Below are 129459 nucleotides of genomic sequence, written 5' to 3'. Positions count from 1 at the left end.
AATGATACCACATTCACAGCCATGGAATTTAGGGCATGGAATTTTTCTTGAGGGCCATCATTCTTCCTGTCACACCCCTAATAAGTGATAAAAGGGGAAGAAAAAAAGATTCAGTATGTTTTGGTGTATTATTTTGCCTTTAATACATTAACTTGCTTTGTGACACATGAGACCAAAGTAGTCATTTTTTAAGGTGTCAATAATTATAATTACATATTCATATGGTTTAAAATATCAACTGGTCATACAGGATTACCTCGAGTAACAAGTAGCACCATTTGGAACTCTAAATACCTCTAATTGAGCCATTCAGCAGACAATTACCATTTTCTGTGAAGCCTTTATCTTAAACAAACTTGAGAAGTTCTAATCTTCCCACTATGAAGGATAAAGATGTTTGCTCTTTCCAACTCCCAACCATCACAGAGATAGTTCCCATCCCCTATCCTCTCTATAAAGCTCATCATTTTGGGCACAGAGATATGAGTTATTCATCTCCTTATGACTATATATTCCATCAGAGCTGACACACTTAATAATTTTTTTTCCTTTCTCCTGCATAGTATTTTTTCCCCTGGAAATGTCTTTTTTTTTCTTTTCTTTTGTTCCTTCCTTTCTTCCTTTCCTACTTTCCTTCCCTCTCTCCCTGCCTCCCTTCCTTCCTTCCTTCCTTCCTTCCATTCTTTCTTTTTTTCTTGCTTTCCAACCCCAAACCATCTACCAGTTTTCTACATCTCCTCTTAACACACTGATTCATATTACAAATCACATCAATTTCCTCATTTTGAAGGAGTCTCTCCTGGAGATGCCTGGCCTACTCATCTTCCACTACTGGTACAGAGCTATAATCCAAGGGCCTCTTTTCCATCATCCTGAGTTTTTTTTTCATAGTCTTTTAACTTTATGTTTCATCTACTTCTGTCCTGCTGCCCTCCCTTGTTATGAAACACACTCACACATACACACACACACACACTCCAGCTTTTTTCCCACTTTCATTCTATGAAGCCAACATCACCCTAATACCAAAACAAGGCAAAGACCCCACCAAAAAAGAAAACTGCAGACCAATATCCCTGATGAATGTAGATGCAAAAGTTCTCAACAAAATATTAGCAAACCGAATTCAAAAATACATCAAAAGGATCATACACCATGACCAAGTGGGATTCATCCCAGGGATGCAAGGATGGTACAACATCCAAAAGTCCATCAACATCATCCATCACATAAACAAAAAGAAGGTCAAAAACCACATGATCATCTCCATAGATGCTGAAAAAGCATTCGACAAAATTCAGCATCCATTCATGATAAAAACTCTCAACAAAATGGGTATAGAGGGCAGGTACCTCAACATAATAAAGGCCATATATGATAAACCCACAGCCAACATAATACAGAACAGTGAAAAGCTGAAAGCTTTTCCTCTGAGATCGGGAACAAGACAGGGATGCCCACTCTCCCCAATGTTATTCAACATAGTACTGGAGGTCCTAGCCACAGAAATTAGGCAAAACAAAGAAATACGAGGAATCCAGATTGGTAAAGAAGAAGTCAAATTGTCACTATTTGCAGATAACATGATATTGTACATAAAAAACCCTAAAGACTCCACTCCAAAACTACTAGAACTGATATCGGTAGACAGCAAAGTTGGAGGATACAATATTAACACAGAAATCTGTGGCTTTCCTATACACTAACAATGAACTAATAGAAAGAGAAATGAGGAAAACAATTCCATTCACAATTGCATCAAAAAGAATAAAATACTTAGGAATAAACCTTACCAAGGAAGTGAAAGACCTATACCCTGAAAAATATAAGACACTCTTAAGAGAAATTAAAGAGGACACTAACAAATGGAAACTCATCCCATGCTCTTGGCTAGGAAGAATTAATATCACCAAAATGGCCATCCTGCCCAAAGCAATATACAGATTTGATGCAATCCCTATGAAATTACCAACAACATTCTTCAACGAACTAGAACAAATAGTTCAAAAATTCATATGGAAACACCAAAGACCCCGAATAGCCAAAGCAATCCTGAGAAGGAAGAATAAAGTAGGGGGGATCTCGTTCCCCAACTTCAAGCTTTACTACAAAGCCACAGTAATCAAGACAGTTTGGTACTGGCACAAGAATAGAGCCACAGACCAGTGGAACAGAATAGAGACTCCAAACATTAACCCAAACATATATGGTCAATCAATATATGATAAAGGAGCCATGGACATACAATGGGGAAATGACAGTCTCTTCAACAGATGGTGCTGGCAAAACTGGACAGCTACATGTAAGAGAATGAAACTGGATCACTGTCTAGCCCCATACACAAAAGTAAATTCGAAATGGATCAAAGACCTGAATGTAAATCATGAAACCATAAAACTCTTAGAAAAAAACATAGGCAAAAATCTCTTGGACATAAACATGAGTGACTTCTCCATGAATATATCTCCCCAGGCAAGGGAAACAAAAGCAAAAATGAACAAGTAGGACTATATCAAGCTGAAAAGCTTCTGTACAGCAAAGAACACCATCAATAGAACAAAAAGGTACCCTACAGTATGGGAGAATATATTCATAAATGACAGATCCAATAAAGGCTTGACATCCAAAATATATAAAGAGCTCACACACCTCAACAAACAAAAAGCAAGTCATCCAATTAAAAAATGGGCAAAGGAGCTTAACAGACAGTTCTCCAAAGAAGAAATTCAGATGGCCAACAGAGACATGAAAAGATGCTCCACATCGCTTGTCATCAGAGAAATGCAAATTAAAACCACAATGAGATACCACCTCACACCAGTAAGGATCGCCACCATCCATAAGACAATCAACAGCAAATGTTGGCGAGGTTGTGGAGAAAGGGGAACCCTCCTACGCTGCTGGTGGGAATGTAAATTAGTTCAACCATTGTGGAAAGCAGTATGGAGGTTCCTCAGAATGCTCAAAAGAGAAATACCATTTGACCCAGGAATCGCACTACTAGGAATTTACCCTAAGAATGTAGCAGCCCAGTTTGAAAAAGACAGATACACCCCTATGTTTATTGCAGCACCATTTACAATAGCCAAGAAATGGAAGCAACCTAAGTGTCCATCAGTAGATGAATGGATAAAGAAGATGTGGTATATATACACAATGGAATATTATTCAGCCATAAGAAGAAAACAAATCCTACTATTTGAAGCAACATGGATGGAGCTAGAGGGTATTATGCTCAGTGAAATAAGCCAGGCAGAGAAAGGCAAGTACCAAATGATTTCACTCATATGTGGAGTATAAGAACAAAGAAAAACTGAAGGAACAAAACAGCAGCAGAATCATAGAACCCATGAATGGACTAAGTGTTACCAAAGGGAAAGGGACTGGGGAGGATGGGTGGGCAGGGAGGCATAAGGGTGGGGAAAAAGAAAGGGGGCATGTATAAATTGGGTGGTGGCGGGGCATGGAGAGGGCTGTGCTCACAGAGAAGACAAGTAGTGATTCTACACATCTTACTACAGTGATACACAGTGACTGTAATGGGGTATGTGGGGGGGACTTGGTGAAGGTGGGAGTCTAGTAACCATAATGTTCTTCATGTAATTGTAGATTAATGATAATAAAATGAATTTGAAAAAAAGAAAAAAAAACTTGACCTTAGATATTTGGTCTTGCACATCATGCTTTGGTGCAGTTTATTAATTTGCTGAGTCAAAGGACAGTTGTTTTTCAAATCATGGTTTCTTTTCATTTCTCAATTCAGTTAAAAACTATGCAAAGTACAAAAAAGGAAAAAGTAGAAGCAACTAGACTAATGGTTAACTTCTCAAAATTAATAATAAAAGCCAGAAGATAGTAGAACAAATTTCTCCAATGTGCTGGGAAAAAAAAAACTGCCAACGGATAACCTATCTTTGTGCATTAAAATATCTTACAAGAATGAAGGTGAAATCAGGAATTTTCAGAGACATTAAAATTGAGTTTGCCTATCACAAGCAATGTGACAAATAGGTGGACAAATATAAATGAATACTGCTTATTTAATGCAGTAATAATAATATATACTGCAATTTAAAATAGAGTATTTAGAATACCAGTTAAAAGTAGAGAAAGGAGCAAATGGTATTTTTGCCATTTGTGTTTACTAAGGGTCTTAGTTTTGGATGAGATGAGGGTAAAGGTATGTTTTAGACTTTAGTATGTTTTAATGTTTGTTGAATCAAAAAAGCAAGAGACTACAGCTTATAGATATGTTTAGTCTACTATACCTAACAACAGAACACGTTATTCATATGAAAGATCACACAAACCATTAAAACCAGGTAGTTATGCCTAACAGCAATTAAGCCATCCATGTATAAGGGTATGTGTACAAGAATGCTTACTGCAGCATTGTTCAAGTGGCAACAAACACAAAACAGAAAGAAGAGGAGTAAATAAATTATTTCCTGTCACTAAAGAATACATGAATTATGGCAACTACACCACGAGATATTATGTAGCTGTTAAAAACCATAGGACTCTAAAGTAAGCAGTTTTCAACCTATGGTCAAAACATGTGGACAAATATGATTGTAGAACAGAATGTTAACCATTAATCTTTACAAATCTTCACCACCAAAAAACTGGTGTACCCAGCCTCTGGGATACTAAGAAGGCATGTATCCTATTTGTGATCTTAGTCGCCAAGATACAAAACTTTTCAAAGGTCTTTAGCAGTGATAAAAAGAAACACAAGATGGTACTATTAGCCTATGCTTTTTTTTATGTGCCTTTTTCTACATGTTCCTCTTTTTCTGGGCCTGTAATTTTCTGTTCTCCTATCTTTTCTATTTTTGCTCCTATCTTTTTCCTCTCTCGTAATCTTCTTTCTCCTTCAACAGACCACTTTTTGATATTATGTCTTTGTATTTTATGTATTTATGAAATGGAGTCTTTTCTACATACAACTTAAAAAGCGCATTATTTTGCATGACTTTCTCTGGGAAAATAATACTCTATGTTATATGCTATGCTATGCTTAACTCCTTCATGGTCCTCCAAGCATTTGCTTCCTAAGCCTCAGACACACTTGAGACATGTGGGGGAATGTCCCTTCTCTGGGCATTGCTACCTCACTATCATCAGAAAAACTATTATTGTGCTAATACCATGACTCTTCTTTAATTCTTTTTTCCATCCATTTCAGGGAATTTTGATCATGTTGATGGTCTTCAGCACTGGTGAATCACTCTTTTCTCTGTCTTTTGCAATTTTAAGGAGACACTTTGTTGTAATAATCAGGAAGAATGCTATGGAATAGCACGGTAAGAATAAAAATGTGTTGTGATGTTACTGAGAGGTTAATTATGTTTGTGAGGAGAAGCCAAAGGGAACACCAAATCTTAAGGCAGGTGACTCTTCGGAGCAAAGGGTAGTGACTCAAGGAGGTGGGGTCTGGGAACACTCTGGCTGGTGCAACACATCTTGCCTCTTTGCAAATCACGTGGTCACCTTGGTGTCACCTCTCTGTCATGCATTCATTGAACTAGAGGACTGAAATGAGTGTTGCCACTGCACAGAGAAATGAACCACAGCCAGGGTGTGGAGTGGCCAGGTCCATGACATCTCCTGCTGATCTCTCCAAGACACCCTACCTAGTGGCCCCGACTCCATTGTTGTATGCAAAGGCAGACTGGATGGAAGAATGGCTTGGCCCACAAATTTTACACCAATACTGCAAGATCATCAATGTCAGCCACTTATAACAACTAGAATAGTGACCATAATGAAGGCATACATTATGAAAGCCACTACAATATTCCAGGCACTGTGCTACGTGTTTTATGTGTATTATTCACTTAATTTCCCAAAATGTGTATGATTATACTTATTTTACAGACAAGAAAGCACAAAGAGGCTCTAAGTAATTTTCCCAGGTCACAAAGCTTGCAATGGCAGAGGCATGGTTTCCAAAGTTTGTTCTGCATTAGAATCACCTAGAAATTAAAAACCATAATTGATTCCCGGCTCTCTCCACACTTTGATTTAATTGGTATGTGGTGGTATGTGGTGCCTTAGGGTTTATAAAAACTGCTCAGGTGATTTGAATGTGTGGTAAAGTTAAATGGGGATTTGTTTTTCAATGGATATAAAGTCTTATGTAAGTATACAGGCAGTCTGGCTCCAGAGCCCAGGGCCTTAATCCCTAAATGTACCAACTTCTCTTACATTTCAGGTCTTGGAACTCCTTTACACTCTTAAAATTTACTGGACTCATTACACATTAATACAAATAACATTTCATTACAATAACTATGTTTTCAAAAAAAAATTAGTGTAGAGAAGGGTCTATATTTTTCAAATCTCCATTTAAGGTTATTTAACAATCTTTTATTTTTATTGAGTTAGTTTATATACAAAAAATTGCATACATCTAATGGATGCCTATGCCCCTGACACCATCACCATCACCAAGGTACTACACACATCCATCACCTCCCCAAATTTCCTTGTGTTTTATTTGTGTTTTGTTTTTCTTCCTTGGTAAAAATAGTTAACATGGGGGCTATCCTCTTAACATACTTTGAAGTGCACAAGACCCTATTATTAACATAAGTATTCTGTTACATAGCAGATCTCTAGAACTTACTGATCTTACATAAGACTTTATATCCATTGAAAAACAAATCCCCATTTAACTTTACCACACATTCAAATCACCTGAGCAGTTTTTATAAACCCTAAGGCACCACATACCACCACATACCAATTAAATCAAAGTGTGGAGAGAGCCGGGAATCAATTATGGTTTTTAATTTCTAGGTGATTCTAATGCAGAACAAACTTTGGAAACCACTGCTTCTCTCTGCCTTAATGGATGACAGCTGGGTTCTCTTAACTCCTTCTGCACTCAATCTGATGTGGTAGCTGATGCTCTCTAACCTATGGAGAATACCACTATAAAATTGTGGAGAGGGGAAATAAGATGACCTTATTTCCCCATAATAGTATTATTATGAAAATCGTTTTGAGGTCACAGACCCACTACAAGGGTCTCAAGGACTCCAGAAAACTCCCAGACCACGATTTGAGAAGAGCCGCCTTCTGTTACATTGCCTAATACAGACTGAATACCTGTTAAGCACTAGAAATCTTCCCTCCGGTGTCTTTATTGTCGTGACAGCCTTCTGAGACAGATTTCACTAACCTATGTCACAAACAAGAAAACTAAAGTTCAAATGGTTAACTTTCCTGGGCCCACAAAAGGGAGTATGATTTAGAATGAGGTTTTTAATCAGGATCCCTAATGCCCAGTCCCACAATATTATGCTTTTGGCATAGCAAAAAATTAGCACACTCAAAGAAATAACTATCAGGCTTTCGTTTCTGCTATGAGCTGTAAGGAGAAAGGCCTATGGGTGCATAGGTGATGGCAGGAGACAGGGGAGTGAGGTTCTGGTGAAAAATATTTTATTTAAAAATATTTATGTCCAGTGGAGTGAGGTGTAGATGTGTAGGGTCTAAAATATATTTAAGGGTAAGGGGCCCCATCACCTAGTGGTAAGGGCTCTCAAGTCAGATCCAGTCTAAATGTCAGTTTTACAATTTAAAGCTGAGTGACTTGAACATATTATTTAACCTTGGGAGCTTTAAATTCCTAGACTAAAACACAACAATGCCTACCCACTGGGTTTACTGCAAGCCCTACATGAAACACGTAAACTGATTTTCTCAGTGCCTGGAACTTAAAAATCACTTAGTAAATGGTAGGTTTATCATTGAGGTTTTCTTTCCTTCCTAACCACATTTTATCACTTACTATATATGACTTTGGACAAGTTTCCTCCATTCCCTGAGCTTTAGTTTCCACAATTATAAAATGGAATCAATATTATAGATATTATATGGACAGTGCTTGGCATATAAGGTATTCAACTATTACTTTCCTGTTAAAAATATAAAATTGTCCCTCAGAGCAGAAGGAAGACTTCATAAACTATAAAGCTCCTACATGATCAGATTTACACTTTCCTTGGTATTGGTTATTTTTAAGTACAACATTGGGATTTTTCAACTTGTAACCAAGTTCTATCTGCAATAAGATCTTTGGTTTCGACTCTGAGGGACCCTGCATCTCCCTTACCAATGAATGCTCTGAAACCAAAAGCCTGCACCACCAGATCCTGGGGGCCAGTGCCTTCCTGAGCACTTGGGAGCACAGCATATTACTTCCCAATACAGGGTAGTGTTGTGATAATCCTATGAATGGGAGAAAGAGCCAAAGCAGAGCCGTTATCTCCCACAGCACTGCAGGGGATGCAGCAATCATCAGAAACACCGGCCTGCTCTCAAGGGACACACAGACCAACCGCTGAGTAAGTCAAGGACACTAATAATTATGATGCAGAATGTAGTTTTCGTAAGACAGGCAAAATGCTTCAAGGATTGAAAAAAAAAGCAGTGTTAAGAGGTGAGGGGAATGAGAGGAATAAAAATTCCTATCAGGCAAATGTTAACTAAATGAAAGTTTAATTAATAAACCTTGATGTAGATTTTCAGGAAGACATCACCATTTGGAAGCACAAAAGCCACTAGATAATGACAAGAAGTTTAATTCAGAGACAGAAATCTTAAATGTGTAGTAGATGTAATAAAATATTGTCAAATATGACAGAGAAAAAAAAGGATGGAACAAAGAAAGCGCTACTGATAAATCCAGACTGCAGTGGGGATCTTTCTCAACATACTCCATGTTCAAAATCAATCAAGCCAAACCAGCAAGGACAAAGTGAAGGTTATTTATTTACATAAATTCACACTCAAATTTATTAGGAGGAATCAAACAAAGAGCCACATCTCATTGGCCAAGAGACACTTGAGGAAAACAGGGCCCATACAGAGAAAAGGATATGAAAAATCAGGTTTGCAGCCCCAATTCAAGCCTCACTGATGTCATACATTGGCCGAGTTCTGACCCTGCTCCTCTGCTCAGTAAAATGCTCCTCTAGCTGCCGTTGGCCTGGACTTGAACCTCAACCCTCACAAGCAGCCACAACTGGGGGCCTGTGTAATTACCATTCCGGTCACCACCCATTCAAAACTCTTCAACAGATACTCACAGACCTACAACCAGAATGTGAAACGGATGGTGGATCTTACGTTTCTACTCCTCTTCTCTCTATAGCATTTATGAGGAGAGACTGCATGGCTTTTACTTGTGTATATGACAGCAAGTTCTCTACTCAAATAGTAGTTTCTTCCACTAGCGAACTGCTCCAATGGTGGGGAGATGGCGTTTGTTTAATGTTGCACCCAAACAAGCCTCTCCAGAACTACTTCTACCCATCGGCTCTAACCTGCTGATTCCAAACCATCTTAAGGAAAAAAGAGGTAGAGGGAGAAATAGAGAAGACAGAACAAGAGAGGGAAAAAAAGACGATACGACTCGACCTTAGATTCAGCAGTAGTGCTGCCATATTTCAGCCCTTCAAATTAGACAATTACCTAACTGCAGCCCTGAGTCAATGATGAAGTAAAGCAATGGGCAAAGAAGAAATACTGATCTATCCAACACAGGAACATACAGGCTGTATACGGCAGGGTCAGGGGATACAATATCTTTGAGCAAAACTGTCTTTGATTCATCTCCCAAATGTTACTCTTGGCTGCCATCTGCCTCCATTCCTCACTTGGTCTGGTGCTGGTGCCGCTCCAGCCCAGACAGAAAAGAGGAGACACAGGGAAACTAGATGGATGGAGGGAAAAAGTGGGTTTATAGGTAAAAGTGATATTTCAGTTTACATCCCCAAATACAGAACTCTTGCCTCAAGCTTCTGGGGATGTGTTCAAGAGCACCAAAATATATTTTTAGGCCTTTTCTGCTAAATCTGACACAAGACATACATGCCAAACTCTAAGTGTGGGCAAATGAGGACAATATCTGGAGCAGGTACCTTAACACTGCCAAGTGTGCAGACTTACTGATTCTTAATGCTCTCTGCCTGGATGCCTCTTTCCCACCTACTCACTCCTCAAAGTGAAGTAAAAAGGTAAAAAGTCCTAACAGACCATCTTTGGAGAATTTCTCGAGCCCTTCTTGCCCTTGGGGACCCACAGTCCACACCTGTTTGCAGGGTGGGGGCTGCCAAATTCTTCTAATTAAGGTAGTGTGAAGTACGCCAGGCAGTCCCCTGGGGTCTTTTCAAGAAGTGAAACCTCCTGGTGAGGCAGAAACTTTTTTGTATATCATTTGGCTCTGGTAAGTGTGTATTAAACCAAAGTAATTGGGGCAAAGCCCAAGGTCGCAGAAGCCACCGATTTCCTGTCACCTGGTATCTATCAGCTATCCCAGGCCTGGCCCATCTCACTCACCCCGAGTACTGGAGAGCCCAGCCGTGGAACCGAAGTCAGCAGCAGGCATCCGCATCAGGCGCTGAGCCCTAAGGCCTTGGAGACTCAGGTAAGGATCAGTCCACTTTGTTTAAATGATTAAAAGTGGGGAAAGGATGAGGCACAGGGTGATTCTGAAGATAAGATTCTCAGCTTTAATTCTAGAGGTTCCCTGGTCAGGTTTCCATAGTGCCACGATTTGAGGAGGGGAGACACCAAGGCTTGCTGCCCACCCACTCCCATAACCACTCTCCGAAGAATGACCCTGGCCCATCACCTGGGAGGCATTCAACCTAAGTGGTAGGCTGCAGCATGCAGATTAAAGCATAGGTATAACCTGCTGGGCTCAGACCTGAGCTCTTCTACTAACCACCCACCCATACAACCTCAGAAGGTCACCAAGACCCTATGTTCCCCAGTTTCCTCGCTTATAAGATGGGAGCAACAGTGACACCCACCGGGTTATGAAGATTAAGTGAGCTAAAACCCTGAAGCTCTTAAAACTGCCTGGCACCAAATAATAATCAGGCACGGCTATAATGAAACTAACTCCATTCCTCCTGCTTTAAATGCTTTTGTCTCCAAAGATGTCCAACTAAATGTGAGTATCCCTAGAGGTTAAGCCCAACATTTTCTGGAGGGGATCAGCGAATACCAAGCTGAGCCACTGAACCCTGCCTCAAATCCATCCCAGAAGCCCAGAGTGAGAACGGGTGCTGGGGACAAGAGGAAGAGCTAATGAAGGGTGACAAGGATGGACTGTAACCATTGCCACTTCCTGAAACCAGTATATAATGTGATCCCCTTTCCTTATTCCCCACAAAAATGCTTGATCTCACGGATGGTCAGGTAGGCTGAAATTATCACCTTTTGGTTTGACATCCTGAGAATCTGTAAACCTTCCCGGAGGAAGTAGTTCAGTTTGACATTTACCGAGCTCATAGTATGTAGACAACCGGTTACGTATGTGACCCTACTAGGACATTCCTTTAAGTAATTTATGCCACCTTAGAGGAGTTACAATATATAACACAAGAAAGAAAGCAGCTGGTGACAAGTAAGGAATGCAAGAGCTGTGGCTTTGAACAAGTCCTTGCCAGGCACAGCCGCAAGCGCGGTGAACGTCTGATAGGGAGTTTGCAAGCCAAGGAAGGGAGGGAGAGCATTTCAAAGTTGAGAGAGTTCAGAGAAGGCCAGACACACGTCCAGGCCAGGGGCTCCAGGGGGAAGAGTGGACACAAGCTTCGGATGTTATGCCGAGCTGCACTGTGGAGTTTGGGGCCAAGAGAATGGTTCCTCCAGAAGGCGACGAAAGATCAGACAAGAGTTCAAGCTCAGAATGAGCATGACTCCAGCAGTGATTTAGGGAGTCTGATCTAGTAACCTAGGGGAGGATGGATTAGCAAAGAGAAAGACTGAAGGCAGAAGGGCAATATTTTTGTGCTTAAACCACTAGAGGAAATGAGAATCAAACTCATGGGGTGACGCTGGAAATAGAAAACTGGTTCACATGCAAGATGAGGTACTTTACAGAGGTACAAAAGCATGCAAACATGGAAGACTATGGAGCTGGAGAGAGATGGCTCCAACTTTTTAAGCCTAGGTGCGAGAGAAACAGAAATAAAGCAATCAAAGGGATGATGCCTGAGAAGAGACAGTGGACTTGGCAGCACAGTCGTTGAAAGAAAGTGGTTCCAGCTGAGTGGCTCTGGCAGAAACTGGTTGTGCAGAACGAAGGAGGGAGTGGTGGTGAGGAAGAGAGTGGACCCACAAGGCTTGAAGAAGCTGGGGTAAATGGGAGGGGAGTCTGGGCAGTAGCTGCAGACACTGCCAGTGTGAAGACGGGGGCCTTGGATTGGGGGACCCTGCAGCACATTAATCACAAAAAAAGGTCCAAGAGTAACAGTCACTCTTTGAGTATTTAGTACTTTATAAATTGCAAATTATCTCATATTCTGAAAATAATACTTTGAATAAAGAGATCGCAAAAGTAGCAAGCAACAGAGCTGGGCCTGCTCCGCACCACCACAGGGTGAGGGACTGAAAATGCAGGACAGGCTTCTCTGAAGGATTCACATCTTGGTAGAAGGAGATGGGCTGAAGAGTACAGACAAAGGGAAAGGAAATTAAGAACATTCTCCCTCAGAGATAAGTGCACGGGAGGCCAGAAAGGATAAAAATGCAAAACTGTTTTGAGTGGCAAAGGAGGAAGTTGAGGTGACAAAAGTTAGGCAGCATTGAACTTCTCAGTAAATGTAATTATTGGACCTAGAAGTCATTATTCAAACCAAAACCCATAAAGGCTGAGAGATCTTCAGTGAATGGACATGGACACAGTGGTGCCTTTCAAAAAAATTAAAAAGATTTGCAGAAGTTGCTGTAATAAAATGGGGGCAGTCTAAGCGGATTTTAACATAGTTTAGTGAAAGTAAAATTCTATGGTTAGCACACTTGGACCAGTGCAGTCAGTAACCTCTGCTAATGTACCAGCTAGTCTCTGAGCCTGACTGTGTGTTGGGCACTGTTCAAGTCATTGTGAACAATTAAAAATAAAATGGTGGGGCAAAACTGCAGGAATCTACATCATCATTAGGAGTAGGTGATCCAGTTATTTATATTCCCATATGATGAAATTTTTCATTTTTCAGTCTACAATGCCTTGAAATAAAAAAACATATTTTAGAGAGATTATTTCCATAAAAAATGAAGTAGAATTTAGAAGCAGGTATGCTTATATTTATAAACTACTGTTTTACAGTAGTATGTGTCAAAGGCTTTGTAGAAATACAGTTGCCATAGTGAGGCATCATTGTAAGAGAAATAAAATATGTCCCCCAGTGGCCTGACTGCCATTAGCCATTGCAGGCATAGCCGGAGCAGAACTTGCTTACATCCAAGCCTTCCCTCACCAGTGATATACACACAGCCTGAGGCAGCTGAAAAATAAGGAGAAATTAAAGCAACAGTAGTCCAGTCTTCTCTTTTTGTCCAGATAACTGATGACCTTTGCTCTTTACATTGTCCTCACTAAAATGAGCCCTCTTGAGAGGCATGTGGTGACTTCCAGCTCATTCCATTCTTACCTTGGGGAAAATCAACTAGCTTCTCTGAGCCTCCATTCACACATCTGCAAAAGGTCAAAATGCCTACTTAGTAAGGTGTTGCGAGAGTTGCAAATAGATACACAATATCCCTGGCACATAGTAGGTGCTTGGTAAACAACTAAGTAACTGCGGTCTAGCTGTGGTGCAGCAGGACGGTCACCAGCCTCAGAGCCATGGTGACTGCCTTCTGGTTTGACTGTCACTAAGTGCAAGGTCTTTAATGAGGCATACCCCATCCCTCGGCTGCAGTTTCCTCTTCTGTCCAATGAACAGAGTGGTTTCTTGGAGGTTCTGACTAGCTCTAAAAATCCTACCAGAATGAGTCTGCAAATTCCTTAGTGGGCCCTCATAATATATTCCTTTTTGTTGGTGGTTTTGTGGGGTGCTTTGTGGTGCAAAGCAGATCCCCAAGACTACATGACATATGATAACCCAGAGCTGGGTCAAAATCAAGTGTGAAGCACCGAATCAAAGCCTCCTCTCTTCCTCCAGCCTATGGCCCAGACAGATATTTTGTTCTCCATTGATGTATAGTCATCCAAATAGCACATCTATTTGAAGGAGAAGGGAGAGGTTCATAGTAAAAGGCTGATTCCTATTCCCGCCGGGGGGCAAAGCACTTGCTACTATAGACACCTTCTTGGGTAGGTCCAAGCCCTCATTGTAAACTTTTAATAGTCATGTAACTTTGAACAAGTTTTGTAATTTTTTTCTGCACCCTTGTTACCTTTTCTACAAATTGAGGGCAATGACTCACCCCTTTGCTAGTCTGTGGGGAGATACCAGATGTGAAACCTCTTTGTAACTACCAAGTGGGTACAAATGTGCAGCCTGGACGGCTCCCAAGCACCTGTGCCGCGGCATCCCTGCCATTGGCCAGCGCTGTGACTGGAGTAGGATAAGCGAACTGGACAGACAGTCTTGGTCTCCAAAGCCCCTTTCATGACTTAAAAGCAATAAAGACAAGACCAAAGATGGGACCCCAAAGAGAGATTTCCAGGACCGGCCCCAGGGAAGACCCCCCAGAACCCATGTAAGTGACAGACATAAACAAATGAAGACCACAAGGAGGCTCCAGATGAAGAAGGCTCAAGTCTTAAAATGTGAGAGCTGGAAAGGGACTTGGTAATAATCCAACTTCAGAAACAAATAACCAGGGATTCTAAGATCAAACAGCATCTGCTACTTTGTCCCTATGTACTACGCACTTCCACATTAACTTATTTCTTACAAACATGTCTGGGAGCAGGGTATTCTCATTTTTCAGATGGAAAAAAAAAGAAACTAAGGCTCCTACAGGTAATAATACTGAGAACAAGAATAGCAACAAAAACAGGTAATTAATTTTTCATACATGGGTGCTTTACATTCATTTATTTCTTCAATAAAATTTACTAAGAAGCTATTGAACTGAGACATATTTCACATACTGAACAAAAAGAACAAGGTCTCTGCTTTGCTGGAATTTATGTTCTAGTGGGGACAGACCAACAATATACAAAAGTAACTAAGGTAATTCTCCACAGTAACCAAGTGCCATGAAGCAAATAAAAAGGGGTGCTGAAAGAGAGGGTACATGGATTGAGCATTCAGGGAAGGCTTCCCAGGAGCTGACATTTGAGCAATACCTGATGAAAAGACACCAACCATGTACCAGCCCACTAAGTCTTCTGGCAACACCATGAGACCAGAATTATTACCACTTTACAGCTGAAGAATGTGAAGCCCAGCTAATGTAAAGATCTGGCCCAGCATTTCACAGCAAACAGAATAACCATGATTAATCTGAGACAATCTGCCTCTAGAGGCCACTCCAATGTACACCTTCAGAGAGGTCGCAGCGTTAGTGGTACAGGGAAGACCAGAATCAGCTGATTTCCAAGGGCAGGCCTCACCACACGCTTGCACGCAGCCTCTGGCCCATCACAATGGACAAGAGCACAGAAGCAAAGGACAAGGACAAATCAATACAAAATATATTTTCCAATATTAAAGCATCAGAAAAGCATCCAGGATGAGAGACAAACAGGAAATGCAGATACAGGAGCATGGTGTTCCCTACGAGGTAGAGGATGCCCCAAATGGGGTTGTCAAGAACACTGGCAGGGCTCCCGGGGCCCATCTATCCTTGCCTGAGATGCCCCCTCCCGATTCTGTCCTAGAGCCTGGCAGGAGGCCCTGCCTCAGCTCCAAAACCACTGGGGAGAGGCCATTTCTACTCTCAACGACACCTACAGACAGGATACAAAGAAAAGTATTCAGATGCAACTAGCTAAGATTGCCCAAAATCCCAGTCTCTCTCTCCTCATTTTATTATTTGTTTTATTCTTAGGAGTTTTGAAGGTAAAATGACAACACCCAGAAATTCGATGACTGGAGCTTTCCCAGCAGATTCTGTGAAAGGCGCTGCTGCCTTGCATCCTGCCCAAAGAGTGATTCCCAGGAAGACGTCTTCAGTGGTGGGCCCCACACAAAGCTTCTTCATGAGGGAGTCTAAGGCTTTAGGGGTAAGTCAGATGCCCTCTATTCCATACCCCAGGACAGTCTAGCCTACAGGAGCAGATGTTAGCAGCCCACAGTGGGCCAAGTCTGGATGTACAGAGAAGTCACATGGTGACCTTATGTGGCCTGCATCTTTAGGGGTCTCCCATCCCAGTTCACCATCAGCATCCCAGGCATATCTGCCTTGGAAATGCCCCAGTGGTAGGCTAAATGGATCTCAATAACACAAAGGTCTTGGCACCTCACCACTTCCTTTGGGCATTTTACACAGCCTCAAGTCAGGAGCCGGGGCTTCCAGCCTTACCTTTGCTGACTCAATAATTTTCATATCACCCACTTGCACCCCAATCTCTCCCCAGGCTGTGCAGATTATGAATGGGCTCTTCCACATCGCCCTAGGCAGCCTCCTGATGATCCACATGCAGGTCCACACACCCATTTGTGTAACTGTGTGGTACCCTCTCTGGGGAGGCATTACGGTAAGTAAAAACTAATAACCTCTTGGGAACTGATAAAGACAAAAATGTTAAAAAGCTCCACAGCAATATACCAGATTACTTCTGTGTTGAGGGAAGTGTATGAGTAGGAAGTAGGTTGTCAAGTTAAAGTAATTCAGTTCAAAGAGAGGTTGACTAAACCGAGCGTGAATCCCAGGGTCAGGAGTCAGTAGTCATGCTTCACGTGAATTCAGAGAAAAATGCCCTACATGGATCCATAATGGGAATAAAGACTGTTCAAAGCAGTACTTCTCCAAATCAGTAGTGGTGTTGGAGGGGAGGGGTAAACACTTGGACTGTACACTGCTGGTGTTCAGAAAGCAAGAAGGAGGAACGCATCCCACTTGCTCCCACCCGGTCCTTCCTCCCTACAATTCCGTTTAGTTACTATTGCACACGGTAAAATTAATCCCATCCCAAAAAAATCTCCTTTGGTTTACCAGCAGAGGAGTATTCATGGCTGTTTGGTGTATGTTTTCCAAGCTTGTAACCCTGTCTGGATATGGTACAGGGCAGTGATTTTGACATCACCATTTCACTTTCGTAATTGCTACTACGAAGAGGAGTCCAAGATTAAAATTTTCACAACAAGGAGAGATGGATTAAAACAAGGGTGTCCTCCACGTTATAACCTAAATAGCAAAAAAGGAAAATGACAAATAATCACTGTCACTTCCTGGAGTAGCCAACATTTTAACGGAGTGCCTGTGACATTCAGGCCAAGTATTTCCTTTTACATCAATTCATTTTCATTGGCATCAAGGTCATTTAAATCACTGTGAACTCCAAAAAGCAGTTCCACAAATTAAAACAAAACAAGAAAGGAAGGATGGAAGGAAGGAAGGAAGGAAGGAAGGAAGGAAGGAAGACCAAAAATAAAACTTTTCAATTCACCGTGTATTAACTGACATGGAAATGTGAGTTCTGCTTTTCTGGCTTATTATCTTCCTACTCACAACCCTCCCATTGGTTGAATAAAAGGCAGAGATTGAATGTAGTTGGGCCTGAGTAGAGGAGAAATACAGGTGCTGAAAGTTGAACAAATCAAATAAAAATGGCTGGATGGCTTAGTGAAAGTGGTTAGAAGTGTGGGTAGTTTTTTTGCAACCAGTTCTCAATGTTAAAAGTGATCTTTCTCACTCTCTGCTCTTCTCCCTTCTCTCTCACACCCTTCCCCTTCCACAACCTCTCTTTTCACAGTTTATCATTTCTGGATCACTCCTGGCAGCAGTGGAGAAAAACTCCAGGAAGAGTTTGGCAAGTAATCATATGTCCTTCTTCCCCACACATCAGAGAAATATCTTTCTCAGATGAAAACAAGAACCCTTGAGGACCTTTGGAATCACAGCAGCATTGAATGCTCTTATCCCTGAAAAGCAGAAGACTCTCTACAATGCTGTTGTGATTTTATTCATAAAAGCCTAGCAGTGAGATATACCTGAAATATTTCTATGGCAACACATTGAAGGCAGATGGATGAGAACGCTTACAGTCTTATGGATGTCAATGCTGTGTTAGACTAATGACCTCTTTGAAAGCCATGTCATTTCTCTCAGATCACCATCTAAGAAAACTGACTAATCAATGTTGTGATTGACTTGAGTCCTAGTTAACCTTGAGCTGTAACCTTGAACAAGTCAGTTAACTTCTACGTACCTCTGAGTTTTCACCTATGAAATGAAGACAACAGTCCTTGCTACCCTATGAAATTGTCATGAGGAGGAAAAGGAAAAACACATGAAAGTGCTTCCGAGGCTATAAAGAATTAAAGTGGTCTTGTTCCCATAACCCCTAGGGATACATTCACACTCAGGAAGAGTGCCCCATTCTGTATGGGTCAAGAGCTCACCAGCAAGTTTCCTCCAACTTTTTATGTTTACTAAGCTATTAGTAATTTGAGTCACGTCCAAAGTCAGTGAGGAACTGAGTGGATTGAAATGGCTCCTCTCTACAGGGAGTCTGACAAACTCAGTTCTTGGGGGGAAAAAACTGTTTAGGAATATCAAGTTGTTTGACTCTCCAAATACAGCCAGTCCTCACCTGCCACCTGTAGGTCAGATAGCCAGAGATGAAATATATGCATCTTAAAATAACTGTCAATAATCCCATACCATTACGGCACTTATCACATGTTTTCCTGTTGCAACCTTTTACCATCCCTGCAAGGCAGAACTCCCACACTGATATCCCCCTCGTAAGCTACCCAGAGGCCTCGTCCGCATGGTGTTCTGCACATCCACAGGGAGTAGGTGCTGCTGCTCTTCGCGGCTGTTTGTTTCCGCGTGATAGAACAGACCGAGAGGGTTCCAGCTGCTCTTTCCCTACCTGTGCCCACAACGCCATCCTGCTTCACTGTGACGGAAGAACGCCCTTCTCTCTCTCCCCTCTATCTCCTTCTGCAGACGGGCAGAATCTGAATACTATCAATCTTCATTTACTCAACAAATACTTACTGAATGCCTCCTAGGAAGTTGGTGGTGGCAGTGGAAGGAAGAGCAAGGGTGCAAGACACAAGAATTAAGGATCATTCCTAGGATTTTTTCATGATAAATTGGTTGGATGGTTATGGCAAATAAGATGGGAAGACTGAGAAGGAAGTAGTTTATCAGAGGAAGAGGAAGGTGTTGATTTTATAATGGCAAAGAAACTACAAACAACTGAGAGGAACATGACTGTGTGACTCAGCTGTTATACATTTGTGAGTCAGACGAATAGGATCTGGAATTCCTTGCTGGCTTATGTCCTCCAGGAGGAAACCAAACTAACTAATGAATCTTTGTGCTCTCTTTTTCAGGTCAAAGGGAAAATGATAATAAACTCATTGAGCCTCTTTGCTGCCATTTCTGGAATAATATTTTTGATCATGGACATATTTAACATTACAATTACTCATTTTTTTAAAATGGAGAATCTGCACCTTATTAAGGCTCCCATGCCATATATTGACATACACAACTGCGAGCCAACTAACCCCTCTGAGAAAAACTCTCTAGCTGTACAATATTGTGACAGCATACAATCTGTGTTCTTGGTAAGTGTGAAACGGGATTTCTTTTCTGGGAGAAAGTATGGCATTTTTATTATGAACATCAATTCTGGATCCAGACTGTTTGCATCTGCTATTTATTGTCTGTATGGCTTTGGCCAAGAATTCTAACCACATTCTTCCTCAATGTCTTCAATGGGAAAGATATCAGTACTTATCTTGTAGAGCTATTTTGAGGGATGAGTCAATATATTCAAAGCACTTAGAAGAGTGTCTGGTACACAGAAAGTGCTATAAAAGTGTTTACTTTAATATTAATTATTAATATTATTATTAGTGGTACTATTATTACTAAGATGAACACTGAAGAAGTACCTCAGTTATTATGACACCTTTTATTCCAGTGAGATTTTAGTGTACAGTGTGAAGGGAAAAAGCGCATCTCCCTAAGTATGGAGAGGTTTCCTTGGCTGTGATACCACACCACCTAAAGCTGGATTATTTTTTCCCACATAGAATTGATTCTTCAGCTAACTGTATATAACTGCCTTGTTTTCTAGCAGCAACATGTATTAATCATCTGTTGTATGCCAGGAGTTATGCTAAAGGTGAGAGTTATAAAGATATCAGTAGTTCTTACAGCTAGTCATTAACTCACCTAAAAAATCGATCTTTTCATCATTTACTTTTAGTCAACAGTCTTTTCCTGAGCACCAACCATATTCATTAAACCATTATTACATTTTCACCCCATTTTTCTGTTGTTCTTCAGGGCATTTTTGCAGTGATGCTGATATTTACCTTCTTCCAGGAACTTGTCACAGCTGGCATTGCTGAGAATGAATGGAAAAAACTGTGCTCCAGACCCAAAGCTGTAAGTAACTGCCGCTCTGCCCCCATCCTCCTCTAGAGGAATCACCTCTACAAAAGATCATTTATGGAGACTTAACCTATGAGACTTTGAAACTGGGAGCTTTGTGAAAAAGGGTCTTAGAATATTTCTGGAAAACAAAAAATACCTTGTGTCTTGAAATTTGAAATAAGTCTAAAGGTTAGATGGAGGATACAGTTTTGCAATATGTGCACCCTCTCACTAACCTGGAGTTCTGCTTGATTTCAGCCATCCACCTTGACTTCACTATTCCACACTTGATGTGTAAACGTAGGAAGCCTGAAGGTTGAAGGCTGATTAAAGCCACCAGTTCTCCCCTCTTCCCCCAACCAACACACCTGTTTCACCTAATCCCTCTTCCAAAAAACATAGGTTTGAAGAGACTCAACTGGGAGACAAGAATATCCCAGTGATCGAGCTATTATCAACTGCTTCACAGCCACAGAATTTAGATTTAAAATTGAATTTAGAAAGTATGACTAATACCTTCATTTTGCAGATGAGGAAAATAGAACTAGAGAGAAAATGATTTTCCAAGGTTATACCCAATAAAGGCAAATCAAAACTGGAATCTGAATTCCTCTACTATTGCAGTTTTCTTTCCCCAAATACCGTGTGATCATTTCCAGGCAAAGGGGCAAATATCTCAAAGTTTTGATAAGTGATTTGGTAAGAATTTGATCACTTGGGAAATCAACCCCAGTATCTGGGACACATAGGAAATAATATGAGTATCATAAAAACTAGGAGGTCTTTGATAACTATTCATAGAGATTGTTGAGAAATGTGCCAATGGTCAAGATCAAGGACAGTTTGTTTAATTTTGTGTTCTAGAATGTAGTTCTCCTGTCAGCTGAAGAAAAAAAGGAACAGTCCATTGAAATAAAAGAAGAAGTGGTTGAGCTGACTGAAATATCTTCCCACCCAAAGAATGAAGAGGACATTGAAATAATCCCAGTCCAAGAAGAAGAAGAAACAGAAATAAACTTTCCTGAACCTCCCCAAGATCAGGAATCTTCACCAACAGAAAATGATAGCATCCCTTAAACTTTTTTTTCTGTTTTCTGTTTCCTTTTTTTAAGCATTATTGTCCAAAGCTTCCAAGAGACATATTCACCCCCATTTCTTGAGGCACTCCATACATATCCTCCCAATCTCTCTCTGTCTCTCCATGGAGTGACCGCAGCCCCCAGACTCCCTCATTCAGAGAACACAGCCATTGTAGCAGACTGTGTCATCATGATTCTTGTTTGGAAAGCTTTCTTTCATTCAAAAAGGCAGACTAAGTATTGCAGAATGTGATTTCCCACTAGCCTTTTCCTTGGATAAGATGTAGTAGTAATAGCAGTAGTCATCATTTTTCTCATTTCTTCTCTCCCCAACAGGAAGATGCTGTACCTGATGAAAAAGATAAATGACAGCTCCATGCCTTCCCTAAACCACCTTTAATTTCCTCCACACCTCCATTTCTGGTGGAGTCCCTTTTGTGCCATTGTTTTAAAGAAAGTAAAAAATAGTACCAAGATGCAAAAAGGAACCTATTCCATCTATCTTTCTAAGAGACTGACGCTGGGGCACTTTCTCAGAGCCCCCTTACCCCCCCGCCACCGCCATTCCACTATGGAAACTCTAACTGGCCAACATTCAGCCCTTTCTTTGTACAAACAGCACAGCTTATACCTGGACACGCCTCTATCTGTCTTAACTTTCCGTAAGACCTGCCCTAGACTCTTGGTTTCACTGTCTACCTACTTTCAGCCTTTAGACAGGAAAGGAAAGAAAGAAAAATGTTATAAAATGAGTACCCAATCTCAAATGATAATCAACACTTGGCATTTGTAGATTATTTTCAATTCAAATGTATTTTACTAAATAATTGCACTTGATCTTCTAATGATCAAGAGAAAGATCCTATTTCATGGATGATCTAAAGAGGCTAAGCAACTTGTAAATAAGTACAGGTGATTTGTCAATGGTTACAGCAAGTAATTTTGAGAGCCTTGTTTCATATCTGGATCTTCTTACCCAAATCCTGTCGTGTTTGAAATAACCAAATTGCCTATCTAATGCCTGTTTACTACAAAGCAAAGCCACCAGGTTTTAACAAGTACCTACTCTCTGACCAGCATGAAACAGGTTGAGAAAGACACACAGGAGAGTCAGATATCAGGTTTTACTGCTTGGGAATAAAAAGACTTAGGCATTCACAACATTTGGAAAACTACTGACATCATTAATATATAATTAGGTGTTAGATTACATAATGCAGACACTAAGTGCTATTGATGTTCCAGAAAATAACATAATTAGTTACAATGTCAAATCTCAGGCAACAGCTACCCTACTTCTCAATTCCTGTTCACATTCAGATATACCAGCATCCTATGCAGAAAGAATGTCCACTTAGAAAGATGTCACTACAATCTATCAATTACATTTGAGCATTTTCTATATGTTGCATGCTCCCAGATTCTGGCAGGTATATAGACTATGTAACTTCCACTTTCTGTGATATTTCCACCTTGTAAGGAACCACCAATGGAACATATTCCCTGTAATTAGAAAAAAAGCAGGTAGGACATTTCTCAGTCTTTGTAAAGCCCTCAAAATCAGCTTTAAATGAATAAAACTGTATTTGTATTCTTGTCTGCAACAGATGATTCCAACATGGTGTCTTCCCAGACTTCCCTTTTATAACATCAGACCATGCAAGGCTCCTACAGCCTTACGCTCATATTCACATGACCCCAGTCTGGGTTTGAATTGTGAGGTGTAAGGACGTTGACTATTCATATCAGTGTATCCTCACACGCACATTCCCAAGGATGTTCACGGAATAGGTCATTAGTAACGTATTCCTCACACTCAATCTTCAGAACGTGACTGAAATATATGGCAGGCACTCCTGCCTTGAAACAGAGGAAAGGGAAGAGGACATGACAATGGAAGACTTGCGGAAAAAAATTAATGAGAAAACCTTCAAAACAGATCTCACGTCTATCTTATTTTCTCCACTTTTGAAGTATATGAGGATCCCTTTCCAAACCTTTGGTCTCCTTAAGAATTTAATTTTTATTCATTTTTATGATCTCGAATAATTACTTTCACTGACATCACATAACTCCTTATAATATAAGACACCCTTAATGTCTACTGTTAAAGAATGAACATCCTTGCCATGACTTTCTCCCCAATTATGCTTTTGGTGATTTATTCATAATAGGGTGACTGACCATCCCAGTTTGTCTGGGACTGAGAGATTTCCTGAGATTCAGGACTTTCAATCAGAAAACCCAACCAAATAAGCCAGAGGCAAACTAGGATTATTAATCACCCTAGTTCATAACTGTCACTGTTAATATGTTTCTTATACTTAACATTATGTCACAAATGTTTTTCCTTATTGATCTATAATTCTCATAAGAATTATTTTTATTACAACTAGCACTTCATTGAATCCATATAGAATAATTCAACAGCCCTCTATAATTGGGTACTTAGGGTATTTCCAATTCCTTTCTTTTTCTTTTGCAAATTGCTTTTAGAGCTGCAGAAATCATGAGCAAGATACACATTTCCTCTTCTCATTATTCAAAATGTGGCCTCATGCTTCAAGCATTGTCAAATTCTGTCAGCAGGAAATAATGGCACTTATTAAAAACCAGGAATTAATTTTTATTACACTTCAATAAGAGAATAATCAAACCCAATATACAGAAATGGTAGATTCAGATTAACTTAGTATCAGTTCATTTATAGATTTAATTTGTTTTAAATTCTAGGTATATAACCAAAAACACTGATGGGGAGGGTTCAACTCAGAAATTTTCCTAAGTTAAACCTGCAATCCTTAAAGGGGTTTCCTTTCATTCAAAATCTGGTTATGTGTTCTGAGCTAAAGACCAAGAAATATAAAGAGAATATTAAAATCACATGGTGGCAAATCACAGCTAACTTATGGCTATCCTATGGAGTCATGTTTGCCCGCCATTACCTCTTCCCTTGGTGACTTGCTGTAAGAAAATTACTGTTACCTAGTATGCATTCAGGAACAAACTTCCTGAAGTAAGACCCAAACCAATCATCAGGAATTCATCAATTCACTCGTCCAAAAATATTTCTTGATCCCAGCCTCTGGAAAGCAAAACTGAGCAGAGTTGTCTCCTCCTGGAGCTCACTATCTGGTTGGACAGACAGACTTTGGAGAATGCCCATCAGGCACCTCCTGTGCATGAGGCGTGCTGATGAGTACCCAGATAAGGGAAGCCCCTGCACTCAAAAACCTTAGTGCCTAACTGGAGATGATAAAAGAAACATACAACATATTAAAAAATAACCTGTAGGGTTCAAGAAAATTCAATGGGAAAAGAATAATCTTTTTAACAAATTATTACGGGGAAACTACGCAGCCACATGCAAAAGGGTGAAATTGGCACTTACCCCACACTATACACAAAAATTAACTCAAAATGGATAAAGGCCTAAATATAAGGGCTAAAACTACAAAATTCTTTGAAGGGAACACTAGATGTAAACTTTGTGACCTTGGATAAGGCAATGGTTTCTTAGGAATGATGCGAAAAGCACAAAGAAAAATAAAATTGGACATGATCAAAATTAATAACTTGTGCTTCACAGGGCACTATTAAGAAAGTGGAAATATAAGCCACAGACGGGGAGAAAGTATTTACAAATCACATATCTGATAAGGTCCAGTACCCAGAATGTATAAAGAAGCTTACGACTCAACAATAAAAAGACAAATAACCCCACTTAAAAACTGGCAAAGGACCTGAATATGTATTTCTCCAAAGAAAATATACAAAATATCAATAAGCACAAGATAAGAAGCTCAAAGGCATTAGTCACTAGGGAAATGCAAATCAAAACCACAATGAGCTACAACATCACACCCATGGGTGTGACAACAATCAAAAAGAAAGGAACTAGCGCTGGTGAGGACTCGGGAGAAATTGGAAGTCTCATACATTACCAGTGGGCATGTAAAATGGTGTAACTGCTTTAAAAATTGTTTGGCAGTTCCTCAAAAGCTAAACATAAAGTTACTGTAAAACCAATATACACCCAAGAGAACTGAAAAAAAATGATCACACAGAAACTTGTACACAAATGTTCACAGGAGCATTATTCGTAATAACCAGAGTGGAAACAACCCAAATGTTTACCAACTGATGAACAGATTAAGAAAACTTGCTATATCTATTAAGAAAATTTGGTTCATCCATCAAAAGGAATGAGATACTGGTACATGAACAAGATGGCTGAACCATGAAAACACCATGTTCAGTACAAGAAGCCATATATTGTGTGATTTCATGATTCCATGAAATGTCCATGATAGGCAAATCCATAGAAACAGAAAGTAGATGAGTGGCCACAGGCTAGGGGATGTAACCTCTGGGGAATGGAGAGTGACCACTAATTAATTCAAGTTTCCTTTGAGGGTGGTGAAAATATTCTGGAATTGTATAGTGGTGATGGCTGCACAACTTCATGAATATATTACTATTTAAAAAAATGTTAAAAGGGTGGGTTTACGTATGTGAATTATATTGCAATAAATATAGTTTAAAAAGAGATAACCAATAATATAAGACAGTCACAAAGGACTAAACTACAGTAAAATGCCCAGTAATTGCTCAATTATATTACAGGATAGGAGAGAACTCAATGAAGGCTAGAATATCACAAGAAAATCTTATGGAATAGGAGAGATTTGAGTTGAATCTTAGAGAATAGGTTAAAAAAAAACAGGTAAAGTAAGAGAAAAAGGAAGGAATATTCCAGGTCGGGGGAGCAACACCTATACAGGATGAAAACAGAAACATTCTAGGTACATTCAGAGGAAATAACAGAATACCCTAGATGGACTGTATTTAAATCAGGGTATAATTATATTTACACAAGTAGAGAAAGTTTGGGACTACAGTATGCAGGGTCTTAAATGCCCACAGCTTCTGAACTTTAATCCATAGGCATAAGGGAATCATTGGAGGTGTCAGAGTAGGGAACTAAGAAATTACAATTAATAGTTTAGAAAATAAGTGAGGCAGCAAGAATAAACAAGAAATTAGACTTGAATTAAAGACTAGAAAGAATGAGAGCATACATTTTAGAGATACTTAGACAGGACTTAGTGGATATGAAGGATTTCATTAGAAGGAAAGAATGACAAAGAGGATTAAATCAAAGCTCCCAGCTTTGAGTTAGATGAGGGCAGGAAGGATGTGAGATGGTAATGATGCCAATGGAGACAGACAGGAAGCTGACAAAGGAGAAGCATGGGAATTGGATCATGAGCTCCAACTGGATTGCTTCTATTATTTTACACTGCTGACTGTAGACTCATAATGATATACACTGCACTACCTGAAAATCCAAGTTTGAAAATCAGAGGAGACAACAGGATTGAAAATAGAATTGCATGAAATATTTACCTAAAATTAATAAGATTATGGGAATGAATGAGAAACATGAGGGAAGGTGACACTTTGTAAGGAATGCCCACATTTAGCTGTCAGAGAAAGTGGATGAGTGAAGATGAAATTGAGGACATCTAAGAAAGCAGGGGCGGGACTGAAGAGAGTGTCCTATCTTGGAAGCTAAGGAAGGACAAGTGTCTCAAAGGGCAAGGAGCCAGCAGAGCAATGTTGAAAAATCCCAAAAAATGAGGATTCAGTAGAGACCTTTGGATTCAGCAATGAGATCACTGGCAGCCTTAGGAGAAACATTTTAGAAAAGTATAAAGTAGGTAAGATAGACCGCAATTAACTGAAAAATAATTGTTACATGTGACATGAAATCATTTAAGCTGTGAAAGCAGACTCTGCTTTGGGGATGTTTGGTCATAAAAGGAATGAGAGAGATGATTCAGTGGTTTGAATGAGAAGCAGAGCAAGGGATAACCCAGAAGGGTGGGTGGCCTAAAAGTAGCAGATGGTTAGCCAGTTAACAAATTCAAATACTTATCAAGCACCTACCATGTTCTTGATACCATTCCAAGTGATGAGGATCTAAGCAATGAACAACATGGACAAAATTTCCTGCCTTTGTGGAGTTTGCATCATTCCGATGCATCAATCTACTGTCACTAGTGAGTGAACAAGAGGGTATTGCAAAGTTCGGACACTTCTGTTCACTTAGGTAGGGTTCAGTTGTATCATTTCCAACTTACAGACGTTCTAACAACTAACTGACAATTGAGTATGGCTTTTACAATGTTCTTGATTTTCAAACAAATATTTTCTCAGCTTGGTAGGAACAACCACACAGCTAATATGGTAAAAACAACCTTGTGGCCTGCAATGACAAAGACGAAGGAGTATTATTCAGTGGACCAGGTGAGGTCAAGGAGGAGAAGTCACCAGCCCTAAAATGTCAAAAAGCTTTCATTGCATAAATAACTCTGGCACCATTTTTCACTAGCTTCTGCAGTAAAGGAGCTGCCCAGAGATCTATCCACAACTCTCTGTACTTTTATCTTTATAGGAAATGAAACTTGTTAAAGTTATGCTTGTACATTTTGCAGGAAACAGCTGCAGTGAATGTAAGTTTATGACAGGAACAATCCAAGTCACAAGATGGTAGAAAACTTTATTAAAGCTTATTAAATGAAGAAGACACATATTTTTTTTCTTTTAAGTAAACTAGAATTTTTAAAAATTCTTCCATGGTTCTATCATGCATCAGTTTGAGGACCACTATTCTAAATTCCTTCTATGGAATTCAAATAATTAAGATAAAATAATTTAGGTAAGTTGTTATCAGTTTAAATGGCTTCTGAAATATAGGTATGAATTGTAGAGACATTACTTCAAGAATTTTGAAGGAATTACAGGGAAAAAAAACAACCAAAACTTCTTCAAAGAAGCCTTTTCTGACCTCCGAAATTCACCTTGTTCTGTAGACACCCCCTCCCACTTCATCTTAACTTTCTGCATGGAACTCTCTTACCCAATCTGAAGTTTCTATCATTTATTTGTTCATTTGTTCCTCTTTCCTAGAACACAGGTTTCTGAGAGCCGGGCCTTGCCTATAGTGCTCACCACTAAAATTCCTGCACATAAAAGAGTGTATGGCACATACTAGTTCCCCAAACAATATTTATTAAATAATGATGGTTAAAAATGTTTATGGTTATTAGAGACGGGTAAGATTCCTCAAGGGAGGAACAACCTAAGACAGGCACAGTCGCAGGGGGGCCATCAGGTGAGAAATTGGGGATCAACAGAGGTGAGGCTCAGAACCTCACCCCCCCTGTTTTGAGAGAAATCTTCTGCATCCGTCGATGTTTTGCTGCCCTTGTCTAGCTTGGATTAATACTTAGTCCATAGGCACACACCTGATCATCTGATCATCTACATTTGCCCTCTTACAGCACTAAACTATGTTTTCTACCTTTATCTTGCATCTACCTACCACTTCAGCATTTTATTAAAAATAATAATAATAATAAAGGGAGAAATGTGGGATCCACAAAAAAAATGTTTATGGTTATTAATACCCATATTAATCAATATTCTTTTCTGTACATGACATTTACAATGGGTTTCATGTATATATTTTTATCTTACCATGTTCTCATTTTAATGGTTCCATAATAGGCCATCACTAGAAACGCCAAATCATTTTACCCATTCACCCTGTAGGTGAACATGAAAGGTGAGTCTGTGTATCTCTACCTAGCTGTCTACATATCTGTGTTTTTCCATTTATCTAATAACATATGAGCATTTAGTTTTACTCTTCTTTTACCCTTTTATTGGAATTTATATTAGAACTCAGTGAAATATTGAATCAAAAGATTTCAACATTTTGTTTTCATGTGTGACAATTTTTTCTATAGTTAACATGTAGTTAACATGTACATTCCCCCTAAAAAACAGGTATACCCTACTCACTAAATATAATTTTAAATTACCACTCTCTCTTTCACATTCTCCTCATTAATTCATTAAACAGTAACTGTATATGATTTGATAATTTCTGCCAAAATTTGAATTACCTTTGTTTATGCTCTTACTAAATTAATAACAAATATTCAAAACATACTGAAAATGCAAGACATACCAAACCACAAACGCAGTGCGGAATAAAGTTGTCTTCCTTCCTTCTCTCTCCTTCTTTCCTTCTTTCCTACCTTCCTCCCTCTTTCCGTCCCTCCTTCCCTTCCCTTTCTTCCCTCTTTTCTTTGTTTTTCTTTCCTTTTTTTAAGAAGACACCTTTAAAGAACGTGGGTGCTATAATTTCTGAAGAAATGAAATAAAGGTAATTTAATAAAGAGAATAGAGTTGGTGAGGGAGAAAATGCAAAGATTTTAAAAAGATATGGTTAGAATGTTATCAGGAAAAAGAGAAAACGAAAAGGCACTATTTAACAACATTCCATAGCATTGTCTCAGAGGAAGATGCTGAATATGCAGGGTAACCTTGCTGAGCCCAGTTACTCTTCGTAATAGGACAAATGACAGTTGCTCTTTTTGGATGTTCCACAAGCAGAGAATGAGGCGGCCCACAGGAGATTTTATAGGCAATCAGAGGTGGAGATGGAAGCAAAGGGAGTCATTTTAACAAAAGGAGGTAAAATTCAAGGACTAGATTCAAATGCATCCTGCTAAGTCGAGGTGCAAAGCTGTCAGGTTAGGAATCCCTGATGTCCACATTTCAACCAGCAGGGCAGTAATGAGAACAAAGAGCAAGGAGACAGGGTCGGCAAGGAGGAGCAATGTTCTACTGTAACTAAGACTCCTCTTTATAAGGCATCCCAATTTAGAACTATGCCTACACATCAGAGCACGGAAACAGGAGGAAACTGATTTAAATTACTACAAGAAATATATTGGTTTAAATAAGGGGAAGGGAAACTACTTTTTGTTAAATATACACTATACAATAGGCATTAGGTAGAAGCATCACATCCAGTAAACTATTTATTTCTCACCTCAACCCAAATAAGGTGGGTGTGATTCCATTTTACAGATGAAGAAGTAGAGTTTGAAGACATGTCACCGCCCAAGGTCACAAGGCTAGTAAAAGAGGAGCTGGGATTCAAACTTCAGTCTGACCCCACATTCCTCATTCTTTCCTCATACTGTCTCTCTTAAGAGGAAAATCTCTGTCTTCCATAAAGATACACCATCTCATATCAATGCTATAATTCACTTTTTTCCCCATATCATAATGTCTTTGAAATCTCATGGTGTAATAGACTAAATGGCAGCATTTTTCTTTCTCAGTGTTATATAAAATCATGGTGCATCCAATGAACAGATTCAATGAAATACTTAGATAGATGACTGGTCCTTCACAGAAGTTCTGGAAGAGATATTTTTTTTAATTTAAAGTAGTTTAGATTTGGATATTCACTCTTGGATAGATGGCAGGGTCTGGAATCAAAATTTTTTAAGGTGGGGTCTTTGTTTAGCTCTAAGTTCTATAGAAGCTCTTTTGCTTTGCTTCTCTGAAAAAATAAAATAAACATTTTGTGACAGAGTGCACCTACAAAAAGAATCTTTCATTAATAATGCAAAAGCTAAGGTGGGTTTGGGGTGTCCTGTAAAATCACCGAAGGATCATGAAGGAGAAAACTCGGGACCCCCAAGAAAGCAGGCACCCACTGCAGCTCCTCCATCTCCTGCTCCAGAGGGCAGAAACTCATGGCGGGAAGAGGCGGTGAACAGGATGGCCATCCAGTGATGGAGACGAGGGCTGGCCAATCCTGTGCTCCTCCACACCCCCGACTCTGTTTCCTAACATGGGGACAGGGTGGAGCTCCATGTCTCCCACTCAAAACCCCAGGGGGAAATATGCAAGGTGACCACCAAACACAACTAGGGCACTCATCCTTTTTAAGAGGTAGGGACTAGACACATGGAAGGGTCCATGATTAAGAAGGAAGAAGCCACTAAGGCTCACAGTATCAGCCAAAGGTAAATTTTCATACTGCTACTTTTAAACCAAAGATTGCTTCTTAGTCCAGAGTCCCCCACAGCCCTCCTCTCAGAGGTTCAAAGGCAGGTACAAGGATGGCTTCTTCTGGGAAGCTGTTCCCCACCAAGCACTTTAAATTCTTATCTTACAGACTGATTGGACTTTGTAGTTAACTGTATTTCATTGACTTTCATTCACTGACTCTCATTAGGATATGAGCTTTTTGAAGGTAAAAACCATTTTTCACTCACTTCACCATCCCCAGTTCCTGCTTCACCAAAACTTTTGAATTAGACTCTATTGAGAACCTAGAGAAACCATCTCCAACACCACTTCCCTCAGCAACTCAGCTTCTCAAGGCACTTGGACTTGAACAAAAATAAACATGTCTTTATCTTATACACAGCTTTACTTTCCTTCAAATAATCCAGAGATTAGTTTCAAGCACTTCAGCTTTTATTCTCTTGGCTTAAACTTTCTGAGAGCGCAGAGGTGACTCAATTCACTATTTGTAACTAATCCTCATCAGTATCCTCCTAATGCCCTGTTGCCAAGCCAACGGGTGAGTCCCACCTGTGCATTCTACACTCCAGGCCAACATCCTCCTCCAACCAGCACCCCCACCCAGTCTCTCCATGCCCCTTCTGTCTGTCACTCCTCAGGGATCCTGCACTTCACCTGTTCTCCCAGCTTCTTTAACACACCCTTGATGATTCTTTCCCCACTCCTCTAAGCAAATAAGGAACATTTTGGAGTCTTTCCTACATTATCAAACACTGCACTAAGTGTTTTGCATACGTATTTCATTTCACCCTGACAATAGCCCTTAGGCATAGACTGACTAATATCAGACAAGTTGACTAAAGCACTAAGAGGTTAACGAATTTACCCAAGGTCACGACTAGTACGAGGAAGCACAAGAATATGAACCCAGGGGGTCGGCATTAGAAGCCAGAGTGGGCTCCGCCTACCATTTCTCTTTTCAAACACCAAGTGTAACCCTTTCACTTACAACCTCACATCAACCGAGGTTTGTTTTTGTTGCTTGTTTTGCTTTGTTTTTAATTTTTATTTTGAAATCATTTTAGATTCACATGCAAGTTGCTAAAACATTACAAAACTCCTGGATATGCTCTCCCAGCTTCGCCTGCATTCATATCTTATGTAATCATAATACAATTGCCAAAACCGGGAAACTGACATTTGTATAATACTATTAACTAAACCTTAGGACTTACTTGGATTTCATCAGTTTGTACATAAACTATTTTTTGTATGTGTATCATTTACTTACCACATGGTAGATTCACGTAATGACCGCCACAATCAAAATTCAGAACAGTTCCACCACCCCAAAAACACTCCCTTGAGAACACAGAACTCCCCCATAACCACCAAGAAACTCCCTTGGGCTCTCCCTTTATAGTCACACAGCCAACCCTAACCCCCAGCAACCACGGATCTGTTCACCATGACATATTTAGCCATTTTAAGAATAGTCTACAGATAGAATCTGCAGTATGTATCCTTGTGAGATTGACTTTTTTCACTCAACATAATACCCTTGAGATCCATCAGTTGTGTGCATACCAATAGTTTGTTACTTTTTGTTGTTGGGTAGTATTCCATTGAGTAAATAGTTTGTTTACCTATCACTGTAGTTTTTCCTAACCTCTTATACTGCTTCTACTAGCATAAAGTAGTGATTCTCAAAACAGCTGGAAGGCCTTCCTTCAACTGGGAACGGCTGTAAAAAAAATGTAGAATTCTGGGCCACATTTCAGATCTGTTCACTCTGAATATCTGTAGTTCAAGTACTCCAATAAAGAGTGTAATATTGATTTCTTTTACTTGCATTAAGCTAGAAACCAATATAGTAAACATTTAAGTAATGGTGACAGTTAACTGGCATTCTTATAACGAAACCCATTCTCCAGAGACTATTAGCAGTACTGATCAACATCAGACCCTTTGCTAATTAACCTAATAAATGCCAGAAATTGTTTTGAAAATGAGTGGTTTACTACATAGCATAGGCATGTTAGAAATGGGTTCCCATTGTTGAAATGCAAGTTATTAATATTTTAGAAACATCCCCCACCCTTGCACAAATAGGATATAAGCAGCCAACAATGTCTGTAACCTCTTTATGTCCTAGACTTAGGCCATGAACCTGGAGGGCTCTGGTGAGAGGATCTAGTGGATAAAACGAAGGTTCCTGTGGCCAGAATTCTCACCTGGCCCTGGTTGGCTAGCTCACTACACATGTGTGGGCAATGCATTGTTACTGAGTCTATATAACGAGCCCTGCCCAGTGCTCTGGGCAACACGTGGCACAGCTGCAAGGCTGCAGGGGAGCAGAGGCTGGAGTGGTGGCAGTGCCAAAGACAGAGGCCCAGAGGCAGAGACCAGCTTGCTGCATGCAGACTCACTCTGAATGAACAGGATTTTAGTGATTGACCTGCTACCATGGAAATAAAGTTGGGAATAACCCTTTCACCCCAAGAACATTCTACTGTCATTTATTTGGTCACACTGAATCCACAATGAACTTGCTCGGGGCTGAAATCCATTGGCAAAACAATCTTATCTCAGAAACCTTGGCCTGCCTTAGTTTTCATATGGAACATTAGGAAGAGAAGCACCTGAAGGACACAGAACCTAAGGAGGTGACAAGCACTTCGGTCATGTTCTCTCCTCAGAACCTAGGGCAGCACCTGGCACAGAGCTGGCCCTCGGTAACTATCTAGTGAATTTTAAAAAGTGCTCTGCTCTTTTGCACTTTACTAGTACTAGCTAAAGTCATAAAACCAATTAATCCTTAATTAGTGGAATTCAAAGTCTTCAGTAGACAAATGCTTTCATTAGGTTCAAGATAAATGACCCAAGTAGATATAATGCATCAACAGTTTTGTAAGATTCCCAACAGTTTCACTTTCAAGTGTTACACAGTATCAGGGGAGAAGCAGAGGGGCATGTCTTCTTGCTTCCCCAAGGTTCCAAAGGTAACCTCCTGATACTTTAGGGGGGGAAAAAAGTGTAATGCAAAAAAAAAAGTAAAGATTAATCACAAAGGACATCTGGTGGTGAAATCTGTCACCAACATGTCACAATTGCTTCTCTGTACTACACTTGTCACTCAAGACCATTATTTAGGCTCAGACCCCAGAAAACACAGTTTCCAAGCCCTGTGAGAAGCTGCACCCGGGAAGCCCAGGAATTCATTCATGAGTGTGTGCCGCCCTGTCTAACTCCACTGTTCCTGGTTGGCTCCCCTCACACTGGCCTAGCTGACTCAGTCAGATCTGGTTCCCTGCAGGTGTCCTGCTTCAGTACAGAGTTTGGACTCACTCACACCTGGACACGACTCTCTGCCACTTTCTAACTATATGATCTTAATCAGAACACTCACCAAGCTAAGCCTCAGTTTCCCCATGTATAAAGTGGAAATTAAATCTACTATAGGATTTTTCTAAGAATTAAATAAAGGAGATTAATGTAAAGTTAAATAGTGTCCAATAAATGGTATGCATTATTTCTAAACCAATCCTAACCGATATCAAATATACTACCATTCACTGATCACCAGTGACTGAGGTTTACAATCTGTCCTATTTCCATGGGCTTCCTAGAGCCCTAAGAATTTTGACTGGCTCTCCTCCTGTCTTTATTCTGACCCAGTTGATACGACTGGGCCCTTGGTTTTGTAGAGCCTCCAGCCAGAATGATCCATCTCTCAGCATAAAACTGGATCTGGTTCCCTACACCTCTAGCTGCAGGTTGGAGCCTGTCTGACACTTGGAGCCACAATGCTTGACAAAGGATGGTGCTCCTCAAACTGTGGAACACAGACCAATGCTAGAATACTCTTTCTCTCTCTTTTTAAACCTATTCATGAAAAGATACATACAGAAAACAAGAGTAAAGCATTTAGTGATTCTCACCTCACTGAATTGGGTATACATCATTCTGGCTATTGTCGACCTTTTGTAGCAAGTTGTATGTGATGTGATTGTCATACTGGTAATTCACTATAGGCCCACATTACAGCATATGATATATGTTGATACATAATATAGGTTGGTTTGCCAACTAAAACCCTCCTAAAAAATGAAAATTTGAGAAAATGTAAGCATTCTTTATAAATTATCATTCTATGAGAAAAGTTCCATTGAGAATATTGGAAATAGGGAGCAAACTGTTTTCTCAAGATGAGGAGCCAGTCTGGTACCAACTTTTCAAAAACATGACTATGACCAGACTCATTTATATGTTTGATATCTTCAATATTTGATAAATATCAATGTTTACTTAATAAATATCGATATTATCAATAACATTTGATAAATATTGAAGACAAATACGATTAATAAATCCATTGCAAGAGGGCTGAATCATGTTTTACAATGGCAGGTAAGATGAAGGGACAAAAGCAAATGCCAGAAGATTAGAAAAGCAGAATGTTTATAGGTGGTAATGGCAGGTAGCCTGGCCTAACTTGACAAATAAGCAAGGAAATGGTTGATGATTTTGATATGACACATCTGCAAAGAGCTATTATCATTTTATAGTATTACAAAAATATAGTATTTTGAATTTTACATTCCATCAAAAGAAGATCCACAAGTTAAAAGTAGTTAAAAGTTAATTCTTCCAGAATCCATTTTTTCAATCAAAAGAAAAAATTATTCTCTAACTTTATGGGATAAATTATTGGAACTGACCACTGGTGTGGATTGAAGATGTATTTTGAAAATAGAGGATTTATCTTATTTTGGTTAAATTTTAAAATAAATATCCTGTGTTTGCTGAAATTATTCTAAAATATCTTCTTCTGCTCCTGTCAACAAACCACTATGAGGATGATTTCTCTACTCCAGGTATTATTAAAACAAAACACAGAAACAGTTTAAAAGTACATTATCCCCTGCAAGTAGCACTGGTATCAATCCAATTTAGATTAAGCAAATTAATAAGCAAGAAACAAGCTCATTTAAATGTGGAACTTTAAATAGTAACATATACAATATTTGCTGCAGGTATTGAGTATAGACTTTCATGTGGGAACTTGTATTTCCTTTATAACTTTTTGTTTAGCTACAATTTTGAAAGGACAAGAAGTTATGTGTAACATAGTTACAATAAATGCCTATCAACCAATATTTTCAGATCTGTGATTGTTTTCTATTTTCCCGTATTATGTTTGTTTAGATTATATTTATTATAACATAATTTTATGCCTACTGATTCTAAGAATTGGATGTGGATTGTTGTATGTTTTATTTTATTTTCATAGTTGGTCATTTTTTTCGCATTTTACAAAAGTATTGGTCCACAATGGATTGGAATCTTTTTTTAAACTGATCTTTCTTCACAGATGGCTTGTGAAGCACTAAGCAGACAGGCTGTGTCCCCGGCCAGTCTCCTGTTCCTCAACCATGCCTGCAGAACAGGGCCGTGGAGCCTCACACTGGCAGAAATCAAGCTCATGGACCAAGCCTCTCTAGATCTTACCTGAAACTTGAAATATTAATTCATTTCTTAGGAATCCAGCTCTATAATTAGGGCAATTTTCCCAAACTTGGAACTTTCTAAAAGTATGACTTACTTATTAGAAAAGCTAACTAGAGAAGTATTTTCATTGTATTTAAATTGTAATGACAGACATGGTGATTATACAATAGAATACTAATAAGCATACACACACTAAAATTTCACTGCCCAAAAGAACAAATGATTTTCTTCCACAATATTTTTCCCATATAAGTTCACTCAGTTACTTAAATGCAAATTCTAAGAGACTGGGATATATGCAATTTAGTAAATGGAGTAGCAATTTGTCTGCTAATACATGAAAGGAATCTCAGGAGAAAAAAGGAAATAGCTAATCACTTTGCAGTACAAAGAAAGCCCCTCTGTGGCTAGCCTGCATTGCTCAGATGCTATACAGAAAGGTAGCATACTTTGTGAATTTGCATGGCATACTCTCACAAGGACTTACCACTCTTCAGATTGTTTCAGTTTTTGAGAAATTAAGTAGGCACAGATTAATGTACTTCTAAAATAATAATTCAGTAACAATAGAAAGTGAAATGGGCTACTTACTTGCAATAGTGATTTGGCAAGAAAAATTAAATGCAACACTGTCCACTCTTTAGAGAAAGAGAAAAGGGAGTACTTTGAGTTGAAATTAATATAGCTGATATAAATGACAAAAATACTTGAAATCTTACTGAAAATTCGTAGAAAAATAGCAGGGTATTATCTTGTCAGTAAAAGGGAAGTAACTGTTTATAAAAGGAATGTTATTAGCCTTGATTCAAGAATGAATGTAACAAAATATAATTCAGAAGTTCATGCATCAGCATCTTATTTTCCTTCTATGAAACAAAGGGATATGATGAAGAAAGAAGTAGATGAAAGAGATACAGATTATGACACAGTTACCCCAGATAGTTTCCCTAGGACAGGGAATCTGTTAAGAGTATTTCATCCACACATGTTGAAAGAAAAATATCTGCATGCTTAAAGGCTGAGACTCACTTTTCCACAGAAATTACTATAGTCAGAGAACAGTCCAAGTTCCCAATTAAGCTATGAGAGTCAGGTGTTACAACATACGCAGAAGTGATACTTACAGAGCTTTAGTCTTCGGCATTCACTAGCTGTATGACCCTGGGCAAATTATTCAACCTCTTTGTGACTCAGTTTTAGAACAACTATGAAAATTTAGAAAACCCATGAAAAACAATTAGCACCAGGCATGTCAAAGTACAAGTTTTTAATAATTGTTATCTACATTATCATAATAATAATAGCAACTCCTATTAAATCCCTTGTTTAGCTGAAAGTTCGTTATTTCTGCTAAAAATTCCTTACTTTCTCTGGAGAGCCTTTCAGTCACAAGTCATATAATTGCAACCCCACAAGATATCACCATGACTATAACTTTCTCTCAGCTAGTTGATAAGATCACTAAAAGTAGGGAGCACATTTCCTGGAGCACTTGTAGTTCCTGGTAGGCCTTACTTCAGAACTCTGAACTCTGAATAATGAGTTCCATATTGACTTAAAAAAGAAGCTTTATCTTCCCTTATAAAAATGAAGCAAACATTTTATTCACCTTTCTTTAATGTTAAAGTCAGTTTTGCAAGCGTATTCTCAAGCTAGTTATCCAGAAGACATTATGAAGCGATGCTGTATCTCTGTACTCTTGCGAGTTAGAGGCTGGCTGAAGTAATGAGAATAACACAAGGGTGAATTACAGCACTAATGGCACTAACAGTTTTGAGACCAGAAAGAAGACAGAACAATGGAAAAACGTCATTAAGTTAAAATTTACTGCATGGAAGTAGGTTTGGAAGGCCACAGGAAAAGGAAGGGCACTTTAGGCTTATAAAAACACCATTCATTTTCACCTTTCTCTTTCTGCTGTCCAGATAACATGAATCAAGTCAATCATGTGATTCCTTGCCAGACAGTCACCATGATTCTGTGGTCGTTCTAAAACAATGCTGATTTCTTGTTCCTTAATTACCTTCAGCCTTTGAGCAATGTATACTGCCTGAAGTTGTCACTTTCTTAAGCTCACAGAATCAACAGATCTTCAGTATTTTTTTCCATTGTAGAAAAATATATACAAATGTAAAACCAAAAGAGAAAGAAACCCTCCAATAATATGTAAGAAAAAAATGAAAAAGGAATCATCATTCAGGTCACTAACTCATTCAACATACCTTTAATGAGTCTTATCATGTTTGAGATGGTGCAATACACAGGACTAAGGGCTGGGATAGACGTGAGTTCCTGCCCCAAGGATCTCTGCCTTCAAGGAATTCATTCATATCTGTGAGACAAGACTGATGGTATATAATTGGAATGTAATAGACACTTTCAAAAAATGTACAGAATCTTACTAGTACAAATTACAACACATATGTTTATGAACATGAAAAAGGTGTTTATAACACATTAAGCTAAAAAAGTAGGTTGCAAAATGATCCTAATTTGGTGATTTTATAAAATCATATATGTCTCTGTAAGATACATATTTACAGACAAAAGTTTAAAAATATAAATGAAAATATTATCATTGATTATGTGTGAATGGTGGGATTATGGTTGTGTTTTTTCCTCATTTTTACTGTCTACATTTTCTAATTAAAAGGCATTAAAATGCAATATCATGTTGCACTCATAAGTATCATCAAGTGCAAAGGAGATGGAGAAAAAGAGCACTTAAGTGTTCGGGAGTGTCAGAAACGGTTTCACAGTACAAAGGAGAGAAAGTCTGAGAACACAGCAGAGACTACATTTTACAAACAGACCTATATGTCCACCTGGGGAGGAAGAAAGTCAATGATAAAAGGACTTTGGAACCTAACAAAGATAGGAGTCAGGTTAGTTTGAAGCAAGGAAGTAAAACGTACCTATAATATCCAGGTGTATACGTCAAACAGGCGCAGAGCTTGGAGAAGAGAAGAGAAAGCAGACAGGTGCCAGAGGAACAGAGTAAGTCCACTGAAACAACTTTACCTATCTCTTCACCCAAATCAATAGGCATTTGCCCAAGGTGGACTGGTCCATTCTGCATGGGTTCTCTGTGGCATTCTATCTCTAGGCTGGAGAGATGAAGCCAACTCGACTCTGTTAGACAAGTAGGTAAGTGAAAGAACCCAAAATATGAGAGGGATGAAGCAGGAAAGAAATGAAAGAGAATGTCAGTTACTATAGAACAGGGTAAAGATACTTCAAGAAAAACACATCAGAAATTAATGTTAAGAAAGGTGACACAGGAGGTTCAAATGTGTGCCATTCCATGAGTATTAACGAACAAGGAGGGAGCAATGCCCCAGTGTGAGCATTTGATCAAAATGTGACTACCACAGGAAGACACAGCACAGTAGAAATACTGTAGCACTTGGTTTTGTAACATGTTTTAATTAAGGTGCTTTTTTATGGCAAAAACAAAAACAGGTGGGGAAGATCACTCGTTTGGCTAGGTCGGTTACGCATTTTTATTTGTGGAGGTCCTGCTACAGTTCACTATATGCTACAATGTCTTCTCGAAAACAGTAGTCGTCTCTACTGTGTAATGTTATAAGTGAAATTAATATGGGAGGGAGGTTATAACAAACTAGAAGAAAGTAAATTTTTCCAATTTTTATTTTAAACCACTTAAAGAGCAAACTGGTGAGCTCTCCTTTTATTGCTACAGTCTGCTTCTGATCCCATCAGACCTTCTATTTTTTTTTATATATTCCTGTGCTTTAACATAATTGCAGTTGCTCTGATTTTTTTGGAAAAGAGACAACTGGAGGGGTGTCAGGGGATGGGTGACATAGGTGGAGGAGATAAACTTCAAATTATAAAATAATTTAGTCACAGGGACAGAAGTATAGCATTGGGAATATAATTCATAATACTGTAATATCTTTGTATGATGACAAATGGTAAATACACTTTTTATGGTAAGCGCTTAATAGTGAATATAATTGGTGAGTCACTAAGCTGTCCATCTGAAACCAATATAATATTGTATATAAACTATATTCCAATAATTTTTTTGAAAGAAACTAATAGAAAATATTCTTCCAACCATCAAGGAAAATCATAGTAAGTCAATAGGTAGAATCTATGAAAAGTCTATTCATTGGCTTCCCTGTTCTATCATTTATAGGATTATTTGCATTTTGACCTGATAATCACTGAGTTACTCCCTCAAGCATTTTTCCTCCCTTTATACTAAACTATATAACCCATAAAGCTGTTTATACCTTACGTCATTTTGGTATAAACAAAAAAAAATCAAAACTGGCTCAACTCTTTAATCCTTTTTATTAAACCAAAGCTTGACCTAGTAAAAATGTATCTAAGACTAGCACAATCTTCATAAAACTATTAATAATCTGAGTTTTACAATGAACCCAAGGTTTAGTCCAGAACCTAAGAAGCAGATATGAAATCAAAAAATGTTGACAAATAAATGAAAAAAAGCCTTGAGTTTTCTTATCAAATTTGTCAATGAGACCAAAAAATTACACTGATCAATAGGAAAGGAAGGAGGCAATGAGATCACATACATAGAGACATCGTTTGTTTTCATACTTAAAAAACACTCAAGAAAATTCTTGTTCTACTTAATCGCTATAGAAATTCCCATCTCCTGTCTCCTTGGTCTTGGCATTGACCTATTATAGCCCAAATCTCTATTATAAACTTTTCACACAGCCACATCCACTGCTTACACCAGGATAGGAGACTCTGGGCCCTAATAACAGAATGAGAGCTATCTTGTATCAAGCTCTGGCCATTCTTGGACACTGTTCCAACAGTCTCACAGGCATTAGGACTATCTGATCTTCACTCCAGCCTCTGAATGGCATCATTAGTCTCATTTTACAATTGAGACACAGAGACTAATGGGGATTTACTTAAAATTGCTCAAGGTCCCAGAGTGAGTGAAATAGCAGACTGGGAGGGTCTGAGTACTAAATGGCCACAGAAACCAGATCTACAAGATACAAAGCCTCATATATTCTCAAATGTTATCTGAGAGCTACCTAGAGTCACTCCAAGAATCAGAGCTATGGAACTGTTTCTTTTTCCATGTTTAAAATAAGCTTTTGTAGATTAAAATTTGTTTCCAATTTGAAAAAGTAATCGCTCTGTAATCATGTGTCCAAAATGTGTTTTCTGCCTTTCCATTGAGTTTTCAATCTTTTTCAGTCGTATCCAGCATCTGAGCAGCTTAGAGTAAGGGTTATGAGTGTAGGCTCTGGATTCAGTTCTCTCACTGTGAAATAGGGATGGTAGGTACCTTGTGCAGATTCGTAAAGACTAAGTAAAATAATGTACCTGACCCACTCAACATAGCAATAATAATTTAATAGCCAATCTGTGGAGCTATTAACAGGTATAATTCTAAAAACTTTATGTGGACTAATTCTTTAATATCAAAGTGACCCTACAAGGAAAGTACTTTTATTATCCTCATTTTCCAGACAAGAAACTATGGCAAAGAGGGGTTAACAAACTTTCCAAAGACACAGAGCTGGTGTCAGAGCTGTGTTCCTAACCACGACACTGCACAACCCCCACGGAGCCTACAGCAAGTGTTCAGTGAAATACTAGCTCTCTAGAAAGTTCACTTGAGGCTCACTGAGGTGAGGCCTTACTAATTTAACTATCGAATCACTAAGAAATCAGTCATTTATAAAGTCCCCTCCACATCATCTGAAGACAATAGTTTGGCTGTTGGGTAGTTGTATGTACCGTCAATTCCCTGCCACCAAGGCTGACCTGGAACACAAGCTGTGTACACTTACAGAGTGAACAGTGTGGATGGAGTAGGGGACACTCAAGAACACAATTTTCTAGCCCTGACTCTTAAACTGTCTCAGCTTCTATTTCTCTTCTATATCAAGGCATTTAAACTGTCTCAGTTTCCATTTCTCTTCTATAAACCAAGTGGAATGGGACACAGATAACTGGAAAGGCTCTTTCCTCCTCTGAAATCTCAGGATTCTATGAGGACATGGTCTGGGTGAAGTGCCCCTGTTAAAACACCAGTAGTCCCATATGCCAGTAGGCTCTTCATACTTCATGACCTCAGAACTCCTACTTTCTTGGTATTTGTTATACATGAAAAAATGGTCTGGGGAGAAGGTGTCAGAAACAACCACAAAAATCTAAAGACACCTAAGACAAATTTTTTTAAGGATCATGATTTCTCTTCAATAACTAATAGTGATCCCATCCATATCTAGTTGTGCTGGTTTACTTCCAATAAAATTTCCCTTGGCCACAAGAGACCCAAGACAGCCTATAGGCAGAAGGACAAAATGAAGAGATTAAGGACAGAAGGACAAAAATGAATAGGGATTCTCAAGGGTATTTTTCTTAAAGGACAAGAGCATCAGCTTAACTGGCTATATGTGAATTATCCTCCTGGAAAAGCACTGACAAATAATTTTTAATCTTGGACTGCCTTACTTACTATGCAATTGTATTCTTGGCCCCTGTTTAGTTTTGCTATCGGTTTTCTCTTTATTGCTGTAACAAATTACCACAAACTTAGTGGCTTAGAACAACGCAAATTCATTATCTGGCAGTTCTGCAGGTCAAAAGTGCAAGGTCAAGGTGTTGGCAGAGTTGTATTCCTTTCTGAAGGTTCTAGGAAAGAATCTGTTTTCCTTGTTTTTCCAGTTTAGGGGGCTTATGGCCCCCTCCCTCCACTTCCAAGCCAGCAGACCAGCATCTCGCTGACCCAACTCCCTGCATCACATCTCTCTCTTCTGTCTCCCTCTTCTATTTTTAAGGACCCTTACGATTACACTGGACCCACCCAAATAACTAGCAAAATCTGTTTTCAGGTCAGCTGATTATCAGCCTCAATTCCATTTGCAACCTGAAATCCCCTTTGCTATGTAACAACATATACAGTTTCCTGCATTAGAACTTGGAACCCATCTTTGGGGGAGAGGGAAAGGGTGTATTGTTCTGCTTTCCACTATCTCTTCCCTCTTCCTGTTGTCCTTCAGATGCAGTGAACTCAAGGAAGATCAGTATAAATAAATACTTATAAAATCAAACAGGAATTGGAAAATAAAATAAATAAATTGGAAATCCTTCACTTCCTTCCAACTATAGGATGCACAGGATTCCAAAGTCAAATGAGAAGCATGTTTATACTAGTTGCCATTGCTCACTATCTGCTTGCTTGCTCTCCTCTATTTGCATATTTGATAATTCTTGACATTTGGAAAGAATTTATTTAGTTTCTTTTCTAGGTAAATTGGTCATTTTGTTATGTTTTGTAGTATTTAGGACATAATGACATCATCCAATCCAACAACCAACCTCAGAATGTACGAGACCACACTCAATCCTTTCCCGCAAAGCAACTCCATGGCTCCTGGGCCTCAACAACTTCCCGGTTTCATAAACCTAGGAAACCAGGTTCATCATGGTCCACCTCCCTTCATTCCTTCTCTTGGAGCCTTTACTAACTACCAGCAGGGTCAAGGAAATATACAAATGGCAAATCCAGCCACAGGAATACCAATCACCAAGCTTAAAGAAGAAGCAAAGATACTAGGGGTAAGTCTACTTACTACTATAATTTTAATTTTGCATTTGCAAGGTTTTATTGTTCTTATGAGTTATAGGTGGAGAGAAGTTCACGAACTCCTGACATACATCCATTCAATATAAAGTTTTGAATGTTACTCCAGAAACCGTATCTCTTTTAGGTAGAAATAATTAGTCTGCAAAAAGACTAACCTAAATTCATTTTATTTTAGATTCAAGCAAGAATCTAGGAGGTGACAACAGACTCTTCCTAGCATGAGTAATATTGACATTCTGGGAACACAACTACTTCTAGGGGAAACTGGATATGAAAGAATTGGGGGCATTTCATCTGCCATCCCTTCCACCCAGTGCCCGAGGAGACGTTATGATTTAATTGCCACAAAGGGCACTTTAAACATTCATAATCTTGTTTATGTAAGCATTGTAAATCATGCCCTACTTGTAGATGAAGACACCACTTACCTAGGCAGAACTGTTAGTCCCTTTGCTGTGCATTCCAGGTTTCTCATTCACGCCACTAAAATAATTCCACCCAACTGTACTGTCTCTCCCTGGGTACAGTTCTAACTTCTCAGCTTGAGCATTCAGTAAAGTATGCGGAGTGCCCATTATCTGCCAGAGACTCTTCTCGCGATCTTACGACCTATTTCAAGTTTGAACGTTTTAGGAAAGTAAAAATGAGCACTGATCCTCCTCCAGCAGGCAGATCTAAGCTGCGGAGGTGGACCCTCAGGTGCTCCTCTTTCCAAATAGAGGAAATTTCCTGCTCCCACTGAGCAAACAGGACAAAATAACACCATGTACAGCTGACTGCACACAGACATTAGAAACATTGCAGAGAACAAAATAGGCACCATCTCTGCCCTCATGGAACTTGGAACCTAGTAGGGAAAATCAGACTATACGCACAATAAAGACTTAAAGCACATAGTGGTAGAAGGTGATAAATGACATTGTGAGAATACAGCAGTGTAAAAGGGACACAAGTACCAGGCAGTGAGGAGGTACCAATTTCAAGTTGGTCTGAGTTGGCTTTCCTAAGAAGATGACATTTGAGCAAAGGCATGAAGGATGGGTGGAGCCACGCAGATACCAGTGCAAAAGCTTCCCGGTAAAGTTGGAAAGGTTTCAGAGGAAAATGTGTGTGATGTGTTGTTGAACAGGGAGGAGGCCAATAAAGAACAGCAGGACGGAGGAAGGGTGTAGTTACAAGGGGAGCAGTGGGGTGGTAGAGACCCGACCCTGTGAGGCCTGGAGGGCAGAAGTCTCTGGTTTTTACTTTGGAGCCACTGGAGCATTCTGCCTGGTACTGAAGAGGCACACAATAAAAGTACTTTTAAGTAATAGGTGCCATTTTGCTTTTTAAAAGCTCCATTTGCAAATACTACTTCCTCTCCCTGAAGATTATGCATCTATACCATTAGTAGCCCCCAATTACCACAGTAGTGCAGGGGCCTCCGGTGATAGGACGTGGCACATCTGCCCAAAATGACTCCAAACTTAAAGTGGTTCTGTGGCCAAAAATCCAAAGTGAATTAAATGACCAAGTTACTAAATCTGGCCTCTAGGCAATCTTGGTCAGTAAATGGTCTGGCCAGTGATCTACTAGGAGAAAACAAGGCCAGTGTTAATCCAAAAGCTAACTGCTCCTCATCAAGATTATGGCAAGAATGAGGATGGGAAGTCTGCAGCCAGATGACTGTGTTGCTGCTCTGAAAAAGAGCTTGTAAAAACTAAACATAATGTCTAATGCAGGAGTACTTTAAAGGAGATCCATGATTGGCTAAAAGCAACCCATGACACCCCTGAAGTTACATGCAAAAGTCTGGTGTGTATATATGAATATATAAGGATAGTTTTGCAAAGAAGGCTCACAGCTTTCATTAAAGTCTCAAAGAAATTCTATTCAAAAAAATATCAATCTCATAGCATTATTTAGGAAGCTGTGATTTTTCTCTAATTCTGATTTAATTTAATTGCATTCAGTAGCTTTTTACCAAAGAAGTAAACACAACAATCTTTGTATTTGCTATCTTCCTGGACAGATAAGATGTAAAGTTGGGAAGAAACATGTAGTAAATCTACAGTTAACTTCTGATCAAATCTAGTTATTTTTCACAAATCTGTTTACTCAGGATGGAGTGAGAAGGTATAAAATTGTCCCCCCACCTGTCTTTGAGAATATATGTCTTAGCCAATAAGAAAATGATTGCATACCTGAAATTAAAAAAAAGAATATAAATTAGTACAAAGCCAAGTAATAAGTGTGTGATTTATATCCTAAGGTACAACAGAAACTTGGATGGAAAAAAGATAGCTTAAACTGACTGACATAATCAAAGACTTCATAGGGGGTGGAGCTGAGCTGAGCCTGGTGGGAGGCTATACTGAGTAGTACTTAAGACATAGGCTCTGGAATCAATTTGCTGCATTAAATTCCCAGATCTACCCCTCAGTAAATGTGTAATCTTGGACACTGCTGTGGTCTGAATATTTATGTCCCCCCCCCCTCCGAAATTCATATATTGAAATCCTAACCCCAAAGATGACAGTATTAGGAGGTGGGCCTTTGGGAAGTGCCTATTAGGTCATAAGGGTGGAGCCCTCATAAATGGGAGTAGTGCCTTAATAAATGAAGCTCCTGAGCTATCCCTAGCCCTTCCCACCATATGAGGACACACTGACAAGGTACTGGCTATGAACCAGGAAGAAAGCCTTCACTAAAAGGCAGCCATGCTGGCACCTTGAACTTGGGAGTTTCCAGCCTCCCGAACTGTGGGCAATAAATTTCTGTTGCTCATAAGCTACCCACTTGGTAGTATTTTGCTGGAGCAGTCTGAACAGACTAAGACAGCCAACTCTGTCTCTCTGTATCTCTAGCCACTTGTTGGGAGGATTACATGAAACCATAAATGTTAAGTGTTTAGAATGTTATCAAGCATATAGTTAATGCCCCATAAATTGTTTTCTTCATTGACACTTTCCCAGTAACTGAGATTACCCAAGCAGAGAACTGGTCCATTTGAAAAAGATAGCCACTGAAGTCAAGGTTAATGCATTCTTTCCTAAGAGTCTTTGAGGGGTTCCCATATTAAGCAGCAGCACTTTCTGAAGAACTCTCCTTGGGACACCCCTACAAGCTTCCCCAAGCAGCTCAAACAAGGCCTTATGCTGAGGGCTTGGCTCTAGTGGATGTCAAAGCCTTAATGGCTGACATCCTGCTGCAGAGGTATACATGCCTAAATGACACCTACGGATCTTGGCAGAGTTGACCATACATAAGCAGCCTCATTTTAGTAATATTTCAACAGCACCTGAAAATAAAGAAGCAATTTTAAAATTCTTGTTTTCTTTTTTCAGGGGATACAGATCATGATTGGAGTGATGCACATTGGCTTTGGGATTATTTTGGGTTTGATGAACATCGTGTACAGTGGAGTTTTGGGTTTTGCTTCCTTGACTTTTATTAGCGGATATCCATTCTGGGGTGGTGTCTCTGTGAGTACTTTGCTAGAACACCTCACCTTCTCAGTTTATAAAATAGAGCTATCCCCAGCCTACGCACAACTCATGTTTTGATAAGCCCTGCATCTGATCAGCTGGAGAATTGAGAAATAACAGCTTTGGGTATAAAGATTGGTATAAAGATTGGGTATAAATAAGGAAGAGCTTTCGTTCTCTATTTTAACTTGTAGCTTGAACTCATACCCTAAAATTTAACCTGACCAGGTAACCAATAACCAATAAGCCAATCCTACTACATTTTAGATAGAAATGAACCTGTTGAGGGGAGAGTGGGAAAAGGAGGCGATTGGGAACATGATTTAAAATACGCCACTGATCATGAGAGATTGCACAGGAGCTCAGAGAGCATTAGAACAGGGAAAGCTTACAAGAAGAGTAAGTTCTTTCTTCACAAGAAACTAAGGAGGAGAAGAAAAAAAACAAAATCTCTGAGAGAGCATAATGTGAAGTTTCCAAGAACAATCACAGAGCCCATCTTTTTACAAATAAACTTGTCTGTTTCTGCAGTTCATTATTGCTGGTGCTCTCTCCATATCTGCAGCCAAGCAGAGCATCTCTTCCCTGGTAAGTTAGAATGTTTCTACTTTTTAAACCTCTTTAAAGATTCATTTAACAGGGAGGAAAATTGAGAAAGAGAATTCAGAAAATGTAAAGAGGAGCACTTTTTGCCAAAAGCGTATGCCCCTGTGGCATTTGTGCCCCCAACTGTCCACACAATCTGACACTCAGAAATGGCAGAACTCCACATCCTGACTTTAACTCCCAAGAGTGGAAATGAGTAAAGACAGGGCTACTTAGTGTTATCCTCCGGGCTCCCAGGTTCAGGTGTGTCAAAGTGCATTAGTGGAAGTCCAAACCAGAATCCAGGAGCCAGGAAACACCCACTTGCCATTTCAGTATCAAGGACTCTACAGTTTATGTTCCATTTCTCAGTTCTGGCTTGCCCGTTTTTTTACTTTTTATTCGTGCAAATCTCCTATTCTTATGCAGATGTGACTTTTGCTTTACAGTTTGTTAAATCATCATTAAAAATGCCTAGCTCAGGATAGAAGAAGAGTCTATGGAAATAATCACTGAGACAGGTCTTTAAATTCTGTCACAGCACTCCACCGCTGATAATTCCCTGGCCTACTTTGAAACAGGAGAAAGAAAATGGTTTGCCACAAACTAAAGACAACTAGGGCAGAGGTGGTTTCAAAGATTATATTTAACCCAGCACAAGAGGAAAGAATGGAACACAGGGACATAATAGAATCATGTTGCTCACTTCCTCCCAGATTAGACTAGACAGAAATAAAATAAAATAATTAAAATAATAAAATAAAATAAATTAGCCTAATCCTGATTAACCACTCCTGTAATAATCCAAAATCAAAATAAAGAATCCTTTCTTTGCATCATTTATGGATCCTTCCCCTAAGACTGTCCCAAGCATAGAATCTGTCCATTTGGAGAAGATAACTACTAAAACTATACCTAAAGCAATTTTTCTAGGAGCCTTCTAAAGGCTTTGGGAGACACTAAGCAGTAGCTCATTCTAAAGAACACTAGCCCTGCCACCTCTAGCAAGTCAGCTGAGGACTGGGTTTCACAATTATTCTGCAGAATATCGAAGTCTGCTAGTAGAAACTGGGGAAAGTTTTACGTTCTGCCCATAGACCTGTACCCACAGAGGCTTAAGGAATTCCTCATTCTAAATCTGGAGTCTTTATCTAGTCCTTAGAAAGACTTCAGGGTTTTCATTAATTCATAAATTTATAGCAAAGATTTATTGTGTACATTCTTTTCCATCTACAGAATCGGATGCTATCCAGTACTATTTTATATGGTGGTCCTAAGAGTTCTATGACATATTACGTTATTTGAACAATTTAACATAGTGCCTGTCACAAAAAAAAATGCTCACTAAAGTTTAATGTGTTGTTTTATTGTTTGCAAAAGGGAGTATAATTGTTATTGTGTATGAGGCTTTTAGGCAAATATACTATATGAGCTTCTGTTTAGTATTACTTACATTTTTCCACAGATTTTGGAAATACCCTACATTTAGGCTACCTATAGGGAGGTTTTCATGGGAACTACCCAGAAGGGCAGAGGAAAAAAAAAATCATATGAACTTCAAACATTTTTTCAAGATTCCAAAGGTTAAGAACCATTAAATTTAGCAGATTCTTATTTCATTTAAATTTATTTCTCCTATACATGATTTACTCTTCCTGTCATTTTCACTAGATTAAGAGCAGTGTAGGACTGAATATTGTTGGTGCAATCTTTGCCTTCATTGGTGTGATTCTGTTGCTGGTGGATGTGAGCATAAATGGGACACCTAGCCAAGACTACTGGGCAGTGGTAAGTATCCCCTAATCTACCACAAGCCCCCTCTCTTTTTTACCTGTCATAACTGTACAGCAGCTCTAGTGGAAAACCTCTTTTTCAATTGCAGCCCTACTCTAGTCATATAACCAGTAAGACTACAGAATAAAGTTGGGAGAGTTACCTCTACAGATAGACTAGGGCAGAAAGGACACCCCTTATTGGTCCATCTCAGTGTTAATCTTCCCCATATGAACAATTTAGGAAGACTTCTAAAGACATGTAAAGATACCCAGATATTACTCTCCAAAAATGTGAAAATCTATGTAAATAGGATAGTCAAGTTATTGAGTAGTTTTATTTTAGAGTACAATGGGATGAGACAAAAATGGCAGTGACCAAGGACATCAATTTTTATCAGAGAACCCCAAAGACTGAAATAATTGCAAGGTGAAGCACATGGCTCCAAATGCTCTCAAAATAGAATCATCCATTCATGATCATTATATAGGCTGAGCAAGGACTCTGACCCTTACCTCAGGAGCAGAGAAGAGTGTACACGGAGAACTTGTACAGAGGCAAGAATATAAGGGACCTTCTTGGTAAATAAGGTGGGGTGCACCAAGAACACAAAATGTATCCTCCAAAATGCCAAATAAAGAGAACAAAAACTAGTCAAAGCCCAGCTTTTATATTGGCATCCAAAAAAAGAAACTAATGATTCTGCTGTGTCTCCAGGTGGCAGAAGAAAACATAGCTCTTAGCCTGTCTCTTACTAGCCAAAAACAAAAACTACAGATAAGTCTCACGAATGCTCTCCAATCCAGAACTAAAAAGATTTGGGTGGGCTCAGCCAATTATGAGAAAAGATATAGCAAATCTTGTATTGTAAAAGCCTTTGTCTAGTACCTGGGATGTCAAGAAAAGTAGGAAAGCTCACTAGAGTTAACATCTCCCAGTGCCCTCTGCTACGTGGAAGAATGAGCAGAAACCTACAGGAATAGAATATAACTCTGACACTGGAGCAGGTCTTGGTACAGAGTATATTTCAGAAGACAGAGAAAGCAAAGTCCATGTTTACCAGCAAGAATTGTGCCAGGTGCCAGCTAAGCTATTTCTCTCCCTACAATAGCTGCATGATTAGCACTCAGCAAAATGGACAGATAACAAGTTTCTAACCCTCAAATCGCAGCTGGAAACAGGAAGACAAATTGGACCCAGTTAAATGGAAATAATGGATCAAGGAAAATTCATCTATACACTGTATGACCATACATAAGGCCTGTACATAGTTGTTCACTTGAAGAATGAGAAAGATGAAAATAAATGGTAGAGAAACTATCCATATACATTAGATTGATTAAAAGAAGGAAAAGAGGGGGAAGGGAAGAAGGAAAGAAAACTCAAGATTCCTGTGGGTTAGTGGGTCAGCAGAAACAGATGCCTATTTTTCATTTTGAGTAAAAGCAACAATTCAATTCATTAGGAAAAAAGACACACCAGATAATAAAATGGATGCAAATGTATGGGCCTCTCTCTTCCTCACAAGATATATTCTGATTTGATGAGGATGTTAGTCACATAAATCAAGAAAGCACTGAGCTTCCTCATTCTCACAGTTTGATCCCCTACCAAGCTAGGAAGCCATATCCTCAAATTCTAATTAAAATTCCTGTCCTTTGAAACAATGATTATACTCTGTAATTATCCCATGACCCAGACCTAGTATCTTAACCTCCAGGTATTGGTGTTAGGGTTTTCAATTTAAGATATAATCTTATAAACAACAAAAGGGAATTTCTAAGTAGCAGGTCAAGCCATATTCTACCACAACATGCCAGTGGTACAGATTCTTCCAATATGGAAGAAAACATTACCCAATTATCAATAGAAGATTCCCATGAACATTTTATCCTTTAAAAGTCCTCATGAGAAAATAAAATAACAGAATGAAATAAAAAGAACATTGCAGCACTACAGAAACCAACTGAGTACTAAAAACTGCTATTACCAAAGAAATCACACACAGCAAGAAACAGAATGGACCCAGATAAAATGGTACAGAGAAAAACTATAATCATAGTATAACAAAAGAAAGAGATAAATATATTAAGTAATTAAAGAAAAGGTGGTAAACATGAAAGATAGGCAAGTGTGATCCAACGTAACAGTAACTGATCTCCCTGAGGTAGAGAATCCAACAAATGGTGCAGAAAAAAAACGTTCAGAAGTGCTTTAAAAAATTTACTGAAATAAGAAAATGACTGAATTTGTACACTGAAAGGGAATAACCTATAGTAGGAGAAAGATATGCAAAACAGCAGATATAAAGATATATGTATGTATGTATTTGTGTATGTATGTATGTTACCCTTGTTAAGGTATATAAAAAAAGGATTCTTTAAGGCTTAGGGGAGCAAAATCAAATTAGCCTTAAGGTGGAAAAAAAACAGCTTGGCTTTGTCTCCACGACAGCAACATTCAATAAGGGAAGAAAATGAAGCAATATCTGTAACATTTTGATGAAAAGAAACTGTGACTCAAGAGTAACACATCCAAAAAAATTCTTGTGTAAATATAAAAACAACAGGAAGATACCCTCAGAAAATCAACAATGACACACATGGGCAATGCTGTTTTAAAAAAATGTAATAATATTAAATTCATGAGGTAAATTAAATCAAGAATTCACAAAGGCAGGAGAATCTCTGTAAAGAGATTAGTGAAGAGCCTTAAACATTTAAATATCCATCTAAGACAGTCAGGAAACGATAGTTATAGAACTGTACACAAGTGTTTTAATGTTTCACCCAGAAAAAGTGAAAAATGACATAACCACCAAAAACCCACCAAAAACTCAGAGGTGAAGATGGGTAAGATGAGATACAAAATGAGTGCTAATCACCTTAGTTTTCATAATAAAGAATCATTTAATACTGTCTAAAATTGAAAATTACAAGTTTAATATGACTTCAACTTCATGGAGTTCATAAACTTTTTGTTTTAATTTTAGCAGACTTAATTTGACTTAACTTTTTTATTCTTTTAAAACCAAATAATACTTCTATTTCAAAATAGTTAAGTACAAAGTGATTCCATTCTAAAGAATGTTTCTGTCTTGTTCACTCACTCATTCCCTCTCTTGTTCTCTCTTGCTGTCTCTCCATGCACCCATTTTTCTACTTGCCTTTTGCATATACACACACAGATCTAGAATAAAATGCATCAAATGTTAGTTTTACTTATTTCTAGGCAGTGGAATTTGGGATAGTTGACTATTTCTATGTTGCTTGATTTTTTTAAAATGAGTAGTTAACCTTAAAAGCTACACTATCAGCTATTTTACCAGCAAAACAGGTTTATTTAGAACAATAGAGAATTGCAATCCAGAAAAAGCAAGCTATGACAAAACCACAGGCAAATGGGGAGAAGGAAGGAGAGGAGGAGGCTCTTTTATAGAGAAAGGGGGAGCATTGTAGGATTGTTTTAAGCAAAAAGTCCATTGGAGGAAACTGGGAGTCCCAGGTGTCACACCCTCTCATTGGATGGGCTTTATCCTAGCTATTGCTGGGGGAACCAGAAACTTTTCTCTCCCCTACCGAGTAGTAAAGTAGCCAAAATATTTTGAGTTGCAGAGGTGTCCTCTTCCTTCTGTTGGGTTCTGCAATTGACCAGGAGTGGTGTGTGTGAGAGTTCCCCCTGCAGGCCTCCCAACGCCATGACAGCAGATTTCCCTTCAATTTTCACAGTAGGTAACATTTTATAAAAATAAGGAAGCTATTGCAAAGAAAATAGAAATTTAGCCCCTTTCTAATGTTTCTAAAACAGTCCACTGGAAAAAAAATGGAAGTCTTCTGGAATTTTAAGAGAAACCCTAATTCACTGAAATAAGCATTTGATAATAGAGAAACCCTAATCCCCTGAAATAAGCATTTGATAATACAGAAATAATCATAGAGCAAGTTGAGAATGATGAGCAATAGCACATTTAATGAGACAATAAATTTTGAAGCCTATGTGAGATCCTCTTGATGAGTCAAAATTTCAGTGTGTTTATTCCTGATTTCAGCTTTCTGGGAAAGGAATTTCAGGCATTCTCATTATCTTCTCTGTCTTGGAGTTCTGCATAACTTGTACCACAGTCCATTTTGCCTGTCAAGCAACTACCAACACCAACAGGGTGAGTTGAGCTTCTCATGTGTAAAATAATCTGAATCTGCTGGAGAAGTAGAGACTTCAGTATCAGCTAAGTCCCACACTGGGCTTACCAGAGTGTTCTTTGTCCTTGACTCTGACAGGTCCCAGGGTAGGGGTAGTGGGTGGAGATGGGGGAGTAGGGGGGCACCAAATAGGACTGGAGTAACAATATTGCCTCTTTGACTCATTTTTTACAGCAGCCTGTCCTGGTTATTCCAAATGTGTATGCAACCAATCCCTAGACCCCAGGGTCTTCCTCAGTTCCTCCCAGAAACGATGGCCCCATGGCTTATACCACTAGATAATTTTTTTTTAAAAAGGAGCATCATGCAATGTCATGGGGTTAAACTACTCTACAGAAACTTCCTGCGAATCTGGCCTCTACTGTCCACAATAATTGCTAATCTTTAAAGAGTGTGCTTCAGATTTGTCTTTAGTTTGTTAATGATAACTGTATGTATCATGGGCAAAGGTGAAGGATTAGAAGACTGAAAGTGACTCTGCAATTCTCTTAAAGAAAATTTCCTGTAATGTTACCCTTTCCTCAATAAAATATTACCAGGAACATAAACCTTCTTTGGTATTCATTTTGGTTTGATATTGCTTGCAGAGCAGTAGCTCTGACAAAACATCACAAAGCCAACAGATAAAATGTCTTGCATGATTATTTGCAGGGTGCCCAAGTCACTGGGGTTCCCTTGCTCATCCCCTCCACACCTTTCTGTTCAGAAAGCAAATGCCCAATTGCCCTTGTTGGGGAATATTATTTTGTACATTAATATCATCTGACCTTGCCTCTTGGATATCTAGAAAGCACTGCTATTTACAGAGTATTTTTCATGTATATTAAATTCTTTTGCAATGGCTTGATAGCAGGACAAGACAGTACACTAACAGGTTTTTATTTGGCTGGTTTTTTGTTGTTTTCTGTGTTTAAATAAGAAAAACATGGGCACGTTTAAAAGCCATAAAAAAGAATAAAATCCTGCCATTTCTGACAACATGGAAGGACCTAGAGGGTATTATGCTGAGTGAACTAAGTCAGACAGAGAAAGACAAATACCATGATTTTACTTACATCTGGAATCTAAAAGAAATCTAAAAGAATCTAAAACAAAAAACAAAAAACAAACAACAGAGATTGAATCACAAATACAGAGAACAAATTCATGATTGCAATAGGGAACAGTGGATAGGCAAATAGATGAAGGGGATGAAAAGGTACAAACTTCCAATTATAAAATAAGTCAGTCATGGGATGAAGAGTACAGCATAGGGAACATAGTCAATAACATCATAATAACTTTGTGTGGTGACAGATAGTAAGCATTTCATAATGTATATAGTTGCTGAATCACTATATTGTACTCCTGAAACTAAATATTGTATATCAACTACACTTCAATGTTTTAAAAAGCCAATGGGAACAATCCAGATAAGATAGAGAGATGCTGACTATATCGGAGAAAAGGGAAGAATAGTAGTATTAAGTTTCAAGAAACAAAACGTTTATATGGAGGGCATGGCCTAGGTCATGAAGAAGGCTGTTATTGTTGCAGGAATCAATAGGTTTGCAGTGACAGTAAAGAATACATATTTACTCAGTCTTTGAAATTTAAATATAAGCCGATATGATGGCTCATGTCATCCCTGCCAAAGTAGAAATGAGGTTATGCCCAAGATGAGAGCCATGGGTAGAGTCAAAATATTGAACAGAAATGGTAATATTGTAATAGTCATGGAAATAGAGAATAAACTGATAGGAGAAACAGAGGAGGAATTCCAGGCTGTACTGAGAGCAGATCTGAAGTGGTGATCACAAGTTTAGGTTACAAATAAACCACTTTGGCAAGGACTAGCTGTTCAGATGTAACTACAGATAAAGTGCCTATTTCACTGCATCCAGGTTTAGGGTTTTGCAAAATGGGATGAAAAAATACGGAAGTGGCAAAAAAGCTTAGGATATTGCCAAAAGTATTATTGAAATGATGGACTGAGGAGTCTAAACTAGGGGGAAGTGAAGAAAAAAATCAAAAGACAGAAGATGGGCTAATCAAAAATTGAGATATTTGCCTTTCTCAACTAGCGTTTTTGTAAAGATTAAATGAAATAATGTTATAAAAAATGATTTGGAAAGTGAGAGAGAAGCCATATTGTTTGAAAAGGTTAGCTTTTTACTTCTTTGCAGATTTATGCCTTGTGGCTTCTATGCCCAGCATTTGTCTTGAGGTATCTTTACCACTTGGACAAATTATGATACTCGGTAAATTCGATATGAGGCACGAATTCTATTTAAGGGTTGTAATTAGGAAAGAAGAAGAAAAGTTATAGAGGTAGCAGACGGAAGAAAACATGGGAGGATTGATTATTTCTTTGACATATCTTCTTGTAGAGTAACTTAAGCATGTATAGGTTTAAACTACTAATTAAATTGCGCACACACATTAACATAATAGGAATACAGTTACATAACCAAAGCAGATCTATAATTACCAGCCATCTCCAGTGAAGCCAAGAAAACCAGTTAGAAACCTTAGGCATTTGTGAAAATTTGTCTATAATAATAATAATAAAGGGAGAAATGTGGGATCCACATATAAATCAAGTATAAAAATCAAACGAATATTCATATTTGACCTGATTGTTTATAGTTTATAATGCGTGATCAAAACCGAAAGTTTCTGTGATGAATGCCCTTGTCCTGTTCACCATGTAAGAACTTATTCACTATGTAAGAATTTGTTCACTATGTAAGAACTTGTTCGTTATGCTTCAGAAGATTGGAGACTGACGAGAACTAGGCTTGAGATGGATTAATGATTGTGCATTGAGCATTGACTCCCCTATACAGAATTTTATTGTTGTTAACAACCATTTGATCAATAAATGAGAGATGCCCTCTCAAAAAAAAAATGATTTGGAAACAGCAAAGTATTGTCCATTTTTTGAAGCTTTAAAACTATTTTTAAAAGCCAGAAGGGACCAAATATATAGGGAAAGAGTAGGCAGAGAAACTGAAATCAGGGAAGAGACAGATGAGAAGAACAGAATTTTTGCACCTGGGAAAGCAGATGTATTGTTTCCAATTTCCTGGCCTGCCTGGGTTCCAACAATTTAGCACCATGAAGATCAGTAGCTAAGCAGAAGTAAAGACATGTACTCTATGTTCTTCAGGTCTAGGAACTAAATAGGAACCCAAGATGCCTGGATGGGTGGTATACTGTATTCCATATAAACAACTTTAAAAGTAAATCGCTCATGTTACTACACTGATGGACAGTGACTGCAATAGGGTGTGGGGGTGGGGGGTAGTTGATAATATGAGTGAATGTAAAAACCACAATGTTGCTCATGTGATACCTTCAGAAGATTGTTTATCAATGATAAAGAAAAGTAACACTTGTTTTAGGGAAGGGAACCATTTTCAGCAAAGTTGATTTTTTAAATAAATTTCCATAGAATATACTTTTCATTTTATTTTAGTAACAGCAATAGTGTAGTGGCAAATATTTACTCTATTCTATGTGCCAGTTGCATCCCAAACACATAAATTAATCCATTTGACACACACAACTCTGTGAGGTAGGTACTATAATTAGCATCATTTTCAGATAAGAAAACTGGCAAAAGGGTTAAAAACTTGTCATGAAGACATGCAGCTAGCAGATAATGAAGCACGGATCTGAACCCAGACAGGCTGGGTCTGGAGTCTAGGCAAAGTTTCTAACCATTATTCCCACTTGTCTTCTTATCTTGGATAGAATCAAAGATTGGTAGCTCCAAAAACAAAATAAACAGAAGTGGTTCTTTACAGTAAACCTGTAGTACATTTTGTAAGAAACTACCTGACTCTCTAATCAGAGAGAAGGAAGTTTAGAAATGTAATACTAATTTCAACACTTGATTCTTAAAAGTTACCCTGTTACCTCTAAATCACACCTGAGAGTCTCCTAACTACTCTTTTTACTGGATAACCAAAACATGCCAATAGATCTGGGCTTCACCCATCTAAAATTTGTATTTAAATTGAGGTTTTTAACAGTGTAATAAACAAGACGTACTACTTCCGCAATTTTAACAATGCTGACAGCACAACATCCTTTATTTAGCAGATTCATTTTACACAACGCAATCCTGTTTTCATGCAACTGGGGAAAACATTCATTCACTCATCAAATATTTAGTAAGTGCGTATTCTGTACAGGATACTGTTCTGTATGCTTGAGAACAAAGATTCGGTTCCTGGGAAGTCTGTATTATCTAAGTGTTAGACTCCTTGTGAAAAATAAAATCAAGTAAGTCTAGTTTTGAGGTTTAAATCTTATAAGCTTTCTAAAAATGTACCATGATTTGAGTTCTGAAAAAGTAACAGATGTGGAAATATTATATCTCAGAATAGAGGGGGGACATGCCTTTTACTAATGTGTCACTATTTGAAGTATTTATTTTCATTCTGAAGGTATTTTCTTTCAATGAAGGTATTTTCAATCTGGAATATCTAAAAACTTATTCATTTGTTCAGAAAAATTAATGACACTACTACTTAGTGACTAAACACTGTGCCAGGCTATTACATAAAATTAAGGTTTCAGGTTCTTTTTATTTAGGGTAATATAAAATGGGATAGAGTGGGCTTTATCTAAACGTCTGTGTACACGTTTTCATGCACAAGTAATAAATGCTGGGTTTGAACAAAAAGACTTCACCCAATAAATACAACTTAAGCTATATGAGAAAAACCCAAGCGCACCCTATATTGAGACTCTTTTCTCCTCAGAACACAGGCTATTATTAGATCTCTAGGGCTCTAGGGTATCTTCTAATTCTAAATTCTAAGCTGTAGAAAAGGTCAATAATTCATCATGAAATACATGGAGTCAAGAGTTGTAATGACTTTGACTGCAGAATGCATTAATCTTAGATACATACATATCACAGTTCATGCATTGCCTATACAACATTTCCAAAAGCTCTTTTATTTCCAGAGCATGTTTTGCATTCATCACATACCTCTAAAAATCTATTACAATTGTCCCCTTCTCCCATACAACGGATGTTGACCAAATCTATCTTAAATTTGGGTGCCTGGGAGCAGGGTGCTGAAGTCCCTAGGTATCTGTTTGCAGGAGTGATCTGAATCCTGCAGAAAGTTTTGAGTTCAGGAATCTGAAGCTCAAGCTAAAAGACCAGGACATGGAGTCCAGTTCCCAGTATGGCCTCTATGACTAGGTTTGATCCCTGTGGGAAAAGGTGTGTTCTCCTTTGGGCATAGACTATATCCAGGCTCCTGCTCTGTAAGGAGTGAAGAAAGCACAGACTCCCAGGGCTCTGGATATTGGGAAGCACTGGGAGACAGCACCTGGGCCAAAGCAGACCTCTCCTAGAGAAGCAGCTGCAAAGCCTGAAGACTAAGATGTATATGGAAGTGGCTGCCCCTACACATAGCAGAGACTCAGCAGAGACATGCAGTGCTGGAGAACAAATGTAAAAATTTTGAGCATCCCCCAGAAACATTTTGGAAGTGGGGGTTTGCAAAGAACTGAGGTGTACTTGAGCAGACAGCAATGCCAGCCAGGTAAATGTAGCCACATAGCCAATGTGTCCTTCTAATTCCCACAGGTTAAAGAGGACTTGGACATCAACATTTCCCTAAAACTGGCTAATTTCAACCTTTCTCCCTTTATTTTGCAATTAAGACAAAGGCTTCCACTCTCCAAACTACTCTTTACAGGACAATTTATAACTTGGAAATATTCACTCTTCTCCCCAAACCCACTCTTCTCTACTCCTCAGTTCCCTGACTTCACTCTAAAATCTCGTCTTATTTACTCAATTCTACCAGCTCAGCAGTACTAAGCTGACTGCATTCAATCTCCTTCTCCACATGATCTCCATCCAGGTTAAGCATCAATCACAATTTGACTTTATTTTCTGCAACTCCTCCCACTCCTGCAAATATTCAGCAACACTTTAAAATATAGTATGAACTTTTAGGCCAAATGCTCCTCCATACATTCATGCAATGCTAGCTGGATTGTCTAGTTCAAGAGCTGTTCTGCTGGCCCCACCCTACTGAGAGTGATGTCTCAGCCAGGAATGCCTGAGGCACTCGTATGGCTCATGCTACCCAAGGTGAGCCCCCAGACATTTCCTTGACCTGAGAAAGTGTGGTGCCTGGACCAGCCCTTGTAATTCTTATTACAAATGCAGGATGAACCTCAGCAACAACCATCAGAGGAGAACTTTGAAAAGCAAGACCTGCTAGTCACAAATCATGGAGATTCCCAGCCATGTACAAGGGCCACACTATGAGGTTGAAAGTAGAGAGAAAAAGAATGTATGGATCTGGGTTCTGCCTTAATTAGGATTGAGGGTGGGCTACCTGCACAGTTTCTCAGGTTCACTCCCTATTGGTCAATTTAAAGTTTAAGACAAGGAATTGGAGCACTGGAAGGGAAAAGTGGGGTCATTCAAGCAGTTATCTGTTACCCAGAGGGAACTTCATAGGTGGAGCAACCTCGCTTCTTACCTAGTTGTTATATGAGCAGCTGTGTCATACAGCTGGCAGTATGTGTTTTGGAGACAGAGATTGAAAGAATGTTTTCTCAATCAAAAGCTAATGTCAATAGCAGCCTGGAGAGGGGAGAAGTAAGGCAGAAACCTCCTCCCAAAACCACATATAGCATGAAAATACAGCAAATACAACTAATCCTGAAAGAGCAACCCGAAGACCGCAGAAGAACAGACTGTCTACATCTGGGGAAAACAGAAGACCTCACAAAAAGGGGTAAAGTAGCAAAGCCACAATCTGGCCACACCCAAGCCCTCCCCCCACCCCAGCTTACAGTCAGGAGGAAGAGAAAAGGAGCAAGAAGAGAGTAGAAGCCCAGGAATGCTAAACACCCAGCCCTGGAGATCTGCTCCAGGAGCACAAACCCACATTACATGGTGCTCTGGAGATTAGTGGGATTGGAAAGCAAAGACAGGCAAAATACTCAGGGACACTGAGATTCCAGCTGCTTGCAGAGAACAGGTATGCACACTGTGCACACTGGGACAAAAGAAAGGTGAGCACATTGAAAGACTTCCCAACAGCTAGAGGGGTGATAAAGGGGCAAAGATGACACAGAGCCTTCTACTCAGAAGAACAGGCAGGTAGACAAACTGTCCTGGCACACTGAGCCCAGCAGGTTGAGAACTTTCAGGAGATACAGACATTTCATCTACCTGGCTGGCAATGAAGCCCCAAGGCGTCCACTGCAATACACAGCCTGCCACTCCTTCCTCCTGGCAGGTACATGTCCACACACCTGCTGCCCCTGCCATTGTGCCTTGCTACAGGGGCATAACACAGAGGCTCCTCCCTGTGCACCTGGTCCACTGGACCTGGTAGTGGAGGCAGGCACTGCAGCCAGGAAGCAAGAAAGAGCTCTTTCCTCCCCAAAAGTCATCCATGCTGCTCGCCTGTGATTCCCGCCATTGGTCCAAGTGCTCAGCAGCTCCAGAAAGTAGAGTTTCTGGGCAATAGAAGGTGCCACCTACACAGTTATTACTCCATAGGAATCACTAAAAAATGAAATGGCAAAAAAAATATGTACAAACAAAAATTCAGCAGACAATGGAAAGAGGGCTAAGTGAATCTGAAATCACCAATCTTCTTGATACAGATTTCAAAACAAAAATCATAAATATCCTCAAGGAGCTACAGAAAAATATTCAACATCTCAGGGAGGACTTCAAGAAAGAGACAGAAATTTAGAAAAATATGGTATCTAAAATGAAACATACAGTGGAGATATTTGAAAGTAAATTAGAGGAGGTAGAGGAGATGGTAAATGAAATAGAAATTAGAGAACAGAAAATCAAAGAAGCTGAGGCACAGAGAGGAAAAAGGATCTCTAGGAATGAAATAATAATAAAAGTACGACCAATCCAAATAGGACAACATTTGCATTATAGGAGCACAGAAGAAGAAGAGAAAGAAAAGGGATAGAAAGTCTCTTTAAGGAAATAATGGCTGAAAACTTCCCCAATATGTGGAAGGACATAGTCTCTCAGGTTATAGCAGTACAAAGATCACCCAAGGAAGACAACACCAAGACATATAATGATTAAAATGGCAAACATCAAGGACAAGGAGAGTATTAAAAGCAGCCAAAGAAATAAAAAAGATCATGTATAAAGGAAAGCCTATCAAGCTATCATCAGACTTCTCAGCAGAAACCTTACAGGCCAGAAAGGAGTGAAATGATATATTCAATGCAATGAAACAGAAGGAACTCCAACCAAGAATACTCTATCTGGAAAGATTATCATTTAAAAAGCAGAGATTAAACAATTTCCAGATAAGCAAAAGTTAAGGGAATTTACCTCCCACAAACTGTCTCTATAGTGTATTTCAAAGGAACTGCTATAGATGGAAGTGCTCCTAAGGTTAAACAGTTGTAGCCAGAAAAAATAAAACCACAGTAAAGGAAGTAGAACAATTAATTACTAAGCAAATGCAAAATTAAATCAACTACCCACAAAGTCAGTCAAGGGATACACAAAGAGTAAGGAATATGACACCTAATATATAAAGAATGGAGGAGGAAGAAAAAGGGGAGAAAAAAATAAACTTAGGATTGTGTTTGAAGTAGCATGCTAAGTGAGTTAAGTTAGAATGTTAGATAAATAAAGAAGCTACCCTTGAACCTTTGATAACCACATATCTAAAGCCTGCAATGGCGATAAATACATAACTATCAAAAATCACCCTAAATGTAAATGGTCTGAATGCACCAGTCAAAAGACATAGAGTTACTAAATGGATTTTTTTTTTGAACTGTCTATATGCTGCCTACAAGAGACTCACTTCAAACCCAAAGACATACACAGACTAAAAGTGAAGGGATGGAAAAAGATATTTCATGCAAATAATAGGAAGAAAAAAGCAGGAGTTGCAGTACTTGTATCAGACAAAATAGACTTCAAAACAAATAAAGTACAAGAGACAAAGAAGGACATTACATAATGTTAAACGGGTCAGTCCAACAAGAGGATATAACCATTATAAATATATATGTACCCAATACAGGAGCACCTAAATATGTGAAACAAATACTAACAGAATTAAAAGGGGAAACAGAATGCAATGCATTCATTTTAGGAGACTTCAACACACCATTCACTCCAAAGGACAGATCAACGAGACAGAAATTAAGTAAGGGGACAGAAGCACTGAACAACACATTAGAACAGATGGGCCTAACAGAACATTCCACCCAAGAGCAGCAGGATATACATTCTTCTCAAGTGAACATGGAACGTTTTCCAGGATAGATCACAAATTAGGCCACAGAAAGAGCCTCAGTAAATTCAAAAAGATTGAAGTTCTGCCAACCAGCTTGTCAGACCACAAAGGTATGAAATTAGAAATAAATTACACAAAGAAAATAAAAAATCCGACAAACACATGAAGGCTTCACAATATGTTCCTAAATAATCAATGGATCAATGACCAAATAAAAACAGAAATTAAGCAATATATGGAGACAAATGAAAACAACAACTCAACACCCTAAAACCTGTGGGATGCAGTGAAGGCAGTCCTAAGAAGAATGTATACTGCAATACAGGCATACCTCATGAAAGAAGAACAATCACACATGAACAGTCTAGCCTCACAATTAATGAAACTAGAAAAAGAATAACAAGTAAGGCCCAAAGTCAGTGGAAGGAGTGACATAATAAAGATCAGAGCAAAAATCAATAAAATTGAGAAGAATAAAACAATAGAAAAAAATTAATGATACCAGGAGCTAGTTCTTCAAGACAATAAACAAAATAGATAGACTGCTAGCCAGACTTATCAAGAAAAAAAGACAGTGTACACACATAAACAGAATCAGAAATGAGAAAGGAAAAACCACTACAGACACCACAGAAATACAAAGAATTATATGAAAAGTTATACGCTAATTGGATAACCTAGAAGAAATGCACAACTTTCTAGAAAAATACAACTTTCCAAGACTGACCCAGAAAGAAACAGAAAATCTGAACAGACCAATTACCAGAAATGAAATTGAATTGATAATCAAAAACTACCTAAGAACAAAATCCCTGGACCAGATGGCTTCACTGCTGAATTTTATCAAATATTTAGAGACAACCTAATACCCATCCTCTTTAAAGTTTTCCAAAAGTAGAAGAGGAGAGAATACTTCCAAACTCATTTTATGAGACCAGCATCACTCTGCTACCAAAACCAGGCAAAGATACCACAAAAAAGAAAAATTACAGACCAATATCTCTAGTGAACATAGATGCAAAAATACTCAACAAAATATTAGCAAACTGAATTCAAAAATACATCAAAAAGATCATCCATCATGATCAACTGGGATTTATGCCAGGGATACAAGGATGGTACTATATTCGAAAATCCATCATACATGACATCAACAAAAAGGACAAAAATCACATGATCATCTCCATAGATGCTGAAAAAGCATTCAACAAAATTCAACATCCATTCATGATAAAAACTCTCAACAAAATGGGTATAGAGGGCAAGTACTTCAACATAATAAAAGCCATACATGACAGAAACCCACATCCAACATCATATTTAACAGCAAAAACCTGAAAGCCTGTCCTCTAAGATTGGGAACAAGACCAGTATGCCAACCCTCACCACTTTTATTCAACATAGTACTGGATGTTCTAGCCATGGCAATCAGACTACACAAAGATATACAAGGCATCCTGTATTGTATACAATACACAAAGATATACAAGGCATCCTTGTATACAAGGCAGTTAAACTGTCACTGTTTGAAGATGACATGACATTATACATAGAAAACCCTAAAGAATACATCCCAAAACTACTAGAACTAATAATTGAATTCAGCAAAGTTACATATTAATGATGAACTAGCAAGAGAAATCAGAAAAACAATTCCATTTACAATTGCATCAAAAAGAATATAATACCTAGGAATAAACCTAACCAAGGAGCCAAAAGACCTGTGCCCTGAAAACTACAAGCGACTCCTGAGTGAAATTAAAGAAGACACCAATAAATGGAGATCTATTCTGTGCTCATGGATAGGAAGAATTAATATTGTCAAAATGGCCATCCTGCCTAAAGCATCTACAGATCTAATGCAAATGCAATCCCTGTCAAAATACCAACAGCATTTTCAACAAACTAGAACAAATCATTCTAAAATGCTTGTGGAACCACAGAAGACCCTGAATAGCCAAAGCAGTCCTGAGAAGGAAGAATAAAGTTGGGCAGATTATGCTCCTAAGCTTCAAGCTCTACTACAAAGCAACAGTAATCAAAACAATTTGGTACTAGCACAAGAGCAGACCCATAGATCAATGGAATAGAATAGAGAGCCCAGATATAAACCCACACATATATGGCCAATTGATATACAATAAAGGAAACGTGGATATACAATGGGGAAGTGACAGCCTCTTCAACAACTGGTGTTGTCAAAACTGGACAGCTACATGTAAGAGAATGAAACTGGTTATTGTCTAACTCCATACACAAAAGTAAACTCAAAATGGATCAAAGACCTGAATATAAGTCAAGAAACCATAAAACTCATAGAGGAAAACACAGGCAAAAATCTCTTGAATATAAACATGAGCAATTTTTTCCTGAACACATCTCCTCAGGCAAGGGAAACAAAAGCAAAAATGAACAAATGGGACTATATCAAACTAAAAAGCTTCTGTACAGCAAAGGATACCAACAGCAGAACAAAAAGGCACCCTACTGTATGGGAGAATATATTCATAAATGACTTATCCAAAAAGGGGTTAATATCGAAAACACATAAAGAGCTCACATGTCCCAACACCCAAAGAGCAAATAACCTTATTAAAAAATGGGTGGAGGATCTGAACAGACACTTCTCCAAAAAAGAAATTCAGATGGCCAACAGGCACATGAAAAGATGCTCCATGTCACTAATTATCAAGGAAATGCAAATTAAAACCACAATGAGATATCTCATACCAGTTAGGATGGCCAACATCCAAAAGACAAGAAACAACAAATGCTGATGAGGATGCAAAGAAAGGGGAATCCTCCTACATTGTCAGTGGAAATGCAAATTACTTCAACCATTGTGGAAAGCAGAATGGAGGTTCCTCAAAAAACTAAAAATAGAAATACATTTGACCCAAGAATTCCACTCCTAGGAATTTACCGGAAGAAAAAAAGATCCCTGATTAAAAAAGACATATGCACCCCTACGTTTATCACAGCACTATTTACAATAGCCAAGATATGGTAACAACCTACATGTTCATCAGTAGATGAATGGATAAAGTGGTACCTATACACAATGTAATATTATTCAGCCATAAAAAGAAAATAAATCCTACCATTTGCAACAACATAGATGGAGCTAGAGAGTATTATGCTCAGTGAAATAAGCCAAGCAGAGAAAGACAAGTACCAAATGATTTCACTTACTTGTGAAATGTAACAACAATGCAAAACTGAAGGAACAAAACAGCAGCACAGACTCCAAGAAGGGACTAGCAAAGGGAAGGGGTTAGAGAGGGTGGGTTGGGAGGGAGGGAGAAGGGGATTAAGGGACATTATAATTAGCACACACAATATAGGTAGGTTATGGCAAAGGCAGTATAGCACAGAGATGATAAGTAATGACTCTATAGCATCTTCCTACACTGATGGACAGTGGTTGCAGTGGGGTGGGGTGGGGACTTGATAACATGGGTGAATGTTTAAACTACAATGTTGCTCATTTGAAACCTTCATAAGATTGTTTATCAATAATATCTTAATAAAAAAAAAAGCTAATGTTAGGCACTTAAGACTCTAATTTTACAGATGAGAGAACAAAGTCAGAGTAGTACAAGAGCATATACCCAGCTGGAACTGGAGCTCAGAACCAATCCAGACCTTGTGATTTTGCCAACAGTGTTCTTTATGCAACCCATGAGGGCATGAGGCAGAGCTCTTAGGGAAGGGGGCCTGGAGAAAGCAAAGGGGCACAGTTTCTGGAGCTAGGTTGCTAGAGTTAGAATCTCAACTTGCAACTGTAACCTGCCCCAGCTTCAGTAGTCCCATCTGTTATAATAATGAATAACAATGGTGAAGTTAAGTAAAAAAGCCAATGTGTTAAAGTACTTAAACAAGGAGGCCGTTAAACTGGGGTGGCTCTAATGCCCTGGTAACCTACAAAAGCAAACCGGAACCCAAGCCAGAGTCAGTGCCCTCGAATCGAAGAAAACAAAACTGAAGAAGAACTAACCACAAACAGCCAGCTAGCCTTTCCCAAAAAGGCAACCATTTAAACTACAGCCAATCAATTAATTTCATTGCTTTGTTTCCATATCTTCCCCATAAAAACACTTCCCCTAGCTCCTGTCAGGGAAATGTTCCTAACCATTTTCAGTTTGTCACTACCTGATTTGAATCAATGTTTGCTCAAACTCTTTAATATTTTTTGTACCTCAGTTTACCTTTAAGAACATGTAAGGCACATAATATACTGCAACATACTAAATGCAAAAAACAAGCAAAATAATTTTTGAATCGTATTTAAGTAATAATGCTAACTATATGAAAACTATAATCTCCTACACATGTGTGTATGTGTGCATGGATGTGTGTGCGTGTATATATATATATATATACACACATATACATTATACTTCATATAAATATACTCATATATGCACATATTGGCTTCTACAATAACTCCCTTGCTTAGTTTCCCCAGTGTTACAGATTTATTTTCATTTTTCTTGCTAGAACAGACCGATATTTACACAGAGGAAGCATGTTTTCTCCTGTGTGTAAGTAAGATGAAATTTCTCATAGCAATTTGGACAAGATATATTTTATCAGGGCTTGCAACCAACAGTCCTTGTAACAATCCCCAACAATGATTTTAACAACATTATATCAGGCATGATGGTCACAGCACATTTCCTATTAATGTCTTTTGTTTCCTGGGAACCAATATAATGGAAATGAACAACACAAACTGCATGGAGAAACATCTAAAATGATGTAGATTAAAAATTAAGCTATATTGGATGTCAGACCATGACTGGTTGCCTTTTCACTGTTGAAGGACGCAGCATATTTGACGATTAAATGACAAAATTAAAAGAAATGAATTCTGAATTACCAAACCTAGGATATGGCACAGAGAAAAGTCAAGCTGATTTACTGATCTGTGATATTATCAAAGGAAAAAAGAAGTAGCAAGGAACTTTGTGTCACATTTTGACTTGCTCATCTTCTCTCATCTATGCTCATATTAAATACATATTTGGGCACCATCCAAGAAAATCATCAAACCCAAGATAACTTCCAGAGATTGTTGGCTAAACTTAAATGAAAGGAAAAGATACATCACTTCTCTCACAGCAAATCAATCAATTATGGCAGCAAGTTAAAATAGGGGACCATCCCATCAGAATTTATTCTAATTTCTACTAAATCCATAATCTTGAGATTGAAGACACATGCAAGTTCACCTTCCTATAGCACAAAGAATGCTTAATATGGTCAGATCCCCATCCACTCATAGGCAAAGTACAAAGTTATAATCCTAACGTTAGAAACTAAAGTGCTTTATTACTTGAGAATAAAATCAGTACCCTCAATGATATACTGATCAATACAAAATGTAAAGGCTTTAGAAGAGCCTGGGTATATATGTTTTTTCTTTTAATTGAAAAGCTGCAGAGTCACAATGTAAGGCAGCAGCTGGTGGTGGAGCTAAAGATAAAGCTGAGTTTACAATTGACTTTCAGGCTATAAAAATGACCATCAAAGATCTTGGCGGATTTAAGACATATTGGTAATTTAACTTTGGCAAAGATGGGTTAGCAGCACTTAGGCAATTTCTTTATTAAAAAAGAAAATTCAGTCTCTTTCTTTCTGAATGTTTTGCTCACTACATATTTGCATCACAAGCCTGAATTTTAACTTTTCCAAAATACCAATATAAATTTCCTGGAATAAATGAGAGTTCAGTAGGTGCAGTAATGTCTGTTCTCCAGGTTGCCTAATGCTTTAGTAAGTCTGATAATTGCGTAACAGCATGATCTGTACTTGCCAGTTAAGATTACATTGTTTCCTTGAATTTGGTTTTTCTTTTTTTCTTCACTTCCTCATCCACCTTCCCACACCAGACTCTTCTGTTTTCTCTAACTGCTACCTCTATTTCTTTACACGTCTAGATAAATACTGTTGTAACTGTTCTCCACATCAAGTAGAAAACTGATCCCAGGAATAACCTGAGAAGTAAACTCACCCCAGCAGGTGAATCAAAAAGTCATTCCGGTGTCTTGCTAAATATTCTCTTCATTAATTTCCTTCTTTGGCTACTTAATTTTTGTTTAAGTGAATCATTGAGTCAGCTACTTGCCTTTTTCAATAGTTAGACCTTCTAAAGTGCATTTGTGGCCCAAGTTCTTAAAGAGAACAGAGAAAGTGAAGGACCGACTTGACGGCAGAGCCGGCCAGCTTCGCAGGGGGCGTGTACCTGGAAACCGGCCGGAAGGGCCGATACCAGAGACGTCTGGGGACGCCGACCAAGTGCACTCTGCGCGGGTCTGAGCGCGGGCCCACCGAGCCCCTATGAGTCTGCGCACACGCCCTTCCCAGGCCCGCCTGCCGCCGGAGCGAGTGCGCAGGCGCAGGAGGCCCTCGCCTGGCCGTTGAAGGGCACCGTTGAAGAGCTCGAGGGCCGGCTAGGTCCTGGTCTCCTGCTACCTCAGGGATGGCCACTGGGCAGCGTCTGGGCTCCTAGCCCTGAGGGCACCACCTGCCGAGATCCGCCAGTTCAGCCGGGCCCGGCACTGGCTAGGGCACTCTGGCGGGGTGCTGGCCACGCGCTCCTGGGCAGGTGGCAGGCCTGCGCCTGGACCCTCTTCACCCTGGGCCTGGGCCTGGGCCTGAGAGGGCGAAGCTTGACCGTTGGGACTTTGAACAACTGAAATGAGGGGTAATGACTTCGCTTTGCTCATGTGATTTCTTAAGTGTTCAAAACTGGAAGGGACAGGGAGAATTTGGTGCCGCTCCCGGCTGCCCGCCTGGTGTTTATTTCAAGCATGAGCCTCACCGTCTTAGCCCAGGACTGGTCCTGGACGTACGGAAATGAATTCCTGGACTCCGGAGCCAGGCCTGAAAATCACGGCCTGCGCCGTGGAAGGAAACGTGCACAGAGCTTTAGGGGACGGCGGCGAGGAGTATCGGGCAGAGACCCCTGGGACAGAGGAGGCTCCCCAAAGAAAACAGTTGCCGCTGGAGTTCTTAGGGCCAAAACCGGGAGTGGCCACGGTGCTGCGGAGGTGGGCAGGGAGCAGTTCAGGAGGGCTTTATATGCCCTGCCAAAGAATTGTGACTTTATTCTGAAGACAGTGACTCATGCTATTGATGTAAAAATGACATGTTAGGAGATGTAGAACAATATAGTTTCAGATCCATTAGGGGACAAAATCCCACAAGGGGATACAATGATTAGCAAGGTTTTTATCTTAATATAAGAAAGTTGCTCTGGACACCAGGGAGAAATGCACAAGTAACAGGAGAAAATTTAAAAGTCCTGGAGAAGCCTTTAGGATTGTGGAAGCGACTTTAGTAAGTTGTCTGACAGAAGAAAAAGTTCTTCCATTTAGAAAGAAAAACTAGTAGGTTGTAAGTTAGAAAAAAAAAAACACAAGCCTATGATGAATTTTAGTACAAGAACTTGGTTTTGAAAATTCAAATATAGCCTTTTGGATTGCACTGAATTGATTTTGAATTGCAAATGAATTGTCAAAAGATTTACTGAAAATAACACTGTTCCCTACGTGTTTTTTTTTTTTCTTACCATCTAGAGACACAGTTAGGTGCTCAGAGAAAATATTCGTAGTATGTCAGTTAATAGTTTTTAGTCATAGAGAGAGGCTTTTCAGTTAAGGAGGCTGTTAACTTAGAATAGGGGGATGTAAGTTGATACCTCTAAGAATTAAGGCATGGGGGGGAAGAAACCAATTGTTTCTGAGTTTTGGAGAGTGGTTGAGAAACAATAAGGAAAGAAATTTAAGTAATTTCTTTTGACCAAAGCATGTGTATGTATTTTGTATTGTTTTGTAGAAGTTTGCAAATAAAGATACCACCAAAAATTGGAGACATAATCATCTAGAGGAAATGCTCGTAGTATGGCTCCATGCACATGTTCAAAACTCTCTACAGCAGATGGACTTGTTTTAGGGGTATGTAAGACTTCACTTTGACTAAATTCAGGATCAGGAACTATTCAGTTTAATACAGAATGTTCTTGGATCTGGAGGAGGCAGATTTGGTTAAGTCAAAAGGGTGAAAATTGTTTTGTTTTTAAATGTTGGTTGCCTTTGCAAATTTTAATTGATCTCATGTCCCCTCATAAACAAATATGTGCTTACGTATAAGCATACTTACTGAACCAACATACACAGGGTTATAGATGAATCCAAAATAAGGAGTAAAAGAAAAAAGAAGAGTGTTATTTTTTAACTGTGAAAGAGATCTCTTGCTGATCTCTCTTATTTACTACCATATTATTGACTACGTAGAAGGATTATTATTAATTTGTCTCTTCTTTTAAGTTATAAACAGTTTACCTAACTCTTAATAAAGACCAAGGAATTACAAAGATAATGTTCCTTTACATCTGAAGAGAAAAAGTCTTTTACACTGAATGTGAACTTTTCCCTTGAATTTGGCTACTGTATAGACCAAGTGTCTAAATCACCTACCTGACTTCAGCAGAAGTTCTTAACCTCTTTGGAGTCCAAACCCCTTTGGACATGGGAAGAAAGCTCTGAATATTCTCCCCAGACTCATGTAGATATCATAATCCTTTGTACTTGTTTGTGTGTGTATGTGTCTGTGCACGCGTGTGTGTGGTATGTATGTGCATGTGTGCCTGGGAGGCCTATGATGTCCTGAAATCCATTCATTGGCTCTAGGTTAAGAACTGTCCTTAAATAAGAAAACCCATCTTGCCCTTCTCCATACACTAGCAGCCTTGCTTGCTTGCATAGTTCTTTTCAAACTTTGGCTGCTTGAATATTTCATAGCTTTATATAGAGCTGCCAGTCATATAAAAGGAGACAGTATTTTTCAGGCCCACTCACTCCATTTAACAGTTGGGAATTAATGTACTTGATACTGATACGCTTAACAAGAGGTATTGACTGGGCACCTGCTTACACTGGGCACCATATTAGAAGCTGGTCACAACAGTAAGACAACTGAAGTCCAGGCCCTCAAGGATTTTGTGATCTAGTACAGGATTTTCTCCCAATCAAATCCAAAAAAACCTCTGAATATAATGCCATTCTTCCAAATCTGATGAAGAAGAAATCTTAAATTATAACACCATAAAAATATATAAGGTTGTTACCCAAAAAGTAGTCTATTTTAAAAATTCTCTAAATGTGTCTTTAATATTAACCAATTGCATTTTTGTGTTTTCATAGAGTGCTTGCTTTACAAAAGCTAGGCCTATTAAGCTAAAACATTGAACAGCTTATTAAAGTTTATAAGAAAATGAAAGTAATTCATCCTCTGAAATTTTTAAAGAGTTATTAAAAATGTGGTTCAGTATATGAAATATCTGTTCACATATATAAATTCAGAAATTAATTTACTGGGGATGTATTTACTTGGATTATAATTATCTTCCCACAAATTAGAAGTGAGTAATAATTCTGCCCTACCCTGATCCATCTCTCCTATCCAATAGGAAGACCTTGTACAAGCAAATCTATGTTGGGTATTCTTTGTAACTATGTGCGGGACTATACCTGACCCCAGTATGCTCATGAAAAACTCCTATAAGAAGTACACCTTGAAGGAAAAGATAAATCAAACCTTTATAAGACTCAAAAAGTGATTCAGTCTTAATAAATTACTGACATACAAGAAAATATTGTATACATTGCTTCCTGCATCCAAAGAGATTAGTAACCATATTTTCTCTCAAATACCCTTAGAATTCTCTCATGCCATTACTTGATAGGTAAGGAGGATAGCCAGTAGAGTCAGGTTGTCAACTTCCTTATGGAAGAATGGCCAGAATTATTATTGTGCAAAGTCTGATGCTCCAAGTATGGCTGATTGCTCTTTGGTAACCCTCGGTACTTCCTGATTAGGGACTTCTTTTTGGGCTAATCAATCCAGGAAATACATGGTTAAATGCATTGCTATTCTACTTTTATCTTTCATAAAAGTGTTAAATGTTTCTTGTAGTTAACACTTACTGGAATTATGTTATAAATCACATGGTTTCAGTACTAATAGTATTCTCTTCTCACAGGCTGTCCAGATTATGATTGGCATCTTTCACGTTCTCATGTGGTATTTCCTATTGGTTTTGTATATGGGACAAATTAAAGGAGTCTTCGGGACATATGAACCTATAACTTACAAAACAAGATGCGCTTTATGGGGAATTATTGTGAGTAGAACACATTTGTATGATTTAATCACTCAATAAATAATATTCATGCCACTGTTGGAAGATAAGAAATAGTTTCTAAGTAAAGTTTTCAGGAGAATTATGTAATTAAATCCTATGTTGGTAATATATTCAAAATCATATTCCTTTTTTCAGCAAATATTTTTGGAGCACCCTTATTTTAACAGTGCTATTACAAAAAATGTGGATACAGAAGTGAATACACAATGACAACCATAGGTTGGATTGTCCTTAGATAATGTGAAAGACCAAGAATCTTAACCATAATATCCATTAGCATGGTTAATTTTCATATTTAAGGTCTTTACCTTAGCTTCTTTGCACAATAAGTCTATGCTCACTCATTTTCTAAATTTGTCACTACCTGCACTCTTCTGCAGTTTCCAGACAGCCATAATGTAGTAGGAAAATCTGAAGAGTGTGGCATCCTGGAAGCTTAGTGAACAAAGAAATAAGGAGATCAAGTATATTAAATTCTGTTATTTTGTCAAATAAGACAAAGACTGAGAATTGACCTCTGGATTTAGGGATATGGAGGCCAGTAGTAACCTTGACAAGTAGTTTTAATGGAACAGTGGGACAAAAGTCTGATCGGAGTTGGTTTAATGGGAAAAGAGAAACTAAAGGCAGCAAATATAGAAAACTCTTAAGGACTTTGGTGTAATGTTACATAGACAAAGTGGTTTCTGGGGGAAATTTGGGTTAAGAAAAGGTTTTCTTATTTGTTTCAGTAAGATGGAAGTAGCATGTCTTTGATTGAGGGGACTGAACCAGAAGAGAGAAAATTAATGATATAAAATAAGTGGGGCAAATAAATAAATAAATAAATAAGTGGGGCGAGGGAGGGATTATTAGAATCATCTACATGTATAGGCAAGAGATGTTGAATTTTAATACACAAGTAGCTAGGAGCATGGACAGTTCATCTCTAGCAGTGGTTCTCGACTAGAGGTGATTTGGGCCTTAAGAGGACATTTGGTAATGTCTGAAGACATTGTTGGTTCTCACAGTGGCAGGGGACAGGTATACATCTCCTGGGCAGAGGACAGAAATGTTGCTAAAAATGCTACAATGCCTAGGACGGCACCCCACAACAATGAATTATCCATCTTTAATGTAAATAGTGTCAAGGTAAGTAACAAGAGAGGTAGAAGAACAGAGAGAAAGGACAGATTTTGATAAGTAGGTAGATGGGATGTTGGGGGCTTGTGGAATTTATCTTCTGATGTCTTCAAATAGCTCAGTAAATTAGGAAGCAAGATCATGAGCTGAGAGTGAGAATGGGAGAATGCATTGGTTGTTTGAGGAGAGGATATGGAATAGACATCTAGGAAAAATGAGCAAATGTATGGATTGTGGAAAAGTAGTTTGACTTTAATGCAGCATTAAGGACTCACTTAAGCTTTAGGAACATGATTGTATAGTGAGATGGGTCAAGATGGTTGTGTGTCTATCTCAGGCCACGTGTTAAATGAATTTCCAGGAGGGATGTAAAAGAGACATCATCCCTCGAATTGTGAGGGAACCTGACAGGCCAAAGAACAACTCAGACAAGACCAGCTTGGCAAATCAATGAGTTTCATTAAGGGATCAGTCATGCAGCTGTGGACGGCACTAGGCCAAAGTGCCCTCCCCACCCCAACTCCATCCACCACTGGGCTAGCTTTTATCAGGGAAAGGGAAAAGGGTGCTACCTGAAGGCTATCTTTGTGTGTAGAAAAGCAGGCAATCCTGGAGTTCCTTCTTATCTCGTTGTTCTCTTCAGACACAAAGCAGGTCATTCTTTGTGGAATGGGAACAGGACCAATTCCTCCCTGTTGCTGGAACTTCAGTCTAGGAATGCAGCCCAGCATCTTGGCCTAAGCATCTTTTAAGCATATGGCTTCACTTTGGCTAGGTTTCAGAGGGTCACCTGTGCTACCCCATGTTCAGCTGCATGGGTGCTGGCATGCTGTAAGGAGAACTGCATTTAGTCTGTGCTTTGGTTTAACCATGCAGCTGATCAAATGAGAAAGGTGCAAAAGAGTTAAGAGTGTGTATAAGTGAATGTTTATAATAGTTGGCCATGGAATTTAAGCTGGTAAAGGGAAGAATGTAACAGGTAGATGAGAGGCTCATATTATAGATCCATATGGGGTCAAAGGATTGTTATAGTTGTAATACTACAGGGCATGATCTAGAAAGATAGAAGTGGTAGTCACCAAGAGATATCCAAATTGAGATTTGAAAGATATTACACTTATTGGCAGAAACAAAGACAGGAGAATAAATGTGGGAGTGAATGACTGAAATAGAATGGAGTCAAAGGATTGGAAGGGAGAAATTCAAAGAATCACAAGCCCAGGGTATTAGAAGGATCATATATGTGTATACTGAAATTATCAAGGATTAAGGGGTATTAGAGAGAGAATTAGAGACATAAGAATTAAAATCACCTGGAAGGACAAGAGCCACCAAGGGATCAATAGATGACTCCAACCAGAAACGACATTTGGTGATAGAATCTGATGACATTTGACTCAAAGCTGGAGGAGACAGAGTGGTTGGAAGTAACAATAAGGAGCAAGGAGAACACTTACCTGTGCTTAGAATCAATGGGGTAAGGGCCAAAAGAGGTAAGACGGACAGCACTTGAGAGGGTGAGAGTGGAGACAGTGGTCTCTAGGAGATTCCCTGACTTTATACATTGACTCATAAGTGTCAAAGCATTGCTTTGGAAAGCAATAGGAGAAAAATAGTGAATTTGCAGACAAAATCTAGATAAATGATTCATGTCCCTCAGTGTTTAATTATTCATGTCATAAAAATAGCATATTTAACTCCTAGAATAATCTAAAATTTCATCCAGTGCAAAACTTCTCATTTGGGTCATAAACTTGGAAAGGCATTTTGTAAAGCACATGGCTTGGTACCTAGCTAGAGAGTACTCTAGTTCAAAATTCACAAGGTATTTTCACTTTATATTCTGAACTAGTTCCTGTCTTCACTGTGTACCTCCTTGGAAATCTCAGCTTGTATTACAGAATGAAGTGCTAAATGTTTAGATTTAAGTCATCGTTGAGGAGTTACTAAACTTCAGCTTTTGCTTCCTGGGTATGGTGTACATGAATGCTGTTTTCCACAAATTAGCCTTTGATTTGGACCTTTGTCAAAGCCACTAAGCAGATAAGACAAAAGGAGTATTTCAACAGAGTTGTGCAACCCACCGTCAAACAATATGACATAGCTCTGCATATCTAGGAAATATACAAGATAGCCTGGTATGAAATAAAGGAACCTCTTGTTAAAAAAAACAAAGGCAAAAATATGAATAGCAGCTGTCGCCTTAGTAATGGCTACAGTCTCAGTTAAGAGAGATGTTTCGCACAATTTGGAAGAGACTCATAGGCCACTTTTTTCACATCTGGACATGTATACAGTAATTATAATCTAATTATCACTAAGAAGGATAACATTACAAGTAATAACTGATTGAGATCAGAAAGCATGCACAGGTAAGGCAAACTTGGTTCCTGATTCAGGACTGCTTACATTATCTTTGGCATATACCACAATCTGAATTTTGCCCACTGTCCCCCATATATTTCTGTTATTAGTGACCTTAGTATTAACCTTAGAGTTCATTACTGTATGAAGGAAACTTGTCCTGACTTCTACTAAAACCTCTTTATATTTGGTACTCTTAGTATTCTAAAAATAATTGACTTAGTAAAGAGAGTTGTTAAAAATATTTTTTAAGTTGATGAGCATTATCAATAATTATTTATCAATATATGTTTTTATATCCAGTTTATCATTTCAGGAGTCACCATAATAAAAGCAGCAACACATCCAACTCAACGACTGGTAAGTTGGAATGCCCAGGGTAGGCTAGAGGCCACCTGTCACAAAGCTAAATAGGGCTCAGTGAAAAGATAGTATCTAAGCAATGGAGGAGTCTACCCTGGCTGTAAAATAAATGGAGGAATTGAGTGAAAATCCAGGAGCACATAACTTAATGCAGACAAACATGCTATATTAGTTAGAATCATGATTATGTAAAGGTTTCTAAATTTAAGTATAGTGGAGTTTTGTAATTCTACCTTCTTTTAACATTGTATGAACTTTAGTATTAGAAAAATATTAATCGGACCTAATGCCTTTATATAGAGACATAATAACTGCTGTAAAACTTCATTTTCCTAACTCTATAGTTTGAGAACAGGATTGTATCTTAACAAAATAGAGAATCTGTCCAGAATAAAGATCCATCTGTGGTATAGCTAGAAAGTTAGTGGGATGAAAAAAAATCATAGAATCTCAGAGCTGAAAGATGACTTAGAAATTAATTAGTCTGATCTCATATACAGATAAAAAACTGATATCCAAAGATATGAATGGATTTCCCTAGAAAATGAAAACCCAGGATTAAAAATTACTGAATCTTATTTGGCTTATTTTGACAGTCATTGTCCATCGTTTTCTATTTTTCTTTCTGCAGTGGAACTCCATTTGTTCAAATCATATCTTACAGGGTCTTCTTCCAGCTGACTCAGAATATTGTAAAATATAACATTTTTTAGTCCAAATGGAAGACTTATGTTTATTGTTGTGATATTTCAGTGTTTCCTCCAGATTAACTGGGTTTCATGTAAACCAGAAAAATATTTTACTGTAATGGCAAACATACCAACGTTTCTAAAGCTTCAGAAACTAGATCAAACTTTTAACTAAGTGATTTTTTTTTTCAGGAATACAAACTGTTTAACCAAAGTCCTTATTCGAATATAATAAATTTACCCTCTGTCTTCTTTTTTAGGTTTCATGTGCATTGATCATGAACATCTTATGTGTAATTACTGCACTTATTGCAACAGTTCTAACAACAATTGAATTGTCTTATTTTGATTCCGTGTCATATAGGAATTATGGACAAGCGGTAAGTGACCAATTCTATACGAACATCTTAATTTCAAAATGATTCCTTTCAGAGGTTTTGAAGGCTTAGAAGGGAAAAAAAAGGCCTCATGAAATTTTTCAGTAGTAGTGATTTAGTAGTAAGCTCTTGACTAAAAGTTTTAATTCAAAAATAATTCTAACAATATTTTTGTTAATATTAATCTAATGTTTGAATTCTTGATATGCCCAGTTAAAATAAAGTAAGTAAAAAATTTGAAGGTGTTATTGATGTGAATATGCTTTATGCATGAAGTCACTTTTGATCCTATTAAATCAAAGTGTAATACTAGACCTTAAAACCTTCCCAAAATCAAGAGAATTCTGCTACTGCTGTGTAGAGTTGGAATTGTAGACATCTAGTAGTTTCTAGTTTAACACAAGCTTTCATACACACCCTGCTTTTGCATCTCATATAAATTTTGCTTTCAATCCTCAAATGCATGCATCAGTATACATGAATCTACCTTGCTTTCATTTGAGTATCCAAACACATACTTTGTACCATAGAGATAACAATTTCTTCTAAGATAGTAACATTCTCTACTTAATGTGAATATCTTTAGCTGATATCATACTAGATTCATTTCAACTATGTTGGCTTTAAAGTCAGAATCACAGAATGTTTGTGCTGTGAAAGTCTTTGGCAATACATAAAAAAATATTCCACTTGAAATGAGAACAAGTTGGAGTAGAGCTCCTCTTTGTTACTGAACAACAGGACAAAACCAGTAACAATTTGAAAGGTTTAATTCAAAAGTGATCCTAATGGTTAGAAGTCATTGCAGGTGAGAGTAAACTTCCTGGTCCTCACTGTACACCCGTCTCATACCTGCAGTGTATTATGAAAGGGGACCATAGTGGAAAAAATCCAAGCACGGAGAACAGAGGGGAATGAGAGAAGATTCACTAATACCCAAAACAGACTGTGTAAGGAATGATATATTTACTTAAACAAACATGCATCAGATTTTCCCTATAAATTGTGAGAAAATCCTCCATTTACGTGGAAATTCAATCTAGAACTTCAATTCTAATTTCAGGGATGGGAGGGTGGGGGAAGAATTAGATCATTAAATGTAGAATTGTTTTAAGTTATTTTAGTTTACCACTTTTACTCAATAGCTTCTAATTGTCAGGTTAAGATAGTATGGCCTTATTTCTAAGACCTACCTTTTGCAAACAGTATTACAAACAATTGTAGACTGTAGTTATCTGACCTGAACTCAGTTTTAACGATCAGTTTCAAAATCTCCCAGTCAGGTGGTTTCAGCTTTGTTTGCTATGATTAGTTATACAAAATGAACTTGTATATTAAACCTACATCTCTAACCCACTGCCTTTTCCTAGAAGCATTATAGAATTATATACCTACTATTACTAACGCTGCCAACATTTTACAAGGTTTTCCATATGGCAGATTTTCTAACATAAGTAAGCAGCTTGCTTTTATCATTATCATTTCAAACTCAACAGATATAAAATGGAAAATATTTACCTCCTCAAAAGTACTGTACTGCAAGACTCCCTTATTTCCATCTCCTTGGCTCAAAACCCTGATGTAATCCTTCACCCTTCCTTTCCATTGTCTTCCCAATTACCAAGTATTGTCGATTATTTAAGTTTTTATTAATTAGTACTCTCTTGGCTGTTAATGACAGGAAATACAGGCTTAAATCGTGTTGAGAGCTCAGTTTGCTCTCTGTTGTTTTCCTATTTGAGCTTCTCTGGCAGGCATCTTGATACTTTTGGAGGAGAGTTTTCTGAGAATAACACTAGCACATATGTATTAAGGAATGTGGACAAAATGACTTTTTACAATGTTGCTAGCTAAGTGGTCACTAGTACTTTCCAGCTAAAATGCTTTGATTGGGTTTCTGCCAGCAAAACTAAATAAGAATTCTGATAAGGTCACTTGCCATTTCAAACCCTCTACAGTTTTTTCTTTATCCTCCTGTTAATATACCATACATGAATGAACACTATACCTGAGTTAAACTTGTTTTATCATTTTCTTAAAACATATTCATGTATCCAGCCTTTGCTCATATTATCAAGCTGTAGGCTATGTGGTATGTTTTATAGTTTTATTACTGGTTTTATTTTATGTCTCTTCTTAATTATTTTGTCATACTTTTAATTTGTGCTTTCTGAAACAAAGTAGGTAAAATTAATTTCAAAGAAACAAGTAATTAAAAATGTAAAGCTGCCTAAGATGTTGCTTCCCCCTTTCATTTTTCTCAGTCCTACTCTTATTTCAAAGGTCCTACCTCTTTAGGTAGCCTTCCCAGATTTTAATAGCTTAGGGTGAACCTCCTGTTTCCTATAATTATTGAGCAAGTTTGTGTCAATTTTTATAGATTTAACCTTATCATATGTTACCTTATCTTTCTTTTCCACTTGAATATAAACTTTAAGAAAGCAGGAATATTTTGTCATTTCATTCTCACCGTCTAATCCCTACCACCTAATAGACTCTCGCATATAAAAGGTAGCAAACCCAACAAAAGACAAGAGGGAGGAAGAGAAGCAATTGAAGGAGGCAGAATTACAGTATTATTTCTAGGTCTGAATATCTTCATTCTTCTTTCCATAGCCAGCACAAAAACTACATTTATTTTCAGGATTAGGACCAGTACTATGCATCTTGATATGTAGTTGAAAATACCTTTCCAATAGCAACAGAAGGAGTAAATAAAATAAACAAATATCCCAGCAATCACAATCACCTTATACTTCAAATGAAGTATTGTTCTTTGAACTCTTTTTGGATTTACTCATCCTTCCATAAGTATTACAGCGATTTCTGTGCGATACTTTTATCCCCATACATGTAAATTTAAATAAGTTTGTAATAAATTATAACTTTTTATACATGACAATTCTGGCATTATCACAGACAGATGAGTCAAATCCTGTTGACTAAAGAGTGGGTAGTGAGCTATGCCAAGAACTCTCTAGTGAAGAGAATAATGAGAATGAGGAGTTGTAAGAAGTGAGACAAGAATGCTGAGTGATGAAGATCAAGAGAGAAAGCTGTAGACAGTGATTTGGGGGAATGAAGGATAGGAAAAGTGGAACAGAGGCCAAAGGAGTAGAATGCCTAGGGAAATCAAATGATGAAAGAGGCTTATGTTTTCTGCTTATTTTCCTTCTTTTCCATGCTTCTTATAATAGGAGTTCATTCTGTGGGCATATTTATACTTACTCAAGGTAATAATGCAAGACCTTTCCCTATTTTCTGGTTTCAGAAACTTGGGAGGGAAGTTTCACGGATTTTACTGTTATCCTACCCCTTGGAATATTTTATTGCATGTACATACTCCATCTTTGGCTGTATTGATTTGGTAAGTGTTTATCTACTCTCTAACAAATCAAAGGATGTTGATTTCTAGTAAACACACTTTATGAGGAGATGAAGTACCCTGATACAATATGTCTAGAACTAATACAAGTGTAATGTGTGGTAATATTTCCTTTACTTTAAAATTTTTTCTTTATTAATAAAATTACAAAAGTAACACATGAAACTTTAAATTAAAAAGCTAAAAGATTATAGACTACAAATTTCTGTCCTCTTAATGTAGTCCTTGTCTTACCCACACATCCAAATCTGTAGAAAAAAGACACACACATTTGGTTTTCCCTTTACTAATTGTGTGATCATATATTGTTTTGTCATATGTATTTTTCTCAGCTATCATAAAACATCTTCCCAGTATAAAGCATATCACTAATGCCTTTTAACAGCATCATGCTTTTCCTTAGTATTTATCCTTTATTGCTGCATATTTATCTCTTTTACAGTTTTTAAAAATCACAAATAGTGTTGTAGTGAACATCCCAAAACATATAACTTTACATACAAGACTATTATTTCTGTAGGTAGTTGATTCCTAGAAGGTAGTTGCAAGTTTAATAACATCCCAAATACTGTAATAAATCACAATAACACCAAAGTTAATAAGAATGATTATTTTCTCACAAGCTTAAAAAACTAGAAATCTACATTCATTCATTCTTACACAAATATTTATGGAGGATCTGTTATTTACTAGGCATTGTTACAGGCACTATGGATGCAGTGATTAATGATAACATTCCCACCATCAGAAAACTTGCATTCCAGTGGGGAAGAAAGACAAACAAATATATATATATATAATGATTTCAGGAAGCAGAAAAATGTAGTGAAATAAAATAAAACAGTAAAGAGATAAACCAAAGATTATTTTACATAGGATGATAAGGGAAGACCACCCTAAGCAAGGACTGACTGAAGTAACTACAAGACTACATGGAAAGAGTTTTACAGGACAGGGAATGGGTGGGGCTTCCAAAATAGCTGAGTTAGGATATGGCAAATCTCCCTAAAAATGAATAACAAAAGTGGACAAAATTATAAGTAAATCTTTTAAATGTTCTGAAAATTTACCAAAACATACAACAAATTAAGAAGTGTTTATGTAAAAAATTTTACTGAATCTCAGAAAGAACAGTGGATGTCTGTGATATTTTAGCTGCAGGCTGCTCCAGTTCCCCACAACATCCTCCCCAACTCCCCCACCCAGATTCCATCTTGCAGTTTACCTGGGCGAGTCAGACTGTGAAGACCAGCAGCCTCACTGATAGAGATGGAGACGGCCAATTTTATTTGGAACAGAACACAGAAAGTTCTATGCCCAGGGATGTTATTTAAAACAATCTAGAAAAGCCAATATAACACCTAGCCTAACTGAGATCACAATACTTGTTGGGTCAAATAATAGACTGGGCAACCAGCCAGAAACTTAATGGGAAGATTCTGAGAACAAGAGAAATAAAGTGGATCTGATAATACCCTAACTTAACCCTCTAGTTTAGATTATAAATGTGCATGGGAATATGCACTCACTAAGGAGACTGAGAGGCCCTAGTAAGCTCCTCATCACTGGCTGAATAAGAAGGCTTGCAAACACAAAGTAAAAGTGGGGCAGATTTACAAGTGGCCTAACTGAATACTTTCTTAAACTACATTGATTCATTGACAAAAGGTAGAAGTCTTACTGCCTCAAGGCACAGATTACTTGGCTAGGGCTACCATAACAAACTACCACAGACTGGGTGGCCTAAACAACAGAAAATTATTTTCTCACAGTTCCAGAAGTTGGAAGTCCAAGATTATCATGTTCGCAGAGTTGGTTCTCTATGTCTTTACATGGTTTTCCTTCCATATGTGTCTGTGTCCTAATTTCTTCTTATAAGGACACAAGCCATATTGGATTAAGGCCCACCCTAATGACTTCATTATAACTTCCTTACTACTTTAAAGATTCTATCTCCAAATACAGTCATATTCAAGGAACTAGTGGTTAGGATTTTAACATATGAACTTTAGGAGCACAGTTTAGTCCTTAACAAACTGTTTAAGCACAGCTTTGACCAGTCATTGGCCAATAATTTATGCTGACTCAGGATAGAACCCTAGGAAACCAGGCATTTTATTTTTTTTAATTGTCTTTTTTTTCCAGATGTTCTTTTATTGAAGTATTGTTGACATTCAATATTACATTAGTTTTGGGCATACAACATAGTGATCAACAATTATATACATTACAAAATATGCAGTACCATAGTAAATGTAGTTACCATCTGTCACCATACAAAATCATGACAATATTATCGACTATATTCGCTATGCTAGCTTTTCATCTCTGAGACTTATTTATTTTATAATTGGAAGCTTGTATCTCTTTATCCCCTTCACCTGTTTTGCCCATCCCCCATCTCCCTCCCCTATGGCAACCACGTTTGTTCTCTGTATTATGAATTTATTTCTGTTTCATATGTTTGTTCATCTGTTTCATTTTTTAGACCCCACATATAATGATATTATATGATACTTGTCTTTCTCTGACTTGTTTAATTTAGCATAATACCTTCTAGAACCATCCATGTTGTTTTAAATGTTTTTTAATGACTGAGATAGATATATACATACATACATACATCATACATACATACATACATACACACACACATACACACCTTCTTTCTTTATTCATCTATCAGTGGACACTTTGCTTCCATATCTTCGCTATTGTAATTAATGCTGCAACAAGTATGGGGGTACATAGATCTTTTAGAATTAGTGTTTTTGTTTTCTTCAGGTAAATAACCACACATGCAGTTACTGGATTGTGTGGTATTTCTAATTTTTTTAATTTTTTTAATACTGCTTTCCATAGCAGCTGCACCATGTTACATTTCCACCAACAGTGCACAAGTGCTCCCTTTCTTCCCCATCCTTACCAACACTTGTTATTTCTTGTCTTTTTGATAATAGCTGTTCTTACTGGTGTGAGGCACTACCTCATTATGGTTTTAAATTGCATTTTCATGATTAGTGATGTTGAGCATTTTTTCCTGTACCTGTTGGCCCTCTGTATTTCTCTTGGAAAAATGTCTATTCAGGTCCTCTGCCCATTTTTTAATTGGATTATTTAGGGTTTTTTGATATTGAGTCCTATGAGTTCTTTATATATTTTGGTTATTATCCCCTTGTTGGATATGTCATTTGCAAATATATTCTCCCATTCATAGGTTGCTTTTTCATTTTGTTGATGGTTTCCTTCACTGTGTAGGAGCTTTTTAATTTGATGTAGTACCACTTGTTTATTTTTGCCTTTGTTACCCTTACCTGAAGAAACATATCCAGAAAAAAATGCTAAGGATAATGTCTAAGATTCACTGCCTATGTTTTCTTCTAGGAGTTTTATGGTCCCAGGTCTTACATTTAGGTCCTTAATACATTTCGAGCTTATTTTTGTGTATAGTGTAAGAAAGTGGTCCAGTTTCATTCTTTTGCATATAGCTTTCTAGTTTTGCTAACACCATTTATTGAAGAGACTATCTTTTCCCCATTGTATATTCTTGCCTCCTTTGTTGTAGATTAGTTGACATATAAGCATGGGTTTACTTCCTAAAAATAAAAAACTTTAAAAAGTGAGTAGTTATATCAAAGACCACACATTGCAAAGGATACAGACTCCACAAAATTATTACAGGCAAGTCAGAAGATAGCAATGACAACCACTTGTGGAGGATAATAAGGTAATCAAAATCTAAAATCACCACAATATACTATCTAAAATATCCATATTTCAACATCAGTAATAAAAAATTATGACATGTTAAGAACAGGAAATTGTGACCCTTATACTTGGAAAAAATTAGACAATAGATAACAGGCTTTCTGTAGGAGGGGAAGACAATTGTTGGACTTCACAAAGAAAGACATTTAAAGAACTAAAGAAAAACGTGTTTCAGGATTTAACATGTTAAATAACATACTATCAACATGAACATCAAAGGTGATATTTACAGTTACCATGTTTTCAAACAGTTAACAGTTATCAAAAAATAACAGTATCAGTGTGTATTACCTTGACAGTGGTGATATTATGGTGTTTGCATATGCCTAAATTGCGAATTTCATCCAGTTGCACTCATTAAATATGTACAATTCTTTGTGTAAGAATTATACTTCAATAAATCTGTTAAATTTTTAAAAATAAGAATATCAACAAAAGAGATAGAAAGTATTAAAGAGAACCAAATGGAAATTCTGGAGTTTAGAAATGTAGTTACTAACATGAAAAATTCACCAAGGAGCTCAAAAGCAGATTTGAGCTGATAGAAGGTTAAATGAGCAAACATGATAGAATAATATAGATCATCTAGTTTGAAGAACAGAAAAAAAAAATCCTCAGAGAGCTTTGAAATACCATCTCATGTAACAATATATGCATAATGGGAATCCCAGAAAATGAGAAACAGGAAAACAATCTGAATAATGGTAAAAAAAATTTCCCAAATTTGGTGAAAAATGCTAATTTATGCATCTAAGAAACTCAATAATCTCCAATCACGGTAAACACAAAGAGATCCATTCCTGGACACCTTAGAGCCACACTGATGGAAAAGAGAAAATCTTGAAAACAGCAAGAGAAAAATGACTGTTCATGTAGAGTGTATCCACAGTAAGACTTACAGGGGACTTCTAATCAGAAACAATGCAGGCTTCAAGGTAATGGGATGACATATTAAAGGGCTAGAGGAAAAAACAGTCAAGCATGATTTCTATATCCTTTAAAAATATCCCTCAAAAATGAAGGTGAAATAAAGATATAAACATATGAACAAAGAGAATGTGTGACTAGCAGAACTACCTTACAAGAAACACTAAAGGAACTTCTTTAGACTAAAAGGAAATGATATCATATAGAACTCAAATGCACATGAAGAAATAAAAAGCATTTGGTAAAGATAATTTTGTAGATGGATATAAAACCAGTATAAATATATTTTTGTGCTATCTCAACTGATTTAAAAGACAATTGCATAAATTACACCAGGTCCACTCAGATAATCCAAAATAATCTCCTTATTTTAAGGTCATGTTATTATCAACCTTAATTCTATCTGTCACAATTACTCAACTCTACTTTATAGCATGAAAGGAGCCATAGACAATACATAAATGAATTTATATGGCTTTGTTCCAGTAAACCTTTACAAAACAAGTAGTGGGCTGGATTTGGTCCATATGCCATAGTTTGCCAACCCCTGTTCTACAGATAAATATTTTCTCTTGTTTTGATATAAGATTACAAAAACAATAATTATGACATTATATTGTTGGGTATATAACATATAGATGTAACATATCCGACAGTAACACAAAGGAAGGGAGAAGGAGTAGAGCTATATGAGAACAAAGTTTCTGTATTGTACTGGAATTGATTTAGCATTCATCTGAAGCAGATTGTGACAAATTAAGATATTTATAGTCATCCGTAGACCAATGACTAAGAAAACAAAAAATTACATTAAAATCAACAAAGAAATTAAGATTATACACAACACACAAGAGCATAAAAAACATGAGAAATATAGAAATCAAATGGCAAGGCATTAGACATAAATCAACCATTTTAATAATGACATTAAAGCAAAACTCCAATGAAATTAATTACTGATTAGAATGACTAAATATCAAAATACAGTTCTAAGTGATGGTAATCACCATGTTTGATAAAAGAAGTCTTTCACACACTCCTATTTGAAATATAAATTATTGCAACAACTTTGAAAACATTTTGGGCATTATTTACTGAAAGTTAAGATATGTATACCGATCAATAATTTCCATCCTGAGTATATACCCAAAAGAATATACTTCCAGGAAAAAAATACATATATCAATATCATAATAGACCCAAAGTGGAAACTATGCAAATGGATAAGTGGTAAATATATTGAGACATATTTATCTAATGAAATTTTACATAATAATTAAAATGAACTATATCTACACTTAACATGGATGTTAATTTGTATATATAATGTTAGGCATAGAAAGGCAAACTCAAAAGAATGCATAATTTATTATTCCATTTATAAAACTTGAGGCCAGGCAAAACGAAAGCTAAACTATAATGTTTAGGGATGGATGTAGCTGGTCGGTGAAACTAGAAAGAAAAGAAATGATCAATTACCTAAAAATTAAAATGACATAATTTTGGAGGGAAGGAAAGAGTAATAATTGATAAATATCATGACAAGGTGACTCTTCAGTGCTGGTGTCTGTTCATGTTCAAGAAGACCATGAATATTTTTATTGTCTGGAAGTGTAAGTTACAAGTAGTAACAATAGGAACTAAGAGAGTAGGTTGAGGTAAAGATGGGACAAAAAGAGGACAAATAGCACTTTAACATTTTGTTCTATAAAGCTTAGAATTGTTTTTATTTTTTGAAAACTATTACATATATGATTATAGGAAACATAATTTATTAGAGGTTAATTTTTTTTTCAGCATGAGAGTCGTGAAGATAGTACTGTTACAGTGGAAGCTGAGAGTGTTTTCTAAAAACCTTAGAAATGTGAAATTTTTTCCTGATGCTCGTTCCTAATGTGGACCTTAATGTTATCTTTATAACAAAGTGCTACAAAGCCCACAGATTTTGTGCAGAATACAAAACAAGTTGGATTTTTCTTCTCAGTATTCAAGAAATCTCTATGCACATGTTTTTGTAGGCTCTAACTGGAAAGCTTTTCCCTGTCTAAGTGTAATGTTATTACAGGGAAGAATTTATTTTTTAGGTGCTCTGAATAGCTCTCAACTCTCCCTAATGGAGCTTCTGTAAGAGACCATTAAAAAAGTTTGTGATTGTCTCTAGAGTATAAGCTATGAAGACTTGGAGCATGATATGTATAATTCTCAAGAAGACTTAAGTAATTTATGCCCCTACAAGTAAAAAGTACAGTTAAGTCTGAGTTCTTCTACCTGAACAAAGTATGATTAAAACAACATCCAGTTCATAGTCCCTTTATTGCTGTTCCATGATGGCTACTTTCCTCATTAAAGTTCCTTTCTGCCCTGAAAGTCTCTGCTGCCTTTCTTCCCTTTCATTCCCCTTGCTGCTTATTTGTTATCACTGATTGGGTCATCTGCTCAATGGCTTTTCAAAGCAAACAGGTGTTTTTCCACAAAAAGAATTACCCAAGGATCTGTTCTGAATTCAGATTCATCCTGTTTTCTAAAATGAAACAGAACTTCAGAAAGCCTTGTTCAGCAGTATTAATCATGCCAGTGAGTATATGTAGCTCTCTTTTAAAGGTCCTGCTGTTTCTTTTGTTTTCTACCTTGTATCTCAAGAGGTTTCATCAATTATTATCTAATACTCTTAATTAAGATTTCATGGTTCTAAGAATGTCAGTGCTTAACTCCTATCTATCAGTTCAACACACATTAATAGTATACTGTGTGCCAATGAATATATTAAACTCTGGCATATCAAAGATTAATAAGGTATCTCACTACAAAGAGTTTTTACTTTAGGGGAGGAAACAGGTAACAAATCAAGACCTACATAGTGTGATACATGCATTAATATAGTATGAAAATATTGAAGTAGCCAGAAGAGGTGATGATTCTGTTGAGAATTAAGAAGGAATAAAGCTTCAGGAAGGATACGGCCTCTGAGTAGTGGATTAATTGTACTTTACCAAGCAGATTGAAAGGTGGAAGGACATTTCAGATAGAAGTATTTGTTCATGCAAAAACAGAAATGTAAGAAACATCATAGTATTTTCCAGTTTCTAAAATTAATGCATACATATTATATATATATACATCATAAAATATGTATATACATACACACACATCATGAAAATATAATTAACAGGGAGGAGTAGGTTGAATGAAAGTTGGAGAGGTAGGAAGAGGCCAGATAAGTCAAATCATCAAAAACTAATGACTAAAGTATTGAACTATATCTTACAGACAGTGGGTAGAGTTTTTAAGTAGAGAGTGATAGGCTTGGATTTACAATTGAGGGAAAAGTATTAAATGGGAAATGTCTTCAAAAAGATAAATTTAATAAGAGCAACTAGACTGTGGGAGAGAATAATGGATAACTGTTGCAGAAGAGAAGTGGAAAGGGTAAGTTTTAGCTTTGTTGACTGAGTAAATGTAAGATACGAATAGAAAAAAAGAATTAAAATAAACCCTCAGTTTCTGAATTGGGCTGATACCTGCAGGGATACAAAGTGTAGAAGACAAAGGAGGCTTGAATAAAATGATAAATCCCATTTTGGATAAGTTGAGCTTGAGATAACTATGAGACATTAAAGTAGAGATGTCTGTTAGGCAGTTGAAAATACATGCTGGAGGTTGGAGAAAGGTTAGCTATTTAGAGGTTGAATTTGATGATAATTAAAAATATGGAAATGGGAGGGTTTCCATTTCCAGCAATTAAGGACTAGGCTTTTCTAGCACACACCTCCTACAAAGAACATAATAAAAGTAAAACAAACATCATTGTTTGAAGGTATTGGTGATCTAGTATTTAAGGAAGCTGGGATTTAAGCAGCCAAGATTCCAGAGTTGAAACCCCACAATCCAGGCTTTGGGCATAGATTTCCCCCCAGGTGTGTTTTCTGAATTACAAACATCAGATAAGAGGTTAACAAGCTGAGAAGAGATTAAAGATGGCAGCATGAGAGGTGACACAGAGGCTTCCTCCTAAAACCACATATAATATGAAAATATAACTTATACAACTAATCCTGAAAGAGGAACAGGAAAGATGACTGCACCAGACTGCATACACCTGGAGAAAAGAGTACACCTCATGGAACAGGGTAAGGTACCAAAGCTGCTGTGGCCCAGCGGGACCCAAGCCCTTCCCCACTCCAGATCACCAGCGGGAGGAAGAGAAACTGAGCAGGGAGGGAGTGGAGGCCTGGAATTGATGAATACCTAACTCTGGAGATCTGCTCTGGGGGCACAAACCTACATTTCATGGTGGTTTCATGATACTCTCATGATTTCAGGGTTGGAAAGCTAACACAGGCAGAATTCCTGGAGAGACTGAGAGTCCAGCCACTTGTGGAAAGCAGAGATCCATATCTGGCTGCTCTGGACAAAAGCTTATACCTGTGTGCTTGGCCCACTGGTTTAGGCAGTGGAGACAGGCATAGCATCTGGGAAGCAGGAAACAGCTCTTTCCTCCTCCCAGGCACCAATTCCACTCCCTTGTGACCCCCAACATTGCTTCAGGGGCTGAGCAGCTCCAGAGAGTAGAGCTTCTGGACACTGGAGGGTGTCATACACAAATATGAAATGCCAAAGGAAACTCATACAGAGTAAAATTAATGTAACACCTGAGAAAGATGACATGGACCTCATGACTCTTCCTGAAAGGGAGTTCAAAATAAAAATCATTAACATGCTAATGGAGGTACGGAAAGATATTCAAGACCTCAGGAATGAATTCTGGTCAGAGATCCAGTTGTTGAACAGCACAATGGAGGGTATTAAAAGCAGATTGGATATGGTGGAGGAGACAATAAATGAAATAGAAACTAGAGGATAGGAATACAAAGAAGCTGAGGCATAGAGAGAAAAGAGGATCTCTAAGAATGAAGGAGTATTGAGAGAACTGTGTGACCAATCCAAACGGAACAATATTCACATTATAGGAAGAAGAGAGAGAAAAGGGGATAGAAAGTGTCTTTAAGGAGGTAATTGCTGAAAACTTCCCCAATCTGGTGAAGGAGATAGTCTCTCAGGCCATGGATATCCACAGATCTCCCAACACAAGGGACTCAAGACATATAGTAATTAAAATGGCAAAATCAAGGATAAGGACAGACTGTTAAAAGCAGCCAGAGAGAGAAATAAGATCACATACAAAGGAAAGCCCATCAGGCTAACATCAGACTTCTCAGCAGAAACCTTACAGGCCAGAAGGGAGTGGCATGATGTATTTAATGCCATGAAGCAGAAGGGCCTGGAACCAAGATTACTTTATCTGGCAAGATTATCATTTAAATTTGAAGGAGGGATTAAACAATTTCCAGATAAGCAAAAGCTGAGAAAATTTACCTCCCACAAACTATCTCTGCAGTCTATTTTGGATGGACTGATATAGATGGAAGTGTTCCTAAGGTTGAATAGCTGTCACCAGAGGTAATAAAACCACAGTAAAGAAAGCAGAACAGCTAATTACTAAGCAAATGCAAAATTAAATTAACTATCCCCAAAGTCAATCAAGGGGTAGAAAAAGTACAGAATATGACACCTAATATATAAAGAATGGAGGAGGAAGAAAAAGAAGGAGAAAAATAAAAGAACCCTTAGATTGTGTTTGTAATACCATATTAAATGAGTTAAGTTAGACTCTTAGATAGTTAGGAAGTTAACCTTGAACCTTTGGTAACCACGAATCTAAAGTCTGCAATAGCAATAAGTACATACCTATCGAGATTCACCCTAAATGTAAATGGACTGAATGCACCAATCAAAAGACATAGACTCACTGAATGGATAAAAAATAAGACCCATCTATATGCTGCTTACAAGAGACTCACCTCAAACCCAAAGACATGCACAGACTAAAAGTCAAGGGATGGAAAAAGATATTTCATGTAACTACTAGAGAGAAAAAATCAGGAGTTGCAGTACTTGTATCAGACAAAATAGACTTCAAAACAAAGAAAGTCACAAGAGACAAAGAAGGACACTACATAATGATAAAGGGGTCAATCCAACAAGACGATACAACCATTATAAATATCTATGCTCCCAACACAAGAGCACCTACATATGTGAAACAAATACTAACTGAATTAAAGAAGGAAATAGAATGCAATGCATTCATTCTAGGACACTTTGACACTCCACTCACTCTGAAGGACAGATCAACCAGGCAGAAAATAAGTAAGGACACAGAGGCACTGAACAACACATTAGAATAGGTGGACCTAACAGACATCTACAGAACTCTACACCCAAAAACAGCAGATACACATTCTTCTCAAGTGCACATAGAACATTTTCAAGAATAGATCATATACTAGGCCACAAAAGAGCCTCAGGAAATTAAAAAAGATTGAAATTGTACCAACCACTTTCTCAGACCACAAAGGTATGAAACTAGAAATAAATTATGCAAAGAAAATGAAAAATCCCACAAACACATGGAGGCTTCACAACATGCTCCTGAATAACCAATGGATCAATGACCAAATAAAAACAGATCAAGCAACATATGGAGACAAATGACAACAACAATTGAACACCACAAAATCTGTGGGATACAGCCAAGGTCGTGCTAAGAGAAAAGTATACTGCAATACAGGCCTACCTCAGGAAAGAAGAACAATCCCATATAAGCAGTCTAAACTCACAATTACTGAAACTAGAAAAAGAACAAATGAGGCCCAAAGTCAGTAGAAGGAGGGATATAATAAAGATAAGAGCAGAAATAAATAAAATTGATAAGAATTAAACAATACAAAGAATCAATGAAAGCAAGAGCTGGTTCTTTAAGAAAATAAACAAAATAGATAAACATCTAGCCAGACTTATCAAGAAAAAAGAGAGTCTACACACATAAACAGAATCCGAAATGAAAACAGGAAAATCACTACAGACACCACAGAAATATAAATTATTAGAGAATACTATGAAAAATTATATGCTAACAAACTGGACAACCTAGAAGAAATGGACAACTTTCTAGAAAAATACAACTTCCAAGGCTGACCAAGGAAGAAACTGAAAATCTGAACAGACCAATTACCAGCAACAAAATTGAACTGCTAATCAAAAAACTACCTAAGAACAAAACTCCTGAACCAGATGGCTTTACCGTTGAATTTTATCAAACATTTAGTGAAGACCTAATATTCATCCTCCTCAAAGTTTTCCAAAGAGTAGTAGAAGAGGGAATACTTCCAAACTCATTATATGAGGTCAGCATCACTCTAATACCAAAACCAGGCAAAGATACCACAAAAAAGGAAATTACAGACCAATATTTCTGATGAACATAGTGAAAAAATACTCAACAAAATACTAGCAAACCAAATTCAAAAATACATCAAAAAGATCATCCATCAAGATCAAGTAGGATTTATTCCAGGGATGCAACAATGGTACAACATTCAATAATCCATTAACATCATCTGCCACATCAACAAAATAAAGGCAAAAACCACATGATCATCTCCATAGATGCTGAAAAAGCATTTGACAAAATTCAACATCCATTCATGATAAAAACTCTCAACAAAATGGGTTAGAGGACAAGTACCTCAACATAATAAATGCCATTTATGACAAACCCACAGCCAACATCATACTTAACAGTGAGAAGCCGAAAGCTTTTCCTTTAAGATCGGGAACAAGGCAAGGATGCTGACTCTCCCCACTTCTATTCAACATAGTACTGGAGGTCCTAGCCACGGCAATCAGACAACACAAAGAAATAAAAGGCATCCAGATTGGCAAAGAAGAAGTTAAACTGTCGCTGTTTGCAGATGACATGATATCATACATAAAAAAACCCTAAAGAATCCATTCCAAAACTACTACATCTAATATCTGAATTCAGCGAAGTTGAAGGAAACAAAATTAATACACATAAATCTGTGGCATTCCTCTACACTAATAATGAACTAGCCGAGAGAGAAATCAGGAAAACAATTCCATACACAGTTGCATCAAAAAGAATAAAATACCTATGAATAAACCTAACCAAGGAAGTGAAAGATCTATACCCTAAAAACTACAAGACACTCTTAAGAGAAATTAAAGAGGACACTAACAAATGGAAACTCATCCCATGCTCTTGGCTAGGAAGAATTAATATTGTCAAAATGGCCATCTTGCCTAAAGCAATCTACAGATTCAATGCAATGTCTATCAAAATACCAAAAGCATTCTTCAATGAACTAGAACAAATAGGTTTAAAATTCATATGGAACCACCAAAGACCCCAAATAGCCAAAGCAATCCTGAGAAGGAAGAATAAAGCGGGGGAATTAAGCTCCCCAACTTCAAGCTCAACTTCAAGACAATTTGGTACTGGCACAAGAACAGACCCATAGACCAATGGAACAGACTAGAGAGCCCTGATATAAACCCAACCATATGTGGTCAATTGATATATGATAAGGAGCCATGGACATACAATGAGGAAATGACAGCCTCTTCGACAGCTGGTGTTGGCAAAACTGGACAGCTACATGCAAGAGAATGAAACTGGATTATTGTTTAACCCCCATACACAAAACTTGAAATGGATTAAAGACTTGAATGTAAGTCATGAAACCATAAAACTCTTAGAAGACAACATAGGCAAACATCTCCTGAATATAAGCATGAGCAAATTCTTCCTGATCCCATTCTCCTCAAAAAAGGGAAACAAAAGCAAAAATGAACTCATGGGACTACATCAAACTAAAAAGTTTTTGTACAGCAAAGGACATCATCAACAAAACAAAAAGGCATCCTACAGTATGGGAGAATATATTTGTAAATGACATATCTGACAAGGGGTTAACATCCAAAACATATAAAGAACTTACACACCTCAACACTCAAAAAGCAAATAACCCATTTAACAAATGGGCAGAGGAAATGAAGAGATGGTTCTCCAAAGAAAAAATTCAGATGGCCAGCAGACACATGAAAAGATGCTCCACATTACTAATCATCAGAGAAATGCAAATTAAAATCACGATGAGATATCACTTCACACCAGTAAGGATCGCCAACATCAAAAAGAAATACCATTTGACCTGGGAATTCCACTTCTTGGAATATACCCAAAGACTACAACTTCTCAGATTCAAAAAGACATATGCACCCCTATGTTTATCGCAGGCGGAGAAAGACAAATGCCAAATGATTTCCCTCATTTGTGGAGTATAACAATGAAGTGAAACTGAAGGAACAAAATGGCAGCAGACTCAGAGACTCCAAGAATGAACTAGTGGTTACCAAAGGGGAGGGGTGTGGGAGGGTGGGTGGGGAGGGAGAGAGAAGGGTATTGAGGGGTATTATGTTTAGTACACATGGTGTGGGGGACCACGGGGAGAGCAGTGTATCACAGAGAAGGGACATAGTGGATCTCTGGCAACTTGCTACACTGACGGACAGTGACTGCATTGGGGTATGAGTGGGGACTTGATAATATGGGTAAATGTAGTAACCACATTGTTTATGCATGTGAAACCTTCATAAGAGTGTATATCAATCATACCTTAATAAAAAAGAAAGAAGAATGGGAATACAATTCATGAAGATTTCCATGGTTCTTGGGTCTGGTGGATACATCAAAGCTTTCCCATTTCTGGAATCTCAGTCCAGTGGATCATTATACAGGAGAAAAACTAATGAGAATCCCTCAGTGGATTCTTCACCCACCAAAAAGATTCCTTCAGAAACTTATGGACTCTTGTAAATGACCTTGACCAAAAATCAGTTGTGTAAAATATACTTGAAGCTGTGTTCATAAGTGGCAAGAGGGGGATAAAAAGCTTGTGTGTATATATATATATATATATATAAATGATATAAATACATATGAGACAAATCAACATACAATACACTGAAGAAATGAAGATGAGTCTATGGCTAACAGCTGGCTTTTAGAACCTCAAGAGAGAAATGAAACTTCATAGCATCACAGAAAACACAATAAATGAGGAAGAAAATAAACATTTGTAAGAATAAAAACTTTTGCCTTGAAGTCATTCCCGTATAATATTGAGTATAATATTGAGCATGTTCATATTTAACATGGATGTGAATTTTATGCTTCCTAATATGCCCTAAGGTAAAGCGTCAATTAACAGAATTGTATTTTACATGTTACAGATTTGAGCTGTGGAGAATGTCATGTTTAAATTATGATACAGCAAGTTCAAAATAAAGATACACTGCTCTCCAAACAGGAAGAGAACCGAAAGAGTAGTATTTCCCTTATTCAATGGTTCTGAAAATCAGTACAGGGAATGATGATTTCTATGGAAACTTGGAGACCCAAGCAGCATTTTCCTTTGTGTGGGTATAGAACAGTCCCAAGTCTATGTTTTATTGAGTACTCGGGATTCAAAGATTCACTAGTGATCCTGAGTGTCACACACACTCATGACCAAATGGACTGATTTAACCACATCCTCTTAAAAAGCCTCTTTGGTCTTGAGCGAAGGTGGCAACAGCATCAGTGCTTTAATGGCTCACACACAGTGTTGCTGCAAACCTGGGATCAGGATGAAAACATAGGCTGGCAGCACCTTATTCTGTTTTCCAGAAATAAGTTGTGAAGAAACAAAGTTCTTACAGCTCAGACAGAGGAAGCACTGCAATGAGGTTTGCCTGGCTCTGGGGTAATAAAATGTGCCCTACTTCCACAAGAAATAGAGAAGGAAAGAAGGAAGGAAGAAAACCCCAGAGAGGGGGACAAGTTCTCCAAAGCAGGCGTAATAATAACAAGATGGAGGAAGCATAATGTTGATGGGATATTTTAAATCTTGACTCCAGGAAATCATTATTTCATTATTGAGAGTAAAATTAGCATAAAGTACAAGCATCCCCATATCCCAAGTAGTCCTTTTTGGGTCAACAACAGTGCTAAACATATTACATTCTAATACATTATTCCTGAGTGACTTCTCCTCAGTGGATGCTGTTGAAATTTGCATAGCTTGCCATTAGGGAGAAGGCATGTTTCAATTATCCCTATCAGATTGAGACTGTGTAAGTTAATGCCTGCTGGATTTAACGTCAAATCCTCCCTTAACAACAGTGTAGCCTTCAGTTTTCCAGAAAGTCCAACTCCCAAAGAGTTACGGCATCCTTTATGCCTAATACCCAAACCACAAATAAGGATGCCATATAGTTTTATCACCACATGAACCTTAAAAAATATTTTATGGTAATTCACTCATTAGCTCTGTTAAATTTCTACCCTATTCTTATTAAATATTTTCTTTTATCTCCACTTTCCACTCTCAATTCTCTCTCCTCATGAGGAACTGTTCCCTTCTGTTTAATGGATATGTTTTTCGTTTGTAAGTATATTTTTAATGCATAGTTTTTTGTATATATATATATATGTTTAAAACATGTGAGTAGTATAGTATGTGTATATGTACATGTGTGATTATGCACAAACACATGTACTTCTCTTAGTTACTCAGTACATTTTTAACATCGACCTATGCTGCCAATAGTGTTACTAAACTGTTAACTCTAAATGTTGCATACTATCCCATGAAATGCATCTTACATATTCCCCCTCTCAATGATGGACACCCAGGTAGCCTCCAACTCCTTACACCTAGAACCCTTACTTCTCTTAAGGAAAATTCTCTATGAGCAGAAGGGTGGATTAAATTGTTTACATATATTTAATTCACTTAAGCGGTGTCACAGGGCTCTTCCAGAAAGGCTGCTACAATGTATACTCCCACAAGCAGTGCATGAGCAATTCCAAACTCCACACCCTTTTCAACAGAGCTATCCAGCTTTGTAATTTTTGACAGTCTAAAAGTCTAAAGCATTGTATCTTATTACTTTTCAATTTTAATTTCTCTACCAAGAATTTTGATCATTTCTTTGTATGATTTTTTTTGTTTTGTTTTTCTCTATATTGTAATGGAATCAAATTCATCAGTTACTTGCCATATAGTTAAGATTTTTAAATTTCGTTTCAGAAGTCCTTCCGTACCTTCAGGACACATGATATTCTCCTACATTCCTTTCTATTAATTTCTAGTTTTACCTTTTGTATTTAGATCTCCCACCTATCTAGAATCTACCATGTGATAACAGCTTGTGATCTACCTTTATTTACTTCTGTTTAACAGGATGGTTTTCCCAACATCTCTTAAGCAATCCATCCCTTTTCATCGATTTTGTCATTATCTTTATCATATGTTAAGCTCCTAGATATACATAGTAATAACTTATAGAGCAAGCCCACCCTTCCTTATTCTTCTTTTTGAAGATTAGTATTCACAAACCTTTATTTCACATGTAAATTTTAGAGTTAATTTATCAAGTTCCCAAAAAAAATCCAACTGATTTTCTCATCAAATTGGCATATTAATTTTGGAAGAACTGACATCGTATAATATTGAGCCACCCCATAGAGCATGGACTGTCTCCCCACTCATCATCTTCATCATCTTCTATGTCTGTTACCAGAGCTTTAAAGTTTTCTCCCCAAAGATTTTATATACACTTGATTAAATTAATCCCTGTATACTTTTTATTACTATGAATGTTGTCTTAATACATTTTTTAGTTGGCTACTTCTGGTGTAGAAAAATTATATTGGTTTTTATAGGTTGATTTTTGATCTGAAAACCTAGATAAATGATTATTTTGGTTCCTAATAGTTGTTTGGCAGATACTATTGACTTTTCAACGTAAATGATCACATCATTCATATCATTTAACCATTTTCCTCCAGAACTTCACTACTTACTATTCTTTCCTTTAGCTCTGGCCAGCTCAGGGACAAATAATAGCAATAACAGTTGACATCTCTGAATTCTCCCATTCTTAAAGGGAATGAATCTCAAGTTTCCCCATAATGCATATTTGATGTAAATTCAGGTTTTAGTTTTCACTAAGAGAAAGAGGTTTCCTTTACACTGAATAGACTTGTTTTGGTAAGGGTCTAGAAAACATTCCAGAAATACTAGAATTCATTAAGTCAAATTCACTGGCAAGGGTGCACTTATCCATGATTTAAATTTTAATCTGGTAGCTCAGGTAACTCTGAATGACCTAACAACCTATCAGTTACTAACTAGACCCTGGCTTGCATCTAACATTTGAGAACTTCCTCTGCATACATTAGAAGGAATCCAAAGATTCAGGGAAATGGGGAACTTGGAATGAATCTATTATGTACAACTACATATTCTAATAACATTCTGTAGGAGGTTCCAGAGGTACCTCCTTCCCCAGACCATTAAGACATGCATTGGTGAAAGAGCAGTGGCATACTGAGGGGTTTGTGGGGGCTGTTGTTTGTAAGCCATGGATGCCAGGGGATGACTGATGCATCAACAGAGCCAAGTATCTTGATCCCAGAGGGAATTATGGAATCTTAAAGTGATAGAGGGCTGCTGTTGGTACTTAAGTATCATATAAAATGGGGATAAAATCAGAGCCCTCCCCATACAGGTTCCCCAAACTCTTGCCAATACAGATTGATGCAGTCTTATCACTTTTTAGTGAAAAGATTAACTAAAATCACAGAGATGAGATTCATATCATTTAACCATTTTCTTCCAGAACTTATTTATTGATAAGAGGTAGTCATGTTCCACACTAGGTTACTGTGCTGCCATTATTTTTTCAGAATCTGAACTTGCAAGTCTCATATACTTTTTTTTCATAATAAAAATAACTATTTACATATCATTTATTGGGCATTAACTACATGCTAGGTAAATGCTTTACCTGCATGCACTTCTTTCTGTCCTTTCCTTTCTTGGAAAATACACAGTAGGGATGTTATGCCACCCAAAAAAAATCTACACTTACCCAACTCTCTCTCCTCTGCATCCACCCTAGGGTATCTAAGAATGTGCAAGGTCTGTGGCTGTTTCCAATTAAACTATTAGATTCCAGAGCAGGTTTTTGGATGTCCCCATCTTAGGCCAGTCACACAGCTTGGACAGAAGCGCTAAGTGGGTCATATTTTGATCAGTACATCAGGGTACTTGATAAGCAAACAAACTTCATGCCCACTCCCCTCCTCTTCCCCTCCAATCTTGTTGCATCAGACTATCTCTGCAAGGCCCTCTCATGAGGAAATTCCAGAGCCTACACTGGTTTATTTCTAAATCCATCATTTCAAAATGTACTGCAAGTCCCCCCAACCCCTGAAGAGCACTTACATCACCATTACTTCCCGCAGTAACATTCTCTCTCTTGTTAGCAGATTTTATATTATTTCTTTTTAACTCTCCTGTATCATAAATTCCTTAAGGGCAAGGGCTTTCAATGGATTGATGGCTTCTAGTTGCTCAAAAAAGTTATCAGTCGTATTACTCCCAGACCCCTCTCTGACTTCAGAAGACCTGGGAGGCTGTGTTTGCATTGGCTCCTCCCCATGCTTGGCACCCTTTTTCTCCAGATGTCGGGAATGCTCTACCCCTTCCTCCTTCCGGTTTTGGCTCAAGTATCACATTTGCAATGAGGCTTCTCCTACCAGCACCATTTTAAATGTAACGACACACTCACATACTCCCTGCTTTTCCTTATTTTACTGTCCACCACAGCACTTTTCTTTGGTCACATACTACATTTCACCTACAGATCTTGTTTATTATCATTCTACTCCCTCCAGAATGTAAATTCAATGGAACTCAGGGATTTTCATCTGTTTTCTTCACTGTTGTACTCCCAGTACCAAGAATGGTATCAGCACATGTAGGTGCCTTATAAATACCTGTTAATTAACTAATTAATATGCAAAGTACAACAAATCCTCATTCACACCTATGTTTCTAATAGTCCTCCCTTGCAAGACGTTTAACTTTTTAGGCAGGACCGGGGTATGAAAGGGGATCTTTAAATACATGGATAGCTCTATGGTTAATTCTTTCATTTATTCATTCATTTATTCTTATGTTCCAGGCACATTGCTATACACTGTTAATAGCTGATTGCCCAAGGCTGGGGGAAGCACAGAGGTCAAGAAGTCGGAGTGTCTGCCCTTATGAAAATCACTATCTAGAGAATTCTAAATAGTTGACTCTTGGTTTTTACTTATCCAAAGAATAGTAACTGATTATAGTGGTAGATTATATTCGTATAGCAGTTTTGGTCTTCAAACTTCTGTAGCATGAATCTGGGAGGGAACAAAGTATTATATTCACTGTACAGAGTAAACTGAACACCAAAGAAGTCGACTGTTGTTCCTAGTGTTATACCCACCACATCACGTGGAAGATTCTTGCTGGCTGGCTGGGAGCTTCCATGAGGACGCTTCTTCAAAGGGTTGTCTCTGCAGCCATCCGCCCATAGGCAGAGGCAAACACAGCCTCTTACCCCGGTGTGCCTAGGCCCAAGGACAGGGTTTGACACAGCCAAGAAAGGGTGGCTTCTCTGTCGAGCCACTTCCCCCACTCCTCATCCTGGGATCCCGCAGGCTGGGCGGAGCTCCGAGAGTCGCACGTCTGCCTGGTTCTCGCGCGGCTGCACGCGCAGCGCCTCCAGCAACCGCGCTCTTGGCCACAACCGCAGCGTTGGAACCGCGCGGGGCGGGATGAGGGGCACAGCCGAGGCATCGGCGCCCACCGGACTCCCCGGGCTGAGAGGCCGCAGCCCGGGCCCACCTGCCGGATCGCGCCCCTCGGGCGCTGTACGCGGGCATGACCTGACAGTAGGGGGCTTTGGCCGGGGACTCAGGAGCAGGTCTTTCCCCTTGGTTAGATTTACTCCTAAGTATTTTTTCAAGCTGTTGTAAGGGGGCTTGTTTCTTTCTTTTTCAGAGTGCATTTTTAGTATATAGAGACAAAACTGATTTTTGTTTGTTAACTTTGAATCCTGAAAATTTACCGAATTCTAATGTTTTAGAATTTTTTTTTTTTTTGGTGAAGTCTTGTGGGTTTCTATGTGTAAGATTGTATCATCTGCAAACAGACTATTTCACTATTTCCTTCTGATTTGGATGTCTTTTCTTTTTTTTTTTTTTTTGCCTAATTGCTCTGACTAGGACTTCCAGTACAACATTAAAATAGAACTGACCAGAGTGGGCACCCATATCTTATTCTTGATCTAAAGGAAAAGTTTTCAGCTTTTCAATATTGAGGGAAGTTTTCTATGTGTTTGTCATATATGGTCTTATGATGATGGCACACATTCCTTCTATACCCAATCTGTTGAAAGTTATTATGGAAGTATGTTGAATTTTGTCCAATGTTTTTCCTGCATCTAGATTATTATATTTTTTTTATCCTTTAGTTTGTTAATGTGGTGTATCGCATACATTCATTTTGCATATATTGTACCATTCTTGCACCCCAGGGAGAAATCCCACTTGATCATATTGTATCATTCTTTTAATGTTATTGAATTTGATTTGCTATTATTTTGTTAAGGGTTTTGCATCTATGTTCGTCAGGGATATTGGCCTGTAGTTTTCTTTTCTTGCAATGTCCTTGTCTGGCTCTGGAAACAGGGTAATTCTGGACAATAGAATGGTCACAGAATGAATTTGAAAGTGTTCCCTCCTCTTCAATTTTTTTTTTTTTTTTGAAGAGTTTACAAGGATTCATATTCATTAAATGTTTAGTAGCGCTCACCAGGAAACTATCTGGTCATGGACTTTTCTTTTTGGGAGGTTTTTGATTACTGATTCAATCTTCATATTCATTATTGGTCTGTTTAAATTTTCTATTTCTTCATGATTCAGCCTCAGTAGGTTTTACATTGCTAGGAATTTACCCATTTCAAAGTACCTTCTCACAGAGTTCGAATAATCTGTATGAGTTAATACATGTACAGAACTTAGAAAAGTATCTGACAGCATTAGCATTCAGTAAATGTAACTTCCCTTTCTCTTTACATTTCCTAGGGGAATGGCAATTTTAAAAGATACTATTTTTAAATATACTAGGGTTGCGAATAATCTTACCAGACCCAAAAGAAAAAGTAAAGTTCCTTGGGCCAAGCAGCTTACAGTTGGTGGGACTGTCAGATGCATGGGTTGGTGGTGGAGTCATGGGGCCTGATTCTGCCACCCAGAGTTACTTGTGTCTGAGCACTGGTCATCAAACTGAGTCTCTCTGCAATGAGTCTCTGTTACATCACAGGACACTTAGATCCTTGCCCCTCACATGAATATAGTAAGCTTTCCATTTTGCCTAGCCATCATTGCCTACTCACACCTTTATCCAGCCATTATAATGTATTGACCTTGTTGATTAGAATAATTGGAAATACATGAATACCCTTTTAAACTTTCATTATAATGTGTATAATCCTCAAAGGTTTACATTGTATAAGTAATGGCAGGCTGAGTCTGAGCATTTAATTCTCTTCTATGGGACATTTGGCTAATTCACCACCTTGAAATGTAGTGCTGAACCTATCCTTAAATTAGCAATTGTTTGTAAATAACATTTAGTGCTAATTGCTGCCCTCCTCTTCTACCTGGGAAATGAATGGAGCCCCTGGTGCTCATCAGCTCTTTGATGTCTCTTAAAATAAAAATAACTGCCAATGGTTCATATAGCCCACTCATAATATTTTATTCCCTCTTTCATGTTTATACATATAAATACTCATATATTTATACACTTATTTGTGCTTTAAAAAATGGATATCCACTTAAAGGAAGAAACAAAATATACATATGTGCTCCCCTACCACAAGTCATTTAAATGATCATGATTTTTATTCTTTTCTGGTTACTCAAATTGTCATAACTGACCTAGTGTCTTTGTCCTTTGTGCACTGTCTAACATTCTTGGCAGCATCCTTGCTTTTTCTTTTAAGAGAATGTGCCGCACACATTATTAAGCTTTTCTACAACAAAATACCCTTCTGATTTCTTCTGAAAGAAAATATAAAGAGAGAACCAAGCATGGACAGTAGGGTTGCACCAGAGATTCCATAGTTAGCAAAAGAGCTACTTCTACTGGGCAAATTTTGGGAGCCCAGTTAGAAATGATATTTATTTTGGGGGAGTTGAGTTCACATTAATTTTTATGGTTTGAGACTTTATTGACTACCAAAACTCCCTACTCTATTGATGACATCTAAATTAGTAGAATACAGCTACGTTTCTTGGAAATGAGCCCCTCTTTTGCTGTCTTTGCCACCTTCCCCTATATTAACAGAATTCTCTGCAAAACTGTAGACCCCAATCTGTCATCCAACTACCACCAGAGGGATCTTTCTCCCAAAACTTTATGCCTGCAACTGCGACTTAGAAGGATGGCTTAGTCCTGGCCTTCTCCTTTTGTGGGGGTCACTCCATCCATACAATTTCTCTCCAATTCTCTTTTCCTTTGCAAGCCACAACATCTGTTGGCAAGCAGGTAAGTAAAATCTAGTCTCACATTCTTGCAGACCCTCCTATTCTCTGTGTGTGATTGTTATATCTTCCCATAGCTTCACCAACACTTCATTTCCCCAAATTACATCTTCTCTCCCCACTCTCCTCCTCCATTCCCCAAAGGCATTGGTTGCTGCCATGGTATTAGAGAGTGTTGTTGATGCAATAGCCATAAAATTTCAGATTTACAAAAACAAACATTTGTTTTTCATTTACTGGAGCTTGATTCAATGCAGCATGTAGGCTGTGGGCCTGCTCCATATGTCTTCATTCTGGGATCCATACTAAACTACAGCAAAATCCTGGGGAGTGATATTATCACAACAGAGGGAAATGAGCAGGAAAATTGATAAAACTTGCATCATGAGGTTTGGGCCCAGAAGTGGCAAGTGTCATGTCCCCACACTGCATCAGTCAAAGCATGCTACACGGTATCAGTAGGGGAGGGAGGTATACTCCTTTCTTGGAGTAGAGAAGGGACCCTGCAAGTCACAGAGCAACAGATGAAGATGTATAACTCTCTTGAAGGGAGAGCAGAAAGAAAAGTTGAGGATGATAATTCAAGGGAACATAGCCATTTCTCTGAATCCTCTCCTACCAACAAGCCCTTGGAGAAGGCTACTGGCCACAACTGCTGGCAATTTTATGAAGTTAAGGTTTAGTGCCAATTGCTGTAATTTGCCTTTGTCACAAGCTGTAAGACTCAGCCATTATTTTGGAACATTACGAAATTCTCACTTGATGTACATCCTTTTACAACAGTTTTAAAAAAATGAAGGGGAATTCAGTTTAAAGCTGCAAGTGTAAAAAAGCAGCTAGGATGGGGAACCTAGTAAACATAATGTCCTCATGTAATTGCAGATTAATGATATCAAAATAAAATTAATTTTAAAAAAAAGAAACTAGGATGAGGGAAGTGAAAACTGTCAGAATTTTTAGGGAGCATGCTCCCTCCATCTCTTTACTCTGGGTGTTCCTCCACTCTTTCTCCTGTGAGGTTGAATATGGCAATGCTACTACTTCTTGTCCAAGAGACAAGTCCAGATTAGGATATTGTCTTATACAGTTTCCTGGGAAGGGAAGTATGATTGACTCAGAGTCAGATGCCCGTATCTTGTCCAATGTAGCTACAGCTAGATTGAGAGAAATTCAAAACCAAACATGGCAACCAAGAACTTAAACCTGTGACTCTGGGCATTTAGAGGAGCTTGTGATTCCTAGAAAAGGTGGAAATAATGGGAGTGGGGCACCAATGTCAAAAGATATCTACTCAGCCTCAAAGACCATGATGGCAGCATAAAATCTAAGAAGTGACTCTTTGTTTTTGACAGAAAGTTATTAGCTTTGCAGCAGAGAATAATATCAGTGGGTTAGCACAAAAAAAAAGACTTCTTTCAAGGAAAGTAATGGAAAACTGGGGGCTGCGATACTCAGTGCCTTATCTCAAAAATAATTAGTACTACTTTTTCTTTATATTTCTCTACAGAAAAGGAGTCCTTTCATTCTCTAGAATTGCTATACCAAATCCTAATTAAAATGCCAAGAAGATATGCTCTGAGAATGGAGACCAGAGCATTGGGGGTAAGGACTGAGGGCTACTTGGGTTAATAAATGACAAGTGTTGCATCTTCCCAATATAAAAGAGAAGAGACACTGACCACAACGACAGTGAACTCCCCAAAGGAAAGAAAGCTGTTGAAAGTGCTGTGATGCCAAGAGAGGGAGTGCTGACTGGAAACCTATCACGGACCCACAAACCACTTCTGGGTAGGTCGGCATCATCACGACCTACCCGGGGTTCTAGCAAATACACTCTGGGATTGCTTCTGAGTGTCATAAGCAACGAGATCTGTTTTCATAAATAGTTTGAAACAAGTTTACAGATCATAAATGAGGTGGTCAGGCAATGGGCCCAAAATCAGAAGGGGTTGCAGATACTGGGACTCTGAGCCAGTGACCATTTGATAACACTGCTCTTAACATGCTCTCCCTATATTCAACTCAAGGAGGTCATATTCTAATCAGTGTTCCTTCTCTCACCTCTCTTCAACCACGGAATGCTGCTATTCTCTCTTATATTATCCACCAGTATTTGTGGGGGCTTGAAGCACACTCTGATCTAAGCCAGCAAGATTAAAGCTTGTAGTAGGAAAATTCTAACACATCAAATCTATTATTGTTTCCAGCTAATTGGTAGTTAACTAGCCCACTGCCAGAATGCAAGACACACCTTAATGTAGCAAAACCTCATATATAGTAGGAGCAGTGGCTGGTGGTTTCTCTATCCCCGCCCCCATTACCATGGTGTTTTAGGTCTGGATTGCTCCTTCTCTCCATTTCTGGCCTGGAGGGTGGTGATGGCAATGTGTGTGAGAAGATAAAAGCCTGTCGCTGGCTACCCACTGAATCTCCAAGAAGATCTGCCACCTCAGAGAGAATGAAGGGTTTAGGATCTTCTGTTAGTTCCTCTTACTAAACCCTCCTGGGTCCTTCACTGAACTCAAAGTAAGTTAGAGTAAGTCTGGATAAATGTCCCAGACTTCAGAAAGGAGCCAAAACTGGAGAACATGGCAGTGGTAGACAAGTCCATCCAATCCCATCCCAAATTGTTGTCCTCCCTGTACCAGATCAAGGCAGAAGTCACCAGTAAATGCGTGCTTTCGTGTTGCCTCATGTCAGGGTAATCTTCAAGGAAGAAGATATCACCATCAACAGCCACTTCTTGACTTCACATGATGGTTAATTTTATATGTCAACTTACCTAGGCCATAGGGTAAACTTGGTCACATTATTTTGAGTGTTCCTGTGAAGGTGGTTGTGGATGATAGTAACATTTAAATCAGTGAACTCTGAGTAAGGCATATTGCCCTCCGTGATGGGGTGGGACTCAGCCAGTCAGTGGAAGGCCTAACTGGAACAAAAGACTGCTTCCACGGTTGCAGGCCCCCTCGTCACTGGTGTGTGTGTGTGACCGTACTCCAGCTTCAGAATAAGGACTGGCTCCACTCGTGGCTCCTGAGAACACTGTGCATGAGAATTATAGAAAACCAGGTGTTACTAGAGAGGCTTCCTTCATCCTTTTCTGAACAAAGCCTAGGGCTCTGGTCCAGACTCTGGTTACAAAAGTCAGCACAGGATGTGGGAGTAGGAAGAGCAGAGGGAAATGGAAGTTCAAGTCCCAGCCAGGAGAGGATGAGAGAAAGAAGGCAAAGTCCAAAACTTTGGGTTGGTGATGGGGAACAAGATCCGAACCTACCTGCTGGAACTGGCCTCATGGAACCAACCCACAGGAAGGAGAGGGGTGTCGAGGGAGACTGTGGCAGATGCCCAAAGCTGACAACTCCTTTTAGTCACATGTCCTTCTTAACCAAACAAATAGGCCTGTGCTTTTGACTTAACTAGAACCAACTAGAAAATTAAACGTTATTCCTGAAGATGGCTGTGAAATAAAAACAAGTAATTCCCTGTTTAAACGAATGTGGAGACCCCACCACCCAACTGTGGCCACCCTTTCTTTATTCACCTCGGTCCTCCCTGACACATAATTATTTCCTTGCTGCTTCAGAAATACCATAGTAAGCTGGACATTCCCATGACTTTTCAGTCACCCAAATTATAATTGTGATAGACTTGACTTGTGTAATAATGATGGCTCTCTCTTCTCACAGGCTGTGCAAATAGTTATTGGCCTATTTCATTGTGCACTGGGGACTCTCTGTTACCGTTTGTTTATCGTAGATGAGGACATTGAAGAAACTGGCTATATCCCTGTAATTGTTACACTAATTTACACATTTTGGTCATCACCATTTGTGAGTAAACTGTGCTATTATTGATTTCAAGTCATTTATTTATTTAGTGTTCTAATGTATCAAGTAGATTACTCAAGAGATCAAGCAATGGGCCAAAGACGCAGTCTCTGACTCTAAGGAACTCATTTTACTATGGAAAAACAGCCTTAACAAAATGGTAGGGGTGGTGAGTATATTTGGGAGAAGTCTTCTTATGTTTGTTGCATATTTTGTTAAGTTCCTAGAAAGGGTGGGTTGGTGTGCATGCAGAAAATATGTGGAAAGGGTATGCTTGAAGAATATTACAAACAATGGCTATTTGGGTAATGGTAAGGCTTCTATTTGGCAGAGTGAAAATCCAAAGGTCTAAGCTTAATGTCTAGGGCTACAGAGGTGATTTTTAGAGAGGCCACATAAAGAAAGAGAAAAAGAGAGACATGTGGGTCCCAAAAGGAGTTTGGAGAAATTAAACAGAGATTTCTAAAGTGGATGTTTCAAGTAAGGACATTGTAATAATTCCACAGACACAGTTGCCAAAGTACCCACCAGGGACATGCCCAATTACAAGCCACTACACCAGGAAAGCCCAAAGTCAGGGCTTCCCACAGGTTATTTTTGGCTGTCATTTACAACCAATCCAGAAGCAATTTATCAGTTATGGGTCATTTTATTCATACATTATGTGGCCTCATAGTACAACTGATATTACAATTACATCGAGTTTCCAACTGAAATGAACTAGAAAGTTAACCCAAGGCCAAATTTCTCCTTAGAGGAGAAAAAGTTTTATTAACCTCTTACCCACCCTTTTGTACTTTTCAACCAAAACCAGAGCTTCAGGGGAAAGGTTTATAACCCAGTCCCTGGCTTTATAAAAAGTCCTCTAAGACATGCAACTATAGTAATTTCACCTAGGGGAGGGCTTGGTAATCCATGCTCTGGATGGGACATTTCCTCAGAGGCTTGACATTTACCAACACTAAGAACCTTCTAGAAAGGGATATATGTCATAAAGAGAAATGCTTTAAACTGAAAGAATGCAACACATCATCCATGAAAAAGCACAAAGAAAGGATCTCAAGTCCGAAATGTAGAAGACAAGCTGTGGCAGAAGTTAACCACAAATAGGAATTATTCAATTTTTTATCTTTTGTATATTAGGCACCTTCCAAAAGTGCTTTAGTTCCATTTTATATAATTACCACAACAACTTCATGAGACAGTTATTGATCCGCATTTTACAAATGAGGAAACCAAGCCTTAGAAAATGCAAGTAACATTAAGGGTGACCCAGCAATAAAGTGTCACAGATTTTTAAAAATCAAGCTAAGTTGTTTCTGCTTCTGTGACAGCATCTCATTTTCCTGGGCTTTAGGACTCCCAGTCCGCTTCAAATGAGCCATCCCTTATTAGTTCTGTGAGCAGACTGCAGGCAGGTATAAGATACACCATTGGGGAAAAATAATTAAATTCTTGATATACCAGAAATAACAATCCTTCCAACAGATGCCAGGAGGTGATGACAGCACTTAGGACATGATGTTTGTGGAAGTTAACCTGTAACTCTTCAGATCAAATGCTTTCTGAAACTATTTTCTACTGATGAAATGTTTTTTCCACAGCATTATAGGGGAGAAGCTCTTGCAAGTGAGAGCCACTAGGGATTAATTCCTAATAATTTAGATCATAAGCTTAATAAATGACATATGGAACAAATAAAGTACCTACTGCTCGTTCCTCATAAAATCATTGCGAGATCCCTAAGTCCCATCATCCACACAAAAGTTTCATTAATAACCTGAGACTTTAAAAATACCATTTCATCTCTACAACATCTACACCAGAGAAATAGTGAATTCAGCCACAGAACTGAAATAGTTAAAACTGCTTCAGAGAATTCAGTGATGTGTTAGATTTCACTGGTATTAGGAAAATACTTGCTTAGGGGACCAACAAGAATGGGTGTTTACAGATGCCTGTTTCTATCCCCAGTTCATCAGCTCAGGATCCCTCAGCGTAACAACAGAGAAGAGTGGCACACGATGTAAGGTATGTTTGAATGTCTGAATATTTATATAATTGCCACAACAATCTCATGAGACAGTTATTATTGATCCTCATTTTGCAAATGAGGAAACCAAGAATTAGAAAATGCAAGTATCCTTTAGGGTGACCCAGCAACAAAGTGTCATTTGGGACTGGTTTTTTCTTCATTGAAGTTTTTTATTATTAGTTTAAATCTCTTAATGTGTTAATATATCTATTCAGATTTTCTATTTCCTCTTGAGTCTGTTATGGGTTGAGTTTGTTCTCTGTTCTCTGTTCACTGCAACAAAGAATTGAAAGGCAAAGACAGTAGTAAAGCAGAATAAAAGTTTTATTTGAATACACTCCAACAGAGGACCGGGCCAGAGTCAAGGTAGACTGAGTCAAGGCAAGCTGCTTACTGTGAGGCTTTTTTTATGGGTTTTTGGCAGTGCAGAGATGTCCTTGATTGACAATCTTTGGCCTTGGAGGCCTGAACTAACTGGTGAAATGGAGACATGGGCTGTGCTCTGATGGTTTCTGTGCCTGTCTTCTGATGTTTTCTTTTGTCTGGGGAATGTCTGTGCTTGGAGGCTTCTCATCTGGGGAGTGTCTGGACATTCCAGTCCCTCCTGGTCCTTGAAACTTCAGCTAATTAACTCTGTGGCCTTTTCTGGCTCTCCGGTTTTATCTGCTTAACTCTTTTAGCCCCTTTCAGTGGGCTCCACTGGCCTTCTTCTCCCTCCAGCTGCTTATGTCTGTCCTTCTGCCTAACAAGCCAAATTCAATAATCTGTATGTTTCTAGGAATGTGTCCATTTCATGTAGGGTAATTTGACTGAATAGTTGTTCATAGTCAACACTGTCAACAAAACTTCCTTTACAGCTTTAATCATGGTTTGCTTCAGTTTTTTACCATCTTTATAATGACTGCTTCATAATCTTTGTCTAATACATCTTACATCACCCTCCAGTTCCTGTTGCCTTTTCTTCTGGTGGATTTTATTTTAATTCAATCTCAATTTTTCTGAATGAATCTCAGTCTTTTGACAAACTTTCATGAACCAATGAGGAGATCCCCCAAAATACTACGGGAGCTGCCTGCTGGACAACCAAAAATTAATATGTCCACTTAAGTCCTTTCCTTAGTTGACCAGCATGAAATCACATCCTTCTTCCCATTACTTGAAAAAAAAATTATATATATATTTAAAATATTTAAAATATATATATATATTTAAAATATAACTACCCCTCATACATACATACAGAATACATGAAGCTCCTTCTTGTAGGGGCGCAGCCCCTCTTCACAGTTCATGTAAGACCCTCAGTGCCATTCAAAAGAGTTTGGATGCTATCTTGAGGGAAGCTGGGAACCACGGAAATGTTTTTGTAGTAAAGTGACATAACTGGAGTAGGAGCAACACTGACAAATCCTCCACTTGAGGCTTATCCACATTTATTAAATTTTATTAGATGAAATTGTTTGTCATTTTGTCTCCTCCATTATATTGTCAGCTTCTTGACTAAAATCTTGAGTTTATCCCTAACACAATGTTTAGCATGTTGTAGGGACTATATAATTATTTGCTTAATGAATAAATACCTCGTCTAAAAATTTTTTTAATCCTATTAGGTCTCAGAAAAATCTGAAGCAGAGTCCTAATATTAACCACAGTAAAATTATAGAAAAGCAGATAAAAAATTTCAACTTGAATGTTCTAGGTAATACAATAGACTGACTGCTTCATCAGATCAATTTATGCTGCCCATGACCAGTGTTCTTTGTTTTATCTATTACAGCTTATTTCTGCCATTGTTTTGAACACCATAAGTGCCTGCCTTTCTGCATTTGGTACAGTTATATTAAGCATTGCATGTTTAAGTTATCATCCAGAAAACAATGAATATATTTGGTCACATGTAAGTACCAAGTTTAATAAGTGGATCAAAATTTTAGGTATAAATGAAAAACTGCGGTAAATGATATATGTTAGAGTGAACAAGGCATGGAAAAGGCAAACAAACTTGTCAACCATCTTTGGCACAGAAATATAAAAGCAAACCTTTTCCTCCAAATCTTTGCCGTAGGAATATTAAAAAATCAATTCTCTTCCAAAACTCAGAAACACTAAACCTCAGAAAGAGATGAAATGATCATTATTTGTTAGAAATAAAAGTGATAGAATACCTAGAAAACCCCAAAGACTCACCTGAAAAACTACAGAAACAAATAAAACAACTTAGTAAAGTGGCTGGCACAAGAAAAACTTACAAAAATTAATAAATTTTCTTTACACTAGAAATAAGTACTTAGATATTGAAGTGGGCAAAAAAATAACCCAATCAAAATAACAGCAACATTATAAAAACATAATAAAGGACATAAAATAAGAACTGAATACTTTGAGAAGCTGTATTCTTGAATGCAAACTAACAATATCATAAAATTACAAGATTCTGAAAAATTAATACATAAATAGGATGCAATTCCATTTAGAATCCCAACAAATTTTTGAGAGGGGATGCAATAAAATTACTGTAAAACACATATGAATGCAAAAATAATTACATGAAAATTTCCAAGAAAGTCTAGAAGCCACATAATGATTGGGGAGGGCCAGAAAACTTGATGTACCAAATATTAAAACATGTCATTAGGCAAATGCCATAGTAGTTACACACTGAAAGAAAAATTGATCAAAGAACAAAATTGAGAGTGAGAAATAAATCCAAGTACAACAAGAAACACTATTTGTCAGATAACTTTACTAGTCAATATAGAAAAGACAAAAATAAATAGTATTCAATCCATTAGCTAGCTATCCATTTCAAATAAATTAATAACAGGCCCTACTTGCCCAGTGTATATAAAGAAATCATAGATTAAATGAATGAGCATTAAAAAAAACATTAAATGACAGCATGAAGTACAAAATTGGTATGTTAGTTACAAAAGCAAGAGAAAAAAACAAGAATTAAAGAGGAAAAAGAAACATGTTTCATGTCACGAGTATGGCATCTTTGATATAGTACAGGCTGACCCAATGATGCCTAAAGTATAAAGCCACTGCCCCAGTGGGCTGAGAGTGTGGGGCCACCACCCTGGTGAGCTGAAAGGGCTGGCACCTCCTCAGCTGGCCCAGAGGACAGAGCACTAAGACATACAGAATTAGTCTGAAGCCTTGAAATCTAGAGAAATTTACCCTATTTGGTTTTATTGGTTGAGGCCCATGACCCCTTTTTTCCTAGTTATTTCTTCCTTTTGTTATGGGAGTGTCTGTCCTGGGCCTGTCCTGCCATTATATCATAGAAGTAGATAACTTGTTTTCTGGCTTCACTCGTCCAGATGAAGAGGAATTTTGCCCCAGAATGAACCATACTGAATCTCATCCATACCTAATATAGATAATTTAGATGATGAGATTAGTTGCTTTTTGATTCATGATATTTAGATCAGATTTTGTACTTAAGAGTTGATACTCGAATGGGTCAGAACTTTTGGAAGTGGTAGAACCAGATGAATATATTTTGTACATGGGAAGGACATGAATTTGGGGGTAGTAGTAGAGACAAACTGTTATGGGTTGAATTATGTCCCCCAAAAAGATGCTGAAGAACTAACCCACAGTATTTCAGAATGTGATTATTTGGGAATGAGGTCTTTGCAGATGTAATTAGTTAGGATGTGGTCATACTGGAGTATGGTTGGCCATTAATCCAATTTAGCTGGTGTCATTGAAGAAGAAAATCTGGACACAGACACAAAAGGAAGATGATCATGAGAAAATGCAGGCAAAGGCTGGAGTTACGCTGCTACAAGCTGAGGAACACCTGGGGCTTCAAAGCTGGAAGAGACAAGGAAGAATCCTTCCCCTATAAGCTTTGGAAGAATTATTCTCCTACCAACACATTCCTTTTGCACTTCTACCTTCCAGAATTGTGAGACAATGAATTTCAGTTGTGCCAATCCACCCAGTTGTGACACTTTATTGCAGAAGCCTTAGGAAACTAATATATGAGGCCAACAAATACCCATCCACTCTTCTCCTCTCATGTTCTGAACCAAATGAGACAAGACACAAGAATTGAGCAGATGTAGATAAAACTACCAGCTTTATTTTTTATTATTACAGTTGGAGAATAAGTTTAAAATCTTTAACCAAATGAGCTTGCTGATACCTCCTTTCATGAATTAAACTTTCTACCTAGTTACAGATAAACCATAAGCTGAGGCCAGGCAATTATCAGATGTTGAGAATAACTTGTGGTCATAACCACAAATCATTCTGAAAAAAAGTGAAACCAGAAGGAGCTGGGTTCCTTCTCTCGGAATTACCAGTTAGATAAATCCCTGCTTCTCACATGGGGGACTGTAAGTGAAGAATATTGAGAAATGCCGAAAGCCATTCTTCACCTATTTCTGAGAGAGTAAAAACTCCTACTTTGAGCCATGGTAGAAATGTGTAAACAGAGAATGGTTCCACCAATACATGTAATAATGCTTATAATATATAAGTTAAAAGAAAATAGGACATGCAAATTATACGTGTACTTACTGGAAAAGCATGAAACAGATTGGCAATCAGTCCCATCAAAGGAGAAAATATAAAAAGAGGAAAAAGATGGGCCCCCAGTGCCAAACCCTAAAGAACTCTGTCAACCCATGGTAGTATAGGTTCTCTCTATACTTTTCCTTCCCATGATGTACAAACTAGAAATAAAAGTATCCAATATGTAGGGTTGTTGCTAGAATTAAAGTACTTAATATAATGTGTGGCACATATATAAGTACTCAATAAATTTAAAACATTATTTTGTTGTTATGACAAATACCCCAAAATAATCATACTTGGTGAGACTAATATGATGAATGGTATTTATTCCCTAAATATTTTCTAAATGTTATTCTTGTGTAATACTCAAATGGTTAATTAATGAGGAATATTTGTTTTTTTTTCAGATGGTTGGTGTTATGCTTTTACAATATCTACTGTTCAATGCCATCTCAGAAGTGGCCACTGCAAGCATAATAATCCACTGGGCTATCAAAGCATTATATCAACCAGAACACAGTGAAGAAGGTAAGTCATTTCACTTCTGCCTGGCAGATCAGGATGGGACAGTTTCTGTTAAGAATGCTCTCTGAGGACTCAAGTCTAGCTAGAACTGGAGAACAGTGGTATTGCTTCTGAACTATGATCAAGGGTAGCTAAAAATATGCTAAAATGTCTTCTTACTTGATACTGTATAAAATTGAAGTCAAATAACTTAGGCAGAACTATGTGGGAGAATTATGACTTTTGCACTTGTTCCTCCTAGGGGATTAATAGAGCAAATATATAGACTGAAGAGGTTTCATGGGTCATACCAGTAATATGGGGACACCAAATGCTATCAACTCTGAAGTTCAAATTTAGTTATGAAATGTTGGTTTCCGAAGTTTGAGATCTTCAAATGCCTTCAGAAAATAAAGAGGACACTGAAGAGAGTACTTCTGGAATAGAAAAATAAGAATCTCTAAAAACCTATTCCTCCTTAAAATAAATAAGAATGCTAGCAAACATTGTTAAAATCAACTTTTCAAAACTCCGGAAATTAGTCAAAGATTTGCAACAATCCAATGGGCACTTATTCAAGAAAAATGGCTGAATCTTGGTAAGAACAGTGAGCTCTGTGATATTGTAATTTTCTCTATTTCCATCCCCCTTGGCCCATCTCTGCAATAGCCTTTAAATGAAGCAATTTGTAACCACAGTACCTGTGAAAAACACCAGCTTAACAACCATGGAGGAATGTGTGGGAATGGGATTGGAGTTCCCAAAAAAATTCCATTTCCAGAGAGTTGTTATTAATTTGTCTAGCAGCTGCCTGGAAATCCCCACTGGCAAGACTTTTGTTAATTTGAACTCAGAGCTCCATCTCTGTCAAAGCTTTTTCCTCAGATGTTTGTCAAAACAGTAAGTGGCATTTAACATCACATCAGCCTAAAGCAGAGATTACATTTGGAGAAAACAAAAGGCATACCAAAAACATTAATAGAAACAACTGGGGACTAAGATGTCCATCAGGGACTTTGTAACTTGACAATACCTGAAAATAAAGAAGAATGTGTGATATGCAGGGATGCGTCATGACAAAAAAGACCTGAGAGTGCTCTAATCTCCCACCTCTGACTGACCTGAAGCTGTCTGAAAGCAGGAAGTGATAGCTAAGGCAGAGTTGCAACCTGTCTCCCAGGGCTTTAAAGAATTACCCTGTCACATACACACATGTATGTACTCGGTTTCTGAGCAAAGACTGGGAAATTTATTGGTTCAAGGCAGCTAAGGAAATGTGTATCCAATCATTTAATGACCGCTAAGCTAACAGAGCAGAGACAATGTGGATTGGATTGAACATGCCAATACAAGGCAGAAATTGGCAAAATGGATTGTTAAAACATACTCCAATTAAATGCCGTACACAGGAGACACACTTCAGATTCAAAGACATAAATAAGTTGAACATAAGTATAGAAAACTATATACCAAATAAACAGAAACTAAAAGACAACTGGAGCATCTGTAGTAATTCAGACAAAATATATTTTAAGACAAAAACTGTTACTAGAGATAAAGAAGAACATTTTTATAATGATTTTAAAAAATGGTCAATCTATCAGGAGCACGTAGCAAATATAAGCATATATGCAACCTAGCAACAGAGTCCTGAAATACATGAAGCAAAAAAGTGATAGTTTTGGCAGGAGAAATACAAATATTTAAAAATAATCATTTCAGTATTCCACATTCAATAATACAGTAACTATGCAGAATAGAAAAGGATGAAAGATAACTGAACAAAACCATTAACCAACCAGACTTGACAGACATCTCTAGAACATTTCACCCAACAACAGTGCACACATTCTTAAGTGCACATAGAATATTATCCAAGATAGATCGCATTTTAGGCTATAAAACAAGTCTCAATAAATTTAAAAGGATGGGAATCATTAAAAATATGCTCTTAATGCTTTATATTTAGGAAAAAATTTAACAAGAGAAGTGCAAGACTTGTCCATTGCAAACTAGAAAAATGTTGTGCAAAGAAATTAAAGAAAATTTAAGCAAACAGAAAACATCCCATGTTCATAGACCAGAACATGTAATATTAAGACGGTAGTACTCTCCCAACTAGCCTACAATTCAACACAATTCCTATACAAAAATCTCAGCTACTTTTTATAAGTTTATTCTAATATCCATATGAAAATGGAAAGGGTACAAAATATGTCAATCAATCCTTAAAAAAGAAAGCAAACTACTGTACATGTGTTAGAAAGGCCAAAATCTGGAACATTGATGATACCAAATGCTAGCAAAGATGTAACACATTGTTAGTGAGAATGCAAAAGGGTATAATCATTTTGCAAGATAGTTTGATGGTTTCTTACAAAACTAGACATACTCTTACCATATAATCTAGAAATCATGCTCCTTGATATTTACCCAAAGGAGTTGAAAACTTATGTCCACTTGAAGCTTTCTTCATAATTGCCAAAACCTGGAGCAACCAAGATGTCCTTCAATAAGAATGGATAAATACAATATGAGCCATCCAAACAATGGAATATTATTTAGTGCAAAAAACAAATCAGCTATCAAGCCATGAGAAGACCTGGAGAAACTTTAAATGTATATTACTAAGTGAAAGAAGCCAATTTTAAAAGAATATATACTGTGTATTTCCAACTGTATTACATCTGGAAAAAGCAAAACTATGAACACTTTTACTTTTCATGGAGTCAAAAGATCAGTGGTTGCCAAGGGATGGGAGAAGTGAATAAGCAGAACACAATTTTTAGGGCACTGAAAATACTCTATTGTATTATAATGATAGATGTATGTTATTACACACTTGTCCAAACCCATAGAATGTACAACACCAGAAGTGAACCCTAAGGTGAGCTATGGACTTTGGGTGATTATGGTATGTCAATTTTGGTTAATCTTTGGTGATAAATATACTATTTGGTGAGTGATATCAGTAATGGGAAGGCTACGCATGTGTGGAGGCAAAGAATACATAGAAAATTTCTGTACCTTCCTCTCAATTTTGTTGCAAACCTAAAATTGCTCACAAAAATTTAAATCTTTTTTTATAAAAGACAAAGTTGGAGAATACATGCTTCCCAATTTCAAAAATTACTACAAAGCTACAATAATTAATACACTGTGGTACTAGCATTAAGATAGACATAAAAGTCAATGCAATAGAATCAAGAGTCCAGAAATAAATCCTGAATAAATCTGAAAAAAAAATGACAAAAACAGTTCCATTTATAATAGCATCAAAAATAATAAAATACTTAGGAATTAACTTACCCAAGTAAGTGAAAGACTTGTACAATAAAAACTACCAAACACTGCTGAAAAAATTAAAGAAGACATAAATAAATGGAAACATATTCCATATTCATGATTAGAAGACTTAATATTGTTAAGGTGTCAATACTACCCAAAGCAACATACGGATTCAATGCAATCCTTAAGAAAATCCCAATGATACATACGCAGATATAGAAAAATCCATCCTAAAATTTATACGAATCCAAATAGCCAGCTTAAAAAAGAACAAAGCTCAAAGAAAAAGCACTTCTTATTTCAAAACTTACTACAAAGCTACAGTAATTGAAACAGTGTAGTACAGGCATAAAAACAGACGTGTAGACCAATGAAATAGAATAGATAGCCCAGAAATAAACCATCATGTATATGGTCAAATTCTTGGCAAGGGTACCCCCATTCAATTGAGAAGGGACAGTCTTTTCAACAAATGGTGCTGGGGAAACTGAATATTCACATGCAAAAGATTGCAGTTAGATTTTTACCTTATACCATATACAAAAATTAAATCAACATGGATCAAAGACCTAAATGTAAGACCTAAAACAATAAAACTCTTAGAAGAAAACATAGGGCAAAAGATTCATGACATTTGATGTGGCAATGATTTTTTGTAACTACCGAAAGCACAAGTAACAAAAGAAAAAATAGACAAACTGGACTTCATGAAAATTAAAATTTTTGTGCATCAAAAGACAGTACCAGCAGAGTAAAAAGGCAATCTACAGAATTGGAGAGATATTTGCAAATCATATATGTGATAAGGGATTAATATCCAGAATATATAAAGAAGTCCTAAAACTCAACAACAAAAAGAAAACCAACCCAATTAAAAAATGAGAAGAGGATTTCAATAGACATTTCTATAAAGAAGATATGCAAACAGCCACTAAGCATATGGAAAGATGCTCAACATTACTGATCCGTAGGGAAATGCAAATCAAAACTGTAGTGAGATACCACCTCACACCCATTAGGATGACTACTATTGAAAAACAAAACAAAACAAAATAATAAATGTTGATGAGGATGTGGGAAAATTACAGCCCTTGTGCACTATTGGTAGGAATATAAAATGGTATAGCTGCTGTGGAAAACAATATGCTGGTTCCTCAAAAAATTAAAAATAGAATTATGATGTTAAAAATAGAATAGTGATTCAACTTCTGCATATATACCCAAATGAATTGAAAGCAGGGGTCAAAGAGATATTTGTACACTCAGGTTCATAGCAGCATTATTTACCATAGCTAAAACGTGAGAACCTAAGTTTCCATTGAGAAATGAATGGGTAAGCAAAATGTGGTATATATATATACACACAGTGGAAACAAGTAAGGATTCTGACATATGCTACAACATAGATGGAACTTGAAGACATTATGCTAAGAGAAATAAGCCAGTAACCGAAAGACAAATACTGCATAATTCCACTTATATGAGATAGAATATATAGATAGTTTATATATATATAGAAAGAGAAAGGAAGAGAGTTGTCAAAATTGTAGAGACAGAAGATAGAATGGTTGCCAGGGACTGGGGGCCGGGGGAATGAGGATTACCTTTAGTGGGTATAGAGTTTCAGTTTTACAAGACAGAAAGAACTATGGAGGCAGACGGTGGTGAGGGTTGCACAACATTACATATGTAATAACACTGTGCATTTAAAAATGGCTAGGATGATAAATATGTGTATTTTAACAGTTTTTTTAATTGATCAATATAATACATTAACAGAAAAAAGGATAGAAATAATCACTAGTGACAGAAGGAAACAGAGTGCAATTCACTGTTAATCTTATCTCCTTACCTGAATTCTTTCAAAATATATCATTAATCCCCATCCCCTAAAAAATTGCATATTGTTCAGTCAACCTAAAACTCCACCTGGAGCCAGAAAAATGCCATGTTTGTGGAATCCCTATAGGATAATATGTAGAAGAGAGTGATGGAAAATGAGACTAGAGAAGCAAATTGAGCCAGATCCTAATAGAGCTCAATCACCTTACTAAAGAATTTGGAATTTAGTCTGTATGTACCAGGATGCTATGAAGGCTTTTTAATGGTGCTTGATCAAACTTTGTGGTTATATAAAGTGGCCCCCCTTATCTGCAGTGTTGCTTTCCACAGTTTCAATCAGACACAGTCCAGAAGCAGATGGTCCTCCTTCTGACTAATCATCAGAAGATCAGTCATAGCCAAGCACTGTCACATGCCTAAGTCATTTGCCCCACTTCATCTCATCACTATATCGTCTCAATTATCATAAAAAGAAGTGTGAGTAGTTCAGTAGGAGAGAGAGACCACATTCACATGCCTTTTATACAGTATGTTATAATTGTTCTATTTTATTATTGGTTATTGTTAATCTCTTACTGTGCCTAATTTATAAATTAAACTTTATCATAGGTATGTTTGTATAGGAAAATAAACAGTATGTATAGGGTTCAGTACCTATCTATGATTTCAGGCATCCAGACTGGGGGTCTTGGAACACATCCCCTGTGGATAAGTATGGACTATTATAGTTATTTCCATTAGAATATTTTCTATGGCAAGTTAAAGATCCCCAACTGAAACTGCCTAATTAATCAAGAAATATGTCATCTTTTATAACATCAAGACCCCAAGTGTGGTTCAACTGCTTCAACAGCTCGGTGATATTATTAGTGACCCAGACACCTCCTGTCTTCCTCTGCCATCTTCAGCTTTATCCCAAGGCTGTCTTACTTAATGTTTGTAAGGTGGCCGGGGCATGATGCTTCCTGGGTGACATCCAGCAGGAGAACGGAAGCCTCTCGTCACCTCACATTCACCCAGTTGCCTTGGGCCAGCCAAGCCCCCAACTGAATAATGGCAAAGGGGATTAGATTGCCATGAAGGATGTAGATAAATGCATAGTACAGTATTTTGAGAGAGTCAACCAGAGTGTCCCCGGTCATTCAGCAGAACAGAGATAGATTTGGAGAAGAACAAGTCTAGAGATAGGGATAATTAGATGGTTGCTGCTAGGCCACATTACAGCCAAGTGGTGAGTACCTAAACTTGAACAATAGAGAATAAAGAGAAGAGGATAAATTGGAAAGGTATCAAGGAAGTTTATTAATGTTTTGTATATTGGTTAGGTTCACAGTCAATGTTTACTAGGTAACTAAGGTCTTAGTTTAACTAAAATTAGTTTCATAAATTGCTTATCCTTATTTCAAATTCCTATACAGCTCAGTAACTATTGAACTTAGCATTAAATGATTTGTATTTCACTTGATTATAAAACTGTTCAAAATGTTCATGTATTTTCAGTTTTTTGTGTCTATACTAATACAATACAGTATTCTGCTGTGAACTTAAAAACAAAACACAAAAAGCAAAAACAAGAGTTTTACTCAGGAAAAAAATGACATTGTTCCCATTAGAGTACCTTTTGCAGTTACTCCCCAAAATCCTGTAGACTCAGCCAGATAACTCTCCACTGCACTGGTTTAGATATTTCTCCTTGTGACCTAGAACAGGAAGTAGAGGGCCCACAAGGAATTTTAGGACCCACCAGAGACCCGCTGAAGGTCAGTCATCTAGTGGAGAGTAATATTTTAGTTGAATGTGGTTTTCATAATTGATGGAAACCTCTGATTTCTGGTGGGCCATAGGTCTGATGTGCCTTTGACTCTCCCCCAGAACAAGGGAGGTGCTGTCTTCTCAGTAGGATTTCAACTGGTCACATTCTAGGTGTACATGATTGTTTGTTTGTTGTGGCTGTTGTTTTGTCTTGTTTTGACTCAATGGCTCAAGACAGTTGCTTATTTAAAGAGTATGATACTGATCAATTTGCTATCACTCAACTCACCCCAGGTTCCTCACCATCGGAATCCACTGTCTCTTCATAATTTGCAAAGAACCACTGTGACTCCAGTCAAGAAAAAATATTAACTGTGAATTAGTGAAGAACTCTGTTAATTTTTTCAATAGACATGTAAAAATGCATTCTTGTGAAATCCTTTCCTGTACTTGCTTTTCCCACTTCAGTAAAGGATGCAATTTGATCACAAGTTGACCCTCCTCTTTTTAAAAGCCCGTCTGAGTTCACATGGATAAATGAAGCCAGTCCAGGGGACATGGGAAATAAAGCTGAATGCCCACTTTCTCTCATGCTGATGGATGTTGGCCTGAATGAAAGGACTCCTTTGCCTGAGAGAAGGAACTACTCTGACTTTGGAAGCAGGCACACTGTTTGTAGCATAAGGCAGTGGCACTGTCTCTGTGCTTACATTTCCTCACTATAAAACATAAACAATGGTCCCTAGTCCACAAAGCAGATGCAAGAATTAAATGACATACATCATTAAAAGGACTTAGAACAGCTCTTTATGTCCAGCCATCTCTCAGTAAATTTTTATTATTTACCATTTATTCACTTTTATCATTATATTTGTAGCATGATAACATAGTAAACCAGATGGAATTTTCATATTTTCCAAGAATTAGTGACCAGAGTACACCTCTGAAAGCAGATGTACTCAGCATTCTAAGTCCAAAAAGACCACTTGAGAGCTCGCTGAGAGGTGCTATCCTGGGACAAATTGTGTCTCCAAAAGAAGACACATTGGTGTCCTAACCCCAGGACCTCAGAATGTGACCTTATTTGGAAATTGGGTCTTCAAAGAGGTCATGGAGTTAAAATGATATTAGGACGGGGCCTATTCTAATAAGACTGATATCCCTATAAAACAGGGACATTTGGACAGAGAGACATACACACAGGGAAGACAGCGTGAAGGCACAGAGGGAAAACATTGTGTGAGGATGGAGGATCGGAGTGATGCATCTACAAGCCAAGAAATGCCACAGACTGCTGGGAAGCCACCAGCAACTAGGAAGAGGCAAGGAAGAGTCCTTTTCTTACAGATTTAAGAAGGATCATGACCCTATGAGCACCTTGAATTTGGACTTCTGGCCTTGAGAGCAGTGAAACAGTACATTTCAGTTGTTCTAAGCCACCAGTTTGTCATACTTCATGACAACAGCCCTAGAACACTATCACAGATGCCTTTTCACTATAATGGGCAGTATATTCACCACCTCCTCCCCCAATAAACCTGGAGGGTATAGGCTTATGAAGGGAGGTTATCCTCTCACCTCAGCTTCCCACAGCAGGAGTGTGGCATTGGAATGGGTCTGCTCTCTGAAGCTGAGGGAGAGGAGAAGCAGCTGTAAAGTTTGTGCGTGCCTACAGGAAGAATCCCATTCCCCAGTAATAGCCTTTGAGACCTAAGTGGACCTGCTGAACTTCCAGAACAACAGGACAAGAGCTAACAATGTTAAGGGAAGGCATGGCTGTGTGACCTTGCAGAGGACCATGGCCTACCCCTGGGGTTCATAGTTTCCAAGAGGTAGAAAGGACCCCACCCCTGCCTGCAGGCACCAACACTGGGACAGTGGAAGCCTCAGGTTTCCTGAGAACAGCTGTAGGCTGAGGAGCATGCCTATCAAAGCACTTCAGAAAAATGCTGCCAGCTAAGTCAGTAGGAAGATGAGGCCACACCACAAACGAGGCCTCAAGTGCTTAAGAGAACTGCTCAGAACAAGTGGCTCTTTATTGTAGCCAGGAGAAGCTTCCACATACCCACCTTGATTAAAAATAAAATCTGGAGAAAGAAAGAGGACCATATCCTGACCTAGGGAATAACACTCAGCAAGCAAGAAAGACAGCCACCTCTCCATAAGCAGTCATGGTTCACGAATTTCCTTGGCACTAGCTCTACAAATAAAGGATATAGATGGTGGGGGTGGGGGTGGGGGTGAGGGAGTCCCTCAGCCCTCATACCAACCAACACACAAGACACTAGAGCCAAAAGACTGGCTCACCTGAGTTGGGGCAAGGGGTGATCTTGGACTCAGATATGAAATGGAAAGCTTAAGGGCCTAAATGAGGATGTTTTATCAACCAAAAGGGAAACACTGCAAGAACTCTTCTCACTCTAAGAACTAAAACATCATCGACTCCGTGCATGAGTCTGAGTGCCCTTTCCCAGGCCCTACCCTGTCTTCCCCCAGGGGTTAAGTACTACCCTGAGTGGTCATGATTCTCTGCTCTCTTGTGTGTTCTCTCCTCACATGAACAAGTATTCCTAAGAAAGTGGAATGCAATGGCAGGTGGTCACCAGAGGAGAAATCAGCAGACACAGAGGCCTGCTCATCTACATTTCACATGGGAAGAGTCCAGGTGTTCTGTTTGCTACAGATCTGCAGTTCATAAGACTTATGGCAGAGCCCCTAGACTTTTTAGCTCACCTTCCACTCAAATTCTGACTAGTTAATTTTTTTAACCCCACTTGCCTTTTTTAATGCCCACTCTGATCCTGAATGATATGCACAGTTGAGAGCGGTGATGTGTCTGTGCAGCATTACAAACTTCTTTAGCATCTTCCTAGAAAATGTGCACCTCAATTACTATTAATAGAAGAGGACAGTTCAGACCTAGGATAGACTTTTAGTATTTTGCTGCTTGTGTGTTAGTTCTTGCTGATTAATCTGTATTAGTTCTCACATATGGGTGGGCTTCTCCCCATCCCGCAAAGATACACCACAGCAGTTCTTTGACAAAGGAGGTGGCATCCCATGGTGGGATTCCTGAGGAATGTATGAGAATGTTATTGTTTGTCACAGTGGAGTGGAGGAGGTGACAAGTCACTAAAAGCACTTAGAGAATAGAACCACGGATGCTAGACTTTCTGCAGTGTTTAGGGCTGTTCTTAAAAAAATGAATTGTCTCTGACTTTTGAATGTCATCCCACAGACATTCTTGAAAAGAATAAATCTATTTACAATTATCTGAGCCCAGAATTTAATGAATAATTTTCAGGCTTTATCCTATATCAAAATTTCCAGGAATGTAGCTGCCAAGTACTTTGTTTTACTTGGGACTTCACCAAGAGTGATTCATCATGGAAGAAAAAGGCACTATCACTTGTGGCATTTAAGTCACCAATACAACACAACCATTTCACCCAACTTCAAGCTCTACTACAAAGCCACAGTAATCAAGACAATTTAGTACTGGCACAAGAACAGACCCACAAACCAATGGAACAGACTTGAGAGCCCAGATATAAACCCAAGCATATATGGTCAATTAATATATGATAAAGGAGCCATGGACATACAATGGGGAAATGACAGCCTCTTCAACAGCTGGTGTTGGCAAAACTAGAAAGCTACATGCAAGAGAATGAAACTGGATTATTGTTTAACCCCATACACAAAAGTAAACTCAAAATGGATCAAAGATGTGAATGTAAATCATGAAACCATAAAACTCTTAGAAGAAAACATAGGCAAAAATCTCTTGAATATAAACATGAGCAACTTTTTTCTGAATACATCTCCTCGGTCAAGGGAAACAAAAACAAAAATGAATAAATGGGACTACATAAAACTAAAAAGCTTCTGTATAGCAAAGGACACCATCAGCAGAACAAAATGGTATCCTACAGTATGGGAGAATATATTCATAAATGACATACCTGACAAGGGGCTTAACATCCAAAATATATAAAGAACTCACACACCTCAACACCCAAAGAGAAAATTACCTGATTGAAAAAGGGAGCGGAGGATATGAACAGACACTTCTCGAAAGAAGAAATTCAGATGGCCACATGAAAAGATGCTTCATATTGCTAATCATCAAATGTAAATTAAAACCACAATAATATATCACCTCCCACCAGTTAGGATGACCAACATCCAAAAGACAAGGAACAACAAATGCTGGTGAGGATGCAGACAAAGGAGAACCCTCCCACACTGCTGGTGGGAATGTAAATTAGTTCAACCATTGTGGAAAGCAATATGGAGGTTCCTCAAAAAACTAAAAATAGAAATACCGTTTGACCCGGGAATCCCACTCCTAGGAAATTTACCCAAAGAAGACAAGCCCCCCAATTCTTTGTTTATCATAGCACTCTTTACAATAGCCAAGATATGGAAGCCACCTAAGTGTCCATCAGTAGATGAATGGATAAAGAAGATGTGGTACATATACACAGTGGAATATTATTCATCCATAAGAAGAAAACAAATCCTACCATTTGCAACAACATGGATGGAGCTAGAGGGTATTATGCGCAGTGAAATAAGCCAGGTGGAGAAAGACAAGTACCAAATGATTTCACTCATTTGTGGAGTATAAGAACAAAGCAGAAATGAAGGAACAAAACAGCAGCAGACTCCCAGACTCCCAGAAGGGACTAGCATTTACCAAAGGGGAGTGGTGGGGGAGGGTGGATGGAGATGGGGAGGGAGGGAGAAGAGGATTGAGGGCATTATGAATGGCATACATGGTGTGTGGCGGGGTGGGAGGGTGTCACGGGGAAGACAGAGTAGCACAGAGAAGACAAGTAGTGACTCAGTGCCATCTTTCTACACTGATGGACAGTGACTGTGATGGGGTGTGGAGGGGGACTCAATAATATGAGTGAATGTAGTGATCAGAGTGTTGCTCATGTAAAGCCTTCATAAGATTGTATATCAATGGTACCTTAATAAAAAATATATTTTAAGCAAAAAAAAATACCTTTACTAATTACTTCAGCACTAGAAACTCCTTTCTTTTCGGGAGAGTGGAATCTAAGCCTTTAAATTTGAGAATTCTAGAAATCTATACAGTTAACTGATTAACCTCTGTATGCTTTGTTCACATTGCTCACTTTCTACACAATGTTCTTTTTCTTTGGAAAATATGTAGGTCCTATAGATATGATGCTTTTGAATCAAAAAGAGTGATGTCTCTGCCAGCATTCTGCATCTTCCTGGACTCCCTACTCTCAGCTGTCAATTCATTAGAGTTTTCACAAGAGGGAAAATAATTTGCTCTAACAATGGAAACATAATTTTTAATTATTGGGTGAATTGGAGATTATATGAACTTCTTTTAATCTGGAGAGGAAATTTTTTTAAAGTACCTATTCAATAGAAAAAAAACAAATTCCCATAGTTGCCCTGAGCTTTCCATGAGCCAGGCCTTCTCCAGGGGAGGACAGTCATCATTGTATTTGTTTATTACAGCCTTGTGTTAATTTGCATAAGTCTTAAATTGCAAGATCTTCCTTTCAATCAAGCCACAAGTCTTAACGTTTGCCTCCATTTAGGGAAGGGTGCCAAAGAGGTAGACGAGTCCCCACCTGCCCACCCAGATCCATTTTCTGTGCCTCCTGCAGTCAGGTAACTGGTGAGATTGAGATGGAGCAGTCACATGGGATAACTTGAGGGACATTTAATATAGGGGCTTTCTACAAAATGTGGGCAGTGTGGAGAGAAACCCAAATAATAGAATAATATCTCAAAATGATAAAAGCAGAAGCAAATCAGAATCCTCTGAGCCTGAAAAGGCAAGAGAAAGAGTGATTCCTCAGACATGCAGAGAAGAGAGTCACGCAGAGAGATTCACTCTGACAGGAATTGTGACCCTTGGCCAAGGGACCCACCAGCCCTTGGCAACAGCACAGGGAAGAAACTGAGAGAATAAATAATTTGCCCTTTCTTCTCTCTTCCAGTCTCCTAATGAGTGTCCTGTTGTTTGAAACTTATTGGAAGCCAGAGAACAAGGATGTCTGTTAATGAAATCCGTGTAAAGATTCGTCCCCAGGGACACCATAGACTAGAGAAGGCTGGAGATGTTACTAAAAACTGGTCCTTGTCGCTGAAGTCAAATCACAAAGTTTAATGACAAGGTTTAGAGGAAAGCAAAGGAATGGTTTATTAACTTGCCAGCAAATGAGGAAATGGCGGGCTGGTGCCTTGGAGAACTGCTACCCCTGCGGCACAAGCAGTTAGTGATTTTCAGGGGTAACTGGTAGGAAAGAGGCGGTGGTGTTCTGACTGCAGACATAAAGTAGCAACTTGGCAAGGGTCCGCGCAGACACTCTTGGGCTAATTCAATTGTTTTTTGTTTTTCTTTTTGG

At 38.0% G+C, this 129459-nt stretch overlaps 4 protein-coding genes and 1 long non-coding RNA gene across 14 annotated transcripts; 4 read left to right on the top strand and 1 right to left on the bottom strand.

The window, feature by feature from the left end:
- The first annotated feature begins 10248 nt into the window (after positions 1–10248).
- On the top strand, positions 10249–22999 carry LOC108403268 (B-lymphocyte antigen CD20). 2 transcript variants are annotated; one of them, XM_017670292.3, is made up of 7 exons: positions 10249–10441; positions 15808–15982; positions 16337–16456; positions 17675–17731; positions 19269–19505; positions 20272–20334; positions 21187–22999. In XM_017670292.3, exons 2-7 carry the CDS (start codon positions 15824–15826, stop codon positions 21397–21399), a joined length of 849 nt encoding a protein of 282 aa, XP_017525781.2. In that variant the 5' UTR covers positions 10249–10441; positions 15808–15823; the 3' UTR covers positions 21400–22999. The 2 variants fall into 2 exon arrangements, with proteins under 2 accessions (XP_017525781.2, XP_017525780.2); XM_017670291.3 differs by having other exon boundaries at positions 10251–10441; positions 20233–20334.
- A 14940-nt stretch (positions 23000–37939) lies between these two features.
- Positions 37940–70023, bottom strand: LOC140847608 (uncharacterized). Its single transcript, XR_012127644.1, has 4 exons — positions 69740–70023; positions 39038–39147; positions 38425–38532; positions 37940–38020 (listed from the first exon to the last, which is right to left on the bottom strand). It is a non-coding gene; the product is annotated as an uncharacterized lncRNA (long non-coding RNA).
- Positions 39731–55002, top strand: LOC108403266 (membrane-spanning 4-domains subfamily A member 12). Of its 3 annotated transcripts, none has more exons than XM_017670287.3 (7): positions 39731–39812; positions 44123–44402; positions 47757–47894; positions 48429–48485; positions 50154–50270; positions 54304–54414; positions 54632–55002. In XM_017670287.3, exons 2-7 carry the CDS (start codon positions 44136–44138, stop codon positions 54671–54673), a joined length of 732 nt encoding a protein of 243 aa, XP_017525776.3. In that variant the 5' UTR covers positions 39731–39812; positions 44123–44135; the 3' UTR covers positions 54674–55002. The 3 variants fall into 3 exon arrangements, with proteins under 3 accessions (XP_017525776.3, XP_036851160.2, XP_036851161.2); XM_036995265.2 differs by having other exon boundaries at positions 54629–55002; XM_036995266.2 differs by lacking the exon at positions 39731–39812 and adding an exon at positions 39820–39962 and having other exon boundaries at positions 54629–55002.
- A 126-nt stretch (positions 70024–70149) lies between the features above and the next one.
- MS4A13 (membrane spanning 4-domains A13) lies at positions 70150–89295 on the top strand. Its single transcript, XM_073228311.1, has 7 exons — positions 70150–70432; positions 71566–71684; positions 73772–73912; positions 77723–77779; positions 78732–78851; positions 82120–82215; positions 88726–89295. The coding sequence occupies exons 2-7, from the start codon at positions 71631–71633 to the stop codon at positions 88777–88779; spliced, it is 522 nt and encodes a 173-aa protein (XP_073084412.1). The 5' UTR covers positions 70150–70432; positions 71566–71630; the 3' UTR covers positions 88780–89295.
- Positions 89296–102445: 13150 nt separating this feature from the next.
- LOC140847607 (membrane-spanning 4-domains subfamily A member 12-like) lies at positions 102446–129172 on the top strand. Of its 7 annotated transcripts, none has more exons than XM_073228315.1 (8): positions 102448–102648; positions 105078–105278; positions 106782–106876; positions 108964–109107; positions 111079–111135; positions 112917–113036; positions 116077–116197; positions 123350–123546. In XM_073228315.1, exons 3-8 carry the CDS (start codon positions 106832–106834, stop codon positions 123382–123384), a joined length of 522 nt encoding a protein of 173 aa, XP_073084416.1. In that variant the 5' UTR covers positions 102448–102648; positions 105078–105278; positions 106782–106831; the 3' UTR covers positions 123385–123546. The 7 variants fall into 7 exon arrangements, with proteins under 7 accessions (XP_073084419.1, XP_073084416.1, XP_073084414.1 ...); XM_073228313.1 differs by having other exon boundaries at positions 102448–102661; XM_073228314.1 differs by lacking the exon at positions 105078–105278 and adding an exon at positions 102950–103133 and having other exon boundaries at positions 102448–102661.
- The last annotated feature ends 287 nt before the right edge of the window (positions 129173–129459 follow it).

This window comes from Manis javanica, unplaced genomic scaffold (genome assembly GCF_040802235.1).
Source record: "Manis javanica isolate MJ-LG unplaced genomic scaffold, MJ_LKY HiC_scaffold_25, whole genome shotgun sequence".
Lineage (NCBI taxonomy): Eukaryota > Metazoa > Chordata > Mammalia > Pholidota > Manidae > Manis > Manis javanica.
This window is presented reverse-complemented; position numbering and strand designations above follow the sequence as displayed.

Coding starts and splice junctions, on each gene's coding strand:
- LOC108403266 (XM_036995265.2), top strand. CDS start 44,136: ATGACATCATCCAATCCAACAACCAACCTCAGAATGTACGAGACCACA. Junction 48,486..50,153: donor AGCAGAGCATCTCTTCCCTG/GTAAGTTAGAAT, acceptor CATTTTCACTAG/ATTAAGAGCAGTGTAGGACT. Junction 50,271..54,303: donor GCCAAGACTACTGGGCAGTG/GTAAGTATCCCC, acceptor TCCTGATTTCAG/CTTTCTGGGAAAGGAATTTC.
- LOC108403268 (XM_017670291.3), top strand. CDS start 15,824: ATGACAACACCCAGAAATTCGATGACTGGAGCTTTCCCAGCAGATTCT. Junction 19,506..20,232: donor GCATACAATCTGTGTTCTTG/GTAAGTGTGAAA, acceptor GTTGTTCTTCAG/GGCATTTTTGCAGTGATGCT. Junction 20,335..21,186: donor TGTGCTCCAGACCCAAAGCT/GTAAGTAACTGC, acceptor TTTGTGTTCTAG/AATGTAGTTCTCCTGTCAGC.
- LOC140847607 (XM_073228316.1), top strand. CDS start 106,832: ATGCCAAGAAGATATGCTCTGAGAATGGAGACCAGAGCATTGGGG. Junction 106,877..108,963: donor TGGAGACCAGAGCATTGGGG/GTAAGGACTGAG, acceptor CTCTTCTCACAG/GCTGTGCAAATAGTTATTGG. Junction 116,198..123,349: donor ACCAGAACACAGTGAAGAAG/GTAAGTCATTTC, acceptor AACTCACCCCAG/GTTCCTCACCATCGGAATCC.
- MS4A13 (XM_073228311.1), top strand. CDS start 71,631: ATGGCTCCATGCACATGTTCAAAACTCTCTACAGCAGATGGACTTGTT. Junction 77,780..78,731: donor CACATCCAACTCAACGACTG/GTAAGTTGGAAT, acceptor CTTCTTTTTTAG/GTTTCATGTGCATTGATCAT. Junction 78,852..82,119: donor ATAGGAATTATGGACAAGCG/GTAAGTGACCAA, acceptor TTCTGGTTTCAG/AAACTTGGGAGGGAAGTTTC.